The sequence below is a fragment of the Notolabrus celidotus genome, chromosome 12 (genome assembly GCF_009762535.1).
Source record: "Notolabrus celidotus isolate fNotCel1 chromosome 12, fNotCel1.pri, whole genome shotgun sequence".
Lineage (NCBI taxonomy): Eukaryota > Metazoa > Chordata > Actinopteri > Labriformes > Labridae > Notolabrus > Notolabrus celidotus.
This window is the reverse complement of record NC_048283.1, coordinates 35,616,694-35,760,872: the sequence shown is the minus strand read 5'-3', so window position 1 is coordinate 35,760,872 and position 144,179 is coordinate 35,616,694. Positions and strand designations below refer to the sequence as shown.

The following is a 144,179-nucleotide window of genomic DNA, read 5'->3' as shown; positions in this document are numbered from 1 at the left end:
AACATCATGATAGATTTTTCTCTGCAGGCATCATTTAATGCACAATTAATGTTGTTTTAAGAAGAAATAATACCATTTTGCTGTGACGCTATTCTCTTATATTCTTTGTATGTTTAATATGTAGGTAGCATGATCAACAGTCTTTTTATCTTTGCAAATTAGGAGGTCCAGTCCTTTTTCACTTATAAATGTTGTCACCTGTGTTGTCCATTACTATTACCCTACTGTGTTAAATACTTGATTTTGATTGGTCAAAACTACACAATAACTGTAATTAATTCTAATCAGAAAAAGTGAGGAACAACCTGATCACACACGTTATATTATATCAATGCACTGAAAGGAGTTCCTGCAGGAGTTACCTCTGCCCGTTGACACTGTGGCAAATACGTTAGTTTCTGTCTCAGGCTGGTCTTAAAATCTGGGAAATAATGACAGTTAGTAGGCACAGAAATGAGAGCAGCTTGAAGAGCTACTGGACCCCAACCGTCTCTGAGAGAAAAGTGGAGCAGCATCCTGTCCTGCAATTCAGTTCACAGCAGCAGAGCTGGTGAGAGCATCTCTAAAATGCAAATTGGTTGTGATAATAGCAACAGTGTTCAAATGTATGACCTTTCCATCATTTATGTTTGAAGAAGTCCTGTTCACCTTGTCTAACGTTTCCTTCAATGGAAATGTTCAGATTAATGTAAATTATAACAAATAAGCAGGCAAATATTTTAACATGACCCTAAATGGAAATGTTCAGTTGATAACCACATGGAGGCTGATAAGAACACAGTGTCATGGAAGCTTTACCGACTGCAGTTGCGACAAAGGACAATGAAGTAGCTGGTCTGTAGCCAAGCTCAGATCCATGTTGCTGCCAGCACGCAGTCTCGGCCTGTAGAGCCACAGATCACCTTGTTAGTCTCGATTTCAGATTCGGACCCAAACTTGGAAGTTCCATCTGTGTGATTCACTCCAAGGCCGACTGAAGGATCAGGTTACCCCTTCAGCTCCCTGAAGAGTGTGTGTGTGTGTGTGTGTGTGTGTGTGTGTGTGTGTGTGTGTGTGTGTGTGTACAAGTGTGTATTTAGTGCTTGTTCATGCTTTAAAACACTCCGTTTGTGTGCACAAGGCTTATCTAATGTTGATGTGCTGGTGTGCCGGTATATGTCTGCGTGCGTGTGTGTGCTGAATGAGGGCCAGGTACGGGTAGAGGAGAAGGATTGATGGTCCAGGAGGGACTCGGTAGCTGGAACAGAGAGCAGCAGACAGAAAGACGGACGGATGGAGGGAAACAGGGGAATAAATCAGAGAAAAAGAGAAGAAGAAGAGAAGGAGAGCAGACAGGAGAGGAAAGGAGAGATAAAAAGGAAAAGGGATCCTAGAAAAAAAATGGTCCAGACAAACAAACTGCAAATTCTTCAGAAATGATGTGATGCATGATTTCAATAATAGCCCAGTAGGTTGCAATATGTGCCGTCATTCAGACATGCCAGGAGACCATAGGAAATATCATATAATACTAATGTATCTGACCACAACCATGCTTGACTCTGTGCAGACACAGACACACAGACACAGACACACACAGACACACACACACACACACCTCATATCCATCTCTCCGTTTTCCTTTCGATCGCTCTTTACTTCTCTTTTCCTCTTTTACCACATCCCTTACTTTCTCTCCTCTTTCCTCTCTGCTGGTAACCCTTTCTGCACACTGACACATACACGCGCACGCACACACACACACACACACACACACAAACTCCTGACCACATCCCCTCCTCTCTCCTCTCCTCCCAACCTCAGCTCGTGTGGTAATGAGTGTGTGATGGAGCCTCGTGGCGAGCAGACTGGCAGAGGTATTTTTAGCACTTCTGGTGGTTTCCATCACTAAATATGCTCCAACTTCATATTTCAGACTTGAAACCAACCTCAAAGGGAGAAATGGATAGTTTGTTGCAGTTAGTTTAAGCTATTAGACATCACTGTGAAATGTAGCGGGGAGATTTTTGGATCGACTGTGAGGAAGGTAATAGGTGATAACTGAAAAACCAACAGTTTGGTCTTGGGTTAACAAAAATGTTTGAAAGGAATACAGAGACAGATCCTCACTTGGTGACAAAGTCAAAATTACATTACCCCGGTGCTACAGTTACAAACCAAGAGGGAAAATAATGAGTGGAAACAATCATCACATTCAATCAGTCAAAGCAAAGAATTTTCCCTAATGTGGCAACCGTTTTTATTTCAAACAGATGCAACTTCTGCATCAAGAAGGCTAGAGACGCTCAGGAACTTGAGCTGGTTTTAAATCAATCACATTTTTCCTTCACTTTGCCGTTCAGGTGTTATGTTGCATCTGGTTGTATGCCATTGGCAAGACACAACTGCAGCAATTCAAGAACTTCACCTGTCCATACATGCTGCCACAAATGACACTAAGTAGAACGTTATTTACTTATTCACTTACACTAGGAGGGCCAGATCTAACAGATATCTTAGATCATTTGTACCCTCAGCTTTTGGGTTTTTAAACAAACTGCAGGGCGTTGCCATTTCAAGAGGATTGTGGTACCTTTGGTCTCATATGCAGGGTTAGGGTTAGGGTTACATTTGTGTGTATATGATGTGTGTGGGACTATTGTTGCAAACCAAATTGCCCCTTGGGAAAAATAAAGATTTTTCATTCCAATCCAATTTACTTAAACGGTGGCAATCAATTACCACAATTTGAAATAATCATGAGACCTGACAACAACTAATTAAAACAACATACCAAGGATCACCTTGGTATTGGGTGGACCCAGCCATTTTGCTCTGTTTGCAGCTGATTGGAAAAATTTAAGATTTTAGCAGTTGGACGTAGCCACTGTGGCATTATACATAGCTTTAGTAATTACTTTTTGAAGCCCCTTGTTGGTCAATTTGGCTGCTGCCATGTTGGTTTCTGTGGAGGCAGAAGTGACCATATATGGATGTCAGGGTGGTGCAAGAGAGCAACCAGAAGTTGGTAAAAGCCATATACTATCAAAGCCAAACAGTGAATGCCCCCAGCTGATTCATTGACAGGCTTACAATCCAGTTAATCATTGTGTTTCCCACTGAATGAAAACTAGCTTTGGTGGAGGATGACCACTGTTGTTTGTTAATTACAGCTTAAAGCTAATAACCCAAAATATGAATCAGAGAATTCCACTCCGAAAAGCTGCAGCCCAGAGTTCTTGATGGTCTGTTAGTGCCATAAACCACACAGCGGGCAACACTCACTCACTAGGATAACAGACGGCAAGCAGCTACTACCTGTCATTTAAAGTTATGCACAACTTCGAGACTCAATATTAAACTTGTGACTTATATAAGGAAAACCATCCACCTCAGTTGCGATGAATACACAAGCGAGACCCGAGACTGATTTTTGTAAACATTTCAATTCTGCTGTTAAGTTGACTCACTTTTGGAGCCAGCCCCAAGTGGACACATAAAGAACTGCAGTTGTTAGCATCTCTGTTTTGCTCAGTTTCTCAGTGGTGGAGGTCGACTCATGTAGCACCTTGACAGACCAGGGGTCTCATTTATAAAAGAGTGCGTAGAATTCCTACTAAAAGAGCACGTACTCCGTAAAAAAAAATGGAAATGACCTGCGCCCAAAATAATTCTGATTTATAAAACCGTTTGCATGCAAACTTTACGAAATGTTCCGTTTATTACTCACAAACCACCTTGAGATATGCGCACATAGTTCAGCCTCATTTTCCACCGTTTTCACGCCCACATTTACAGTCAATGCAAAGCACTTAATGAATGAACATGCAGACAAATGAGCCGGAAGATCAAAGGTTCTCACAATGAATCACGGCAACAACAGAGAGGAAGACGGTGGAATTAAAGTTTCTGACACACAAACCGTGGTCCTCATGAATGAAGTGGAGGTCAGAGAGCACTTACTGTTTGTTCCTTCCAGCAGGAGGGACACAATAAAATAAAAATAAAATAAAAATATGTAGTGACTCCACGTCGCTGCAGCATTCATGTATCTGTCAGCAGTGCCAGAGCATCCATCATTCATCATTATGCACGGTCTCACTGCAGTGTTTCATGTTTACAGGACACACACTTTTATTTCACATTACAGAGAGCTCACGTCCGTCAGAGATCTCCTCTCTCTGATATTATCTGACAGAAGTTTGATCCCTGGATATAAGTTTTAATGTGTTGGTTTCATCACGGGCAGCTTGGCCTGCGCTTTGCACTGATTATGAGGTTATGTAAGCTAATAACTGTGAGAACCGGGCATGGCTTTACTCCACACTGTTCTCATTAACACAGTAAACACATGCAGGTGAGGAAGATGTGATGAGTGTGTGAGGCAGCCGGGGCCATGTCTCTGCACTCCGTGTGCGTCGTACAGCAGTCTTTATTCAAAGTATAACTACACTTAGTGACTCTGCACAGCATTAGAATCATTGAAAACATGACGTCACTTTGCTCCGTGGCTCTTTTTTACGTCTTCTGATGTTATTTTGGATTTACCTCCAGACAAACACGTTTGGATACGGTCCGTGTGTTTCCTCTACACTTTGGAGAAATGTGACCGTGAGACAAAGCTGATGAAATATTTGATGAACTTAAGACACGCTTTTATCTTTTAATGACAGCTTATTGGAAACGGCTCACCACAGACAGACATAATAATAGAATATGCAGATTTTAGTAATGATGGTGACGCTGGTCTGTTAACATATTATTCAATGAAATGAAATGTATAAAAGGCATTCAAATATAATCTGACTTCAGTTCTCCCTTTCACCAACTGCGTCGCCAATTCCCCATGCCCCTAAAATGTAGGTACACATGGGTCAGAGTTTGCTTACCGGTAGTCACATTTTACCATCAAGTTTGTTTTTATAAATCACAAACTTGGCGTGAAAACTGGCATGCGCCAGTTTAAGGCCTGTTTTGTGCGTAAGCAATGTTTACAAATGAGACCCCAGATCATCTTCCATCTTCTTCTTGAAACGTTTACATCACTCCCTTACTGGGGTGTTGGTGGTGAAGAGAGGAGGCAACAACAAAAGACACAGATGGAGGACAAATAATAAAGAAAATGCCACAATGCGAACATCCTCAGTTGCTTTTCCATTGTTTCATATATTTAATTAAGTAAGAGGTTTAAAAGTTAGAGCTAGTTTAAGGACAAGTCTTCATAACATGTGATATTAGGGTATTGTGTTGCGTGTGGTCGTATTCCACAGGACACTCGAGCCGTGATGAAATGTGCTCTGAGACCAAAAATACTGACCTCAGTAAGAAGCTCAGCAAATATGAGAGGTTTCCCTGAAATGATGTCTGACCTCACTGCTTAGTTTAGGCTCACATGTGCCTTTTGTGTTGCAGGAAAGCTGCTGCCTCAGCCTCATTTCATGCTGATAAAAAAACTGGTCATTCATGGCTCACTATGTTTCCATAACGACCAGTCAGCTGCAGCTGCCACTAAGCTGTATATTTAACTCTCAAACACGTTACAGAAACTCCCCTCGCACAGCCAATTTGTTCCCACAACAAACTTTCCTTCACTACTTTTTCCATCTCCAGCTTGTTGTGTCTCAAACTGAAACCTTGGTGATTTGTTCTACTAATGGCTGTTATTCATGTTTTCTTCTTCACTTTAACAACAAAAACAAACTCATTTATGTAATAAAAAATGCCAATACTAACTGGTCATGACCCTGGTGCTCTACCCATTAACATTTTTTCTGGGCCAATCATAGAAGAATTAGTGATGGGAATTCTGGCTCTTTTTAGAGAGACGGTTCTTTTGGCTCGGCTCATTACAAAGAGCCGGCTCTTTCGGCTCCTGAGTGGCCCCTTAGATTTTTTCTTGTTAAAATGAATGCATTACTTAAAGTAATGTAAAATTGTATGTAAAATTAGTTACCGACGTAAAAAACATACATTATATAACATCTTTATTATTTATAAGGCTTATTTATATACTCAACATGTAGGAGAATGCTACAAACATTAAATTATAAAGTACAAAAACAGGACTCATCACAATCAGACCAAAAGGTCCAATCTCTGATTGTATGTATATCATTTATAAACTTTTAAACACCTTCATTAACAGCAGGTTCCCTTCACTGTCTTTATTCTTCACTTATTGCACTGATGGATAAACAGTTCTAGTGTCCATGACCTGGATGACTGAGAACCTTCACAGACACTTCTATGTGCCTTTGCCGGTATTTTGTGGACCCTGATTGATGACACTTTCACCTTGCACAGTCAACACTCTGCCTTTGAACTGTCTCTGCCGGTTAAATGTGTCTAAAGTTACTGCGTTTCCTGCAGTCACTCGTTTTCTCACCTTTCTAGTGCGTTCTCCGTCTGCCGCGCATGTTCTCCCTCTCATCTCCCTCCTGTTGGTGTGCTCACTGTGCTGTGTGTATCTGTAACCTCTCCCCTCCCCGTTCTGCTGAATGTAGACACGTGATTGATCAAGACGCCACCACGTGTTCTTTTTTATTATTGACCATAAGTTCTCGGTCGGGTTGAGATTGGGTGAGCAGGCAGGACAGTTCATGAGAACATCCTCTTTAAAGCCCTGAGTTGCCGTCCTGTCCTGGGAATAACGTGAGGCATGTGACGGTGCATTGTCATGCATGAACACAAGCGTCTTCTTCATTTTAGCTGATTGACTTTTCCTCAATGGAAGGAAACTTTTACACTATCCTGAACCCAGAAAGGACCAACAGGTTCATCTTTAACAATGACAGCCCAGGACATAACACCAGCACCGCCTTGTAGATGTCGTAGTCGAGTTGGAGCAGCATGGCCTCTTGAAATCCAACCAGATGCCCCCCATCTGGTCCTTTAAGGGTTGCCCGGCACTCATCAGTGAATATAACTTTGAGAAGTCTGCCTTCATGTATTGTTGAGCCCATTCCAGTCGTTTTCCATGTTGTACTTTCTTCAGTGGAGGTCTTTTCTTTGCCTTTTGGACTTTTGCCACTCGTCTTACTGTCCTACATGGAGTAGACCTGGGTACATCATTGAGCCCCACAGCTTTACAAACAGCCAAGGGTCTTTGATCAACCTCTGGTTTTATTCTTGACAGTTCTCACTTTGATAATGTTGGACAGGCTTCTCCTCCTCTGGGTTTTCTCCCATCCTGACTTATCTTTTTAACGTTTGGGGGTCACGCTGCTCTATCATTGGTAGATTCCCTCTTACTCAGACTCTTGACAATTTGACTCATTTCCTCTTTAGTCAGGTCACTTTTCTTGCCCATGGTTAAAGTTGAATAGGACTTGCATAATAATGTGGCACACCTATATACATGTGGTCTGTGATAAAGAAAATTAGAAAGCTTTTTAGATTCAAGCAAAAAGGGTTGTGTTAAAGCACAAGGCCTTAAATACATCAGACTAAAACACTACTTCTTTCTGAATAGCAGTTTTTCTTGCCACACAAGTTTTTAGTTTATGTTATGTTTGCAAGAAGAAAAAAGAAATCCGTATACAACCTGCATGGGTATAGAGTTAATGATTTCTTATCTATACACAATCAGTAGTTACACAAAAAGCTGGGTGCATTGACTTCCTGGAGTTTTAACACCACAATGAGTCTCATGGAAGTGCAGGAAATGTGGAAGCACTGTTTTCCTCTGGTATCAACATGTTATCTTCCCTAAACTTTCTGTTGACACTGCAAAAATCTCAAATCTTGTGGTGTGTATTTTTCTCATTTCTAGAAATAATATCACATAACACTTAAAATAAGCCACATTGACCTGACGAGTCACCATACAAATATTATTTAGATACTAACAGCCAGAAACAAGGGCTTAATTGATTGTAATAAGTAAAAATGTCTTTCAATGCAGCAAGCAAAATTTCCTTGACAAGTTTCTTGAAATAACTATTACATCTTGTCAATGTGGCTCATATTAAGCCACACTGATGCCAGACCTTGTGCTCTTATGAGTTGATTTATCTCTAACTTCTTCCCTTCTTGTCTTCCCACAGTGTTCTTGTTTTGCACGTCTCCTGGTAGCACACGTAAATAAACGTCAACTTATAAGACCTTCACCAAAGTCTCATAAGTCTGCATCTCGCTCCATAATAAACTCTCTGGCTTTCCTTTTTTTGCAGGGATGAATGTTTTGAAATGATCCTCAAAAGTCAAATGATCTACGTTTTACTTCCTGTGAGACACAAAAGTTAAGAAAAGGAAATTGTAAAAAGCCAAGAATCTACTGCACTCCCTTCTGTTGTAGTTAGAGATTGTCTAAGGTTGGATTAAAAGTAGATTTATCCAGAAAAATCTATTTAAGTCAACCATTATGTTTGCCATGGAAGAGAAGTGGAACATTTTGTTACCTACAGCATCTTATTTATGACTATCAAAATATTATTTTCTTTGTCTAGCAAAAGGAAAGAGTATTCTGAGCTGACTGATGGCTCACAGCAGAGCAGAGAACTTATTCTGTCATTTATTTAAAAGCTTCCACATTTCTACAGCATGCTCCATCTCCTCCATCTTTATTTCTGTTGGCAGGATCATATTCTTCTTCCTGAACATCTTTTCTCTCTCACAGGGACGCTCATTATCCTCAAAGGAGACGGCTGGTTTATTGTCCATACAAAGACAAGCGGCAGAAGCACATAACATACCATAAATCCCATCACTCCATGTCTGACAGATTGTGTTTGTTCTTTTGTCCACTGGGGTGGATCCACTTAACATCCAGTCAATACAACGAGTTAACAGAAGGTATCATGTTCTTGTACTAACACCATCAATATCAGAAAGAAATTACACCAACTTAAACAATGACAAGGCCAAAATTTGAATAAAAAGGACCTTTGATCATGACATGAACTTAAAAGACATCTCCGGATGTTGTTATTATCTTTTCTGTTTCATTTTCTGTTCCTCTTGTGGAAATCTGACATTCATTGTCTGTGTGATTCTGGCCTTGTTTTCTGTCCATGTGGCCTCCCTTCCTTCACTCCTCTGTGGTGTTATTTGAGTCTGACCAGGGCTCCGTAGTTTTTCAAAGTCAGTAGGTCTACTGGGAAATAGAGTTCTGAAAGCTCTAATCCATTCCATCGAGACCCCAGCTTCCTTTTCTGTGCCTGTGTGTCTAAGTGTCCTGGCTGCATGTTGATGTTTCATGGCCTTGTATGATAAAAATTCATAAAGCCTTGTAAAATAAATTAAATGAGATGTCAAGTAAATGCACACAGATTGCTGCTAGTTTCTGACCAAACTCATTCATCGTGTCTGAGGTTGATGTTGATTCAAGAGCAGCGTTATTGAAACAGAACAAGACAACTCTTTGAGCAATTATTCTCAAAGCCTCTTTAGATTTGGCTTGAATTTGTAAAAAAAAAAAAGTATGCATCTACTCAAATATGAAAAAGAAAAAAAAACACTTTCATAACAATTGGCCAATTTTCTTTTCAAAAAGCAGCTCATTTTGCTGTTCAGATATATTCTTAATGTGACAATTTAGGACAGAGCAGGGACTCGGTGCAGAGAAAAGCCCAGGACACAAAAGGCTGTTCAGAAGACAGTTTTATTTACTTCACAGTCCAGAGGTCATAAACAGCAAGTCAGTCAGCATAGGTAAACAAATCCAACAAGGGCAAATCCAAAAAGTCCCAATCCAAAGATCCAAACAAAGGTCAGAAAACAGACAGGCAACCCCAAGGGAACCAAGGCTTGGGCACATGACTAAAGCCTGATTTATACTTCTGTGTTGAATATACGGCTTAGCCTACGCCAGAGATCCCCTACGCAGAGGCCTACGCATGTAGCTGACGTGCACCTCCTCCAAAGTGTAACTACGCGTAGAATCGACGCGGACCGCAAGCCCTGTGATTGGTCCGCTCAGCGACATCGTATTTCCCGCATTTACAGCACTTCCGGGATCCCGGACATCAGCCGTGTATTTCATGTCCTCCTCTCTATTCTTCATGTAATCATGTCTGTATGATAAACTGCAACATGTATCAGCTGTAGATTAACAGAACACGCTCTGAATCTCTGTGGAAAAGTGAGCAGAGATCGTAGCGGGCCCGGAAGCAGGCGACCGGCTATGACAGAGACCGCACTGCCCTCAAGCATCTTGAGGGTTGCTGAGCATCACAGACACATCGACGCACAAGTATGTGGTGCTCATGTCCACGTCAGCCCCTGCTGCATAGGGGCGATGCAGAAGTATAAATCAGCCACAAAAAAAACGTTCTACTTATGCTTCTATTAGTTCTATTAGAACTATGTTCAATTACCTTTTTTAACACGTTTTCACACTGGGTTTTAAGGGGTCTGGTTTAACCTGATATTTATTATGTAATAAATATCCAACTAATCATAAATGAAACACTGAGTCACATGCACACATGTTCAGCAAAATTAATCTGCTCCTGCTCAGACCGTCTCCTGACCTCTCAGCCAGCTTCCCCTCAGTGTTGTCTTAGCTGTTAGCTTGTTTGCTAATCACGTACTGCCTGTAATCTGTCTGTATATCTGGCTCTCTGCTCTTCCCCAGGACTTGTTCACTAAATTTCCTCAGGACCAGTCCGCTAACTTTCCCCAGGACCGGTTCAGTAACTTTCCCTCAGGACTGGTTCACTAACTTTCCCCAGGACCAGTCTGCTAACTTTCCTCAGTAACAGTTCACTTACTTTACCACGGACCAGTTCACTAACTTTCCCCAGGACCATTCCACTAACCTTCCCCAGGATCGGTTGACTAACTTTCCCCAGGACCGGTTGACTAACTTTCCTCAGGACCGGTTCACTAACTTTCCCCAGGACCAGTCTGCTAACTTTCCTCAGTAACAGTTCACTTACTTTACCACGGACCAGTTCACTAACTTTCCCCAGGACCATTCCACTAACCTTCCCCAGGATCGGTTGACTAACTTTCCCTCAGGACCGGTTGACTAACTTTCCTCAGGACCGGTTCACTAACTTTCCCCAGGACCGGTTCACTAACTTTCCTCAGGACCGGCTCAGTAACTTCCCTCAGGACTGGTTCACTAACTTTCCCCAGGACCGGTTCACTTACTTTTCCGAGGACTGGTTCACTAACTTTCCCCAGGACTGGTTCACTCACTTTCCTCAGGACTGGTTCACTAACTTTCCCCAGGACCGGTTGACTAACTTTCCTCAGGACCGGTTCACTAACTTTCCCCAGGACTGGTTCACTAACTTTCCCCAATACTGGTTCACTAACTTTCCTCAGGACCGGTTCACTGACTTTCCTCAGGACCGGTTCACTAACTTTCGCCAGGACCGGTTCAGTAACTTTCCTCAGGACCGGTTCACTAACTGTCCCCAGGACCGGTTCACTTACTTTTCCGAGGACCGGTTTACTAACTTTCCTCAGGACTGGTTCACTAACTTTCCCCAGGACCGGTTCACTAACTTTCCTCAGGACCGGTTCACTAACTGTCCCCAAGACCGGTTCACTTACTTTTCCGAGGACCGGTTCACTAACTTTCCCCAGGATCGGTTCAGTAACTTTCCTCAGGACTGGTTCACTAACTTTCCCCAATACCGGTTCACTAACTTTCCTCAGGACCGGTTCACTAACTTTCCCCAGGACTGGTTCACTAACTTTCCTCAGGATCGGTTCACTAACTTTCCTCAGGACTGGTTCACTAACTTTCCCCAATACCGGTTCACTAACTTTCCTCAGGACCGGTTCACTAACTTTCCCCAGGACTGGTTCACTAACTTTCCTCAGGACCGGTTCACTAACTGCCCCCAGGACCGGTTCACTTACTTTTCCGAGGACCGGTTCACTAACTTTCCTCAGGACTGGTTCACTAACTTTCCCCAGGACCGGTTCACTAACTTTCCTCAGGACCGGTTCACTACCTGTCCCCAGGACCGGTTCACTTACTTTTCCGAGGACCGGTTCACTAACTTTCCTCACGACCGGTTCACTAACTTTCCCCAATACCGGTTCACTAACTTCGCTCAGGACCGGTTCACTAACTTTCGCCAGGACCGGTTCACTAACTGTCCCCAAGACCGGTTCACTTACTTTTCCGAGGACCGGTTCACTAACTTTCCCCAGGATCGGTTCAGTAACTTTCCTCAGGACTGGTTCACTAACTTTCCCCAATACCGGTTCACTAACTTTCCTCAGGACCGGTTCACTAACTTTCCCCAGGACTGGTTCACTAACTTTCCTCAGGATCGGTTCACTAACTTTCCCCAATACCGGTTCACTAACTTTCCTCAGGACCGGTTCACTAACTTTCCCCAGGACTGGTTCACTAACTTTCCTCAGGACTGGTTCACTAACTTTCCCCAATACCGGTTCACTAACTTTCCTCAGGACCGGTTCACTAACTTTCCCCAGGACTGGTTCACTAACTTTCCTCAGGACTGGTTCACTAACTTTCCCCAATACCGGTTCACTAACTTTCCTCAGGACCGGTTCACTAACTTTCCCCAGGACTGGTTCACTAACTTTCCTCAGGACCGGTTCACTAACTGCCCCCAGGACTGGTTCACTTACTTTTCCGAGGACCGGTTCACTAACTTTCCTCAGGACTGGTTCACTAACTTTCCCCAGGACCGGTTCACTAACTTTCCTCAGGACCGGTTCACTACCTGTCCCCAGGACCGGTTCACTTACTTTTCCGAGGACCGGTTCACTAACTTTCCTCACGACCGGTTCACTAACTTTCCCCAATACCGGTTCACTAACTTCGCTCAGGACCGGTTCACTAACTTTCGCCAGGACCGGTTCACTAACTGTCCCCAGGACCGGTTCACTAACTTTCCCCAAACAGCTCAGAGTTTAGACAAACAGCTCCGTCTGACACCCGGAGCCGAACTCCTCTGTGTGCACATAATACACTTCAGCCTCCTCTGCTCCGGGCGTCCCATGGTCCTAATGCCTGGGGAGTACGGAGTGATAAAACTAATAAATGATAGAAGTCCTGATTCTGAAGTATTTTGTGACCCAGCAGATGGGTTGTGACCAGATTCTGGAGTTTTGATGTATTTAGATTCAGAGTCAGACGGCTCAAACATGCAGGCTGTGAACTCTCTCTTGACCTGTCAATCAAAGAGTTAGGCCACGCTCACACAGTCCTATGAAATGCTCAGACCTGTAAAATAAGCTGTTTTTCAACAGAGTTTTTTCAGAGTTGTGGATGTTTATGGTGGACACAGGTCCTAAAGGTGTGTCAACTCCAAAGAATAATGAGGACAGAAATGTCAACATGACTAATCTAGCAGAGGCCCCATATTAATGTATACTTTGCAACCGTCTTGCTCAACCTCTTAGGAATTTTTATTTTAATATGGACACACTTAGCTCTACTAATAACAGCAACATGTCGTGGTTTAGAAACATCTACAGTCCTGATTCACAGTTCCATCACCTATGTCACACACCGGACAATACCAAAACTTTAAGATGATAAACAGTCACACAGCAGCAGAATCATTATTATCAACCTTTTGGGGTTTTCCTTTCTGTTTTCAGCTGTTGTGTCTCCTCTTTAGAGAAGCCAGGTGCGCTCTGACCCCCGCCCTGACCACAAACCCTACACTGACTCCCCGGGTAAACTGCTCGCAGAAGTGGCTACAAATCTTTGGCACACGTATTCCACAGGGCGTATCCTGCTCTCCCAGCTTTCTGCTGCTAGTATGTTATAGCTTCTTACTTGAAAACAGTTTTGTCATCTACTCTGTCCTGCCAAAGTAAGAGCAGCTTACTGTAGAGAAGATTACTAATCAATTAATGTGTATGTCTGTCTGCCTTTGAACTCATCACAAGAACGCTTGCATTTTGAATCTTCTCTGCTTTGGTCTACTGAAGCATGATTCTGTGTGTGATCTGACATATCAGAGTACAATGTATTGTACTGTGTGCACTGTCTTTGTATTAGCTTTTTTAGTATTTTTCAGACACCTGCTCTTACTGCTGATGAGAGAGGATGTAACATTTACATAAACCTTGGTAAAGGAGTCTTTTAGTCTTGTGCCAGAATCATCATTATTTCTCTGGAAAAAAAGAACTAAATGGAAGTTGCTTTAAGGAAATAATATAAACATGAAAAGATAGGAGCTTCCACATCCAGTTGGTAGTTTGGGCAGCTGCAACTCAACTGTAGCTGATTATTTTTTTATTTCTATGATTTTCTGATCATTTGCTGATGTAGTGTTGTGACTGGACAGCCTTTAAAGCCATATCTTTCAGCCCCACAAATTTTATTGCAAGTCATCCACTCTGAAATCAGAAATCCGAGATACCCGACCAACCAGGGCCTTTCCTACCTGTTGGCATGAGATCGAGACCAAACTAATCACTTCAGTTATTTTCCATAGCAAATTTATCTTACACACAAGCACAGAAGAATCTGGACTGGCAGAAAACAAAAACATAGAAGCCAGGTCTACACTGAAACAAAGAAATATAACCCCTCCACAGGGCCATTCTTTCAAGTCCCAAAGCTCTGAACTGACAACAGCAATGAGGGAAAAAAAAAATATTTTTTCCGAAAGCGGCCTCAAGTCCGTCCCGTAAAATTGACCAATGCAGCAGAGTGAGGCAGACTCAAACTCTCAGAATATGTAGACAGTCCTGTATGTTAACTTTCCAACCACACGCCTGTGACTGATGCCCCTTTTTCCATCCGAGCTACTGCCAGTTGACAGTTAGGCTCATATTGTAAAAACTGTTAGGACAAGTGATGCCCACAGTTGAACAGTTCTTTATTTTTTAACAATGGCAGATATTGGTTTTCCACCCAGGCCACCAGCTTTGTGCTCAAATGAACTCTGGGAGGAAAATAGACACAGGCCTCATGCTTTAAGCTGAGAAACATGCTATACATTCTCAGAAAATTCCATTAGCAACTTGTCTTGTGTGATTGCCACCTTTACACCAAGGGCTCGTAAAAAGAGGTCATGAAAATAGGAGATTCTTGTTGTCATGCTTAAAATAAATGGTATAAGATATTTTCCATCATAGCTTGGCTACCTTTTTCATACCAGACTGTACAGTTAAGAAGAAAAGTGATATTACAGGGAATGTTCTGTCCAAGACATAACTGACGTGATATTATTATGTGACAACACTTATTTGTGAGACTTCACTCATGTTACTTTGTCTTTTTGTTTCACACAAGAGACAAACTTCTAGCACAAGCACCCAGACCTTTATGTGTTGGACCAATCCTTTACTCCAGAGGCAAACACAAACTCTGACTGACTTCACCCCATCCAAATGCAACTGGTTGATGTCTTTCTTACACAGTGGCCACAAGTCTAATTTCCACTATATGCAGTCACCTGATTAACACCTGCCCAAGGACTGATGATGTGGAAAGGAGGTGACTGGGGGAGAAGAGTGATGCAGCAATTAGACAGAAACGAGAACTTTAAGCAGCAAAGAGAAATGAGGTTTTAAAATATGACAGCAGCAGGATCATTGGTTGATAGGGGCTTTGGGGAAATCTGGTTGGTTTGGTAAGACTCACTAAATCCACTTAAAATTGGCAAGTGGCATAACTGAATCTGATATCTTATCCCACACTGCAAAAAGTGAAATCTAAGTAAGATTGAATTAATCAGGTAAGGGTGGAATGTGCTTATTTTTTGCCTGATAAGATGGTTTTTCTCACTAAGCAGTTTTTATGTTCGAGTGTTTCACTTGTTTTGAGTGTTTTGGTCCAAAATGATCTCAGTAAGATATTACAGCTTGTCACTGAGATTTTATGACCTACTATATTGAGTAATACATGCTTGAAACTATATCAACTGTTCCAAAGCTGTTTCATCAACACTCACAAGTATAAAACTGCTTTTTCAAAGTAATCATTTCTTATTCCAGGCATGAGATAAGAAATGATTATGTCAGCACAATTGTATCAGCCGAATGTAATCCACTGTTTTATTTTCAATGAAACAATAGAAAATATGTACTACTATATATTAGTACAGTTGGCACTGTACTGTAAACTGACACTTAATATTTTAACATTTAACATTTCAAACCATTTCAAACAGAAATAATTACATTCAGATAAGTTCTTCCAAATTACAAGGCAGAAAATGATCCAACATAATGAGAAATATATTCTTAACTTTTGTCTTTTCATCAAGAAAAGTCAATTCGTTTTTAATAAAACTTTGCTGGTTTCAAGAAATGTAATGCCTAGTGCAAGTCATTATGTCAAGATAATGGCACTAGCATTTACTTGATTTAAGAATGCTTTTCAATATATTGAGAAAAGAAGCCTCATATTGTTGTATTTCTATCAAGATGAATGCACTTGTTATTAGTGAAAATACACTCATTTTAAGGTATTCCTGGGTTCATTGAAGCTAGATATTTTTACTTGTTTTGGAAAGTCTTGACAAGCCAAATTTTCTTGTTCTGTTGGCAGATAATTTTGCTTAGTTTAAGTAATATACCCCCCAACTTTCTTTGATATTCTGTGCTGTATTTCATAAGAACTATCATTACCACTAAAAGCTAACTATAAGCAAACTTTACTGAGCAGCTAACATCTGAGTGAGGAGTTCAGTTACTGTTCCTTGGTGCTGTTACAATGAACCTTAAATTGCTTTGACATTGATGATTTTGTCTTGTCCCCTTCCTTATTGGGTCCAGACCAGAACCAGTCAGAGGAAATATACTTTACAAATCTATGCAGCTTGGGTTGCATTTGCAGCCAGCGCTGACAGTGGTGAGGAGCTGGATTCATACGGAACATATTGTTGTTGTTATGAGCGGTGGAGGCAAGCCAGCTGCCTACAGAGCAAGAAATGTACGGGATCATATGGTGAAAAACCGCAGCACTGCTACTCTCAACAGCCAAAAACCTTGTGTGTGTCTCTTTCTTTTAGACAGTACACACAAGACAAATCCCGAACATAAACAAATGAAGGAACACAAGGACATCCAGCAGGCACACACACAGTTAAATAACACACTCGCTCACATACACGCACAATTAATGCTGATATAAATCATCTGTTCAATTTTTTGTTGGAGCATGAATCAGTTTTTTCCGAAATTCCACAAACTGATCTGCAGTAATTTATGGTGTGTTTTCCACCGAGGGGAGTGATACCGGGTTCTGGGCTGTAAACGTTGCTCTGCCATGTTTATTTTCTTTTCATTTTGTTCTGCCTCTACTAACACTTCACCTCTGTGATTTAAGGAGGCTGAGAGTGCCTTTGGAACACAACCAGCTGGCAGCGTTTGTGTGTGTGTGTGTGTGTGTGTGTACTTGTGTGTGTCTGAAAGTGCATGTCTTCAAGATTATGAGGTTCTGAATCCTCTTTTTGTCCTACACTTTATGCTGCATTTGGTTTGTGAAAAGGTGGCATAAAACTGTTTCACCTGTTGTTCACTGTGCACCTGTCATCCCTGATACATCATGAAGCTTTGTTTTGTGTTTTGAGTACACTAACACAACATATTCTTCAGCTCTTGAAGGACCCCTGTGTCAGAAGTGGGTGTATCTGTTGGCAGCTGTAGAATCAATAGGTACCCTTTTATAGTTTATTTATTTCATGAAAAAGTTGTGTTCTAGTGCGTCATATGTAAAACCGTAACTATTTATCTCACAATAAACTGTATGAAGTTATTCTTCTTATTTTAGCTTTAAAGTGGGTGAATTAAATTGTGCAGGAATTATAAAGCCATTCCCTGCCTTTACAGTCCGATCAATAGCTCTGTATAAAATGTTTGACTCTGTCTGTAAAAAGTTCTCCAATACTGCTCACAAACATAAACGAGAAGCGTACCTCAATAGAGCGACATCCTCTGTAAAATAAAGCTCTCCTATTTTCATGACCTCTTTTTACAAGCCCTTTGTTCTTTTTCAATCATTCAATTTGCAGGATCAGAGCTACTTCATTTTCTAGAAATGACCCTCAGTTCATGTCTGAAAACAGCTATAGAGGGGAAATGGTGTTTATGTTGGGGACTATTTTCAATGGTGGATTAATACACATTTTGTGCTCAAATTATTCCATAAACAGGACTGTGTTTGTAAGATTCAGGGGTAAAAATCAGGGCACACTGTGTCTACAAATCCAGCATTTGTTGTCCAGGTTTCTTACTGGTTGTGTTTTTCATGCAACCTGTTGAAATAACAAATATATAGAAGATTTACAGACTTTTCCCTTGTTGTAAACAGACAAAGTAGAATTATGCAGATAACATATGATTTAGGTTTATATTCTGAGGAAAGATTTAAGAAGTAAATGTCTACTGACAGACATAGAGTCCACTCGAGGCCCAAACTTATCATCTGAAGGGCTTTGGTTCTGTTCAGCAGGTAAAACAAAGAACTCATTAATCTCACACACACTGTACGCTGCCACCTGCCACTCAGCCACTCAGTAATTGTCGCTCATCAGTCAGCCAGTCAATCCTTCATTCTGTCAGCCGTGTTAGCCAGCCTGTCAGCACCCAACTAGCCCATCAGCTAGTCAGCAAACCAAACAACCGAGAGAGAGTAAAAATGAAAAACAGTCACATCAGACTCCATCGTGCTGGTTAAGACGAGTTTTCCTTTAGGAAATCTGATTAAGCAGGAAAAGAAAGCAAGAGAAAGAGAAAGCTGTAGGAACCATGTCTGGAGCAGAAATGCACGCAAATGTGTGTGTGTGTGTGGGTGTGTGTGTGTGTGTGTGTGTGTGTGTGTGTGTGTGTGTGTGTGTGTGCAGGCAAGATCCCAGAGTTATTTTCTGTAATACCCCCAGTTTCATTTCAGGTTTGGTTTGGGTCCAGGTGGTTGGCTTTAATGTAGTCCAGATGGGCGACGCAGAGCAGAGAGTGGCCAAATTTTTCCAGAGTTTTCAGTCGAACCGGGGCTTTGCTAATAAAAGCAGAGGAGATTTTCACAGTTCCGCAGACAAAACCTTGCGTACTAATTCTCGAGGGAGAACGGAGAGCGAGCGAGACCGCAATGTTATACTTTGTTTTTATTAAAGCGGGTGATTGACAGCTCGTAGGGAATTTTCCAGCATTAAAGCCGGGGTCTTATTGGAGAGGACAGAGCAGAGAGCGCAGGGACCTGGCAAAGCAAAGCAACACTCTGGCAAGCTGCTACTGGCTGAAGGCTTCTTATTCTTTCTTTTTTTACCATCCACCAATTTCTCTTTGGTTCACCTACAGCTGAGCAGATCTCTGCAGTCTGTACCTGCTCCTGCTCCTCTCTCTTCTCATACGGTTTTCCTGTTTTTGTGGCCTCCTGTTTTCAGCTTTCTCTTCTGTTTGATTTTGTGTTTTGTGCCTCATAAATATATCCAGGCCGCTTTGAGGCTTCACTTTGGGGAGGGCGGTTCATCACTGGATGTGTACACGCCTGCTTAGAGGCCAATAAAACCTGACTCTCCTCCTGATTCACTGAGTGTGTAAAAGGATGAAACACTTGCAGCACTCACAGCCCCTGTGTGAGCCCATGCCTTCATATGCGAAGCCCAGCTCAGGGTGTGACCCTCTATCTTAATATCCATCTATCACCAGCCCAGATCAAGTAGAACAGTCTGCATTTGGTCACCAAGTGTTTCTCATATAGAACAAGTTAATGCAGGAAAGAGGAAGAGCTCGACATCGGCTGCAGACACCAGATATTCTGTTTTCTTTTGGTTGCTAATATTTCATATCTCTCCTCTGATTGTCAGCTGGCAGTCACTGAGCTGACTTGGTTATAGTCTGGCTCTGTTTCCATCCCTTACCGCACTGAGCTGTTGTGTCGAATGTAAATCTCTTTTGCACTTCATAATATTCCAATATACACTAAATATTCATTCATTTTTCTGTTAAAAGCTTTGGTGCTTTATTTGCAGTAGCGTAGTTTGATAAGTGTGTGGAAAATTGTGTTTTTCCAGCTAATTATACTTTCTCCAACCACACCATCACTCTGCTGGACCTGTTCAAAGACTGGCTCAGCTCTGGCTAGAAGATCTGGTGCCCTTTAATTTCTGAACACGAGACCCTCGTCCAGATTGCACATGTGAAACCATGACAACGTCACAGCAGCCATGTGTCAAAATCAACACCCTGAAAAATTACCGTTTATATCATTAATCACTGGCCCTTAATGTGACTCCAGTTTATTTTTCTTCCTTTCTTGTTTCTTCAGAGTTTTCCCTCCAGTTTGGTTACATTACCTCTGTCACCTTTCTCTGACTTTCACTTTGGCTGCGTCTGTTAATACAACACTGTGCATGAAAAAGTAAAGAAAGCAAATACAAGAATACAAAAAAGTATACATACATTACATCCACGCTTGATTAAGAGGGTGACCTCAGCCTTCAACAACCAGCTCATTCTTCACCTGCCACGCTTACTGCCACTGTCACTGAGATCATCAATACAGCATTCAGCACCATCGACAGCCTACAGCTGAGCGTCTCAGTGAGGCTGAACTGAAGGCTGTGATGCTTTGAGCTCAGTTACAGTGTAAACACAATAACATGCTCCTAAGGACAAGGGAAGGCAAGATATTGGATATTGGGTATTGTATCTGCGCTTTTGTATATACTTTGTTATTATTTAGTTTTATTTTATTTTATTTGATCTTTATTTTATTTTATTCATATTTATATGTTATTTTATTCCTTCTTCTATTAATATTTTCATTTCTTACTGTTTGTCTCTGTCTTTGAGCTCTGTAATGACCAAATTTCCCTCCCCAGGATAAAAAAAGTATTTCTGATTCTGATTCTGATTTGCATAGCTGTATTTATAGCTGTATTTGTACAGCACATTTCATATACTGAGCATTTCAAAGTGCTTTACAGAGCACAAATAAAAGTAAAATAATACAATTTTGAAAAGACGCTGATACTAGAAATGCTGTAAATGCAGGAAATTAAGATTATTGCAGAAGACCAATCACAGGGCATGTGTAGTTTTGAGGAGGTGCATGTGCATAGCGTCTGCGTAGGTACAGTGCTATGAGTTATGTCGTGTGCTCCACTTTAGACCGGACATGGAAGTATAATCCAGGCTGTAGAATTCCTGGTAGGTTCAAAAAGGCTTGGGGTAAAATCAAGATGTGGGATAACAGAGCATGGCTGCCCACTTAAAGCATTTCTTACAGTGCATCCAATCCAATTGTGTTGTAATTCCTGAACACTGAAGGTTTAAGCGTCCAATCTGCATGTGTTTATTAACTTCTAAAACATAATTGATTTCTTCTTATTATCTCCTTCCCTAATTTGAACCTCAGTATTTCAGGCTTAGAGATACTGTAACAAGCATTTTCCTGATTTCTGTTTCATATTTTATGATGTTCTGAATAAAGATTTAAAGATTAATAAATAATAGAGCTGCTAAATAAAAGAGTTTGAAGGACAGGAAACCAGCTGTCCCTTGAGCCTTTGTTGATTTGGTTTCTTGGTCATTTGGTCTTTGCTCATCAGTTTATTTTTCCAGACAGACATTAATACAGAGTCTAGACGGTCTCTGTGAGCTCCCAGTGAGGATTCTGCTTTAAACAAGGGGGAAAACCAGAGGAATAACAATAGAGGAGCCCAACAGGGAAACAATCATTGGCTCTAGAGACAGAACAGCAGCTTTGGTTATCTGGCCTGATCCCCCAAGCCTCAAAGTTTGGTGGATGAAATGAGGTCTGGCAAGCAGCGCTAAGCAGAAACAACTGGCTTTTTAAATTCAGGATGTTTTCAGGAGTCCAAACATTGTGCAAGACAACAGACTTGCTGGAAAGACATGCCGATGCAGACCCACGCAGTCACTTACAATTATTGAGGCTTTCATGGTGGTATCCTCATGCAAAGGAAATGTCTTTTTAACAACCAATTAAAGGTGAGCCAGGCTGCAAGCTTACAACAGGAATGTTTACACAGAGGAGAGAGAAAGGGGGAGAGAGATTCATCATGGGGGAGAGAGGGGAGAGATAGAAGGGAAGAGAAGGTAGAAAGAAAGCTGAAGCGCCAAAGAGGGAGAGTCAAGGATTTGGCACTTTCACAGGTGTGCACAACAGGGGGTTCGAAGAGGAAGCAGTTTGTGCACGTCTCTGAGTGTGTATGTGAGTGTGTACGAGTGTGTGGAGCTGCCAAACTGGCCACCTGTCTTTCCCTCGTTGTAGTTTTAGTGTTTCCTTTCATCCGGCCCTCAGCAGCACAGCTCCCACTTGGAGCAGTTAGCCTCCTGCCGTGTGTGACTGCGTGTGTGTGTGTGTGCATGTGGGTGTGTGTGTGTGTGTGCGTGTCTTTATGTAGCCCATGCCCCTGTTGGGTTAGAAAGACTAATGTTCCTAAAGGTGCATTTCGCTCTTTCCTCCACGTTTTTATATCTTTGTTCTCGATGTTTTATTGAGACAGTTGGAGCTGAGGCAGGAAGTTGGCCAACAGGCCGACGGAGCGGGAGAGGACACCAGAGGAAACTTCTGCTCCAAAGTCAACAGGAGGTCATGCTTCAGGAAAAACTGCTACCTATCCATCTTTAATTAATAGACCTTATTCAGCTGGGTACCATCTGAGCGCAAAAACATGGATGAGTTGGAAAAACAACAGGAAGTGCTCCTGTCTCCTCCACTGACTCTCTCGTTTTGACCGTTGAAAAATGTATAAATGTTTTGTTCATGCCTCGGAGAGTTGAAGAGGAACTCTTGACACGTGTAAAAATAACAAACATAACAGAACCTATTTGTAAAAGCTGTTGTTACAAGTTTGATTTGAGAATAACAAGCTCCACAGTCAGTTTCCTCCTAAAAAAAACCTGAGTTAATATTGGACGAAAGGGCTCAACAAAATCATCAGAGCCTAATGTGAGGTACAAACTTTCATACAACCACAGGTCGCCTGACGAAGTTCTGATGAATAATTTCATCTTGTCAATAGCAGGTGGGTTTTTGTGTTACATGAAAGATGTTACATTGAGGAATGATCAATGAACCATCATCTGACCCTGCAACAAGGCACTGCTGGTGGGCAGCTGGTTAAAAGAGCATTATGTATGAACGAAAGCCACAAATGACTTTGGTTTACTCAGAGGTTCAGGGAGATTCAACCCTCAGTTGAATACTTGTATTTAAAACTAAAGTATTTTAATATACAGCTTTGATGACAAGAACACTGTACAATAAAGCTTCAATTTTTCCTGAAGTGAAACATTTTTTAAAGTGGGGTTTTATGAGATACTTGTCAATATTAAGTGTTTTACCAACAGTGGATCATGGCCAGCTCTGCCCCTTTGTTGAGAAACTGGCCAGAGAACCAACATGGGAGGCTATCAACCGCTGCAGACGCTAATTTCAAGAAACTCGAACCTAAATACTGTTAAAGATATCAATGCTGTACACACACGCACCTACACGTACAGTACAGCAGATAAGATTGGAAGCATTGTTTCATTAGTTCAATTAAAGTCTGGAAGCCACCGTAACAGAGTAACAATGTCTATCAAGAAACCGATGAACAGGCGATACTCTGAGGATGTAATGGACCCAGAAATCTGAGGAACCCTTTTTGAAGCAATGTCATTCCCGTATTGAAACAGAAAGACTGAATGTATTAGAAGCCTTTCTTTCCACATTTTTGACCTCTATCCATACAGGTGAATACTTTGTTCATTTGAAGCACCTTGGGCAGTTAATGAGATACTTTTTTGAATCACTTTGTTGATTTTTCCTTAAATTGATGCTTTAAGTCCCATTCAAGGCCCTATTTTACTCACAGATATTGTCCAGGCAGGAATTGTGTGGACGCTTAGACTATGGAGAGACAGGTGGTGCAGAAGTGGGCAACTGAGAACATGATCTGCTGCTCTTGACAACTTTGCAAGGGAAAAATCTAACGACCAATCTCAATGTTATTATCTCAATGAGGCATATCTTACAAGATTGACTTGTGCATTAAGAAAACCAATTGACCATATAATTATTGTTAATGTTAAGCTCACAAGCACGCATGAAGACTCACTGTGATGTGTTTTATTTTCTTACACAGGTAATTACAATAGATCACGAGAATTGTTTTCCATCAAGGTTTAACTTCCTCATCCAGTTTTCAACTTGACTGCAAATATGTTTCATTTATCAAATATCATCCTCAGGCTCCACCCTGCAGCCCCTCTGGCTCTGGTACCACCTGTACATGCCAGGACAAATGCTGCTTTTTATTACTCTAGCTATCAGCATTCACAAGCCAGATTTCCACGGGGGCATCGTCGTCAGAGACCATTTTATTGATAATAAGAGCCAGTCCATCGTCCAACCTCCGGTTCACCTTGGTCCAAAACCGCCCACTTAAGTACACCGCAGCAGTCTGCCCTCTCAGCTGATCTGTTTTCATCAATGTGAAACACAGAGATCATTAGAAATATAAGCTATATCACAGATCCTCCTGCTAAGCACGACGTGTGTGTGTGTGTGTGCGTGCGTGTGTGTGCGTGTCTGTGTGTCTTTTTGTGTGTGAGTGTGTGTGTGTGTGTGTGTGTGCGTGCGTGCACGTGTATGTGAGTGTGACAGCACATGCAAGCAGATGTCCATCTATTTGTGCATGTGTATATGCATTGTGCTTAAGTTCATTGGCATATGAGTGTGTGAATGGTCATCTGTGTGTGTGTGTGTGTGTGTGTGTGTGTGTGTGTGTGTGTGTGTGTGTGTGTGTGTGTGTGTGTTAAGTTGTGCATGTGTAGGCGTTGGGGGAACCTGATCTGGTCTGTGTGGGAGGAACCGGTTCCTTTTTCCGCGCTTTCTGCTGCACAGACAGACGTTCTGCTAGAGAGATCAGACTCTCAGACTAACTGGACCAGAAGTCATTAGGACACACTAGACACACGCAGAGATTTTTTTAAGTTCTATTGCTTCTTTTAAAAAATCTCTAAGTAAGGTAATCTTCTGTCTCATCGGCTCATAATAGTACTAAGATCTTTTTAAACAAGACACCCAGCGCTTTTTAAATCTTTGTTTCAGGAACCAGCGAGCTGCAGGGACCACTTACCCTCAAGCTGTGTCCTGAGATTCAGTCTTTTGTTTCCCGGTGTTATGTTTTGGAAGGAAAAATTTGCTCTGGCACTTGAGTTTAAAGGGCATTTCAGGCAGACTATGCCAGAACATTTTGTCTTTGGTATAAGTGATTCTGCAGGGAGGATTTTGCAGAAGTCTTTTGTCATTATTTAACTGTAGTTCCTGCTTTTTTCTAGACTTCATAAAGCTCACTATCATCTGTTAAACTTTATATTCCTTCCTTTAAACCCAAATTTAAATCTACACCTTTTCCCTCTTCATCAGCTTTGTGAGTTATTTCATGAAAGTAAACATGACATCAGTCTGAGTAATGTCCAATCTAAGATCAACTGCAAGTGTTCAGTACTGTTTATAGTTCCTGTGAGTTTGTGAAATTACGCACACAATAAATCTGCTTTGTTTTAAGCGCGGCTTCAACTAGAAGCTGTGTTTTGGCAGTGCGATCAAGTGACGTTTGAATTTTTGTTGGTTGTTTTTCTTCACTGGGCACTTGTCACGTTGAAGGAAAAAAAGGCTCCGTAATTGGCACCTCGGTGGCAGAAACAGCTTGTTAGCATTGTTAAAAAATAATTTGGAAACACTGAAGTGGAGCTGCACAGGGGTAAGCCTTCTATAAAAGAACGGCTCATTTACATTAAGTTTAATGGTGGAAAATGGCAAAAGAATTGTGGTGTAAGGAGGTTAAATGCTGAACCAGGACAACAGGCTGAATATAGACTGAATTAAAAGATGCTTTTTCCCTAGGGACATTTTTACACTCAGCAAGTGTTTGTGTCTTATTTGTAGTAGAAAATAACTCATAAAACCTAACACTATAATCCTCATTCACACAAACGTCTTATTTCAAGATATTAAAAGCAAAAAGACATGAATTGCTTGATAGGGGTGAACTAATCTGCCTGCAGGCTAAGAAAATGTTTCAGATGTTGATGAAAATCCTAGAGACCCCACATGTGATGATGAATAATGACAGACAGCAGTTTTTTTTAATGTGTGGACAGCAATGGTACGGTCAATACAGCGCACTGAACACTGACAGATCCCATTCACCAACAGCCAGAGTCCACAGTCTCAAAACTGGAAATATCACACAATCTGTCCCAGTCAAACTTGACATTAGAGTAAACAAACATGGCGGACATCAGGATGCAGGATCAGCTTCTCCACCTTGTCAGTTTGATTGTTGGTCCTCCATTTCTGATGCTAATCTAACTTACAGGTTTTCTCAGTCACTTTGGTACATGTCTCAGATCAGAATTGAAATTCTCAAAACTACTTGTTCAATCTTCACATCATTGCGTCACTTGTGCACATCAAAAAAGTAGTTTTTCATTTCTTTGAACAAGTTGCAAATGCTTTGGAACGTCAGGAGGTGTAGGAAGACTGCACTGCACTGTAATTCCTACAGCACTGCATGTACAGTTTCCCCCTATGTTCACATTTCTACTTTTGTTTTTTGTTTTTTCTTTGTGCTATGCAGTGCTGTCTTTTTCTTTCTGTATTGCAATGACATGGTCTGTCAACAAATTCAAGTACAAACAGTAAAAGCGTAAATGTGAATCTTGACCAGTCTCTTGCAATCAATCTCCCACATACACTAAGGTGTAACTTACAATTTACAATAACTGTCATCAAAACTTAAGCCATAGTTTACATCAGTACATCCCTCCAGAGTGCGCTGTTATATTGACAACATGACTCAGCAGTTTGACTGTCTTATCCGTACACAATGACACAAGGACTTGTCACTCTGATGGCACTGACATGTTCATTGACACAGATACTTACTTATGAGAGATGAACTCAGGATTTTGAGCAAGATACTGGCTTTTGCAGGTAATCCATGGTGTTTTGCTATTTGTACCAATTGTTTTGAGAAATGCACTTACTGTTTTGCAAATGTCTAGGATGATTCGAGAAATGTACCAAAGCGACTGAGAAAAACTGTAATACTTTTACATTTACTGTTGTCACAATGACTGCATTTGTTGTGCTTTCTTCTTCAGTCAGCTTGCTTCCCAGTTGGCTATCGTTTTTTACCACATGACAATCCACAGATCACATGCTCTGCTGTCCTCAGGGTCCCAGACAGAGGATATCTGACAATAAATACTGAACTACTGAACTAAATAGTTAGGATTTCAAATCAGGACGTCCGCGGTTTGAATGTAAAGTGTCTCCTTACATACCTTTCATCTATATCTTTTTTAGGACCATCAAAAAATCTGGACTTTGCTGACTTTTGTCAGAGGTGGGGAAACAGGCCCAAAATCAGCCCCATTATCTTGTAGAGTAAAACCTGCTTCAGTCAAACAGTTCAACACTTTCAGGTAACCGTATCTCTTTTTTCCATGAAGTTAAATTTATACGTTTCTGCAGGACCTGTAATTTAGCTTTCTCTATAAATAAATGACTAATGGTAATATCACAGCTTGTGGTTTGGGGGAGTTGTCTGACAGACAGAGAGAAAAAAGAAGCCAGCTTTTATGAAATTGTGATACTTTTTAAATTAAGAAAGTACAGAAAAATCCACATTTCCAGCACTCTGATTTTTTTCCGTAAAGGCCGTGGACGGAGTGAGAGAAAAACTGAGACGATGAAAAGTGAGACAGAGGGTGGAAATATAGGAAAATGTAATGAGAAAAAAGAGAGAGCTGAGAAAAAGATAGATAGATAGATAGATAGATAGATAGATAGATAGATAGATAGATAGATAGATAGATAGATAGATAGATAGATAGATAGATAGATAGATAGATAGATAGATAGATAGAAAGAAAGAAAAAGTAAATGGTGCGTAGCTTAACACGCTGGAAAGCCATCACCATCCAGACTCGGTCCAGTGGCACTCCGGGGAAAAGAGAGGAAGAGTAGAGGAGGAGAAGAGCATGTGGAAAGGTAAAGAAGAGGACAGCGAGGGGACACAGGCAGATTTCCAAGCAGCAGTACCTGCAGATTCAATTCTGCTCAGGGTTTTTTTTTTCCTTTCTCCTCTGCTCCTTAAACCCCTTTCCTCTGCCTCATCTTCAAACCCTGTCTGCCTGTCAGCTCGGATCTCAGCGGTCATGAAGAGAAGGAAGAGTTTGTGAGAGAGAAGAGACATAGGGAGGGACAGTCAAGAGTCAAAATAGGAACTGAGCTGATGTGGGCAACAGGTGTATTCACTGTGGAACTATTACTGATATCAGCTACTGCTGCATGTCCGTGGTAAACTACTTAAAACTCCCAGAAACATCCCTCTTTTACCTCAACAAACAAACAGAATTATTTAAACAAAAATATTATTAAAAAAATACACAAAAGGAATATATTCCCAGATATACAAAACATTTATTGGTCATCTTGACTTATTTTCCAGCATGATGACATTTTCAGGGAGTGATTATTAGAAAAAAACAATACCACAGAAGTTCCAGCATGAGTTTTTTTTTTGGACGCCTTAAATTGTGTCAGCATTTCTCATCTTAAAACCTTCCATTATTGCTGGTTAAATTACATTGTTTCATTATATAATGTTATATCACATAAATATACATTAATATTTCAGTTTACACATCAATAACACACAGGTTGTCATGAATACAAATACGTCTTTCATAGGTTCTGTGGGTTTCTTCGATCATGTGCCATAAGTTCCTCAGACTCCGAGCAGAGTCACTTTGAGCGATACAGTAAAAAGTCTCTTGTAAGTGTATTTGCAGTCTTTCATTGTCCTTCAAACGTACGCTTCAGTTTCAGAAATGTTTCAAGCATATTTGAAAACGCCCTAAATTGTAAAAGAGTCCTGCAAAGTGATATAAAAAGATAAGAAAGGCTTGTAAGCTTCCATGAAAAGGTATCGGAGTGCGTAAGCAGTCCTTCAGTCTCAAGAGGTTCACCAGTCTGATGAGTCTTCAAGTGTCAGAAGTTGTAAAATCACTTAAAGTGAAGTGTGGTTTGTATCCATGTTGTTAACTCCTGATGGCCGTCTTCCTCTCTCGGTCTTTGTTCTGCAAGAGAGAAAACATCTTACATCATTGAGGATTCAGCACTTAAAAGAACAATACAGCTCAGAGACAACAACGAGGGGCTCACACTCTGTTTTGTTTGATAAAAATGAGTGAGGCTGGAGGTGCTTTTTCTTTCCTTTGTGCAGATCCTGGAGAGCTGTTTTTCCCTGTCTCTGGCCCTTACGCTGAGCTAACTAACACATATCTGGCTTCATCATTAAGACATGATAACAGTGCCAGTTCTTCAAAGTTCCTCAGAGATTCAAATATGTATTGGGTCGTAGATAAGATCAGTTCAGTTTGGTTAGTTATAAAGCTCCTGTGAGAATTTATAACTAAGAAGTGAATTCAAACTGATACTAATGTTTTTATGAGTTACAGAAACAAACAAGACCATCAGCAACAAGATTGGTAATGTGTTTATTATTATTTGTAATGCCTGAATCCACTAAAAGAGGGTAGGCGTCGAACCAGAAGACTGACACAAAAAGAGTCTTCTTTTAGTTCCACAGCACACATTCACAGTGAGGAAGTTTTTAGACTGTTAAGACAAAATGATGATATTTTTGGTAGAAAACACTACTATGTTTGTCAAGGACATTAGCAAAGAGATAAGAGGTATCACTTTGTCCACAGGGGGCACCAAAATTGACACAAACCAAAAGTTCATCATCACAGCTTTAAGTTTTTTACCATTTTTCATCCTGGCTCTGCAGTTTCAGAAACGTCGTCATTCTTTAAACTCACACAAAAACTCACCACAGTAGCATGCATTTTGTGCATTAATTACAGCATTGGTAGCTAATTGCATAGAGTGACATCATTAGCTAATGTGTGACAGCCTTGCATGGTGAAATACTTCTCATTTATTCGCGGTATCAGGACACAGAGAATTTGATTTGCTGGCGGGTGGGGAGTCTTTCTCTATCTGGCCAGGAAAATAACATCACATTTTCCCTCCTCACTTAACCTCTGCTCCACTCACGTCCACTACTCTGTTTCCAAGCCACAGTCAAGAGATTTTTATCAGAAACACCACTGAGTGATTTGCAACACTAGCCGTCCTCATATTTCTTATTATTAGTCATGGTTTATGTCTGATAAACTCTAAGGCTGCATATGAGTGTGGGCTGTAATGACCTTAACTGTGGTTGAGTTAAATGGAAAGAAAAACGTGCTCTCTGTTTTCATCCCCAAGTGAAAACTGAAAATTGAATTTAGAAGTAAAAGGTGCTGGGTGAACGTCTCTCACAAGTGATCAGCTTCTGTGCTCCGCAGTCATCTGCTGACTTTCTTCCCCCTCTCATATCGTCTTGACTCACCCTCACAGCCCCCCTCTTGCTTTCCTCTCATCAACCTAACACCTGTTCCACATTTCCTCCCAGACGGAGCAAGAGGTGTAGGTGTTTGGAAAAATCCATTTGACTGACATCAACAAAGGTGGGTAGGTGTTTGGAAGCATATCAGGCAGTAATGAGAGGATGAGATCATACCATTTGGACAGTAGTCATTCCTCCCACTGATTAAAGTTTGTGAGAGACACATAAACAATCAGTTTCAATACTTCCACCAGCTGGACGGAAAGCAGAGCTTCAGTATTATTTTGTTGTTATTTAGAGCTGAACCATTCTTATGTTGGCCACATGTGCACCATCACTTTGTGTTTTGTAATTTCTTGTTCTGTTATTATTTTGTGTGGTTTCTTTGTATGCAGACAATGTAATTCTGTCTTAAGAAGTGCTTGAGACGGATAAAACAGCAGCATACACAAAACTCATCTGATTACAAAACCTGTGGTAGTGATGATATCTCAGGTCAGCAAGCGGTAAAGGACTTCCAGCCAGAACGTTATTATCAATCTGTTGACATTGTTTATAGTCCGACAAGCGACTTAAAAGGCATGAATGGAGTTGGTTCTGGGACACAAGTCTAAGAGCATACCGTTAGTTGCAGTTGTAAACAAATACTCATTTGCTGCACTCACATTTATTTTCTTTCACTGATGTGTCTGATACACTACTGTTTACACAGATTTCTCTCTGGCATTTTCACGTCGGTCTAGTGACAAATATGAGGAGGATTAAAGTTCTGTTCAGGCATTTTGGTAAACCAACTAGGTGGCTGCTGTTCATGAGCAATATTTAGAAGTCTGGGCAGTTGTTCACTTTACTGCATGTACAAATGGGAAATGTTGGCTACTAGAGCAAGTCATGCCATCCATCCATCCATCCATTTTCTTCCACTTATCCGGGGTCGGGTCGCGGGGGTAGCAGTCCAAGCAAATTGACCCAGACATCCCTCTCCCTGGCGACACTTTCCAGCTCCTCCTGGGGAATCCCGAGGCGTTCCCAGACCAGGCCGGAGATATAATCCCTCCACCGCGTTCTGGGTCTACCCCGGGGCCTTCTCCCAGTTGGACGTGCCCGGAACACCTCTAAAGGGAGGCGTCCGGGAGGCATCCTTATCAGATGCCCGAACCACCTCAGCTGACTCCTTTCGACGCGGAGGAGCAGCGGCTCTACTCCGAGCTCCCTCCGGATGTCCGAGCTCCTGACTCTATCTCTAAGGCCGAGCCCAGACACCCTTCGCAGGAAACTCATTTCAGCCGCTTGTATCCGCGATCTTATCCTTTCATGACCCACAGCTCATGACCATAGGTGAGGGTTGGAACGTAGACCGACTGGTAAATCGAAAGCTTTACCCTCCGGCTCAGCTCCCTCTTCACCACAATGGTCCGATACAACGTCCGCATCACTGCCGACGCCGCACCAATCCGCCTGTGAATCTCACGCTCCATTTTACCCCCACTCGCGAACAAGACCCCGAGATACTTAAACTCCCCCACTTGGAGCAAAGTCTCACTCCCCACCGAGAGAGAGCAATCCACCGTTTTCCGGCAGAGAACCATGGCCTCAGACTTGGAGGTGCTAACTCTCATCCCGGCCGCTTCGCACTCAGCTGCAAACCGCCCCAATGCCCGCTGGAGGTCCCCGCTCGAGGAAGCCAACAGAACTCTCCAGGAGTTTGGTTCCAGAACCAGAGCAGCGCGTGGAGGTAAGCCCAACTATATCTAGCTGGTATCGCTCCACCTCCCGCACTAACTCAGGCTCCTTCCCCACCAGCGAGGTAACGTTCCACGTCCCAACAGCCAGTCTATGCCACCGGGGATCAGCACGCCCAGGCCTCCTACCCGGACCGCCACCCGGTCTCCTACGCACCCAACCCCCATGCCTACCCCTGCGAGTGGTGGGCCCACAGGGTGGCGGCTCCATGTTATTTTTTCGGGCTGAGCCCTACCGGGCTTCATGGGCGAGAGCCCGGCCACCAGACGCTCGCCATCCAGCTCCCCCCCCCCCGGTCTGGCTCCAGGGGGGTGCCCCAGTATCCCTCTTCTGGGCGAGGTAGCTCTCATCCCAAATTGCCGTTTCATGAAGGTTTTTTGAATCGCTCTTAGTCTGGCCCCTCCCCCGGGACCAATTTGCCTTGGGAGACCCTACCAGGGGCGGATGCCCCCAACAACACAGCTCCCGGGTTCACCGGGACACACAAACCCCACACCGGGACACACAAACCCCTCCACCACGTTAAGGTGGCGATTCTGGGCAAGTCATGCCAAACATCTTTATATTATGAGAAACTAGAAAGCAAATGAATTCATTTTATGAAGGATCAGCCTTTCGGACGACTGTAACACAACAACTTTTTGCCTCTGCTGTAGATATTGTAGAAAGGTATTTTGGTCTGCACCTTTGAAAACGACACTGAGATATGCAAGGATAACCGCCAGTTTATATAGGATGTGCCGTGTTGCTCTGTCTGACGGCTTGCGCCCTGCTACACAGGATGTGTGTTTGAAGCATTGCGCAGCTCAGAGCAGCCGGGATCAGCTGGGTCCAGCATAGAGAGAACCACATACAAACAACGGCACGCTTCGGAGATGGAGCTGAGACGCGCCGTGGCACGTCCATGTGTGAACATGAGCATTGCACGTGAGCAACGGTACATTTTAGTTTTACATTTTTGATATAAAGAGACGTTTTGGTCATTGTAGGAATACAGAGGTCTTGTATGTGTTCTTGAGATACGCCTTTATGAATTGTAAGAAAAACAACAAACCTTCATGATGATACATCACTTAACAAAAGTCATTGCCTGAACCTGACCACACACACAAGACCCAGGATGAAAACCTCTCCATAGTCTAAGCTCTCAACGTTGGCATCCATCCCACCACTATCTTCAAATTACAGCGTGAGTAAAACTGTCATTATTCCCACTCTTGAGGAGGCACTGTTAGGGATACAAAACCACCAGCGCTTACTCTACCTTTGTTTTGAACATCAAAGTATTAATATTTAAAAACATAGGAGATAAATACTAACCCTTTTAAATCCTACAGTCATAGGAGGAAAAGGGAGTCACATAAAGAGGTTGTGTGTGGCAGCCAAATGGTTTTGGAGCATCTTAAATGTATTTATTTTTTTAAATGTGCCACCTGACACACATACCTCTTCATTTGGCTTGACCTGTACCGCTGTTATTTTCTTTCTGCCAACACAAACTGTAAAACCAACAGCTGGATGCAACAAGAGCAGTCGTGCTCTCTGATGTTTGTTGGAAGGCAACATGGAAAATTGAAGGTATTTATGAATGAGAATAAAATACAAGAAGTGAGTCGGATAAAAGTGGGCTCATAATAAAAATCACACTGTAAAGCTGTGCATGACAATGGACTATTAACTAAATGAGATGAAATTACTCTGAGAGCAGAGTGAGCGCTGAGCTGCAGTTTGGGAAGCACAGCTGTAGCTGGATCAGTCAAAACAGGCGGACGGGGCTTTAAGGCCGGCCTGGTAGTCAAAACAATGTCCTCAAGACTAATCGGGCATGCTCGGATGACTTCTCTTCTCTCACTCACTTTCTTTCTTCAAAACACCCACACACACACACTCACACCATGACACACACAAGCTCAAACATACCACTGAGCTCCCAGGGGGGTGATTTGTCTGACACTAATCTGATTACCTGATGATGTTTACTTTAGATACGATATGAGTATATTACCACGTTGGACAAAATATTGTTCTTTCATTAAAGTTTAACATAAATGTAAATATTATAAACTTGTTTTTCTGAAGTTCAGCTCTGCTCCTTACCTATAAAAGATGATTTTCCATGCACTCTCCCTCTCCCTTTTCCTGTGTTAAGCCATCCTGTCAAATATAAACATCTAATTTAGTTCTTGGCTGCATGCAGAGAGGAACAACCAGTTGGAAAAAATAATTCCACTTGGTTTCTGGCCCTGACAATCGTATAGGAAGATTGGTATTCAACCGTGAAATGAAAACTGGTAATACCCCTTTAGTTGATCAAGTGAAAATATATGAACATGTCGGCTCTCTGGCTCTCTTGTGTATCATAGAGGCTGAAATTACTCTCATAAATGATCATCGGTCAGAAGATTATAGACGTACATTAAAAAGAGTGATAAATAACACATCAGACTTGTCAATGAAGCTAACGAACAAACCAAAGAAGCCGCAGTCTTCGTTTATATGGCTTGGATTCATCGCACGTGAACTTCATGTTCACTGTGGTTTGTTAATATGCATCCTGATGGCTTCTGAAAAACATGATTTATCTTGGGTTGAGTAATCAGATCTAATTCACACCAGCCGCCCACACATGCATTTAATTGCTCCCACATTTTAATAATCATCCATAATGACTCCAAGACAAGCCTGACTACATTTACACCAGTCTCAGATGACTTCATTCTGCTGCTTTAAGTACCAAACAGCACTTTATCATCAGGACTTAGATGTGCACCCTGCGACAGCCAATATGTCATTAGCTTCAGTGGATATTTACTAAAGAAATGGCACGATTTAAACAGCCAATTTCTGCTTTTCTCTGTGTTTGAGATTTCTCTAAGGTTTGTTCCTCGCCCAGCTCAGCTTTCTGTGTTTTTGTTTGAATTTGCTCTGCGAGCAGCCCTCTCCCTGCAGACCAAATGACAACAGAATGATAGTTTTGCTAATAGATTTTGTTAGTTATCTGACCCGACTTCTTCTGTTGGTGTTAAATTAGAGTTTAACTGCTTCCATCTGTGCTGAAAATATACACACAGGTCCATGCATAAAGCCTCACGTCATACACAGAGCCAGAGTCACACACACTCACAGCCAGAGCGTGTGTAAGAATACATTTGAAAATCTCCTGTTGTATATGCGCTCTCTTTGAAGCACCTCATTAGCATAGATCGAACAAGAAGCAAATAGGCGCAGCTTTTACTGATGAGACACAAAACATTAACTTCAGTCAGCACCACGCTGCATAATCAGCAAATGAGAGTTATTTAGTTTTCATCTCTGACCTTAAAACGTCAACTCCATGCACACAAGTGACGTCAGGCTTTTCCACTGAATACAGACTAATAACCAAATGTCTGTAAAAAACGCAGCTTCTAGTTTGCTCCTGCACATGTCCTGTCCGTGATTTGAGCTCTCTTCACATTTCATCTCTTTAAAGACGCAAAGTGAAGCTTCAGCCCAGTCTAAAAACCAACTGTCCAAACCGGAGGATAAATAGCTTAGTTGATTATCCCGCTGAGTTGTTGGATATTTCTGTGCCTCTCTTTTGCTCCTTCTCCATCTCTGTTTCCACAACTTCCTGCACACCATTACTTCAGAAAGTGTTGAAAGCTCCGTCATGATCTGGGGCTCTTTAAGTGAGTAATCATATATGAGGTTTTTTTTTAGGGTGTCTAGAAAGACGCAATGAAGTGCTGTCTGGCTGAGAAAAAAAAATGTCAGAGGTGGAGTGAAATGGTTTTGATAAAAGTCTCTCTGAGTGTGGTGCACTGTATTTCTGTGAGTGTGTGCCTGCATGTGTGTGTGTGTGAATGTGTCATACATTTGTGAGCAGCGAGCGGTTTCCAGCCTTCTTTAACATCACCATCAAAGCCCGTCGTCAATGTGTTTCTAATAGCAGCAGCCGAATTAAACACTGGCTGAACAGGCCTCAGCAGAGGATAAATCATTTACAGAACAATTAGCTCATTTGTTGCTCCACTCTGCACCACCAATGACTTCCAGACACAGAGAACTCCGCCAGTGTGTGTGCATAAGCCTGTGAGTGTGTACTCACATCCATTCCCAAAGTAACAAACACACATACACATAGATCAAATAACCTCAGCGTTTCTTTGTCAAACTCACATAAACACACTCTTATACTCTTGCAAATGAACAAACAAAACACAATCTTAAGTACAGATAAATCTGTGTAGTGTTAGTGCCACTGTCTTTCTTATTCGCCCTGCTTTCCAGCCGCACACAAAAATCATCTCGTGTAAAAGTTTTACTGCAGCCTGAGATGTAAATTAAAGCTCTTTGTGATATTAGCAGCTGTCATCACATCTCGTTTTAATTTATTGAAATTCCAGATAAATAACATTCCTCAAGCTCTAATTAACTCAGGGTTGTGCCTTGAAATGCTTGTAAACTTGACTAAATATAACCATCACAAAGGAACAACAGTCTTTTTACAGCTACCACACAATAAGTATCATTTGAGTCATATTTTTCAGGATTTTTATTTAGTTTCCAAACATAACTACGCCTTTTAATTTGTAAAATTAGCTTCTTTAAATTTACTCGATTGGAAAATCTTGGACTTGTCATGTCCAGCTTGAAGGGGAAACTTCTAGTTGATTGCTGTTATTGGCCGATTGATCGACGTCTCTGTTTGCGTTTGTCATTTAATCAAATTGACCCTCTTGATGTGCTTGGCCAAAAGAAATAAGATAGAGTCGCAGAGGAAGCCATAAAAATGTTTGAAGCTCTTTTGACGATGGACATGTTGTTTTGTACGAGAGATGTGCTGAACATACATTTCCGTGATATAAAAGAGATTCTTACGAGCTGTCCTGACCGTCAGAACAAATAAATGCTATTTAAAGCGTTGTGAATGCTCAGCCTGTAAGACACATTAGGGAATTTATGACAATTTTTCAAAGAGTAACACAGGAGATAACACCTCAATGATTAAAACATCCAAGTTTCCTACAGGTTCATTTAGGCACCTGACAGTTGCACCGATCAGCAGAAGCAGCGAGGCCTGCACAGGATATCTGCATCAATCAACCTGACAGCACAGGGAATTCAGCCGGCCTCTGCTCACCTCAATCCTCCATCCTCAGTCCTGTACATCTCATTCACTGATGGATCCATCAGGAGTGTCTCCTTTATTTTTCCTGCTGGTATCAAAAACGCAGGTTGCACTCCAACTCATCCCGCCAGACTGCTGCTGCTCCACCCCATAAATGCTTTTTGAAAATTTGTCAGTACAAATGTGGGAGGAATGGCTTGGTTTTAGATCAAACGATACTGAGTAGAAATGTCCTACTGTGTGTGGATGTAGAGCCAAAACTAAAGAGGATAACAGAGTATCTAATAGCGGTGTAGAATAATAAAGTTGCAGCATGATCTCCTCGAACCTGAGCAACACAACTCTTCAAATGACAACACCAGACAAGAAAACAACTTCTTGTGCTTCAGGCTCACACTGAGGAGATTTTCAGGTTGGAAACATTCAAAAGACATATAAAGGTATACATCAACAAACTTTATGATTTGTGAGCACAAAGTCCCACATCATGAAATCCCATCAGTGTTCTGGTGAATATGTAATTCCCTCTCTCAGTGCAGTAGTCATTACTAACACACTGTTTGTTTTGAAACAGTTATACTGTATGGACACATAATAAGAGGAAATGAGCGTATACTTTTCTCACTTTCGCCCTCTCCAGCTCTGGAAATAAGCATAATTGTAGCGGTGGCTCTAAGCAGAGCTGACAGCTGTGATGAACCTCAATGAGCATAAAAACATACAAAGAGAGCACAAAGTCTCGTTTTACCTCCACAATCGTTTCCTCTCTGTAATCACAGCTCTGACTCTGCCCTTTAGCCCACTTAAACCCTCTGAACGGCCACTTTTCCAGGGAAAGCCAAATCATCTCAGATGCTGCCAATCAACGGTTAACCATTCATATGCCAGGTGAGCCTGAGATCACTTGATATTCCACATTTCTGGAATTCAAAGAAATCTTATAACCTGTGTGATTCGGTCCTTTCTGTTTCCTTCCAACTACTTTGAAAAATAAATCAGTCCTCAAACTCTCGCACTGGGGAAAATGTTCTTACATTTTGGTTAATATTGGCACTGTGGTTGATTCTGACTCAAACCAATGCACACCAAACTGCTCCCCAAAATATTATGGAGAACAAAGTGTGCCACTGAAAGTAGTCACAATTAATACACTCTTTACACCTGTTGGCCCAAATCTTTCGAAAAAAAATTATGTGGTAGGAGAGTTTACTGAGCATTAAGATGCTCTTGTGTTTCAGACACATCAGCCAGGTAAGCCATCAAACAGACAAGTAGGTGCTCTCTGTATTGTTCACATTACATTTAAATAACTTAATCATTGAGGTAATCAAAGGTTCTTTGGTAAAATGCAAATGTTTTTGTTAATCATTTATCATTTATCAGTTTATTTGACAGAGACAAACAAAAAACACAAGTTTAACCGATGCAGTGTATATAAGACTTCAAGCTGTGGTTAATTTGCACTCCTAGTCCCTGGTTAGGCTTTTAGGAAATGAGGCACATGATACAACACTGTGAAATAGATATCAAAACTAAAAGTTTGTCTTTCATCAATAATATATGAGTGAATGAAGAGAGATTTTGAATTATAATGTACGACTGTAACAGCAGCTGAGAAGGAAGGGATATTTCATGTGTTACAGATTCCTAAATTAAAAAAGGATCTCATTCAGAAGAACTGTTTGTTTCTTTTACGTTAAAAACTAAAAAGTTTTAAATCTTCTCTTAGGTCATCTTCTTCCTCTGTATTTATGCTAAGTGTAGACTAAGGGGATTCAATAACAGTGTAGTAAAAATATAATGTCTGTCAGATGGTTCTCCTGGTGTGTTACATGAAAACAGTGAAGGTATTTTCTCCATTCAGCTTACACAACAGTGAATAGTGCTCTCTGTTATTGGGCTAACGGGAAACAGCATCAGGTGACTTAAGTCGAGTTAAGCGTCCACATGTGAAGTTTTTGACATGAGAAAGTTTCAAAATTGTTTTCTACCCAGCATGCATTTACAGGTCAGTCGTGTGTCTGCAGCAGAGAGCTGACAGCAGCAGATAATATTACACAGCTCCTACTGACAGCTCTGACCTCCACCCGGCTGATCGATACACAGGGAGAGGAGGGAGGGGAAACAAGAGGGGGAAACAGAATAAGGAGTGTGTGAGGGTGAATAAGGAGGAGAAGTTAAGTGGAGAAGTGAGGAGACAGAGAAGGGAAAGAGGAGAGAGGAGACATTTCCAAGCTGAGGGTGTCTGGGTTCCAGACACTGTGGACGTCTAGGTTTTCACTCACAAAGGTTCAGAGGGGAGGCAGGAGAGAGGGTGGAGGAACTCACACTGCTGAGACTCAGGTTATCCCCCCAGCTAGAGGGTCTCTGGGTTTAGACACTGAGGAAGGTATTAGCTTTCACACACTGCTGGGGTAACGGGGGAGTCTGCCAGATGTCAGCTCCTTACCCATAAATCCTGCTAAATGGGCAGCGGCTGGGTTGAAGGGGGAAAGTTGAGAGGACGTCACCTCTCTATCATCATCTGAGCGGGCTGCTGGTGTTTGTCGAAGTGAACTAGAGGCTTATAAATTTGATGTCAGTCAGCTGATAGGAATCATTCACTCTCTGCTATTTCTCATCAGACTGATGACTTTCTCATGTGGAGAGTGTTTCTGATTATGTAGATTTCCTGTGTGGAATCAATCAAACCTGAGCTGAACTTCACTCTGGATGAAGCTCTCTTTTACTGCATCTCTCTTTGGGCGAAATCACTGTGGTGCAGAAGTGGAGGAGTACGGGAAAAAAGACTACCATTGCCAAAAAAGTCTGGACTCCAAAATTAATTTACTGATATGTCTGATATGTTCTGCATTGGCCATTCAACTTGTACTTGAGTTGTTAAGTTGTGAGCTTGTAAGTACAAAAAATACCTTGAAAGTGCTTGGATGAATAACCCAGACCTTCATATTTTCAGTATTTATTTTTTATGCTGTAAAGTTGGTATTATTCTCTCCTCCTGAATCCTTAACTCAGTCTAAAGTATGACTTGAACTATATAAATATATATACATAATATAAATGAGGACTCTTTCTCACTGGTGCTGTAACTCTTTTGTCTGGATCTACACTGGCAACATTGTCATTTAAATAACTATATGAAGTTTTCAAAGAGTCTGTATCATAGCCAGCTTTAAACTCCTCATGGTGTGTTCATGGTACAAAAAGTCAACTTTGTTATCCTGTGACATTTATTTTCAGTGGAACAAACTTAGTCACTGATGTTTGTCTTCAGCAGTCATGATTAAAACCATCTCAAATTCAGACTGACGTCAATACATTCTTAAAATTATACACATGGTTTTGGAAACACTTCATGGTCGCCTTGTCATAAATCTAACTCGCTGTGTAAATACCCTTGTAAACTTTGGATTCATATTTTTAAAAGAAAGAAAAAACAGAACACCACAGTTGGTTTTCACCCTGCTTGCCGGTGTAATGGTAAAAAATGTCTGCATGCTGTTTGATTCTCCTCTCTGATCTGCCTTCTCTCAGTTACACAAAAACAATCTTCTCTACTCGCCAAAGTGTTCAGAGGGTTTCAGAAAGTGCAGCCAACTTTCAAGCCACCTGCTCAAGTTAAATGAACCCCCAACAGAACAATAACACAGAGTCCTTCACCCCCAGAAGAGGACTTTAAAGAGGTTTTGCTTTTAATGTCCCTCAGGGCCAATCAGGTTTATAGGCACAGTCACTGATCTCAGGTCAGCTTTAAACACCACATTGACCTCAAAGCACGGCGCACTTTCCCAAAAGAGGTTTGACTCCACAGAATGAACCACTTTTTCATTGGCGTAAACCACTTTTTTCTATTTTAATCTGGATACCGTGCTCATTTCAGATGTTTACACTGTTTTTAAACTTGAGAAGGTTATACAAAGAAACCCAAAATGTAATAGATCTTTTACCTGAGACATTTAAAATATCTATTAAGGAGAATCTACACCATACCACATTTATCTTATATTTGTATTGTCTGTTTGTCTGTTTGTTTGTTTGTCTGTTCGTTTGTTTGTTTGTTGATTTATTATTTGTGTGCTCTGCTCACCATTTTCCTCTGGTTGCTGAGGCAGAAAGTACAGATGTGTTTCGGCTGAGCTGATTGGTCGGATCCTCGGCTGGGGGAGGAGTTAACGTGAAAGAAAGGTGGTGAGGGAGCATGGCACGGCTGTCCATCATGCACTTCGCCCAGGAGCAGGACGTTCCCCAGGTGGCTGATGTAGCTGCTCGCCAAACGCAGCGTCTCAATCTTTGACAGTTTCCTGTTCGCCAAATCAGAAGAGAGAGAGATGGTAAAACACCATATCAACACTTTAATAGAGTGCAATCATTAAAAAAAAGGTGGTAAATTGCATTTCCTTAAGGAATATTGAAATAGCGTGCAACATGTACAGAACTTAAAGACTGCAACAAGAACTCTGAAACATCTGTTTTAAGTTGATTTGCCTCAATTTCAACTACAGGCCTTGACCAAAAAAACAGACAGGATCAGGGCATACTTATTCTGGTCTCAAGATTAAAAAACAGTTGTAATGTTTTCAGGACTTTTTTTTAATCAGACAACTCTTGTATCTCCGTACCTGTCTGCAGGCTCGGTGGGAATTAGCGTCCTCAGAGCTGTAAACGCTGTGTTAACAGAATTGGTTCGATCCCTCTCCCGAGCGTTGGCTGCAGTCCTCTGGCGACCCTCACCTAAGGGAGGAGACCCCTGGGGGACCAGCCTATTCACCATGGCTGCCATATCAACCGCTCCTACTGCTCCTATTCCTGCACACAGCTTCCTCTTCCTGCTCATCTTGATGTGAAAGGCAGATGGCGATGAGGAGGACAGGCGGTAGTTGGAGGAGTTGTTGGAACGCTCCTCGGAGCCTGAACCCTCGCTGCCGTTATCTTCATCATCTTCAGAGAGGAGGGCGATGTCGCCATACAAGAAGCGGCCTGCAGGAGGCGCTGTGCGCAGCATTGCAAATGTCATCGTCGCCAAGAAAGATGCTATTACAGCAACTGGTCTCTTCTCAAAAAAACTTAAGTTGAGTGCCTGCAACTTTGTTATCAGATCTCGTTTTTCTTTTGGTGCTGCTAAGCTATCGTAACGGTTCTTAAATTATTACTTATAGCTGTTCAATATTTGATCAAGCCAAGTGAGTCAGCCCTTAAGACGCAGAATCAGTATAACTGATCAGAAAGTTGATCCTTAGGCAGCGGTCTTGAGTGACCAGTCTTAAAAGCTGCTGTCTCTCTGGTGTTTGCAGGTTTTGGTCAGTCTTAGTTCTTTCTCTCCTGGCTGGTACAAAAACACTTCACATCCCAGAGGCCAGATCTTCTCTCAGATAATCCTTTGGTCAAAGAAAGTCAAACTAAAGTGGCATGTTGCTCTTTATTTGTCCTTTTTCTCTTCTCAAACTTCTGACTTGTTCCTTTGATTCTAAATTGGTCTGCTTAAATCCCAAACTGCTCCCAGAACTTTGACTCTCCTTCTCTCCTTTGGTCTGTCTCAGCTTCTCTTTACGTCCTTCTCTCTCTCTCTTTCTCTCTCTCTCTCTCTCTCCCTTTCTGCCTCTTTGCTCCACGTGTGCCTGCTGTCTGAGTGTTTCCGTCTGCCTTGGGTCTTATAGCTGGTGGGAGGGCCGGAGGACTTGTCCGCTCCTCCCTCTGGGCGCTGAGGGTCCCTCGGCTGCTGTCGAGAAGCAGGCCAGAGAGACCGGAGGCAAGAGGCGAACCATCAGCAGCCGTTTGTTTTGGCTGTTCGCTGATGTGTTTAAAGGGAAATACACCCTTAAACAGAGCTTGTCATCCTCGTGTGTTGGGTGGGTTTTCGAGGTCTTTGGAGGCTCGGACACACTTTAATAATATCTGAACATTGTAAACATATTCAGTTTATCAGATTGTGACTCCAGCTGGAAATGCAACAGATTAGATTCATCAACAAATATCAAACATCTGAGACTGGGAATGAGACTTCTTGACATGCTTGAATTTGAATATTATCCTCTTTCTCACAGGCCAGGTCCTGACAAAACCAGGAAATTGCTCTAAGCTTCAGATACAATGTCCCCTTGTTTTGTCATGGATCAATCCTACAAATATAAGAGCAAACAGTTTCAATGTTCCTGTGTTCTTCTTTTACAGTGGATAGCAAAAGTCTTAACCCCCCTGTTAAAATGCAGGTTTTCTGATGTAAAAAAATTAGACCATGATAAATCATGTCAGAACTTTTTCCACCTTTAATGTGACCTATAACATGAACAATTGCATTGATTTAAAAAAAAAAAAAAAAAAAAAAAAAAAAACTCTTTTAGGGGAAAGAATAAAACAAAAAAAATAAGATAATGTGGTTGCATAAGTGTACACACCCTCTTATAACTGGGGATGTGGCTGTGTTCAGAATAGACCAATCACACTCAAACTCATGACAAATAGTAGTCAGTATACACCTGTGTTCTAGGAGGATTTTCATGACATGTCCTCAGTTCATCTTACAGCAAAAGCCATGGTCCACAGAGAGCTTCCAAAGCAGCAGAGGGATCTCACTGTTGAAAGGTATCAGTCAGGAGAAGGGTACAAACATGTTCCAAGGCATTAGATATACCATGGACCACAGTGAAGACCGTCATCATCAAGTGGAGAAAATGTGGAACAACAGTGACATTACCAAGAACTGCACATCCCTCCAAAACTGATGAAAAGACCAGAAGAAAACTGTTCAGGGAGGCTTCCAAGAGGTCCACAGCAACATTAAAGGAGCTGCAGAGATTTCTGACCAGTACTGGCTACATGTGATAACATCTCTCCTATTCTTCATATGTTTCAGCTATGGGTAGGGTGGCAAGACGGAAGCCTTTTCTTATGAAGAAAAACATCCAAGCCCGGCAACATGTTTCAAAAACATACATGAAGTCTCCCAAAAGCATCAAATGTTTAATGGTCTGATGAAACCAAGGTTGAACTCTTTGGCCATAATTCCAAAAGGTATGTTTGTCATAAAAACAACACTGCACATCACATAAAGAACACCAGACCCACAGAGAAGCATGGTGGGGGCAGCATCATGCTTTGGGCCTGTTTTTCTTCAGCTGGAACCAGGGCCTTAGTCAAGGTGGAGGGAAGTATGAACAGTTACAAACACCAGTCAGTTTAACACAAAACCTCCAGACCTCCGTTAGAAAGATGAAGATGAAGAGGAATTTCACCTTTCAACACGACAACAAACCAAAGCATACTTCCAAATCAACAACAGCATGGCTTCACCAGAAGAAGATTAAAGTTTTGGAATGGCCCAGCCAGAGTCCAGACCTGAATCCAGTTGAATATCTGTGGGGTGGTCTGAAGAGGGCTGTGCACAGGAGATGCCCTCACTATCTGATGGATTTGGAGCTTTTTTGTAAAGAAGAATGGGAAAATATCACCACGTCAAGATGTGCCATGCTAACAGACTCCTACATACAAATGGGGTGCTGTAATAAAAACAAAAGGTGCTTCAAACAATTATTAGTTAAAGGGTGTGTACACTTATGCAACCACATTACTTTATGTGTTTTGTTCATGTTATAGGTCACATTAAAGGTGGAAAAAGTTCTGACATGATTTATCTTGGTCTCAATTTTTTACATCACAAAACCTGGCATTTTAACAGGGGGTGTAGAATTTTGCTATCCACTGTACATCTGAGAGTCAGGAAATATATCAAAGCATTTTTATGGCAGAAGACAGAGGACAGACTTTTATGAAGTATCGGCCTCAATTTCTTTAAAACTCTGGAAACTTAGTTTTTTTTTCTAGTCATTGCATTTTGATATACAGATTATTTTTAAATACACCAACACATTATTTCTTCTCATCGGGGCTTAAAGCTCCTCGATTTGGTGCCCCTCTGGACAAAGGGATCTCTCTGATCTCTTTGCTGATCTCGTCGTGGTCATGTTTCAGCAGTGTTTTCAGACAAACATCCTGCTGTCAATAAAAGCCAAACGTATGACTCACTGTGAATCTTTGCTCTAGAAAATGTAAACAAAGGCTGAAAATTTAAATTATTTTGTAGAAATAATTAATCTTGTCGTTGACAATCTTGTTTGCTTTTGTAGGCATCAGTATTCTTTTTATTCTGCTTCAAAACCAGCTAAAACGTCCTCCCAGGAGCTTTAAAGTAACTGTTTAATCCCAGCTTTAATTTTATTAATTTACAAAGGGTGTAACAGGATGAAAACATCTGGTTTAGATTGCTCTTAGTTTATCTTGTGTTTGGATCAGACTGTAAAAGTGAGCAGAGAAGCTTTGATTATACAACCTTGTGTGTCACTCAGCAGCTCAAAATGTACACAATCATTAGATTATTTAAGACTGTAATCAGATGTGCAGAGATTGAGTTCTTCTGTTTTATTCTGTGCATGTGTCCTCTCTTTTATTTTTTGTGTCCATTCTATACTTTTACCATCATCAATATACTTTCACAGTAAAGCAGGCTATCAGCAGGAGGTAAGACCAAGACTTTGCTTCTCTGGGACAGATGTTTTTTTCCACATTGTTGACAGCAAGAAGCTGAGAAGCTTGAGTGCTGTAGGAGGACTTCCCCTTTTTCCCTGTGTCTTCGATCCTTCCCTCTGCCTCCCTGCTCTGGGCCGTGTTTGTCCCTGGACAGCAGGCCGAGAGGCATGCAGCCACAGAGCTGGACAGTTCAGGCTCCTGGTCGAAGCCAGAAAGTCGGCTCATTCAGCCACAGCTGAAGCCTTTTCTCTACACAAGCTGTGACGCTGCAGGAGCTGCAGGAGCTGCAGGCAGTTTGTCCTCAAAGGATTCAGATTTTAGGGTGGAGTGTCTTTGGGGATGAAGGGGAGGATCGGGTGTGTAGAAAGGGAGCTGCTTCTTTACTCACTTAAACTCCTTTAAATAATCTGTCTTCTTCTGAAAGAGAAGACAAATGAGAGGAGACAGCAATGGGAGAAAGCACAGAGTGGGGATAAAGACGAGAGTGGGAGAGAGTTAATGAAAGACAGAACACAATAAAACTGATCGAGTATTTATCGAGCAGCTATCTGGACAAATCGCAAAAGATGCATATTAACAGTCTGTCTCAAAGTGCAGAGCTTTTACAGCAGTTTGGAAAATGAACTTCAGATTTTACTCAAACTTCTGCACAAACTCTGATCTGCTTTTGTTACTTAAAGTTTTTTGGATTTTATGAGCTTTGATCGAGCAACTTAACTCATTTCCAAGGAACTGACTGACCCTTAAATTTTATTTCCTGCTTCAACTGTGCAGGGTTTAAAGGTTGACAGCCTATGTAAAACTCAACTATGAAGTCTGTAATCCTCTGTGGTGCATTATTGAAAACTCTAGACCCGGCTGCCATTGCTGGTATGCTTCTTTTGTGTAGATTGGCAACCGAGAGCTGCTGCTGAAACTAATAGCACAATGAATAATCTGTCAGTTACACAATGTTACAGTCGGTATTCATCACTGTTTTCCTCTGCTGTCCATATTTCTTTCTCCTTCCCTCCTCCCTGTGTGCATCTCTAGCCTTCAGTCACAGTCGTGGTGTTTATTCTGTAGTATTGACTGTATGAACTGAGGCCAGAGCTGGCTGCATTATGGGCTGCAGTACACAATAAGTGCTCAAGGCAGTGTGGATGGAGGAAGCAGACCAATGGTGCAGCTGCAGGTTGGAGATCAAACCACTGTCTATCCAGTGTAATGAAAAAAAAACAGCCTTTCCTCATAATTTACAAGCGTCAGATTCAGAGAAAAATGAGAAAAGCATCAGTTGTTGGCACCAAGTGATCTGGCCTGAAGGCAACATCAGACCAGGCAACACTTGTCTGTTCCTGCACGGACAGCCAAGTCTGTGTGGGCTAACGTTTTGTGGTTGGTGTATGATTTTTGCACTGCCATACATGCAAATGCAAAATACATCTCCTTCAATTCCTGGCAGAAAACAACAACTGCAGAAACAATAAACTGAACCAAGAAAGTCATGGAAGCAAGCAGAATGGTTTTTACTATGATCATTTTTCCACTCTCCTCAAGATCTCATGTGACACATCCGGTCACTGGATATCAAATGTGTTTGAAAACAGGCTCTTGGCTGTCAGGTATGAGCCTCTGAGGCTCACTCTTGATCTACATTATATTGCGTCAGTTGTAAGAGCTAATTTATCTCATCAATTTAGTGCTCCAGGTCCTCTGAAGTGACCTGTATTGTAGATTCCATTCAATCACCAAATCTCTCACCCTACCTGTGATCCTGGTTCAAAGGCAGATTTGAGTGCTGCCCCAGTTGTTTCTGTTTTGGAAATATCAAAAGCTGGACTGAACTGGACTGAAAAGAAAAGAGCCGCCCAACAAAAGCAAACTTTGTCTTGGGAGAGCCAACATTGCAAAGCAATCAAACAGCTCATTGCTCTTCAGGGGAAAAAAGCATGACAACATGAGGTAAACAATGGGCCTTGGGTTTGATTTCCTTCTGGATCAATTGCTTTCTATAGTCAGAATACTCGAGTTGAAAGTATGCCTTTTAATCTTTATTTCATTTTTTTAACTGGCAAATCATAGCAGCCCTTAAAATCATCAAAGATGAACAAAACAACATCTGAGAATCTGATAATGATGCTCAGCCTTGGAGGAAGTTAAAGGATTGAATCAACAGATTTGATTGAGGCCACTTTTGTTGAAATTGTGAAATCTTGAGGACATTTTCAAAGTATGATACATATTCAAGCCTGTCTTCAATTTTAACTAATAAAAACAGCAAGTAGATCTAAACCCAAATACCTTGATTAATGACTGCTTTTGAACAGACTCTGCATGTATTTGTGACTCCCCTCCACTCCACTATATTTCCACACCAGCCTCACTCTCTGTGGTCCGTCATTACATGCATTACCATGATCTCCCTCTGATTTGCATCTCCCAGGAGTGTGTGGCCGATCTCACACCGTATCCATTTCTCTCTGAATTGTTGCCCGCAGGCCAGAAAACATTGAAGTGGGTATAATGCAGACTTTAAGGCTTTTCATAATCACACATGGCTGCACTTGCCAGAGGAATGTTATATAAAGGAAATAGCTACATTACAGCACAGTTATGGTGACATTTACATAAAACTACATCAAGTGTTGACCCAAGTCTAAATGCAGACTCTGAATTTTTACATAATCATCACCGCTGGTTGTCAGTTACAGGGTATCTGAGAAATGATGGTAAAACTTTTTTACCTTACATCCCATTAAATAAAGATTTATGACATCAAATGCAGACAGAGCATATCAAGAAGCAACACAGACTCCGGCTATACTGATTCATGCAGTGGGTAATAATAATTCTGGTGTTGATAATGACAACAATGTAAGCTTGTTTATTCATATGTGTTGAGCTAAATGTCTGCTGTCACTGTTTTCCTTGGACTTTACTAAACTAAAAAAATGAAGTTGTGAAGCTCGAGCAGGGATAGCAGGAAGTCTCTGTTGGGGGGAAAGTTCAAAGACAAGTCCACTGTTTCCTCTCTGCTCACCACGAGGATTAGGTTAGCTGCTAGCTAGCTTTACTGGTCAAGATTTTAGCATGTGTGTTTATTTCCTTCATAAAAACAAAAATGAAAAAGTAAGTGCATATAGAGATACATGTCTATGTTTATGCATGTCTTCATTAACAGTTTATACAACTTCAAGTGACTCCAGAATTGTTTATCACACCCTGTTTTTTAGCCGTCTTATGCTCGCCACTGACAAGCTAGCATGGCTGGTCAGAGGTGGTCAGTTTAGAAGTGATGATGTAGCTGAACTTTAGTGCAGTCAAATGAGCTGAAGTTTAGTTAGCAGTGAATGCCAAAGGTTACAAATGGTGGCCTAGCATTCTGCTTCCACCTCTCTGTGTAACACAGAAGACGAGACACACTTTGAATAAGATACAGAGCCTATACTTTTAACACATTCTTAAGTTTTCATCAGTCAAATGTAATGGACGCTACCAAGGAAATGTCTTGAGTTTAATTCTTCTTAAGTAATCTAGATCACATGTTTATGTGAACAGGTAATATGCAATACATAACTTCTTTCCATCAAAACAGCATTTTCATGGAGCTCTGGTTGTGCTTAGCAGTTAAATTGTCATCACTCATGCTAGAATTTAAATGATAACACGCTGATTGTCTTTCAACCGTGAGTTTTATTCCTTTTCAAACTGATAGTTGCGCAGTTATAGAGATAAATAATCACATATGTGTATTAATAAATCGAGTGGTGTTCTCCTTTAAGGACAGCAGCAGCAGCAGCAGCACAGTAGTAGAAGACCATCTGATAGTCATTACCCTCCCCTCTCCTCCCCCCTGCTGTCTCCTCCTCCTCTTCTCTCGCTTGATACTCTTCTCTCAGCTCAGACGTATTATTCATTAGTCTGATGAAAAACACCCACAAACCTAGGCTCGCTCAAACACACATTAACACAAACACACAGTACACACACTAAGTCCCAACCCAGCTGAACCGCCCTGGCGTGGGTCAGGGACCTGTCAAAACTCGGAAGCAGGTCTGGACCCGATATGGTACCACAGGACGGGGAGGAGGGGGGGCTCTGAGGAACTGAGCTATTTATCCTAGTCCTTCGGCAGTCATTTCTTTTTTTCCTTTTCTGAAAGTGATAGAAGGAGAGGAAGAGACTTGTTATGGTGCCACTGAGCAGACGTCTGGAGAGGGTCATTACCAAACAAAACCGTCTGCTTCCAGCAAGCAGAGAAAGAAAGGCAGAGGAGGAAGAAGAGAGAGGAGAAGGTGAGAGGCTGGAAAGAAGCTGTGAAAGATAGCGGAGGAAAAGTAGAATGGAAAGAAAGGACGGGGGGAAGAAAGGAAAGAATACAGAAGGGGAGAGAGCCAGAGGCAGCCTGCCAGCGCTCCAGACTGCGTGGTGTATCACAGGGGGAAAAATGGTCGGAAGTGCTCGCCCCCCCAACTTGCACCCCCACCACCAAAAGCCCCAGTTTCAGCCTCATTCAGCCCCAGCTCCAGCCACACTCTGCCGTGTTTCCCGAGAGAGCCCGACTCTACAGCTGGCCTTATTAAACCGAGAGAGAGGCCGAGAGACAGGGAAAAAAAAAGACGAGAGAAGGAAAGAGAGGTCACACAACTGGAAGACATCAGCTGAAACTGTACTGGCTCTCTTTTTTTCCGTTCATATCCCGTTTTATGATAGAGTTTCTCACAAACACTCTGGCGGAGCACTGGGTTCAAACACATAGTAAAAAGCTATTGTTTGATTCGACATCCCTCAGAACGCTGTAAAACAGTGAAACAAATGCCTGGAAATTAAAGTCTGTGTGACTTTTATCTCAATTGTCTGAGTGTGTCTGAAGTCTGTCGTCATGCATCTGAGCCGCGCTGCACGAGGACGTCTCCCCCAGTTTGTTTGAGTCCGGCTGTATTTGTTGACACACTGCGGCAATAAAAGAAAAGTTGAGGGATGAAGTCTGTTTCCAATCCATTATCTGGTGTTCACTTGTAATTTGTTTCTCTTCTTCTGCAGCTTGTCTGAGTTTTACTTGAACCTTGAGGCTTTCTCTCCAAGACGATGTCTGTTTTAGAATGACAGAATAACACACATTTATACCTACACACCAATACATTGCCAATGATCTGCTCTACTAGGGCAACTGATGGTAGAGCATATTGCTAAATTGCATCTTGTGCAATCTTGTGCGCATGCTCCAACCGTGCATGCAGCCTGTTAGAGTCGCTCCTCTTCGTTCATTCTTCTCTCTGATTTTTCTTCTTTCTTCATTGAACTTTGTTGGATTTTTCTCCGGCAGTTTGTTGAAGTTTTGACCTCTTTTGGCCTTCCATTGGTGAGAGTTGTGGACTGTTTTTCACGATGAAATCACCAACTTTAACTTTTAATCGCATTACTGTTGCCCAGTAACCCACTTTGTTTAGTTTTTACCCATGCTCAGCTGGTTGAGCTGAAGCCGGCCGGCTCGTCAGCTTGGGCCGCTGGATGTTCCTGCGGAGCTCTGGAGATTTGGGACACATGGAGACAGAAAAGGCATAGAGCTACGAGGAGGAGAGCTGGTATAAGAAGACGGTGATTAATGGAGGAGATAGAAACCGTGTCTCTCCTCTCTCATCATGGGCAACGTGAGATCTCTGGATAATAAGATGGACGAGCTAACAGGACTAGCCAGGACTCAGACGGAGTTTCAGGAATGTAGCATGGTGTGGGAAACGTGGCTATAGAATATTCCCGACCACAACGTCTCCACAGACGGCTTCCAGACTGTCCGGGAAGACCGGGATAGCAGCGAGAGCGCTGTGGGCCTCTGACCATATTATCTACACAGGGAGATCTCACATGTCATACTGGTAGCTGTTTACATCCCCCCTCTGCCAACCCGACTACAGCGTTCAACATTCTCAACGCTGCCATAGCCAGACTCCAGACAGACCACCAGAGTGCCCTCTTCCTGATCTCCAGACAGACCACCAGAGTTCCCTCTTCCTGATCTCCGGGGACTTCAACTATGTCTTTATTTTATACAAAGCTTATTTTGTCTTCTGTACATACTGGTAATATCATTATTTTCATTGTATTTGTATTTTTATCTTATTAATTACTTCTTCTATTAATATTATTTGATATTCTTAATTATTGTGTATAGGAGCAACTTTAATGACTGAATTTCCCGCCGGGATAAATGAAGTATTTCTGATTCAGATCTCCGGTATCCAAAGCAGAAAAGAGTCACGATTTTTGGGGTCAGGAATCAAGTTGGCAACACTGTTTAGCTAAAACGAGCCTGGTATTGCTAGTCAACAGCGTGTTTTTCTGTCTTGTTTGGTTGCACTTTAACACCAATACTTCAAGCAATCTATCATTTTGACTTGTAATTTAAATTTAACTATACTCTGGGACAGTCTGGGTATAAAACTGAAATAGAATTGAGTTTGCATAATCATGACCACAGGCTTTAAGCAACATTTGGCAGGGATTATTTTTCCTGAAATTCAGCCCAAGTCAAGGACAAACTCTTCAATCACATGAAAAATATATGTGATTTCCAATTTGCTTGATACTGAAAAACTTGTTTTACAATCTTTGTACCAATGAAGGCATTTCATTTTTATTATAATGAGCCATGGAGGTTATTTTGATATTTGGACTTCATGTACCCTCAGTCAAAGAGCATCTCAGATTAAAACTTAGTGAGTCCAGGAAGCACTCCTCTCTTTCTATATTTTGCAGTTTTGCAGTTTTGCAAGAGTTGCAATTGTTCAGCTTTTTGCTCAATCACTCTCTCCTCCCTCTTCCCTGCCAGTGTCTATTCACTGCTGAGAATGTGGAGCTCAGTCTGGTAATGGTGGTTTGTATTTGGGTCATTCTGTTGGGAAACTTCTACCTACAGATCATACCCATTCAACCGAAGTTACAACTAGAGCAAGAAATGCTTTAATAGCCCCTGTGAGGAGTTTTTAACTGGTTATGAAACAGATAGAAATAAACTGTGCAGCCTCTGTGATCAGACCCGATGATATGCGTCATGCTACATGAAAAACCTTTTTTAATTTTTCGATTCAAGCATTCACAGTGAATGGTACTTACTGTTTAAAGAAAGCATGGCGCAGATTTTATAAAACAAAAAAAAATTACACACAACATGACAAAATAAGCAAAGCCCTGCATTGACCACAGGGGGTGCCAAACTTGAGACAAACAGAAAGCTCCTCACAGGAAATTTAAGGCAGGGGGTAAAAACATGAAAACTGTACCTTGTTCCTATTACAGCTCTGGTGTAACATCAACATTATTTAAAAGCTAGCGAAGTTATAGTAAAGTAATGACATTTAGCTGCTTTAAGTGTCATAAAAAACTGACCAATCAAAGCTCCTGCAGCCTCCATGTGCTGTCTCTGCAGCCGATGAGTGTATAAAATATCAGTCAGCTCTTGTATGAGATTTAATTAAGCCTTGTGTTGATGGGTCAAGCGATACTGTACTGGAGATATAGTTCACTGTTCTTTAAATGATTGTCTTTCATGGGACTGGGTTGATAGCCCAAAGAAACTGGCATATGTTATGGACAATGAACTCAGGTTGATGGTATTTTGAATGCACAGAGATAACGTGACGAGATCCTGAGGCACATTGTTGTGCCATTCATCATCGATCATCACCTCATGTTGCAGCATGAATAATGCACGGCCCCATGTTGAAGGATCTGTGCACAGGAAGCTGAAAACATCCCAGTTCTTGCATGGCCAGCATACTCAGCGGACGTGTCACCCACTGAGCATGTTTAGGATGCTCTGGATCGGCGTATATGGCAGCGTGTTCCAGTTTCTGCCAATATCCAGCAACTTGGCACATTGAAAAGAAGTGGACCAATCACAGGCCACAATCAACAACCTGATCAACTCTATGCACGGAGATGTGTTGCACTGTGTGAGGCAAATGGTGGTCACACCAGATACTGACTGGATTCTTATTTATTTATTATTATTTCTGTACTTCATTAATCCCCAGGGGGGAAATTCAATTTTTCCACTCTTGTTTTATTTTTTTGGTCATGCTACACGCACAGTGTATATATATACAATTTTATGCACAAACATGCAGTGGACATGCACTTAGGGAGAGATGTCAGAGTGAGGATGCTGCCATCAACCAGCGCACCCCAAGATAGAGGTTCGGTGCCTTGCTCAAGGGCACCTCAGCAGTGCCCAGGCAAGTGAACCAGCACCTCTCCAGCCACCAGTCCACTTGTTAGACTTCGTCAATGCTGAGACTCAAACTGATGACCCTCCAGATGCAAAGCCAAGCCCCTGTGGACTGAGCTACTGTTGCCCCAAATTTCTGACCCCCAGGACCCCCAATACAGTAAAACTCCACATTTTGGAGTGTCCTTTTATTGAGGCCAGCCTAAGGCGGTGAGCCTTAGGCGTGAGCGTGCAGAATTCATGCTGTCTAATCAGCATCTTGGAGGAGAAGGAGAAGTGCTCACTAACACATATTTAGACACATTAGTGAACAATATTTGAGAGAAATAGTCCTTTAGTGTACATAGAAAGAGTCTTAGATCTTTGAATTCAGCTCATGGAAAATGGGAGCAAAAACAAAAGTGTTGTGTTTATATTTTTGTTCAGTGTAGAACCAGTGTGTGTGCATCATGCGGCACAAACATAAGCCTTCTTTAGGCGTTAGATTTTACTTACATCTTAGCGTAACTTGATAATAACTCAGCTGACGGCTGTACTTCATTTTTATCCCACAATAAATTATGTTTAATTTAATTGCGTGCAAACTTCAATGACATGGCCAGACTGCTCTCCCATAATCTGATACGCTCAACGTTATATTCCAGCTTCAGTGAAAGGTCTGGTTAATGTCAGTGGACATATTAAAAATCATGACAACATTCATTTTTCTGTTGCCATTTAGATCCTTGAACAATGCAGTATTATTTCTCTGTTTCCTCTTGAATGGACGTTAGACACAGAAGGTGAACGGAGAAACACTCTACAAAGGTGAACTGAAGTTGACTGTGGGCCAGTTTGGAACAGGGGTGCAGCTCGCTCGGCTGCAGGTGAAGGTTCCACAAAAACTGCTCCCCCTAGTGGCTGGCTGCAGTATAGGTAAAAAACTCTGTCTCCCCCCCATTCATTTGAATGGGGCTGCAGTCAAATTTTAAAAAATGAATACACATCTGACGAATATTTCTCACATCTGTATGCTGTGGTGATATGTAGTTATTATTTGACTGTTTTGTGTTCAAGGCCTCTTTTTTCAGAAAAGTTACTTTAGTTATTAGAGGTTAAAAAACAGGGTTTAATATCTGGGTTTGCTTTGCGGAGCTTGTTATCGGGGCAACACAGAAATTACAGTGGCAACACAGAAATTACCGTGGCAACACAGAAATTCTCTACTGCACAGACTCTGGCTGCACAAGATGGCAGCGCTCTGGAACGGGATATTTTGGCTTCAAAACCGTTCAATGAGAAAAGGCGGAGCGACGCTGTTCATTTAATTTACACTCTACGGTTTGGAAGCACTGCTGCTCATCTGTAAGATATTTCCTTTGTTGCATATGAACACTTTGAAAGCTGTGGACATTAAGGTGAGCCTTGTTCTCATGGGAAACTGTTAAAGGCTTTGTTACAGCTAAATCAGTTCAATACAGACAGCTGCAGCCCACCTACAGTCCATTCACAATGTGGTGTAGTAACTGATATTAAAAACTCTGAGCTGCGATTACTCAACTCGAAAAAGGCCTCTCCAAAATCGAGTGGATCCAGCCTCCTTTTTACCCGCTCTGAGTTATAGGCGACATAAAAGCTGCTCCCCAGACTCTGCCGTTAAAGACTGTGGTCAGTAGCAGCTCCCTCCTAGCAGAGGAGCGCTGGAGCGTTTGAGCGTTATAGTAGCAGCCTAAAAGAGAAATCAGCTGTGATGTCATTGCCACTAATGAGGTGGCAGGAACGAGTGTGACCACCTGACTCACTCAGCAGATCACCTTTCCCTCTCTCACTCTGTATTTTTAACTTTCTCTTAAACTCACCCATTCACTCCCTCTCTCCCTCTTCCCTCCTCCCTCCATCGGCCACCATCCCTGCCTACCTCTCATGTTGTTTTCTGCTCCATGTGACTTCCCCAAATGGTTTCATGTGGTTACCCTGGCTGTCCTGCTCTGCTGAATAGCCTGAGTGTAATCATTTTTGAGCAACACTTAAATGCAGCAGTTTGACATTTTGAGTTTACTGAGACAAACACTTAACTTTAAATGTACTGTAAGTGTTGGAAACTTCCTGAACAGGGACTCCTTTATTGAGTATCAAAAGTGAAAGTGCTTTCTGTGCAAACAGCCCTTTGAGAGGGTTAACTTTCTGTCCCTCAAGAAGGTAGTAGTGTTGTGATTCTGGGATTTTATGTAAATTCAACTGATCCCCTCAACTTTCCTTTTTGTGGCTTTGAAACTTTGGCTGGTCTACACAACTTTTCAGCTAATATTACCAATTACTCTATGTCCCTTACAATTAGCCAGCTCATCACCAATTTCACTATGTAGATGTACCAAATATTGATCCCCCTCAAGTTAGCAATGTTGTACTTTACCATATGTCAGTGTCTATTGCACAGGGCCAGGAATTATGGTTCTGATGAAAATGTACTACCTGGCTCCACCACTTCTCTGCAGAAAATGTTCTTGTTTAGTTGAGCCCTTTTGTCATGGGCCCTTAATATCATTCTAATTTTTCTTCCTCATATGGAGCTCCTTCTATTAACTAATGATAATAATAAACAACAAATCATTATTATGCTTGCTTGGAATTAATACTTCATGGAAGTTTACTTATTTTCGTTCAATCTTCTGTAGTTTATTGGGTGTGCTTCCTCTGAAACTGAACTGAATTGATGTCAGGTCAGAGAAGGTAGTGATAGTGGGATGGGGGGTGGGTTGGCTGGTGGGGGAGTGTGGAAGTGCTGCTTGGTAGTATGCAAAGTGAGCGTGTAGAAATCGAAGTCCTGAAGACAACGAAAACACGAATCATGGTGGCAAGCAAGCAAATCATAAGATACGTACTTGAGGTATGCCAAAGGCTAAACTGAGCTGGACTTGGTGTAGGTGATTGCTTGATGGCAGGCAGGTGTGTTAATTACAGATCAAGAGCAGGTGAGCACACAGTGAAGCTGGAATAAAACACTCTGTGTTATCACCAGATCGTATTTCACTTAACTACAACAACAAACCGTCATGATGAGCGGAGCCAGGCCTGGAGTCAACAGGTCGGAGGTTTTCAGAGGACCAGAAAGACAACATGGATGAGGAGAGGAGGAGGAGAATCCTTGGGAGTGTCTGGAAGCTCTTAACCTCAGTCTCCTCTCTCCTCGCTCCTCCGCCGAACCGGAAGTAGATCCTGACTCGCCATTTTAACTTGCCTCCCAAAGCTCTTAATTCTGCTGGAGGAGAGAGGAGAGAGGACAGAGGAGACTGATTGGAGGAGGGATAATCGAGGAGACACGAGAGCAGGCTTCGCGGACGTCTTTCCGCTGACAGACACGCCCCCTCATCACGTGTCAGAGGCATGGTATGAAAAGGAAACCCACATCTGGGAATTTGAATAAGATGGAGGCAGAGAAAGTGTGAAAGTGTAAGTAGCTGAAATGTTTTGATTGTCTTTAAGCATGTCCACGTTTCATCTTCAAAACAATCCATATGTAATGCAGGAGGGTGAGGATATAAGAACAACAACAAAGTGAAGTGTTTGTAGTTACTTTATGAATAACCTCCTTTGTTGTTTCATTCATTTCACGATCAGCTCCATCCAAATATATCATTTCATTATCTTTTAAAAAAGTTCAATCTGACTCATTAATATAATAATAATAATAAACTTTATTTATATAGCACTTTTCTAAACAGAGTTACAAAGTGCTTCACAGAAAGTAAACAACAATAATAATAAATATAAACAAAAGATAATAATGAAATAGAAAAAAATATATATGTACATATACATACATACACATACAATGTATATATAAACATATATCTATCGCTCTATAATACAGCGGGCCTTGGCATGGTGGTGGTTGAAGCGGCTCTGCACCCTCCCCTGCAGTGGTTCCCTGTATGGGGGGATGATGGCCACAGGTCTTTAGATGTAGATGATAAATGTGGGAGTATTAGGACAGTATATTCGTCTTACCTGACAGGGGGGATACAGAGTGTATTTGTAGATCCTGCTGTTCTTCAAGACTCTGGTGTCATGGACGGAGCCAGGATACTTAACAAAGTTGTTGATGAAGAAGCCCTTCCCATCACATACAACCTGATGACCTCCTGGCAAAGGGCTGCTATGTTCTCCACTTCACTGTGCACCAGTCTGCACACTGTAGACCTGGGGACATGGAAAACCAGGACACCACGCTGTATGACAAGCCATGTGCCAGCCAGTATACAGTCATGAGAACATACACCTCATGTGACCAGCCTTGTGCTGTCTTTGATGGCAGGCATAGACTGCCTACTCAGCCTGACCATCAAAGAAGCCAGCAAGGACTGGCACATGGATGTTCATCTGACCGTATACTGGTTCTCTGTCCACCTACGAGACAAGGGAAGCTGGGTCACTTTCCACACTTGTCTGCACAACAACATCAACATTTGTATGAGGTACCTGGACAATCAAACAATCAGAATCAGAAGAACCAGAATCAGCTTTATTGGCCAGGTATGCTTGAACACACAAGGAATTTGACATGGTAAACTGTGCTCTCTTTGTACAAGGCATAAGAATAACATACAAATAAAAATAAATAAATAAATATAATAATAATTACATCAACTTTAAACACAGAAAGAACAACAAATAGGCATGACTAATATGTACAGGCTAAAAAAATAATGATAATAGTGCAGTGCAAATATGTGAATTCTGCTTGGAGAATTGTTACATTGTATATCCACATGTATATTTACAGAGAGTATTTATCTGACAGGTATGACACTGTTATGGTTTAGTGTTCATCAGAGTGACAGCCTGGGGGAAGAAACTGTTCTTATGGCGGGTTGTTTTGGCGCACAGTGATCTGTAGCGCCTGCCGGAGGGGAGGAGTTTGTAGAATTTGTGTCCAGGGTGTGAGGGGTCAGCAATGATGCTACCTGCCCATTTCCTGGCCCTGGACCGGTACAAGTCCTGGATAGGGGGCAGGTCGACACCGATGATTTTATCTGCAGTCCTTATAGTCCGTTGCAGTCTGTGTTTGTCTAGTTTGGTTGCAGATCCAAACCAGACAGTGATGGAGGTGCACAGAACAGACTGAACAATACACAATGAAACAACAAAATGTGTGTGTTGAGACCAATATGTATGCTTTGTTTCAAATACCTGTCTTAAATACTCTGTGCTTTGTATCCAGCCTGTGCATGCAACATTACAATGTTTGGCAAAACTGTCATGGTGTGTTATCCGAAAGGTTACACGTGACATTACAGTTGCAGGTATCATTTCATTTGTTGGATGCTTACCTCCTAAATACACAAAACCAAATGTATTAGGCACTGTCTTCTGCGCCTGCGGTGCTCGAGTTGGTCAGCTTGGTGACCTAGCAAAGACACGATGAGGAGTGCTGGCACAGCCAACTTAACCTTCTGTAATGTTGCATTACCCTACACTCATATAGGCCTGGTGGCTGACATGCTGCATCAGGTGAACCAGCAAACAGGACTCAGCTGGCATGATAACACACACTTGTTAAAGCAGGTGTGACAATCAATGACAATCAATGTGTGTTCCCTGTATTGAACAGAAACAAAATCAGTGCAGTGCGGGAGGAGGGTTTAACGACTAATAGCCAGGGGTGCAGCTCGCTTGGCTGGAAGTGAAGCTTCCACCAAAGCGTCTGCCCCCTGGTGGCTGGCTGCAGTATAGGTCAAAAACTCTGTCTCCCTCATTCATTCCCTTAAATCATCATGGGAGGCTGACTTACAGGAGCCCTTTACAGAGGCAGAATGGGGTCGAATTCTAAGGAACGGGAAAAAAATGTCAAGAGAATTGCGCACAAGATTGATCCAGTTCAAAATTCTAAATAGAGTTTACTGGACGCCATCCAGGCTGCATAGAGTGGGTCTGGTTGACACCCCAGTGTGCTGGAGATGTCTTGATAAAGATGGTACCCTGGTGCATATGCTCTGGAGCTGCTCCAGGATTCAGGAGTTTTGGTCAGGGATACACACCACAGTAGAAAAAATTACTGGCCAGGATATCCCCTTCACTCCCAGCTTGTTTATTTTGGGTGACCCCTCTGCTCTGGGTGGTTTGGCTCCACCACTTGCAGACTGGACCCAGACTGTCTTAATGTTAGGCAGAAAAACCCTAGTTAAAGAATGGAAGGCCTCCTCAGCACCAGTTTTATCTTCATGGTACACCTCTCTTGGTCAGCTTGCTGCCCTGGAAAGATTATCATACAGACTTCTAGATAGGGTGGAGGAGTACAACTTGAAGTGGGGGCATTATCACTCATTTTTATTGTCTGACTGAAGACGTTTCCAACTCAGAAGACAGGAGAATGATTTCCGTTAAACTACTTTAATGATGTAAGAAATTGTGGGTATACTGTGGTAGAACTCAATGAGAAGCGCTGTTATTTTTTCTGTGCATCCCCTTTTTTTTTTTTTTTTTTTTTTTTTTTTTTTTTTTGTGTGTGTATGTATTGGTTGTTGTTATGATTATTATTTGTATATGTGTGTATGTAATTTTATTGTTTTGTTTTTTTAGTTCTAGGTGGCCCTTGCCGTTCAGGGTGCCCCTGCTTGTTTGTGCTTGTTTACTGTGAAAATAACAATAAACTATGAATCATAAAAAAAAAAAAAGAAGAGGCCTAAAGTATTAGGAGAGGCCTAAAAGAAGACAAGGCCTGGCAAGAGACGCTGACCTAAAAGATACACGCAGTAGCGTCCGGAAAGAGAAGAGAAAGAAGTAAGAGAGTGAGTGAAGGAGAGCAGAAGACTTTTACAGGCCTTCACAGGGCGTTGCCTCCTCCTTGGATTTCAACTTTAACACAGCCTCTGAAAAAAAAGGATTTGTATTATAATTACCACGCTAACTTCTATCGAAATATTGCGTTAATATAAACATATCACTACGGCTATCACCAATGCATATTCTTCAATTAAAGCAAGTCATGGATTTAAAAGATAAGTGAAAGTAAGCACAATTCTTCATAATCAAACAATTCAAAGTAATCTCTGACACAGGGAAAATACATCGTACCTTAAACGTCAAAGATGAGTTCTCATTAATGATTATCATTATCATAGGATGCATATTTCATAACTTGTGAGAAGTTAAAATAATTTAACAGAACTTATAACACAGGGTTTACACAATACAACATCTACCACGTCTTCTCCTCTAGATGGCGGTGTTGACCACAAGGAAGAAAACACAATTAAAACATGTTTCATAACTTTGTCATTATACATCGTAGAACTCTGGGATTTCAATATTCTTATCAAAGTCTCAACATTAAAGTTTTTATCTTAGCTTCAGAATGATAAAATCATGAATTAATATACATTTTGGAAATGTCTAAAACGTATCCCTTACAGTGTGATCTGGAGAGAAAGGTATTTATGACTTGATTTGGCAGAGAGATAAGAAGGTCTTTGTGTGTGAGAGTCTCTGAGTATGCATCTATGCCTGGGTGCATCTTTCTGTTACAAACGGTTTAAGAACACATAACACAGCAAACCAACATTGTTAAATATTCATTGTATTACATTTTTATCGTCCTTTCTCCTGGCGATGTCTATAAGTCCTTTTCTGATGAAGAAAGCAATTAATTGCACACATCTGGAAAAAGTTTTTCCTGGTATTTTGAAAAACTCACAGGCGCTGTCCTCGCTACATTTGCACTATGTGACAGCATGAGTGACGTCCATTATGCAGCAGCGGTCAGTTCAATGGAAAGAGAACGCAGTAAAGGTACAGTTATCATGGAACATTTCAGTGAGTACATAATTTAAAATCCAGAGCAAATGCAGAAAGGAAAAAATCTGAGTCCTGAAAATACCAGCAGTTACAATTTATCACCACAGGGGCAGCTGAAGAGAACAAACTGAGAGCTGTAAGATTGCTTCTTTGAATAAAGTTCTTCAATAAATATACTTAGTTACATTTCACCACTGCTGATAGGTAACAATAAATAAATCAGTTCACACTGTGGCTTTCCAAACTCTTAAGGCTCCGTTTGGCCCTGTTACGTTCCATGGTGTAATGACTGGCTGCTTTAAATGCCAGGGAGCTCGCATCACTACAGAGAGGGAAAGAGAGAACGAGAGAAAAAATAAAAAATTGGGGCAGAGAGAGTGACAGAAAGAAGAGGTGAATGAGGTGGTGAAGAGCACCTTCTGGCAGAAACATATTGCAGGAAACAAGTGCATTCTCACCGCAAAAACAGAATCTCTTCCCAGTAGAAGACACAAATTCAGAAGCAACGCAAGATCAAAAACACATTTAAAAGTTTAATGCACTGACACACTCACAATGCAAATTCAAAAACGTATTGGTCAAATAAGTGTTGGTGGCAGAGAGGAAGTGACGTGTGTTGTTGTGCTAGTTGTTTCAGGACCTGAACAAAAGACTGATCTGTAGTTTGTTTTTTGTATAACACAGGAGTGTAAAGTTTGAGCTGTGTATTACTACAGTAAATCCTACAACTCCCCAAGACCTGTTTCCCCTGTCCTGCTCGCTGCTGCCTGCTGACATCACACTGTGTTGCCATTGGAGAAGAGCATCCTTTTGGAAGATCATTGGTTGTGTAAATTTTTTCGTCTTCAGCCAGAGAGATGATGAACTAAAGAAAGAGAAAAAGGTTGACATTTTGAGAAGCTGTCTTTTTTGTGCTATTTGTGCAGATCCTCTCATGACTAACAACTTCATATGATGTTCGCATTGGCATAGTTAGCTTAAAGCTAGGTTTGGTAGTCAGATTTAGATACACTTTCAATGCATAATGTGTTCTTCAAAAAGAGCTAAAAAAAAAAGCTGCTACCTACAGCCAGAGTAAACCTGGGAAAGCACCAATCAATCCCTGCCATCAAGAGCCAAATGATGAAACCTATCAAATCCCATCCTGCCGTTCTGCCCGCCTCCTGCAAAGTGTACATTTCCTGTTTGTGTTTTTAACTTTCACTATGAGAATGTTTTGGTGTTTTCTTACCGCTGACTGAGACATGAGTTGACGTAGTGCAAAACACAAACCATGTGCTGAGGACCGGTTTTGAATCAGTCACCATCATATGGTCGTGAGTCAGCGACGCTCGTGCATGTGAGCGGGGGCGTCGTTTTGGAGGAGCTCCGAGGGGAGGGGGGGAGTCCTGAGGAAATGCTACATTCAAATTCATGCTAGTTTTCCGTGACTACCAACCCTAGCTTTAACTGAGGGGAACAGTCTGACTCTGTTCAAAGCATCTTTTCAGAACCTCTAAAAATTAACTACTAAAGTGTTATAATCAGTAACAGTGACCTGATGTACATTAGGTCAGATGACTTGATTTGAAAGTTTAGATTTTTTTAACTAATTAGTAACTTTTAAATTCAAACACCACCACTCAGGATGAGGTTAATGTTACACAGCTTCATGTTGAACATGTTCTGTTGTATTTTATAATCCTCAGTACCACTTAGCTGTAAAAATTGTGCAAAGATGGAGATTTTGACGTATGCTTTGTTAATCCCCGAGTGTGAATTAGATTGTTGTACTCTGTTGTTGAAACATGTTGGCCTAAATACACACATGCACAAATAGGATCCATCAAGGGGATGTAGAGGATTTCATGTTTTGCACCGGAAGTGATCTGGCACCTCTCCAGCTACCAGCCCAGTTTTCAGACTTGGCCCTTAACAGGACCTGAAAGAGCGACCCTCTAGTTTCCAAGCCAAGTCTCTTCAGACGAAGATACTGCTGCAAAGTGAGGTGACACCTTCTAGGCTCCACAGTGTCAGGTATGGGTTAAATAGTTTTACTGTTTGTGCTTGATGGGCATTAGTGGCATTATTTAATGCCCAAATAATCACACTCAACTCAAAGTGCCAGGCTGTCTCTGAGTCATCACTGACAGATTTCCAACCCTCTGGTTTTCAGACAACTTTCAAATGCCCATTTTTTCCTCTGAAGTTTGACTTTGGAAAGCTGAAGTGGAGGTGTAATATAAATAAATATTAAAATGTAAAAGCACTTTTATAGTCAGGTCATAGCCAAACCTTTCATACTGTATTTTATGACTTTACTACTGTGGTGCAGCAGTGAGGCCACTTTCCCAGACCAGAGCTTGATGAGTGAAAAATAATCCTTCTTTAAAAGTATCACTCCAGTTATTTGGCAGCAGGGGTTGAAGAAACATTTTTTCTGCTTGTCCTGCTCCTGGAGGTCAAAGGTCAGGTTACACTTGTGGAGCTCAAAGATTTTCTGTGTTGATTTTCTTCCTGTTCAACATAAAAGAGTATACTAGTATGGGAAACAGACATTTAATCAACAGCTCTGGTGTTGTGGGTACATTTTATTGTATTTTAAAGAATGAAGAGTGAACACAGGGGTGAAAGGAAAGAGCAGGGTCGTGTGGAGAATGGAAGAAGTGAGCAGAAGAGTTCATTTGATGAACTTGTTAAGGGACGCTGAGGGTTGAAGTGAAAGATGTGTGAAGTCAAACCTTTGTGTTAAGTGTGTGCGTGTGTGTGTGTTTGATGTTACAGTCTTGTAAAGCAGCAGCTGGAGAGGGCTGTCCCCTGAGAACCACCACAGCCGGCTAGTAAACCACACACACACACACACACACACACACACACACACACACACACACACACACACACACGATCACATACAGATGCAGTCTTTAATAAAGCTATTGCCCGGGAAACAGACCAGACCGGGCTGATCTGAGACTCTTTTAAGGCGAGAATGACTCGGTCACGCTCTCATATGTATACACTCACATCCTTTCAGCCTGAAGAAATGACAGAAGAACCTCATTACTCTGACTTTAAATCCTACTAACCAGTAGAGTCGTACTCAGACAATGAAAGAAATGACAGATAAGAAGCTGGTGTATTAAAACAAAGGGCTTTTTTGGACTTCCTTTGACTGATGTTATCAATTATGAGTATAAGTATGTATTTATCTGCATATGGTTCCACTGTAAAACTGTAAACGTACTGTAAAACTGCGGAGTCCAGATGTGGAGTTAGTAATACAAGCCTCAGCAGGGGGGGACACCTAGTGAGTGCTATGAAGTCAGTAGCTCAGTGAAACTCATTAGAAAAGTGGAACACCTGGGAGAGTCTGAGAAGTCCCAGAAAGAGACCAATTTCTCATATGAAGTGTGTATTTTCAGCATTTTAAGGCACTGTCTATCGAGTACAGTTGATTAAACAGCAGGAGCAAGTTACAAAAAAAAAGATAATTTATGTGTCTTGCATATTAAAAATAGAGTTCTAGCTTCTTAAGCTGTTATACACTTGCAAAAATAAAAGACAACAGGTGCAAGAGCTCAGGCAACAAGATTCTGTGTTTATGGCGAGTCTCTGTGTAGACAAACATTAGCTGCAGACGGCCCCAAATTAGTCTGCACCACAAGAATCTCCATATTCAAGGAAACCGCTGTTCTTTGCACATTCACATGTCATCAAATATCTTTTTTTTTCCCTTGATTGTAGGAAATATATTGGATGACATCATGCTGCAGCTGACTGGGAGCAAACAGTCCTATTTTAGAGCGGTGGATCGTTTCCAGAGAGATGATATAACGCAGTCCAGATGAGCCTCTCCAAGGATTGTCTCATTATCACACACGCCGCAGCTGCACGACCACTGTGTACGAGTGACCGTGTTTATATGTGTGTGTGCATGCAGGCTGCGTATGTGTGTGTGTGTGAGTGTTTCTGTGACCATTTAAACTCTACTCACAGTCAATTACCAGAAAATGACTTGTGTGTGGACTATTCTCCCTCCGAAAAAACTAATGATAGGGTTGGGGTTAAGGTTAGGATTGGGGTTGGACTGCAGGAAAGTCCTGGACCGAGTGGGATCCATGTGGACGACGTTAAACCAGGGGCGTAGCCAGAGCACAACCAGGGTGGGACTGGACTCCATCCAAATCTGATTGCTCCCCCTGCGTACCACCCCAAAGCTTTTAGTTCTTCTGTAGACAATTTGGGGCTCCCAGTTCTGAGCCACTGGGGGGCCTCCCCAACAGTAGGAACTTATTTTTCCAACAAAGAGAGGCTGATATTTCAATAACTTTTAAGGTGTAAAAGGATAACACAGGGATCTGTCTACTCTTTGAAATAATCACAACCAACAGCACATTAAGCTTCATAAACATGTGGTTTCTTGACATTAAAATGCTCGTGTTACATATTCACCTTCCCAACATCTTCAAAAACACAGAGATGATCTATTAAGGGAAGCTAATTCACTATCGGTCAAGACAATTCCTCTGGTAATTGTGATTTTTTTTTTGTAGTCAATAATCTCCAGAAAAATAGAACTTTCCCCGATTAAAAGCCTGCAGAGTGTGACATGAAGTGGGTGTTTCTGCTCATTTAGGCTCCAAAGAGAAGTGTTCAAAGCTGGAAACTTTTTTATTATTGAACAAAAATGCAGTTTTAAACTACATTAGCTCTGACTTTTTTTCCCCAGCTACATTATTAAGGCCTCAGTCTGAGATCTACTGCACATTGTGGCACCAGTGGGCCACTGACTGAAGGCACACTGAGTTTACACACAGTCAATTTGCTTACCTGAGAAAGACGGAGGAGGGTCCAAACACTGCTCTTACGCAGTAAAAGATGGAACATACAACTTCTTTAGATTTGAAGTAATCTGTGGATCTTCATTGAGATAATGGCTGTTTTCGAAACCGCCTACTAAACTAGCAGTACGTACTGATTTGGACAAAATTCAGTATGTAGTATGTGAACAAGAGCAAAATCTGTAGTATGCCAAAACTCCCCGGATGTCTACTGATTCGGGAAAATTTCACAGTATACATTGGACCAGTCTCCCTTGCGTACTGTTTCCCACAATGCACAGCGCTTGTTCCACTTTTCCCTTTTTTTTTGACAGGGGGAGCTAAGTTTTTATGTGCTGTGAAAATTATACAATTCCATATAAACCACCTCCTATCTTTTTAAATCATAAGTGATGCTAAAGAAGCAGTTTATCTATCAGCTTGTCCGTTGTTTATTTCCACTCTCCGAAACTGGAAATTCAGTGACGTATGGCCCAGCGTACTGCAACACAGATCCAACAGAACAGTCAGACTACATACTAAATTCAAACGCAGTATGTAGTTGGCAGTACCTACTGCCTACTACATTAGTAGGTGGTATGTAGCAGGCCGTTTCGAAACAGCCTCAGTGTTTACATTGAATATTGTAGTGGACTTCCTTTCTAATGCAGCTGGAATGGGGCGGACTGTTGGTTATAACGTTACGGTCGATGTTAACTTTAATTAAGAGATTTACTTTTATCAAAGTTAACATCTGTGTTAATGGAAACATGGTTAACCGAATACATTTTTTCATCACCTGTGCCTACCTCTAGTAACTAATCAGAAGGACATAAATAATAAGATAAGGGCATGATGGGATGGGTTTCATCATTGAGTGTGTATCCATTTAATCAGAGCACAAGAACTTTGTGTTTATTTCAAATCTTCATCATAGAGCCTGAATCTACATTTCATCCATCCCTGCAGGTCATCTGGTTAGGAGTAATATGAACAGTTTTGTAGCAGGGATGGGTACAAATACTCCAGTACTCGGTTAATCGCCATTGACCCCCTCGGCTGTGGCTCAGTGGTGTAGAGATCCCAGCTTCAGCAGTTACATGCCGAAGTGTCCTTGAGCAAGACACTGAACCCCGAATTGCTCCCTCTGTTGTTCAGAGGTGTGTGAATGTGAATAAATGAGATCAGCTCACTACATAGCAGCCTCTACCATCAGTGAGTGAATGGGTGTGAATCGGTAAATGTGACAAGTAGTGTAAAAGCGCTTTGAGTGGTCAGAAAGACTAGAAAAGCGCTATATAAGTACAAGTCTGTTTACTATTTACCATTTACCATTCGAGTGGCATTTTGTTACTTGCGCACCCGGTAACATAACTTGAACTCATACAGCGTTACATGTGTAACCATTTGCTCTTTGTTTTCGCCTAACTGAATATACTTGTAAGGGCCATTTCAAGATGTTTGTGTGTGTGTAGGACATTACGTTGTCCACTAGGGGTCTCCCCTGTTCAGTGCACATGCATATTTAGGTAGGAACCTTTCACCAGGTATCAGGTGTTGCTAGACGGGAAGCACAAAAAGTTTTTGACCGCAACGTGCCGCAACGCCGGGACGCTGGCAAGGTGTAAATGTGAAATAATTACGTTTTATGGTTTTGATGGACACTGTATTGGATCTTGCATGTTGACACGGTTGGAGAAAGGACGGTGAACAATAAAACATTCGTAAATTGCAACCTGAAGACGTCAGGATCTTATTTCCACAAGACACACGGGCAAGAGCGCGTCAACTATGTTTAAGCCCGTCTAGGCAGCCCCTCAGTGGCTTTAAGTTTAGGCTTAGCCGCTACAATACTAGATAGGAAAATAATTAACAGGATATAACTGATGACTTCTCTGGCCACAGCTTCAGTTTTAGTACACACCAAGACAGATTTCAGCAAAAACAACTTTTTTACGGCAGCTATGGCAACTCTCTAGGAACATATTATTCCACCGAAAGCAAAAGCACAAGCTGGTTTGACAACCGCCAATAAACTCAGAAGAAGAAGAAAAGCACAACAAATACAGAATCGTCTGCGACACCTGCGGCATGTCAGTTAAACAAAGTGATGTCTGGAAGTACTTCTAAAAAAACAATGAAGTTAATGTGCAGTTCAAGATATGTGGCGTTAAACTTGCATACCATATAAATACTAGTTTTATGCTTAACCACATACGCTTAAAGCACAAGGAGGAAACAGCGGAGACAGATGACAGGCAGTCTCACATCACGTCTTTTGTTGGACCTGTTAGCACACAACGTTGTGACGAAACCAGAGCGGAGAAGATTAGCCTGATAATAACCAACATGGTAACTGGAGATATGCTCCCTTTAAGTTTTGTGGAAGGAGAAGGCTTCACAGAGCTGATTGCGTTTGTCGAGCCTGAGTACAAGCTACCATCGCGGAGTACAACAACTACTAGAGTGGAAAAGATGTACGAAGAAAAGTCAGAAGAACTTAGAGCTGATATGGAACATGTTGACAAAGTGGCTGTTACTACAGACTCGTGGACAGCTCTCACCACCAAGTCTTATATCACCATAACATGCCCTTTTTTTCAGAACTGGGAATTGAAGACCGCATCTTACAGACCTGCAGCACTGATGAACGGCACACCGCTGTAAACCTGGCAGACAACCTAAAAGCAGCTAACGAGGAGTGGGGCGTTTTGGGCAAAGTGTGTGCTTGTGTCCATGACAACACCAGTAATATGGTGATGGCAAACGAGCGCCTCCTGGAGTGGGGATCCGTGCCGTGCTTTGCATACACACTCCAGCTTGCCATAAACGATGGCTTCAAGGTAGTGAGTATGAACAGACTCGTTGACGCATGTATCAGGTTGGTAGCTCATTTCCACCACAGCACAGTGGCAACAGCAGCCCTGAAGAGAAAGCAAGCAGAGCAGAACCTGCCGAATCACAGACTGATCCAATACTGCTGCACTAGGTGGAACTCGTGTATGAAATGTTTGAGCGGCTTCTGGAACAAAGATGGGCTCTGTCGGAGACTCTTTCAGACAGACAGACAGACAACCAAGCTCGCCGATGCAAGAACTCTCGAATTGACTGACAATAACTGGCAAACACTTGAAGATATCTTGCCTGCACTTCACTCTTTGAAGTGTGCAACAACAGCCATGTGTATTGAATCCCATGTCTGCATCTCCTTGGTGCATCCAGTCACCACCAGCCTTCTCAGGCATCGAAAGCCAAACGATGGAGAGTCAGCCAAGGTGGCTGAATTCAAGACTACGTGGTCGAGTCCTTGCAAAAGCGAGTGTCCCCCAATAGCACAACTAACCCTGGTAGTTGTTTGATCCACTAAACAAACACAATAACAATTCATAATCTTATTTAAGTACATGGCATACTGCTGCCATCACCAGGCTCAAATGAATATGACTCCATGTAATCATTTAACTCGCCAATCATTTTCATACATTTATTGGCGATAAAAAGATGAAGATCATTTTATAGGCTATAGCTTTAATAGTAACAATTCATCTTTCACAGGCAAAGCAGCATTTATTGCTTCTGCCCTGGATCCCTGGCACAAGCACCTCCGTTTCCTGGAGCCAGCCATGCGTGTGAACGTCCGAGAGAGGCTCACTGAACTTTATGACAGCATCCCAGAACAGCCCGGAGGTGACAGTGTTCTGCCCCAGACAGACGGACATTGTCCAGCATCCTCCCAAATTACAAGTGTCGTAGCTCTTGACACTTTATTCTGGAATCATTACTGCACAGTCGGCACCGAGGCCCATGACGAGTTGGATCAGTACTTCAAGGAGCCGTGCATCCCACCCGACCAAACTCAACTCTCAACTCAACTCAACATTATTTATAAAGCACTTTAAAATGACCACAGCCGGAACAGAGTACTGTACATAAATAGACAAACAACGCAGGTATAAAAACAATTAAAAAACAGGATAATAAAACAATAAAAACAATAAAACAATAAATAAAAACAAACCATAAAACACTAAAACAGGAGCAGAGTCTAATGCAGGGTTGAAAGTCAAGGAATACAAATGGGTTTTAAGATGAGTTTTAAAAATGGACAGTGAGGAGGCTTGTCTAATGTGGAGGGGAAGCTCATTCCATAATTTAGGAGCAGCAACAGAAAAAGCTCTATCCCAGCTTCCGTTTTGCCCTCGGTACCTCCAGGAGCAGCAGACCAGGTGACCTGAGGCACCGAGCAGGAGCTTAGGGGTGAAGGAGCTCAGAGAGGTAAGGCAGGGCCAGACCATTTAAAGATTTAAAAACAAATAAAAGAATCTTAAAATGGACTCTAAAGTGCACAAGTAGCCAGTGGAGGGAGGCCAGGATCGGAGTAATGCGCTCTCTCTTACGAACTCCAGTTAAGACACGAGCAGCTGCATTTTGCACCAACTGGAGACATGTGAGGGAGGACTGACTGACTCCAATATAAAGGGCGTTACAGTTATCCAGCCGAGAAGTAATAAAGGCATGGATTACTGTCTCAAAGTGCTGCTGTGCAAGAAAAGGCTTCACCTTTGCCAGCTGCCTAAGCTGAAAAAAGCTGGACTTCACTACAGAGCTAATTTGACGATCCAATTTAAAATCACTGTCCATCTTTATACCCAAGTTTGAGACTGTTGGCCTCAAATAATCTGCCAAAGGGCCCAACTCAGCAGGAGGTTCACATGGGCCACTGGGACCAAACACCATCACTTCTGTTTTCTTTTCATTGAAATTTAAAAAGTTTAAAGCCATCCAGGCTTTGATGTCCTCAAGACATGCCAGAATGTATCTGACTGTTGTCAGCATAACAATGAAAGGAGATGCCATGCTTTCTCAGGATGGAGCCCAGGGGCAGTAAATAGAAAGAGAAAAGCAGGGGGCCTAAAATCGACCCCTGTGGAACCCCATACAGCAGGGGGGCAGAGCTGGACTCTGAATTTCCAAGGCTTACACTTATACTCCTGTCAGCCAGATATGATATGAACCACTCGAGTGCAATACCACAGATACCTACTAGGTGGCGTATCAATCAATCAATCAATCAATCTTTATTTGTATAGCGCCAAATCACAACAAACGTTATCTCAAGACGCTTTTACAAACATAGGAGGTCTAGACCACACTATGTCAAATTATGAACAGAGACCCAACACCAAGACAGGGTAAGACTCAGTCTGACCCCACCTTAATCCATCATGAGCATTGCACATCGCAGTATTTAGCTAGTTACAGTGGTGAGGAAAAACTTCCTTTTAACAGGCAGAAACCTCAGGCAGAACCAGACTCATGTTAGACAGCCATCATGCCTCGACTGAGTTGGGTCTGGAAAGACAGATAGAGGGGAGTAAGAGAGAGAGGTGATAGTGATGAGACGAGTCGTAGAAGCTGTTGCCGCTGGAGTCCAGCACGTCCGTATCAGCTGGAGTCCAGATCGTCCACAGCAGGAGGACGTCTACGGCAGCTCAGAGGAATCTACGAGACAATGGAGCTCAGGGACTCCAGAAAGGTCTATGGTTAGTAACTTTAATGGGACAGGCAGAGTTAAAGTAAGTGATGAAGGGGGTTGGGGGGAAGAAGGTGAGCTAGGATCCCAGTGTCAGTGTGCCAGTTCCCCCGGCAGTCTAGGCCTATAGCAGCATGACAAAAGCTGGTCCAAGCCTGATCCAGCTTAACTATAAGCTTTATCAAAAAGGAAAGTTTTAAGTCTACTCTTAAAAGTGGAGAGGGTGTCTGCCTCCCGGACCCTGACTGGTAGATGATTCCAAAGGAGAGGGGCCTGATAACTGAAGGTTCTACCTCCCATACTACTTTTAGAGATTTTAGGTACAACTAGCAAGCCTGCATGTTGGGAGCGTAGAGTTCTAGAGGGGTAATAGGGCACTATGAGCTCTTTAAGATACGAGGGTGCCTGATTTTTAAGGGCTTTGTAGGTTAAAAGAAGGATTTTAAATTCTATTCTACATTTTATTGGGAGCCAGTGTAGGAGGCGTAGCAGGGCCACAAGGGTATTGTGGTCCACCATATCAAAGGCTGCTGTTAGGTCCAACAGAACAAGAATTATATAGTCACAAGAGTCATTTGCAAGGAGGATATCATTAAAAACTCTTAATAAAGCTGACTCAGTGCTATTGAGAGTTTTAAAGCTGATTGAAAGACCTCCAGGACCAAAATCCGCTGCAGTGGAAAAAATGAGACCAGGTACCGCAAACTCAGTGTGCTGGTGAAACAATACCTTATTATACCTGCTACCTCCGTACCAGCCAAAAGAGTATTCTCAACAGTGGGCCTCATTTTGAATAGCCTCTGCACTCGGCTGTCGCATGAACACGTTGATATGCTTCTCTTTTTAAACAAGAATAAGTTAAGTCACTTCATGTCTGGCTAGTGCCTACCATAAAACTTAAAATATGGACGGTTAATTTATGTTGTTGCCAGTAGCCTACTTGTTTGCTATTACGCTGTACCCGGTTTATATTAATGTAGGCTATACGAATGATTGAGTTGAGCAGCAGTGATTTAGTTGATTAGCCTACAATTTATTTATTTTAACGATGACTGTATGATTTAGGCTGTTATTTGAGAGTGTCCATATACGCTGCTGCAGTGACATGACAGCGGAATGTTAAACAAAACATAAGAGGCTGTCACGTTGTTCGGTTTCTAAATAAATGCATTTGAAATTGAAATCTCTTTCTGTTGTTTGTTATTTATATTAATGTTTAAATATCGGATGTATATGTCATTTTAAAGGCATAAAGTTACAATTCTGGTCCGGGAGGTTCATGTCCGACGGACTTGTTTAGTTATTTTTGTTTCCGGTTAAAAAGTAATAATAATTGCGGGTACTCGAGTAATCATTCATTAGTTAATTCGAGTAATCGAGATCTGGAATTACTGTAAATTTCCATCCCTATTTTGTAGTATTAGTGCAATAAAAACACTGGATTCAACACTTGTTTTAAACATTTTCCCAGAAATACACTGTGCCTTTAAAATAATACATTCTGGACAATCTTCAGGACAAAAGAGGAGGAGCAGGAGGAGGAGGAGGTGGTGGTGATAGAAGCAGGGTTTCCGACAGTAGCCTACACCTGACAGGTTCTCTCATATCCGACTCCATTCAGTCCCAAACAGGGACTGTGCACATGGTAAACTCATCACAGACACCTAAACACACACTCCCACACACTGCCACTGTTTTTCGTTTACATACTGAAGACACACGTTTGCTCTCAGTCTCAACCAGGAAATGATTTTAACTCAAAATCTAGACAGTAGAAGTAAACAAGGTCTGTGAACATGACCCTGAGGTAATGACTCTGAACAGCTTTGAGGAACTTGAAGCAAAATCATAACAGTCACTTTGAGTGGTCCAACACCCTCAGTGAACATGCTGCCGTCACTTGATGATGCACCCAGCCAGGAAACAGCATTATATGACTGAATGAAGCGGAAACCTCTGGTGTTAAAAAATGAAGCCAGTGCAGAAGAGTAAAAACATGCAGTTCTCCAGTGTCCACTTGAGGCTGACTCCAAAAGCCAAGGAGACCCCATTAGGCCCCATGTTAAAATGCCCAGCTTTACAGCAGAAATAAATATGTTTAGAGTCTGGTTCAAAGAGAACCAGAGATGGAGCTCATCTCTTTATTTGTACTCATAATGGAATGATTTTCAGAACAAATCTGTTAAGATGATATAAAGGCGAGGAGTTATACATTTGCATAATTAGAGGCACGGCTGAGTTCAGGCTGCGGCATAGGTTTTTGACCGGAGTTTAAAAGTCCGCCTCAACTCCACCTACTAAAAGTTAGGTTAAGTCAGCGTTCCCAATATGGTGTCTGCCTTTGTTGGGCTTCAAAAGGTCTCTTCAGAAATCGAAAGGTGAGGAAGCATGACAGAGCTTCGGCCCAGGTTTTATGCAGTCTATGACCTTGTTGGTGATGTTTGAGCTCATGACTCTAAGATTTAAAAAAAAAAAAAAAAAAAAAAGGGAAAATGTTATCCTGATCAGAAAAGGAATAGTTCTGCAATTCAAGAGAGAAAGTTGCACTTTAGTCAAGAGTTCAAACTGTCAGGATGCAGGGGATTGGGACACAATTGCAGACTCGGAGGAGGGGGTTCTGAAAGTTATCCCAAAGGAATAACAGCTAGTATAGCAAGCAATGAAATGGGAAAAGGGAAAAGACAATAATGATGAGCAAGAAATAAACAAAACTAGGGCAGAGAAAACTCTCAGGGAGACCCTAAAGACAGTTTATACAGACACTTTGATTGTTCATACACACAGAGGGAACCTCTCACTATCTCTGAAGGTGAGACAATGAGTCAGAACAGAGCACTGACACTCACTGGTAATCTTTAGCTTTGAAATGAAGGGCTTCAAGCAAGAAAAGATTTGAGGCCTGAAAAGTTTCATTACAGTTATTAAGATGCATTTCTCCTCTTCGCTGCAATGGCAGGGCTCCCCCTCGCTCCTCTCTCACACGTGCACTCACACCGGTACAGACACACCCACCTACACTCAGAGAGCGGGGGAGAGAGCGTGTTGCCAACATTACGATACAACAACAACAAACAAACATCGGATGACCCGAGGTTCCCTAAATGCCCCCCCAGAGTGAGTGTTGAATCCAGAGTGAGTTAACAACACCAATTCAACTATTTGGTGTTCAACGTTGTTTTGACGTTGAATTCAAGTTTTTTCATAAACTGACATCATTTCAACAACATTTAAACGTCTAATGTCAGTTGAATGCCAGCTGGGGTTCCTTTATTTACACAGTACTGAGCAGTACGCTGATGCCACCATGTCATGTATGGTTGAATTAGGATGAGTTTTGCCAGACTGTGGTTAATAGTATGTCATCTTTTAAATTGAATGCATCTTTTCTTAAAGTCATTAGGGTTTGACAAAAACCTCAATCATTATTGCTTTAAGGTTTTAACTTTTAAAAAGAAGATCCGACATCTCTTCATTTTCAGGTTTAAAGAAACACTTCCTCCTTTGATTTTGACCTCGATAGAAATAGGACATAAAGTAAACTTAGCTGAAGTCTTACACCACAAACCAAAAATGTTTCCTTAACTCATCCAGCCTGGTTAACTGAGAACCTGATCCTGTAGTCAGCTCGGCTGGAAGAGGCTCAAAAAAGATGTAATTTTGTCAGCTGCCACTAGACGGGGTGAGAGCTGGGGGGAGCCAAACCCCTGCCCATAATAACCACCAGACATGACTCATTCAGCGTGGAATACCACAGCAGCCACAGACAGGTCTCTGGCAGACGAGGAGCAGAAACCCGAGCCTGCAGCCCAGTTTGTGAATGGAACTGAAATGAGCAAAAGCAGAGAAAATTTAATAGAGCTCCTATAGGACTTAGAGATTTAAGAGTTTTAAAAATTCATAAGTGTTTGGTTTGGCTTATTTATGAAAGTGAAGTGTCTGGGAGGCTAAATATGGTGGTTTTTATTGATAAGAACAGCTTAACAGAGAAAAAAGTCTCTATTTTTGTCCTGCAGTTTCAATTCCCCATTGCTTCATTGACTCTCTTGGCTAACTTTCCCCTCATCAAGTCATCCTGCAGAGCTCCTAAAAGACAGCACAGGAACAACACATCACCTTGTCAGATATGATTGTAGCTCTGATCATCGTCAGTCTTTGCCCAGACTTCCCCCCGCAGAGAGCACCACTCAATCTGAAGACTAACACATGTTGGACAGTCAAATCGTTATTTGCTTACGTGGAGTCTGTCCAAGGCTGGAGGGCCTGCAGAGCCAGGAGTCTAATCTGTGGGCATGAGGAGGAACATAGAAATAACATATTGTACAACTTAAAGTATGGCAGGGGAGCAAACTGTGAGCGCTCACGTTACATGAAAACAGCAGGCAGGAAGTGTTTTGCAACAGCGGAAAATCTTCAGGTCCAGTCCGACCACCAGACGGTCACACTTCATCGGGCCTGGAGGCTGCGGTCAGCGGACGGATACCTTCCCTACTGTAAGGGTCGGATACGCTGTCATGCATGTGTCTGTTGCTCCCTCTCACACTGTTTTTTTCCATTCCTCTTCCTCTTTCTCTCTCCTCAGACAAACCTAACACTTACTTGTTTCAAAATGTCCCCACTTCTCTCCTTTTCCTCTCTGCTTCTCCTTCTCTTCTTACCCCCCTCCTCGGCAGCCTTACCTCATTGTGTTTTTTGCCTCTTTTCTCTCCTCCCACCTTCCCCCTCAAACTTTCTCATTCCTCCATCTCTCACCCTCTTTCTCTCTCTGTTTGTGGTCAGTCACACTTAATCTACCACCATCCATCTGTTTCTCTTCATTCGTTTAGTCTGGTCTGTTTCCCATTAAGATTACATCAGGCTTTGACCTATTAGTGCGCCGTGATCCTTTTGAAGTCATTCCGTGGTTACAGGTTAAGCTCAAAGCCCACCACTCTTCTTACTCTACATAATACAGACTGTACTCAGAGGGGGAAGGTTTTTAGAACTTCTCAGCCCACGACCAAAATGGCTTTTTTTTTTTTCTCTGGGATCCGGGATCATTAAATCATATGAGCGTGCTTGTCATGTGGAGACCGGCTAGAGGAGGGTCTGCGACCCATTTTGAGTCCCGGCTCATAATCCAACGTAGCAATCTGTGAACTGGAATATATTGTTCATTTAACCTCATATCCTGAGGATTTTGATTATTTTTTCAAGGTAACTTTCCCAACCAGAGTTTCTGTTCCTTATTAGGGTTGCTGTTTAAAGTCGAGTTTAAATTCCCAACTTAACATAGAGCAGACCTCTTGAATAAAAGAGTGTTTTTTTAAAGGGTTTCCTGATAGCCTAAGGGTTGTGGAAAGCAAGGTCCACAGTTGTATGTCATATTTGTCTTTATATATTTGATTCCTCTTCTCTGTCCTATAGACTATTTCCCCCAAATAATAAAACATTCTTCTTTTTAGGAAGAACTTTTTTTGTCTTTTATCCGTACTCCTGTTAGAATGAAAAACAGTCCAACCCAAGAAAAGAGGCAAACCGATCTTAAAAAGTAGCACAATATAGGTCCAATATACATCCTCTATTCCATCTGATCCTTTATATTGCCCTCCTCCATCATCTTTGATCATTTGACTGATAATTAAACCATCAGTGTTCACTTTCAGACGTAGACCACGATATCATCTCCGAACCCCAAAAGTTCAACCCCTCACCCCTTCCCTGACTTGGATGCCTGTGAATAGAGACTGACTGAAACGTTAAACTGTACATCATCATTACTCCTGGGTCAGAGCGCGGGTAAGTAGCCAATTGGCCGAGTCATGACGTTAAACTGACATCTATTGGCCGATCTGAGGCAGGGTGGGATGTTAAAGTCATTTAGACTCATCAGGCTAAGTGGACACAGTTGACTGAGAGGTCTCGAACCTCCCCACGTCTGCTTGTGGCTAGTTTTTCTGCGCCAACAATCCTCAATTAGAGCGGTGGATGAGAGGACATCTGGGCTGCTGAGTGTGTGTCTGTTTGACTAATGTGTATTAATGTACGCCAGCAGGCCTGAATTCATTTTACAAATGAACCGTACATGACTGTCTTTTCAACAACCAGTCAATTATAATGTCAAAGTCACTGACATGTTTTGACAATGGCAGTGGAGTGAAGGCTGACTGTCTTCAGCAGCAAATGTGAGCTCTGTATGCACAAGACAAAGCTGCAATCATCAATTGATTATGGACAATGGGCAAAATGACAACAGTATAATGCTAAGGTGCTGCTCACTGAGATAATCCCACAGTGGATTATCACCAGTATCACAGATCTCCGCAGCTCTGTGAGCATTTTAGCATCTTTCAGCGCTTTGTTTTGGTTTAAGGGCCCACAGCCTGCATGAAGTGATCCTCCATCACACCTACAGTACATATTAAGTCGTGTTTTATTTTTGTTTTCATTCAATTTCTCGACAGTAGAACTTTCTTAACTAGCTTTCTGCTTTTTTGTTCTACTGTTGTGTACATTGTTTTTGCACCAACACACTGAGACATATTCTTTGTATGTGTAAATAATAAATCAGATTCTTATTCTGATGCGATCTTTGGAAGTTACTGTTTATGTGCTGTATACCCTTTTCCCATCAAAGGTCCATTAATGCTTCTTCACACATATATTCACATTGACTTCATTATTTTATTTATTAGTTTGGTAACACTTTATATTAACTACACACTTTTAAGCATTAATTAAGCATTAATTAATACTTAACTCATCATCTGTAAAGCATTGTTCATACATTAATACTCATTTATATATCATGTACAAGCATAGTTATAAATGTTTTATTATTCATGAATATGTTCATACTTTATAAATGATGGATTCACCAAATACAAATGAGCTATTATGGTCATTATAAACCAGTTATAAACATATTTACAGGTTATGATTTCAACATTTAGTAAGGGGTAAGTGAACACCTTATTACATAGCAAATTATGATTAATTAAGGTAGTTGCAAATGACTTATAAGCTGCTTGTTCATGGTTTTGTGAGCTGATCTAAAGTGAGGACTTTTTATGCTTTACAAAGCATTCATTAATGAGATTTAAGACCAGCAGCACCATAAAACACAGAATCCAAGTTATTGTTCAGTTTTGCATCTGCATTTTAACTTGTGTTTACAAATGTTTTTATACGGCCAGCGTTTAAATGTTACTGTGCCTTTTTGTATATATATGTCATATTTTATTTGAGTTTTTCCACTGTGAGCACTTTAAGTTTGAGAGATTTTCTTTTTCAGTTGCAGAGTATTTTAAGTTCATATGAAGAGTTGTTTTGATAAATGCGGTTTTATACAGAGGTTGTTTCCTTTTAATGAAAACAAGTTTAAGTCCATGTGTTGTGTCCGTTTCCTTATTCTGTTGAATCAATATCTGTGACTTCTGTGTTTTAAGGTGCTGCTGGTCTTAAATCTCATTAATGAATAGTTTGTAAAGCATGAAAAGTCCTCACTTTAGATCAGCTCACAAAACCATGAACAAGCAGCTTATAAGTCCTTTGTTACTACCTTAATTAATCATAATTTGCTATGTAATAAGGTGTTCACTAACCCTTTCTAAATGTTAGAATCATAACCTGTAAATGTGTTTATAACTGGTTTATAATGACCATAATAGCTCATTTGTAATTGGTGAATAAAGAGTTAGTTAACACATTATAGAGAGTCATATTCATGAATAATGAAACATTTATAACTGTGTTTGTTCATGATATATAAATGAGTATTAACGTATGAACAATGCTTTACAGATGATGAGTTAAGTATTAATTAATGCTTAACTAATGCTTAAAAGTGTGTAGTTAATATAAAGTGTTACCATTAGTTTATTTGAGAGGGGCCATGCAAAACAAAAACTGTCAAGCCAGAGTTAGCTATAAGCTAATTTTCATCTTTGGTCCCTGGGCAGGAAGATGTAGAAGAATGTACAATACAAATGATAAAAACATACTAGCATTTAAAACAATACATAGGCTACTCAACACAGTCCATCACTAATAACACATTTAAAATGACATTTAACTGTCTCTAGTTTGATGCATTTAGAGGATTAACTCAGCGATCACATGATTGTTTTCCCTTGAGCCATAATTTCAGTGTACTTTCACTGAGTTTTCACTGATTGTTTGTAGAGGGTGTGTAATGGATTTAGAGTGGTTGCTCCAGCCTGAGACCAGCTCGTGACACAATAAGATAGATGTGAAAAAATCATTGAGTGCAAGTAAAGTTTAGCAGCAGCCAAAGGTAATTGATGCCTAACATATCTGAAGTTCATAAGGCTGGCTCTTACATTTCTGCAGACATTTTTTACATGTTTCTTAAAATTTAGATTGGAGTCAATTGTTATACCCAGAAACTTGGGCTCACAGTCACCGTCACAGGTCAATGACATTAAATTAGAAGGGACAGATGTGAAAGTGACATGATCACAAGGTTATCACTTGTTCACCCAAAGTCAAAAATAGTTTCATAGAGAGAAGTGGAAAAAGTGATAATAGACATGGTTAAAAGGTTAAAGATTGGACTACTGGAGGGTAAAAGCACTACTTCCTCTTCCTCCTCCTTCTGTCCCTAGCTGTCACTCCTCCCCCCTCCTCCTACCACCTGATTCTGATCACCGTGCAGCTGTTATCACTATAAAATATCACCTCCATCTCTGCATCCCTGAACCCTGCCCTGTCTGACTGACAGTGAATGAAGACACCTCAAGAGGTAAGTGCTTCCATTTGATCAGCTGGTTATTTAAGTCATTAAAATGTGTTGTTCACCTCTATGCCTCCTGCGCTTTACTCCTTCTCCCATGTCATTTCAGAGCTCGTGTCAGCGGAGATGTTGGCAGGTGCGTTGGTTCTGGGCACCATCCTCACAACTTTACCAGGTAGGAGGGAAAAACATACAGGATTTTAAACTTTTAGAAATCTTAGCGTGAAAGCTGGGCAGAAAAGGTTGAAACAAGTATGTTTTTTATCATTTGAAGGGATACAAGATGACGTGGTACACTTCTTAATAGTCAGATATTTGATATGTATTCAGATGTATCACAAAAGTATCAACATACTAGAAAAACAAGTCAAATCTGATCAAAAGATATTGATAGACTTTTTGATCCATCCTGCACATAAGGTCTTGCAGCCAGGTGCCCTTGCCTTTACGCTCAGGTTATTTATAAGTATTGATTGCCTTTTGTGCAAGGTAGTCAGCCAGGCAGGCAGTTAGCAGCGCAGGACGACACCACGGCTGCACTTCCAGGCTCATTGTCACTGCTTCAGTTTTATGTGTCCTTCTGTGAGCTGCTAAGAGCTGTGGTTTGACAAGTTTTACTCCAAAGATCAACACTTAAAGAAATCTCAATTAACGTTTTCTTTTTCTTCTAGTGAGAAACCCTTCAGCCTTTGCTTTGACTGTTTTAATATTTGAATTGATATAAATTCTCATTTGACAGCTGAAAATGGCTGGACAAGCTAAAGTAGAGCAGCTCTTTTTCTTTTAGGCTTATGTTCTGATCATAAATGTGTCGATGTAGAGGGGCATTTGATTACTTTTGTTAGTTTCACTGTGTGTGCAATTTTGCTTATTTTGAAGTTGCACTGTTGTAGAATTATTTCTTACTGTGTATTAATAAATATGGTATCAGATCAGATTTCATCATTTAGATTATACCATGTTGTACAACAGCATTGTTCTGTATTGTATTTAATCAAATCGTAATGTAGCATATCATATGATATCTTTTCATATTGCATTTTCTTTCGTATAGTTTTGTATGGTATGGATAGAATCATAAAGAATAAAATTGTATTGTATTGTATCGTGTTGAATCACATCATAATATACCTTTATATTGTTGTATTGTACCATACCACATAGTATCTTGTCTTATTGTATTGTATCATACCTTACCATAACTTACCTTACTGCACTGTAACATACCGTATTGGTATGGTGTTGTATCGTATCACAACGTACTGAATTCATACTGTGCTGTACGTTACACTGTTCTGTGTTGTTATATTCATGTTGATGTCTCTTTCATTGTCCTGCAGGTATACAGAGCAGGTGGTCAGTTTCATTTTCGCGGAGGGAGATCTGTGTGTGGGCAGGAACGACTGTCACTCTGCCCTGTCGCTATGACTACCCATCAGGTATCAAATTAATTCTAAACCCTCTCCAGAATCTGTTTTTTTTTTATGTTTTCATGCAGCACAAGGCAATGAAGGCACTAGATGCAACTGTGCCCAATATGCAAAGAGACCCAGCTGGTTTAAAGCCTCATTTTGTTTCATTTATCTTCTCAGTCAATTGTGCTTCTTATGTGTGGTTGTTAGGCAACAGTTACCCTCGTTTTGAAGATTTATTTCTGGTGTTTTCCTTCACAGGTCACACTGTGAAGCGAGTCATGTGGTTTCGGGTCTCTTCAGATGGTCGCAGGGAGTTCACTCACCACACAGACCCAAACCAGATCAGCCTGTCATACCGAGGACGTACACGGTAAGAGAAACATGCAGTGATGTGAAAGCTAACATTCAGATAATGTGAAATAATGTAAGAATGAATGTCAAATTAACCTCTGATTCCAGCTACATTGGAGGCAGCTACTCCAGCTGTTCAGTCCAGATTCGTGTTGTGAGGCTCAGTGATGCTGGTCAGTACCACTTCAGGTTTGAGACAGACCAACCGATGGGGAGATGGACCTCCCCTAACACCATCACTCTGGATGTAACAGGTTGGACTCAAACTATCACAACAGCTCTGCACTGGACGAAACACTCAGTGTTATTGTGTTAACATCAGTTTCTTTCAGACCTCCAGGTTCAGGTTCATCCAGCGAGGCCTGCTAACATGTTCGGTTTTGGTGAGACTGTGTTTGTCGGCTGCCAGGCTTCAGGTTGTGCTGCTCCAGGAAGGAGCCTTGCTCTGTACAGGTGTGTTGTTATACATGTGAGTGTATAAGTCACCCAGGAAGTTATTTTGGGAATATATAATCATTAATTTATTTATTCAAATATCTACTGTCTGTGACAATGTAGCTGATTTAATCCTCTACACCCAGGAATGGACTGAACCTCGGCTCTTATGAGAAATGGATGATTATAAACCGCTTTGACCTGCAGCATGCAGGAGCATACAGCTGTCGACCAATTCCACCACAGAACGTCCAATCACCATCTCTCAGCCTCGCCTTGGGACGTGAGTAACAACAATCAAACAATCCAACTGGCAAAAAATACACCAGCTCACCCCTAAAAAAAATAACTTGTAAAGGCTGCGTACCTCAGATGTTTTTCTATTTCATTAGAAATACTTTATTTCGGCCCGAGCTAGAACGATTATAGAAACAACTGCCACTAACCCTGGTTTATGTTGAATCATTATGACTTCAGTTACATGTACATGCAGAGTTTTAACTTTTGTGTTATTACATCTTGGTTCCCTTTCTCGTCATTTTTTCTTTTTCTATTTCTTCCATTTTTCATCTCTTCCCTCACAGACGCTCCACGCTCCACCTCCATATCCGTCTTCCCAGTGGGGGAGTTGATGGAGGGAGGCTCTGCCACTCTGACCTGCAGCAGTGATGCAGCTCCACCTGTAGAGAGCTTTGCGTGGTTCAAAGGTACAGAACAGCATGCTGTTGTTGTTGTTGGTGCCTCTCTCCCCTCCCTCCATGACTTTTTCTCTTCCTGCCTCACCCGTAAAGCCCTGCACATATCAGGCGACCCCTCCCACCCGTCTCACAGCCTCTTCAGCCTGTTGCCATCAGGAAGGAGATTACACAGTCTCCGGGCCAGAACCAGCAGACTGAGGGACAGTTTTATCCACCAGGCAGTCAGGATGCTGAACTCTCTCCCTGTTTTGCCCCCTCTTCCCATAGTGCCCCCCCCCCCCCCAATCAACGCTGAGGTCTGTCATCCTCAGGACTGAAATGCACACAATCACTTTGATTTTAAATTGCACTACAGCAAAGTTTTTGCACTGTATTTTATTATTATTTTTAGCTTACTTCTTATCTTTTTCTAGATATTTCCTATGTTTATCTTTTGTTGTCGTTGCTTGGGTCTGAGAGAGAAACGTAATATCAAATCCTCTGTATGTCTGGTGCATACTGCGGTTTATTTGACAATAAAGAAGACTTTGAACTTTTTGAACTTTGATTTTGTTTTGACATATAAACTGTGTAATGACATGTGTGTGCACAGTTCAATAACACCTTATTTTCAATCTTCCTTTGCTCCTCAGACATGGAGAGCGGCAGCATCCCAGACAGTTTCAGTCCTCAGCTCCACTTGTCCCATATCAAATACACAGACAGAGGAGAGTACTTCTGTGTGGCACGAAACTCCCTGGGAACTGACCGCTCTAAGCCGCTTCAACTCAATGTAACCTGTAAGTTTTATTTGATAGTTTTATTATAAAACTGCATGATTTAGACACTTACAAAGTTCAGAATCAAAACTCATGCATGTTTCTTCATTATGTCCTATTGTGAAATCTGTCTGGGGTCAGTCTGGGTCAAACTGATGAGGCAATAGTTCTATTGTAAGCCATGATCATAGCAGCTTTCTTCTATCATGTGCATTTACTAGGAAGTGATGCAAAGTGAAACTGCTGACATCTCTTACAACAGCTTTACTTAATTCTTCCCTCCATACCTAAACTATAAGGGATGAAAACTTCATTTAAACTTTATCCCGTATCTTTGTTTGTGATTTGATGACCTTATTAGCCATAAATGCATCAGTGCTGCCACCATTTGTCTCTCTGTCTGTCTGATTAGACTCTCCAAAGAACACACGTGTGCTGCAGAGTCTTCGGGGTGACATCAGAGAGGGTTTGTACGTAAACCTGAGCTGTGTAAGCAACGCAAACCCTCCTGCCAGCAGGTATCATCGATGAGTGTCCTTTCTACCAAACATTAAATCATGTTGATGTTTAACACATTTATAAAACAATAGTTTCATGAAATAAGATCACAGGAAAATTACAACAAATGTTTACCTTATTGGGATTTGCACAATCCTGGACTTATTTTTTATCATCATCATCATCATCCTCTTCCTCCTACTCCTTTAAATCATCATCAAACTATCAAAACCACCATCATCATCATCATCATCATCATCATCATCATCATCATCATCCTCCTCCTCTTCTAAATCATCATCAAAACTATCAAAACTATCACCATCTCCTTTATCATCATCATTCCTCCTTCTCTTCCTCCTACTCCTTTAAATCATCATCAAACTATCAAAACCACCATCATCATCATCATCATCATCATCATCATCATCATCATCATCAACATCAACATCATCATCATCATCATCCTCCTCTTCTAAATCATCATCAAAACTATCAAAACCATCATCATCATCATCTTCATCCTCTTCCTCATACTCCTTTAAATCATTATTAAAACTATCAAAACCATCGCCATCTTCTTTATCATCATCATCTTCTTTATAACTATCAAAACCATCACCATCTTCTTTATCATCATCATTCCTCCTTCTCTTCCTCCTAATGCTTTTCATCATCATCAAAACTATCAAAACCATTATTTTCTTCTTTATCATCATCATCATCATCATTAAAACTATCAAAACCATCATCATCATCTTCCTCCTGCTGCTTTTCATCATCATCTTTAAAACTATCAAAACCATCATCATCTTCTTTATCATCATCATCATCTTTAAAACTATCAAAACCAACATCATCTTTCTTCTTCTTCTTCTTTTTCTTCTTCTTCTTCTTCTTCTTCTTCTTCTTCTTCTTCTTCTTCTTCTTCTTCTTCTTCTCTTCTTCTTCTTCTTCTTCTTCTTCTTCTTCTTCTTCTTCTTCACTATGTTCCTCTTTGCAGGTACGCTTGGTATCATATCATTGGGGACCAGGTGTTGAATAAAGGAAACTTCCAGAACCTGACATTCCCCTCTGTGCGAGCTCGCCATGCTGGTCAGTACTACTGCTCGGTGTGGAACCGGTTAGGATACCAAAGCTCTCCTGTGGCTTCACTGGCTGTGCTGTGTAAGTAGAGGGTGTGCTGGTAATCTTTAAAGGATTTGTTGAAGTTTCCGTGTAGGTTGTTGGAACTGAACTGTACCTGAACCTTTATTATTCTCATCTCTGTACAGACCCTCCTAAAAACACCTCTGTTCTGGCTCGACCCTCCACTGTGGTGGACGCTGGCCGACCTTTGACCCTGACCTGCAGCAGCCAGGCCAACCCAGCAGTGGACAACTTCACATGGCACCGCCTTGCTCTGGGCGGGGGCTCTGTACAATGTTAGCATCGTAATGTGGTTAATGTTTGCAGTCAGCGAGGTGTCATGCTCTCTCTGTGTTTCTGGACTGTCTGTTGGTTTGGATCTTCAATCACTGTCAGAGTAGATTTTCTCTCTTTCTGTGGCCCCTGCAGCGTGGGGCACAAAGTCCGGCCCTGTCTTCACCTTCACAGAGGTCGGCCCTGGAGAGAGCGGTCAGTACTACTGCGAGGCAAGGAACCGAATTGGAGCCCACAGCTCTCCTGTCCTCACCGTACGAGTCAGAGGTAAAGATGATTTATACTTGGAAACCCTGGAACAGATACCAGTGTTGGCATTTCCTACAAATGCAAGTTATATTAAAATTTCAACATTTTCATTCTCCTGAGGAACACACAGACTTTGATAGCTCTGCCATAAGGTTTAGATTTTCAGTTTCAACAGAAATGTGTCTTAGTGATGGAAATTACAATCCTCTCAAGAGAGCCAGCTTGATGGCTCCATTCCACACCTTTATTTCATGTTTTTGGCTTTCAAGTTTAATATATTTTTATATATTTTATATTTTATACTCTTGGGTTTATTGAGATTTGCTAAAACAGCAAAGGGTGCATAACTTCTACTAACTTGACTGGACAAAAATAAAAGAATCGGATCGAGGGCAAACTTTTCCTTAAAATCATAAAGACAATATTTTGAATACTATAGTACTTTGTTTAATGACCAATTGTTTTCTTAAACCAGAGTCAAGCAGTAATTAGCAAATATTAGCATCTAAGACATAAAAACAGAGCACATTGACTCTCTGTAAAGATGGACAATGCGCCTCCTTTGTTACGTTGGGGGAAAGAGTTAAGGAGGACACAAGTGCAGATTTTAAAATAAAAGGGTTTTACACAGGTGAGACTAATGAGAGGAATCAAAAAAGAGGGAAACACACAAGGGCAGAAAGTAACCTGGAAACACAGGGATCAGAACCACAAAACAGAGAACACAAGACTAGACTAAGAAACACCAGAAAATACAAAAAGAGACATGGATCACTAAACACACAAGGGACACAAAGGATAACTAATACAGAATAAACACAGGAGAAACCAAGGCATGAAACACATGGAAAAACTGAACTCATCACATCCTTCTCCCATTGTACAACAATGAAGCCAAAATATCCCCAGGGCCACTGACAACTTTTGAAGTCTGAGTCAGCGCAGTCAGGATCAGCTCTTAGGGCGCACTAGATGTCCTTTCTCTACCAACCAAATAACAGGTTTGACCTCAGAGTAAAACAGCAGAAATCTCTCAGTTACGGCCTTAAGCATCTTCAGTGGTTAACTCTGCTGACTCTCTGCTTTTGGTTTCACTGTCCCCCTTGTGCACGTGATCGTCATCTTCAGAAGTGTCATGGATGGGATGATGTGTTGCTGATAAGCCCAGTGAAACACTCCTGCCTCCTGTGTACGTCTATGTTTCTTATTTTCTCAGATGATGGGCTGGAGATAGAGTATGTCTTAGATTACGGCACGCAAGATGTTGAGATGGGTTTTCTGTTTGTTGGAAGTGATGAGAGATGAGACCTCCCCTCTCTCTATCACAGCATGAACCTTACTCCTCGCTGTGTATGGTGTCATGGTTCCTGGCTGTTTTTTCTATGAGTCATCGTGAGTCATGTAAATCCATCTCACTATGAGGAGGAGAGAGGAAGGAGGTGATGAGGTGTTGTGGAAAACTACTATTTGAGTCTAGACAGCTGAACTTGTGGAGTTTTTTGGAAATCAGAAGTGGAAACACAAGTCCTGAGTCTAGACTCTTGAAAGATGATGCACAGCTCTTCCCTCTTTCCTCACTTTCTCTCTTTCTATTTTTATGTCTTCTTTTTATAGCTTACTGCACTTCTATTTTTGTGCATCACATTTATTTCTTTTATTACTTTTTCCCTGATGTCAGGGGTAAAATAATTGTCTTTTAACCTGCAGGTCGTCTCAAGGTGATCGCCCTGGCGTCAGCTGTAGGCGTGTCTGCTGGACTCATCACTCTCACTGTGGCCATCATGATCAGGTGACAGGAAGTACACTGCTCTTTACTTCATTGTAGATTAGCATGACTGAACTTACTATAGAAGATAAACCATTTATGTCTCGTCTCCTTTTTAGATGACTATATGATAATTTAGTTTCTATTTACCGAACAATGGCCATAACACAAAGTTGAAAGCTACGCCCTGTGCATCATGAAGACTTAAACCCTCCTTGTGTTACACCTGGGTGAGACTTTTATACCTAAAGGCTGATTTATATCTTTGCGTCGAATCGACAGTGTAACCTACTGCGGAGATCTGTGTAGCTCCCGTACCTATGCAGAGGTCTACGCACGTGGCTGACGTGCACCTCCTCCAAAATGTAACTACACGTAGAATTGACACAGACCGCAAGCCCTGTGATTGGTCCGCTCGGTGGCAGTGTATTTCGTCTCCTCCTCTCTATTCTTCATGTAATCATGTCTGTATGATAAACAGCAACATGTATCAGCTGTAGATTAACAGAACACGCTCTGAATCTCTGTGGAAAAGTAAACAGAGATCGTAGAGGGGCACGAAGCAGGCGACCGGACTATCAGAGAGACCACACTGCCCTCAAGCGGGCAATTGCTGTGCGACACGGACACATCTACGCGCAAGTATGTGGTGCTAATGTCTGCGATAGCCCCTGCTGCGTTAGCCCCTGCTGCGTTAGCCCCTGCTGCGTTAGCCCCTGCTGCGTTAGCCCCTGCTGCGTTAGCCCCTGCTGCATTAGCCCCTGCTGCATTAGCCCCTGCTGCGTAGGGGCAACGCAGAAGTATAAATCAGCCTTAAAAGGAACCCTGTCTGTGGGGACTAATAGGCATAAATCTGCTCTAATGTTTGTCTCATATTAGAATGCTTTGTTAAATAGACATGAAGAATTGTTATTTCTTTAAAGAGCAAAATTTATAACACATATTCTAACCTACGAGCGCAGCCATTGTTTAACTAGCGCAATGCATGCTGGGTTGATGACGTGTAATGGTTGCGTCTTGCCGAGCCTCTGGTTTTCGCCGCGTTTACTCGCTGGCTTTCAGGAATGTGAAAACCATAATAATGCCACACTGTGCTGCGTTTGGGTGTCATTTCCAGTCGAAGGGAAACAAGGGGACTGGTGTAAGTCTACACAGTTTTCCAAGAGACAAAAAGAGAAAAAAGGAGTGGGAAATTGCTTGTGGACGTACACAACTTCCGAAGGACCCGCGGCTATGTTCTCGCCACTTCACCCCAGATGCATTTGATGCATTTAGCCGACCCACGCTGGTGAAAGAGCTCACAGGTGCTGCTAGTTACTAACGGAGACTGAAGCCAAATGATGTGCCGTCAGTTTTCGTTCATAAACAGACAAAACGCCCACGGGAAAAGAGTGAAGTCCGCTCAAGGAAACGCCACTGGATGTGCTCCTGCGGTGATGTCAACATCCCGCACCTGCAGATGTAGCCTCTAATAATAATAATACATTTTATTTAGAAGCGCCTTTCAAAGCACTCAAGGTCACTTTACAGACAGATTAAAACACAACAAATAAAAACAACGTGATGAAATAAATAAAAACAAGCAGAGTTACACCAAGTTAACATGAGGCAGTGCAATTAGACAGGGAATGCAATTTGAAACAGAGGAGTTTTAAGTTTGGATTTAAACCGGGGTAGTGAGTCAGAGTTACGGATGTCAGGTGGGAGTGAGTTCCAGAGTTGGGGAGCAGAGCGACTGAAAGCTCTGCTCCCCATGGTGCTGAGACGGGCAGGGGGCACAGAAAGGTGGAGGGAGGAGGAAGACCTGAGGGAGCGAGAGGGGGTGACAATGTGGAGGAGATCAAACACATACAGGGGCGCGAGGTTATGGATGGCCTTGAATGTATACAGGAGGATTTTGAAATTAATTCTGAGTTTGACCGGGAGCCAGTGGAGCTGCTGGAGGACGGGGGTGATGTGGTGTAAGGAGGGGGTTCTGGTAATGAAGCGGGCTGCAGAGTTTTGGACCAGTTGAAGTTTATGGAGGGATTTGTGAGGGACACCAAAGAGGAGTGAATTACAATAATCAATACGGGAGGTGATGAGACTATGGACCAGGATAGCAGTGGTGTGAGGGGTCAGAGAGGGGCGGAGACGTTTGATGTTGCCGAGATGGAAGTATGCAGACCGGGTTATGGTATTGATGTGAGAGTTGAAAGAAAGTGAGCTGTCGAGGATGACACCCAGACTCTTTACCTGAGGGGAGGGGGACACTGTTGAACTGTCGGGGGAAACTGTCGGCTTTGGATAGGGTGGACTTAGTACCTATAAGGAGGAGTTCTGTTTTATTGCTGTGTGTCATCCGTGAAGCAGTGAAAGTGAATGCCAAATTTGTGGAAGATATTGCCGAGTGGGAGAAGGTAGATGATGAAGAGGAAGGGCCCCAGGACAGAGCCCTGGGGCACACCTGAAGTGTTGGGGCAGGGTGTGAAGTGAAGGATTTGAGTTGGATGAACTGAGTGCGGCCTGTGAGGTAGGAGTGAAACCAGTGCAGGGGGGTGTTAGTGATGCCTATGGAGGAGAGTCTATTGAGGAGGATGGGGTGAGAAATGGTGTCGAAGGCCCCACTCAGATCGAGGAGGATGAGGATGGGGCAGAGGTTATTGAAGTCGTTGGGGTCTGAACCAGGTTTCTTCAGGGTGGGACTGACAGCTGCAGATTTGAAGGGGGTGGGAACAATTCCTCTGATGGTGAACCATCGTGCATGATCACGACCACGATCACGGAGGAAGCTGACGACGAGTCCCCCGATCAGTCAACACAGCAGTCCGTAAGTGTACAGTGTTCTCCAAATAAGAGTGATGTTGATCAGGCGGAAAAACACACATCTGATGCAGCGGTACAGTGGCCAGCTGATGCGCACCAACTTATTACTCAAGACCACGTTTCTGCTGCTAATTGTGAAGTCTCTGGATCTTTTCCTCTCAGATGATGACTTTTTCAGCGAGGGCAGTCAGCCACTGTACAGACAGCCTGATCCGAAATATAACAGAAGTTCATCAGAGCCTTCACAGAGCACCCAGGAATCACATGCTTCAGCTGACACGCATGAAGAAAACAGTCTGTTGCAACCAAATGACGTCACTACCCAAACATCATTGCAAGGCAAAGAACAATGGCGGCCTACGAGTGAAAATATTTTTTCCAGTTTTATACAAACTAAGATTTTTTGAGAGATTTTATTATAATTTTTATATAGCTGATACAAACATTTATCATATAGGAAAATACGTTTTGGTAGCCGGGGTTCCTTTTAAGACGAGGCAGGCATAAGTTTAGAAAGTCAGAGCAGCATCCCAATCAACACAAACAGAAAAAGTATATGGTCAGTAAACTTAAAAGAAAACATGATCTTTAGAGGAAGATTAATGAAGCGTCATTGAGATGAGAGATCAGATATTCTACATAAGAGAGGCTAAGAATTTACTCCTTTCCTATAATGTCTCATAAGTTACAAAACTGTAATTTCAACTTATTGCTACTGCTTTGCAGACAGTATGTTGGCTTAAAAACTACATGAGTATTTGAAATTTCCCACCATGTCAAAGGTAAATGGCCTTAGAGTGGATATGATCAGTATCATCATTATTTTGTTTAGTAATTTCATAAATTGTCACAAAGTTTGATCTTCAAATGACACATTTCATCCTGTACTTGCACCACTTTTGTGTCAGGAGTCACCATTGGTTATAGTTTAATAATGTTGTCTCCATGTCTTCATAGTAAGAACATGCACAGAGTAGACATGGAGTCAGGAGAAATACCAAACAAGGTAAAATACACATCAACTCATTACATTTGATTTCCCTTAACACCTTCTGTCTGTGTCTAACATGTCACTGTTGAAAAACATGCTGTTAATACAACTAAGACTGAGCACTGCTCCACATCCCTGCTAAACAACCTTTATCCTGCGATTACTCTCTGTGTGTGTGTGTGTGTGTGTGTGTGTGTGTGTGTGTGTGTGTGTGTGTGTGTGTGTGTGTGTGTGTGTGTGTGTGTGTGTGTGTGTGTGTGTGTGTTTGTGTTTGTGTTTATGTGTGTGACCCCAGCGTCCGTCACTGATAGCTGACACCGTGTTCTATGAGTCAGCCCAGCAGGCCTTTCCAGTGAGGAAGGGCAAGATGTCTGATATACCGGTACACAATAAGTCCACAGTCTTAGAGACTCTCTGAAGAAAGAATGACAACATGTGCCCCACATCCCCGCTAAACAACCTTTATCCTGGGATTACTGTGTGTGTGTGTGTGTGTGTGTGTGTGTGTGTGTGTGTGTGTGTGTGTGTGTGTGTGTGTGTGTGTGTGTAGGAGGAGCCAGAAGACTTGAGTGACAGCTGCCATCCCTCTATTGTTCCTCTGAAAGATGCTCCACCAATCACAGAAGTTGAAAGTCAAAGCCCCGCCCCAAATTACATCATGGTTCACTACTCCAAGTTATCCAGGTAAACAGATCCTCCTCTGGCTCACCCCTCTCTCTGTCTGTTTCCTCCTTCTAATGCTTCCTCTAGTTTTTTCTCTCTCTAAGATTCTGGCATTTTCTATCTTACCATCTGTCTCCCCGCAGACTGTCGACCGCAGCAGTAATCTACAGTTTCATGTCTTGTATGTCACAGATTTTATTTTACAGCTACACTGGCCCTCTTCCTTTCTTCTTTATCTTCCTGTCATCACTTCCACCATGCTTTCCACCCCTTGTCTTTCCCTCTGTCTTTCCTCTCTGTCTTCTGTGATATCCAACACCTTCTTCAGTTTATGAGAGGACAATAAATTTCTCATCCCAGTTTTAGATATTTAAAACCATTTAATGGTTCTGGAGCAAAATGAAGACTTTATTTTTTTGTTTTTATGGCGTGATTTGAGTCAGATGTGGAAATGAGCTCATGCTGTTTGTTGTTGTGGGTTTCAGTACAGAGCAGGTGCAGGTCCACAATCTGCCACAAGGAGGAGATAAAAAGCTGAAGGATTCCTCCAAAGTTGTTTACACTTTGCTGCAGCAGCCACACCATTAACCCGGAGAAATACAGTTAATCAGGTATGATTTTTCATGATTCTCAGTTCTTCTGTTGACAGACCTGAGAGTGATTATAATGCCCTTTTTTCTTTGATTATTTGTAACTTATTTCGTTTTTTGTCAACTTTCTTTCTTACCTATTGTTTTACAAACCCAATTCCAAAAAGATTGGGACTGTATAAAATAACCAACCAGGTAGTCTCTCTCGCTCATATAGAGCGGAGGATGCCGTATCTATGATTACAAAACATGTTGAATTTTGATTTGTCAAACAGCAGGACAGCTTTCCATTTCACCTCTGTCCAACTTAAAGCTGGGGTCAGATTTAGATCCACTCTTTATTCTACTGGTTAAAATGATCTTTCTGTCCCGATGGTAATCAATACATAATGTGTTCTTAAAAAAGAGGTAAAAAAAGCTGCTATCTACAGCCGGAGTAAACCTGGGAAAACACCAACCAATCCCTGCCATCAGGAGCCAAATGATGAAACCAATCAAATCCCATCCTGCCGTTCTGCCCGCCTCCTGCAGAGCGTATATTTCATGTTTGTTTGTGTTTTTAACTTTCACTATGAGAATGTTTTGGTGTTTTCTTACCGCTGAGTGAGACATGAGTTGACGTAATGCAAAACACAAACCATGTGCTGAGGACCGGTTTAGAATCAGTCACCATCATATGGTCGTGAATCCGCGGCGCTCGTGCATGTGACGGGGCGTCATTTTGAGGAGCTCGAGGGGAGGGGGGGAGCAGTTAGACGGAGTCCTGAGGAAATTCTTTTTTTTTTTTTTTTTTTTATAAAAAGTTTATAGTTATATTTTTGGCCTTTTTGCCTTTATTTTATAGGACAGGTGGAGAGAGACAGGAAATGTGGGGAGTAGAGAGTGGGGGAAGACATGCAGGAAATGGTCGACCGGCCGGGAATCGAACCGGCGATCCCTGCGACGAGGACTGTAGCCTCTATATGTGGGGCGCTTAGACCGCTAGGCCACCAGCGCCCCGTCCTGAGGAAATTCTACATTCAAATTCATGCTAGTTTTCCCGTGGCTACCAACCCCAGCTTTAATGGGCTCAGTCCCAGAGAAGTCGCCTGTATTTCTGGATCTTGCTTGTATATGGTTTCTTCTTTGCATGGTGCTGTTTAAATCTGCATTTGTAGGTGTAGTGACAAACTGTGTTCACAGACAGGGGTTTTTACAAGTGTTTTTTAGCCAATGCAGTGATTTCCACTACAGAGCCTTGTCCATCTTCAATGCCGCCTGAGGGCCTGAAGTTCACTGCCATCCAGTATTAGTTGTTGGCGTTGTCCCTTTTGTACAGAGATGTCTCCAGAGTCTCTGAATCTTTTAATATTATGTACTATAGACGATGAAATCCCAAAATTATTTTCAATTTTATGCCGTGGAACATTATTCTGGAATTGCTGAACAATTTAATTTTTTAGCATTATACAACTTTGTCAGTGTTTTGTTGTCCCTGTCGCAACTGAATTATCCAAATCTGTGTTTATTAACATTTTACACAGAGTCCCGACTTTTTTTAAATTGGGGATGTACTAACTTGTAAATCTACCTGTTACAGTTTCAGTTACCTCCTTACTTTGAAATTCCTTCCAACCTACCTACTTACATCTTAACTACTTACCAACTTATTGACCATCCATACTGCACTGACCTTCTCTATTTTCTTCTGCATCTGAACAACATTGCACACGTTCCTGACACACACCAATCCTCTCATTTCTACTCACCTAGAGAAGATTGATGGACATGAAGTCATTCCTTGTGGATGCTGACTGTACTTCAAACAACTGGTCTGGGCCAGAAGTGCTATGGATGCTCCACAGTTAACCCGACCACGAGGGCCCTTGCATTGAACTGTGCTGCACGTCTATCCTGTTGTTTTTTAAGCATCTTACACATGCTGCCCTGTGAAAAACAAATGCTTCAAAATATTTGACTCATATCCACAATACATGCTTTATACATGCACTGCTGCTGCATGATGATACATTTACGCTGAATTTCCTAACAAGTATATGCTGATGAGACAAAGTGACTGTGTGGCTGCTCGCCTCCTGACCACTGAAAAGTGCTGATTATTTGGATTAAAACATAAATCATCTGAGCACATAGATTATTAGAAAAAAACGGAATATTATTAGAAAAACATTAAATATATCTAACATACAGTATGACCTATTTAAATGCCCACAGTTAAGTCAACAATCTTTGGCTTTATTTTGATTGTTGTTACATGCAACGTTTATCTGATTAATATAGCTTCCATCAATTAATCATTTGAAGCAAATTCATTTATGATGCACATTACATGTTAGAGTTAAAAGTAAAGTAGCACTGAGAAATACTGTACCATGTGGGAATGTATGTTGCAGCTTTCAGTTCACTAACATTTCACAGCACGGATAAATTACTAAAGGGCTAAAAGTGCAGATTAAAAAGATATGTGTGTGAGTTTGTATGTGTACAGATTAGAAATAAAAACCCTAGTTAAAATTTTCACTCATGGTTAAAGAAATGTGCTTAATATTTATGCTAAACATTGTAAACCCAGGGGACAGATTTAACCAAACTAGTGTCCTATTGGCTGAAGAGCTTCTCTCGTGTCAGTAAATGAGACTGTAAATGATTACTGTTTCAATTTGCTGGATGGTTATTGCAACATAAACAGTGACAGTCAGCCATGTGTGAAGGTTTTGCAAATAACAAACAAATTATGTGTTGGCAATAAAGACTTCTTATCAAAAACATGCAATATCTTGTATTTTTGATTTATTTGGTTTTGTTTTGTTGTTAAATTAAAAGCAAACTAATGGTTGTATACATATATATAAAAAATAATATATTTAATCTATGTATTTCTCATTTTATTAAATGACTATTGGTTATGGTTATGAATGTGTTGCATCAGACATTACACATTTCAGATTTTCACAAATTCACTCTTCATTTCACACTCTGTCAGAGTAAGGACATGTTTCTACATTTATGTTGTGTCTCAACTCCAGCATCTCATTCCACAGGCAGGATCTCACCACATGAGGGAACCTTTGTCTTGCATTACAAATCCCACAAAAAAACACATTCAGTTACTAAATGTGACCTTTTTCCCTTGAATTCTTGCCCTCTGATTTGTGCGGTGCAGAGGAACGGTTTAGTGTTTGGTGTTCGGCTGAAGTTCATATATTTAGTGGTTTAATTTGCTTTAATTTGTGTGAACACAACAACAAAAAAACAACTTTATCCTAATGTTGATGCTAGAAAAACTCATTTGAATCTCCTTAATGAGATTCAAATGCCTGGTCAGATTTGAACCGTGCTGTTCTCTTGTGTAACATTCAGCATAGATACACACAGAACTACTCCTCTGTGGGAAAGAACTATAACTGCAGACGTTGTACTTGATCGTGAACTAATTTGCAAGATGCAAAATAAAACAGAGAAAGACATGACAACAAAAACAAAAAGCCTGAGCAAACATTCACATCTGTTTCAAAGTGTTGTTTTTGTAAATGAGGCCCTGCTGTGCTTACCTTTCTCTTATTTTAACCCCTCATTGATTTACCCTCCTGGTTGCATGGTGCAGTAACACCACCCTGTGGACAAGAATGGATGCTGATGGTACTAAAAATAGTGAGGTTAGCTTTTCCTGAAGTGACGGCCCCCTACTTGGTACACTCCACTGTTGCTCACTTTCTTCTTCCAGGGCAGTAGCCTGAGCGTGTGGTCAGACTAAAGCAGGATGAAACACAACCAGACCCGCTGTACCTCATATATAAAGCCAGAGCAGGAGCAAGCAAGCAGAGATGTTGATGCATGTTACTCTGGAGGTAACTTAGTTAAGCTGGTGCAGCCCTTCCCTGCACTCTGCAGGTCTGTTACTAAAGTCACTGTAAAGAAAACCAAAGCTGACAATCCTCACATTTTCACATTGCTTTTTGGAAATCAGACATTCTCAGTTTATGTTTACCTGCTGAACAAGCTTCTGGTGGGTTGAACTCCTTTTTCTGAGAAGACTGAGTTAATCACACAAGATTTCTCCTTTAGGTAGCTCTGCTGTTCTGGTGTGAAGAAACTGGTGGCATCACAATCAACCAGTCACATTCAGAAACACACAGTGGGAGACTTGTCAGTGAAATCTGCAGTGTAGCTCCTCCCACAGTGTTTGCAAATGTGTGTAGATTTGATGGCAGGATACAGAGCAGGAATAACACCCTCCAACTTCTGCTTTTCAACTCACAAAATCATCTCAAGAAGAAGAAAGCAAGCGTCTTCTTGGTTAAGCAGGTGAGTACTTGAATCAATGGTTTCCTTGATGTGACCTGAATAATGTGCTTATTTGGTTGAATACTTTACAGACAGTAGAGTAACCTCTCTCCTGTGTCATGATGTTTCAGGCTGACTTTAATAGTGGAGAGTATGATTCTGATCATTCTGGTAGCTTTGCCAGGTAAGGAAACACTTTGTATTTATTATTTGTAGTGACTGTAATCAAGTTGATATTCAACATTTGTTTAGAACATCATAATTAATTTACAATTTGTATCAAGATTCAAAATTGATTCATATTTGATTTTTTGATTTAGATTTTGCGAGTGAAAATAAAACAAGTACACAACTCATTTTGTTTCAGTATCTAGAATTATACAGGCAGATAAGTTTCTGTGTTCTGCAGTAAATAGATGGGTAAACTACTCAACTAAATTAATGAAATCTGAAAACTATTTCATTAAACTATCATGACCGATGGACAAGTGTATCCTATTTTCTACTGGAATAACTGATTTTCACTCAGCAAGAAAATAAAGTAGCTAAGTGAAAGACAGAAGTTATAAAGTAAAGTGAAATATAATAAGGAACCAAAAGGCAAAATAAACTTTCACTGGAGAGGACAGATTTCACTTCCGACATTTGAGATGTCAAATTAAATACTCTGTCAAACTTTATTCTATTTAATTTAGCTTTTTGTTTTCTTTTAAGAATAAAACAACTTACTATTACCCGGTTATGCCCGAGGAACTCCATGAGTCTACTTGTTCTTGCACCATTTTGATTATCAGGCCTTATTTCTCATAACAACAAGAGGAAACAGAAAGAAACACGTTTGTTTGTTTGTTTGTTTGTTTGTTTGTTTGTTTGTTTGTTTGTTTGTTTGTTTGTTTGTTTGTTTGTTTGTTTGTTTGTTTGTTTGTTTGTTTGTTTGTTTGTTTGTTTGTTTGTTTTTGTGGGCACATGGCACCAAAACTAAAAAGAACCCTCTGAATGTGTGTTCACTGTACTGGTCACCATGCATGGGATGGTTAAATACATCTGAGTCTAATTTAAGTATTCTGTAGATGTTATTTACCCAATTCACCATCATAAAAAAAGAAACAACTAATGCTGAAATGAATGTTCCTTTTTTTATTTTTGCCCAAAGGTGTGTGGAGTGGAAGCTGGAGTGTGGTCTCCAAAGATCAGTGTGCTTTGAAAGGAACATCAGTGTTGATACAGTGCGAGTATGACTATCCTTTTGCTCATATTGTCACTAAAGTGGAGTGGAATAAAAGACTGCAAGTATCTGGACAGACCAGGCTGGTTCCCCTTTACCAGATCCATTCAGCCCCAGGTCACTTCAGATATGTGGGCGACAAGTGGTCAGACTGCAGTCTGAGGATCGACAATGTTCAATACTCTGATGAAGGATTGTACTTTTTTCATTTTAAGACAACGCTCAATGTATGGAGGAGTAAAAATCCAGCTAGTTTAACTGTCACAGGTAAAAGAAGCATAAACATGCACATTTCTCCTGATTTCTCTGGTTTGTTTTGGTTTGATTAAAAGGTCTCTGCTTCTGTTTCTGAACCAGAACTGACTGCTGTTGTTCACCCGAGCACTGTGACAGAGGGAGACAAAGTCACGCTGACTTATGTGTCAGACTGTCTTACTCCTGTAGACGTGGTCTGGTTCAGAGACGGACAACGTGTTTCAGAACAAGTTTTCCAGGCCAGAAGAGAGGATGCTGGGAGGTATCACTGTACCTTCCTGGGACAAGATACGGCCAGATCTACATCTGTGACTCTCAATGTTTGGTGTAAGCACGCTTTCACACCGCTTTTTAAAGATAACCTACATCTGGTGTCTTTTGTTTCAGTTATTTGTAAGCCCAAAGTGAATCTTTGATTTCCTCCCTCAGATTCTCCCAGGAAAGTCATGCTGTCAGTGAGGTCCTCGTCAGAAGTCGTTGTTAAAGGTAGCTCAGTGACTTTCAGCTGCAGCAGTGAAGCAAACCCACCTGTGACCCAAAGTGGATACAGCCTGTACAAAGATGGACATTATATTGGTACTGGAGACACTTACACCATCGCTGACGTCCAGCCGAGCCACAGTGGACTGTACCACTGTCAGGCCTGGAATAACATCAGCAGGACAGGAGTCAACTTTTTGAAGTCTACTGAGGTTCACCTTGATGTTCAGTGTAAGTGTGCAGACAGATACACTGAAGGGTCTGCTTTCAGCTCTCTGGATTTATTCGTCAAGGAAACTGAACCGCTGCTGTTACAAACAAACTGTTTGGATAGCAAGCTGTCGTGCTGCACTCAGGGGGGGTCAGAAAGTCACCTAACAGAACGAGAAATACATAAATTAATATATCAATCATTAACTTACAACTCAGAAGAGGGAACTCATAACTAACATGAGTTCAGACATGAGTTTCATAGAATTGCTTCAAATGCATCAGCAAATATTTTCCAGTCTAATTTGGGCTCTCAACTACAGCTGGCTTCCAAATACAATAGTAATGTTTGCTCACAGGTTCTAGCCATGGTTAGTTTTAAGCAATCGATCCAAAAAGGGAATATTTTCCAGCTTCAGTTGTTTTCTTTGCAGAATTTTTGGAGTACTTTGGAGATTGATATAAAATGTACCAATAGCTCTACTCAGAGGAGAAATATGAGAAAGTAGGCTGAGGCAATTTATCTCAAAATATACAAGATTGTTCTGTCAGAGCCACGCTTAATGTGTGCATTGTGTGATTTACTTTCTTTAGACCCTCCAGTGAACATTATCGTGTCAATGAACCCTCCTCATGTTATGGAGGGCAGCAGCGTGAATCTGACCTGCAGCAGCTCTGCTAACCCTGCAGTAGAAAACTACACCTGGTTCAGGAGGATAACTAACTCCTGCTCCAGCTCCAGCTCTCTGCTCCAGGTGGGCTCAGGACAGGTGCTGTCTCTGCTTTCTGTGGAGGAGTCCCACACTGGACTCTACCTCTGCCAGGCCAGGAACACACTGGGGGGAAACAACTCAACTGAGGTGCTGCTAACTATAAGGGGAGAACTACATGGTTAGTGTCATTTCATGGTCACTCATTCTAAGGATTTTATGATGATTCTAGAAACGTTCATGTTTCATCTTCATTTTTTGAAAAAGGCTTCAGTTTTTAGTATGCAGTCTAACCACACAATGTTTCCTCTCAGGCGATCAGTCCATTCTCGTCTTAGCTGGAGTCGGAGTCTTTCTCTTAGTGACGCTGTTGTTTGCTGCTATGTTGTTCTGGTAAGTCAGTGTGTGCCCCGATGACTCATGTCATTTTCTCTGTAAGATGCTGACTGGTAAGTGCGTATTTTATTTTTATTTTTTGGCATCTCTTTTTTTACATGTTAGGCAACTTCTTTGGAAGGTGTTTTACCCAATAATGGTGCGTCTGCATGTGTAAAAGCATGTGCTCTGTGTGTCATCCTAATCTCAACTCTGTTTTAGCCTCTCACATAGATTTCATACCAACCATTGCGTCAGATATATATACTAACTCAATGAATGTACAGGATTTTGTGTTTTAAACATTCTGATTTAATGATTCCAGTATAAAAAATCCCGAAGTCCTATTTATTTCAGTCCTTTTGACAGAAGAAATACATTTTGAGCAGTCATCTATAAAGAAACACACTTCTTGTTTCTGCAGCTCTGTAGCTCAGTATATAACTGTGTCTTCTTTCTAGCAGTTTATGGAAATGTGAATGTTCTGTTTCCCGATATTACAGAACAACTTCCTGCAAAAAGTGGAATCAAAAATTATGCAACATTTTTTTTTTCTTCTTTTGTAAGTTATTGATTTATTTGTGTTTTCTTGTCTTGCTAGGACGAAAAATATGACTTATGCAAAGAAAAAGATGAGTCCATCTGATGTAAGTTGTGATTAATTTGATTTAATTTTAATTAATAACATGAAAGAGTCAGCACAGATACCTTTTTTTTCTGGTTTATAAATTCCAAACTTCTCATTAGTGCATTATAACTATATGGTTATTATCAACATGTAAACTCAGGTTGACCCAAATCACATGCTAAGATCACCCAGAAGAAAACAGAACAAGAGGGAGAAACTGAATGTGACATTTTGTGACACCTCCAGCAGGCCGGGTTTGACCTCAATGTCAGTGGGAGGAGTTTGAGCTTGTCAGTGGCGGAAGATCCAAACAACAGTGTTTACGTCAACATCAGTGCGTTACCATCCGCTCGTCCACCTGTGACTGATCAGGACATCTCTCCTCATTCAAAGACTGAGTCATGCAGCAAACATCATGTAAACATGAACTCTCAATACAACATCTCCACTCATAGCAATTCAATGTATAAATCCTGGTGTTGAATAAATTGACTCGTTATCTTCTCTTTAGGCCCAAACTTCTCAGGCGGATGACATCACATACTCAACAGTGAACATCAAATCCAGAAACCCTGATCCTGCACAGTTCAAGAATGCCAACAGAGCCGCAAAGGACTCCAGGTGGGTTCAAACATGAAGGTGATCATAGGAGGATAGTGGCACTGACAAGATATAAGTCTTACCTTTGTCACTGTTATTATTCAGACCCACATAACCAAGTCACTGAACCTTTGACCCACATTGACAAACATGACACATTTCCAAACTGTTTACTGAAAAGGAATATTACAAAAACTGAGGTAATGAGTGTAAATTCCCTCCAACCAGAAAATACCTCATGAAAGACCTCCTGTGTTTGAACTATCCTCTACACTTTCTCTCCATGCCTTCTTTTAGGATTAGAACAATTTATTTCCTTTGGCACATCTATTAAAGATGTCCAAAAACGGTCCAATTCACACTGTATTTATAATTTGGCATCACATAACTTGACTCTGTAAGCATCAGGAAGGTTATAGGAATAACATCTCATGGGGGAAACACAGGGGTTGCTAAGAATGAACAGGGATCATCATTTTCTTCTCAGGTCCAGAACAGGAGAGAATGAGAACTCAGTGATCTACTCTACATTGTCTAAATCCAGCTGACGGTGACTGTCACTCCTTTGACTTTGGTTGGATCATCAGGAGAACAGTGGTGCATGCCATGAGGTGTCCCTCATGAAATGTCAGGGCTTTTTTTTTTTTTTAAAGTGGGATCAAGAGCATGTGCAATATTTGTATAAATACCATGCTTCACTAATGCTTCATGTATTTTATAAAACTTTGTATTTATTGTGTAAAGTTAGGTACTTGCATCTGTCTGAGGGATTGTTTTGTTTAGTTTGACATAGGTATTTTTGATGAGGGAAAATGAGTGGGAAAAAATATATTTTATATTCTAGGATGCTGTGTAGGGGGATGCGGTATAATTATTCTTCACATAAGTTTTTTAATATGAAAGATTTATACCAAGAGATTTATACTGTCAGCATTAATGTGGTACGAAATCAATGTGTTATTTTCTTTTTAATCTTGTGCCATTTTGTCCTTTCCTGCACACTGTAGCTAAGCTGTCGCAGCATCTTCCTGGAAAGTAGCAACTCATGGCACATTTCACTTAAAAACAAATCTCCGTTGTCAAATCAATAGTAAATTAGCACAAACGGAGATCAAATACCACCAAAGTACCTCGAGTTGGAGATAAGCACACAGGTGCAGCTAATCACATTGATGTCAGCAGAGCATTGGCACTATATCTGTCCAATGATGTTACAGTTATCAAATCACGGGAGATTTTAAGTTGCCAGACAATGCCACTCTGGTAGTTTCACCCAGAGATTTATTTCCTTTGCCAACACTTAAGACACCCAGGTTCGTTATACTCACAGGCCAGAGAAGTGGTTCCAATTATAACAATATACATTTTATTTTCAAATGAGTTTTTAAAAGTTATTTTAAAACTCCATTAAAACACCAAGTAACCAACTCCCAGGGGAGCACAGCACACAGAAAGGGGGGATACCGCCACCCGGATCACCACCACCACCGCTGATTGCTAAAAACGTGGCAACTAACTACAGACTGGTCAACATTGAGGAAAACAGATCTAAAGGATGTTATCAGGTTGGTATGTTATGACAAGTTTTGTACTTACTGTTTCTGGGAAACAGTAGTTTCATACCTGTATGAAACAGAGAAAGCAAACAAACTGGAAGTCCTTTGAAGAGCAAATACTGTTGCATTAACTGAGGATCACTGCACATCTGTAAGGACAATGATCTCAGAATAATTGCGCAACATATTGACGTTTGATTGGACAGTGCACTCCTTTACTTTAAAAATAACAAATGAACACTGCTTCAGAGAATAAGCACTTTGAAGTGTAGCAATGCAGCATTTATTTCAATAATAAATCCAAAAGTCTAGATTTGAAAGAACACGTCATTGCATTCATCTGATTCCCAAACCAAGACAGTTTGACAGCTCTAATTTAAGTATTCATATATTATTCAGAGTGATTCTCAATTAAGTCTTTATTTCAGTACACTCAATGCAACATTTCACATTATACAATATATCTTTTCCTTGTTCACATTATTTTTAATATAAATGTACAAACAGTGGTTTCATTTCAAAGGGGGAACTGGCGGTGAATGTTAATGGACTTTATGAAGGCACTTCTCATGACATCATCCTTTGCTTTAGCCCGGTGCAGCTACAGATTCAGTGTCATACTCAACTTTTTCTTTTTGGTAATGTATCTGGGTTGTGTTATTATAACTGATTAATGATTTGTGTTTGCTTGTGAAATGTTTAGCTGTGGTGAGATCAGATTTTGTTCAGGCGACACTGTGAAAGCAGCTAAAAAATAAAAAAAAAATAGGCTTGTTTGCAGAGTTTGCTTTTCTGTTGTGTTTTAAATGACAGTTCAGAATTTTTCGACAGTATTGAGTTTACACACTCATGACAGTAAAGGATATGAAACATTGTCAGCACTTGACATTTCGTAATCAATACATATTTAGATATATTTGAGGAAATCCTGATTGCTATCAAACCTCTGACTCAAGAATCTTTGGATCATGAAGAAACATGAAACATGTCTCAATAAAAATCTACACATTGACAAATATTTACAAGACAACAAAAAGCTGATTTCAATATTATTGAAATCAAGTATCATCCTCTCGTGTTGAGACAGAACATGTTTGGATGATGAGACGCTTTCAAATACAATAGTAATGTTTGCTCAAAACACTTGTGTTGATATGTTTGATGGGTGTGGTAATTTTACAAAATAATGCTTATCAAGATATGTTTCAGTGGCTGTATGTGTGTGTCTGTTATGTGTAAGTGTTGCACACTGTTAGAGTAAAGGGCACTAGAACATCCTGTGTTGCAAGAAGCACTGTGATTACTATATAAATCTCACTAATGACATTTCCTATGCCAAAGGAACCAACGTTTACAATATTTAATGACTCACAATTTCAAATGCTTATTTTTAACTTGATTTCTGGTAACTTGGAAGCAGCGGAGATGAGTAATGCCATCTTAATTCAGTAAATTAACGGAAACATTACAACATTTTTCCCATTCATAAAAAGTTTGACTTTTTAATAACAAAGTCAGTCACCTTAATAACTCATATTTAGAGAGCTATCGTCTCTGTAAAGATACAGAGTATCTCATTAGCAGCTATGGTTTTGGTCGACATTTCACAATGTGAGATTCAGAAAGTGATAAAGACCTCACTGGAAAAGGCTAAAGGTAAGATAATCCATGATATTAGGGGAACATCACAGTGTTTCAATCCTCTGTCAAGCAGTCCTTGATGACGTCGACTCAGTCTTCCAATGTAGACATCCAAGAGTAAAAAGTAAGAAGCTGAGAGCAGGAATCTCATGTTCGGGCCATTTTGTGAAGTCCTGGTGAGTTGTTATAGTTCTGGAGAAGAGAGACGAAAGCAGAGTGGTTTAACACAAAAGTTTAATCAAAGCAACAAATATCATCATTTGTCCTCCAGTCTCAACACTCTGTAAAAGTGTAAATGGAAAACAATCACTTTGTTCTAGGGAATCTTTGGCGATGACACAACTAATATATGTATTGTATGCTTAAACATGTTATTTCATTGATTTGTACTTCTTGGCGAAACACATGTCCTCAATGTATCATTCAATTTAAACTCATGCTTTATAAAACACTATGCAAAGTCAACAGCTTTAAAATGACATCTGAAGGATGAGATCTGTATAAATCTTATTGACATTGGCAAAAATTATGAGGCCACAAAAAGGTGCAGACACTGGCTGAACTTGCATGAATTCTCTGGATTGTAACATTGTAGCTTCTTGGAGAGACTAGAAAAGCCATTGACGTTGGAGTAACAGAATTGCAACAACACATTAGGTTAAGAAAATTACAGTTATTCAATTAAAAACACAGTGACAAAAGAAGTGTCTGCTCTCTCACCCTCATTGCCGTGGATATCCAGGGCAGAAATCGGGAAACCCTGGTGTAGACTCCAGGTTTCTTAGCCATGGCACAGCCGGTTCCCCAGCTCACCACCCCGAGCAGACGATACCGACTCGTCTTCGACAGACAGTCGTCTGCTACAAACGGACCACCACTGTCTCCCTGCCACAGACACAAGTTATAACTACCTATTTTGATCCATAATACACAGAACTTATGTTAATATTATTACATATCAGTGCCTGTGCAATATGTCAATGAGTTGCAGTAAGAAAACTCAAAAGTGAAACACCAATATGACACATCAGCGAAACATTTCCCCTATTAGAAACCCAAACAAACAGTGACATTGTTACCTGACAGGAGTCGATGCCTCCTTTCTCATAACCCGCACAGAACATGCTGGTGGTGATCTGGTTGTCGTAATAATCAGGACCGTTACAGACGTTGTCACTGATGATGGGGATGTGTGCTTCCTGAAGAACGTGAGCTTGTTGACCTGCCAGAGAGACATTTAAAAAACAGCTTCAAACAAAAGATTGCCCTTGAAGTATCTTTCATCAAATGTTGTAATACTCAAAAGAGAGCTGTGCAAAATGTCAACAAGTTCAATCAAAAATTAAAAAATACATATAATGTCACGCTACACCAAATCTTCAGATCACAGCTGAGTTGAAAAGTAGACTCACCGTAGTATCCTACATTCCCCCAGCCTGTAACTGTTCCCATCTGTCCGTCCACCAGTCTTTGACCGTACGCTGGCAGGCAAACAGGCTGGATGTATTCTACACACAAACAAAGGTATAAGAAAAAAGCATATAAACATAACAATACTTTACAATACCCACAAACAGACAGTCATCAGATGTTGGACATTATAATCACTTAACAAAACAATGAACTGTGTGAAGACAGAATCAGGAGAAGTAAATAAACATGGTGTCAAATCTTTTAAAATATATCAATAAATGAGCTTTTGACTATACCCTTATATTCAGTCTGTTCAGTCAATCCATTACTGCAGGTAAAGAGCTTTTAGAGAGCACCAGGACACTCTGGGAGCACCATTATTTTCAGAGTACAGAAGGGATGAACTGAGGTTTAACTTTAGGTTTTCCCTCTTCTCACTCGAGGGTTTATCTGTACTGGTGTATCTTTAATCTTTGCAATTTTCACTCACTGCTGTCTAAATCCAATCAGTGACTGAAAGATTAAAGCTATAGACACAATTGATTGCATTACTCATTACATTTTTTTCACCCCAAAGAAAAATGCATCGTAAAAATAGATACTCAAAATTATTATTACCACAAATTCTGAATCATATCACAAACCTAACATCTTTCAAATTCATTGCAATTTATTTTTCTAAATGTATACCTACAGTGCTGAAACAATGCTTGAACAGGAACTCATCAACTTTGGATTGTCTTTCATACGCTTTATTTGTACTGAGGTGGACTTGTGCTGTTGTTGTACTTATGAAGAACAAACACTAGAGGTCAGTCTTGATCTGCTAAACAGTTTCTAAAAGTCCTTTGCGTCATGATTGTACATTCTTTCCCAACTTTGATGACTCAGTGTTATAAAACCTTTAAGATCTGCTTTTTGTGAATACAGCATCAGCACATGTGGCTGTGACTGTAAATCCAGTCCCATTAACATCATCATAAATACACTGTCTTTGTCCTCCATGACTGTTCACTACGAATGGTCTGTAACATTTAGTTTTTCATCTTGTTTAGTAAAGTTAATACATCATATTTTTCATTTCAAACAACCCATTAAGCATGCGCTTTCAGATTATTTTTAGTTCTTGAGGAGTCAAATTTGTCTGAAGAGACGTGTCATAGACTAAACACAAAGTAAACCTCTGTCTCTCTTAAATCAATGATGCCGTTGTTAATTCCTCCTTAGCCTTTTTGTATACTTTCATGGATTACAGTAACATTACAAAAGGAGACAAAAGAACTGCTGTCATTTTTCATGTGTAAAAGCGGATATTTTTACCACAGCCCGAGGTTTGAGGACAGGAATGTTCTGGGTTAATATCATTATATTGAATAGAGGAACTTTTGTCCTGCCGACTTCAAACCTAGGAAACATGAAACCTCCAGCAGGTGAATTACCAACTGGTTGACTGTCTTTCACTCTCTTCCTTTGCCTCCCTTTCTTATCTCTAATCATTTCAGCAGTGCAATCAAATCATCAGGTGTGTGTAGCTCAGTGTGTTTATTGATGAATAATTATGCGTGAATGTGTTTGTGCAACCTACCGTTGAAAATGAGGGGCTGTGCGAGGGCCAGAACAGCGATGTCCCTGCTGTTGTCATCGATGTTCGGATCCACGAAGGGCAGGTAGCTGCTGTGGTAAACAATGGTCTTCACTTCCGCTAAGTTACCATTGCCTGGGTTATTATAGATGGAGCCCAGCAGCACACGCCACCGGTTCACAAAGCGGTTGCGCCTGGCAGAAAGAAAGACAGAGAAAGGATGTCTAAAAGAGTTTGACCTTTTCTAATCGCTGCCTGGTATTGGTGAACTGTACAGTCAGAAATGTTCTGCTTTCTATCTTAGAAGTAATCCAATACACGCAGTGATGTGATTTCAGGCTTGAGTACTTACTCTGGGAAGCAGTGAGCTGCAGAGACAATCCAGCGGTCTGAGATGATCGATCCTCCGCACTGATGAACTCCATCATACTGCAAGCTCACCTGCCATGGCCAGCTGCCCTGCCTGGCATCCACACCATTAACTATACGATCTGCTGCAAAACTCCGTCTGCCGCAGTCTGCAGAGGAGAGAGAGGGGAGAAGGAAACCTTCTGGGTTAAGTGTAAGAGAAAGAAACAGAGCCAAGACAAAGTTTGCAAGAATGAGGCAAGGCAAGGCAAGGCAACTTTATTTGTATAGGGCACTTAATACACAAGGGCAACTCAATGTGCTTTACATTAAAACATTAAAAACATTGGAAACATTCAGACAGGCATAAAAGAACATACTTAAAATGACAAATATAATAAAACAGAAAAGAAAAGGAATTAGAAATATATTAAAAGTAAATTTAAAATTTGCATTTAAAGTGAGTTAAAATGAGCTAAGATAGGAAGGCAGTGTGAAATAAAAAGGTCTTAGTCTTTGATTTAAAAGAGGTGAGAGTTGGAGCAGACCTGCAGCTTTCAGGGAGTGTGTTCCAGATATGTGGTGCATAATGACTAAACGCTGCTTCACCATGTTTCCTTCTGACTCTCGGGACTGAAAGCAGACCAGTACCTGATGACCTCCGAGGTCCAGATGGTTCATAAAGTAGCAGCAGATCAGCAATGTATTTTGAGCCTAAACCATTCAGTGCTTTATAAAACATCAGCAGGATTTTAAAGTCTATTCTCTGACAGACAGGAAGCCAGTGTAGAGATCTAAGAACTGGAGTGATGTGGTCTACTTTTCTGGTCCTTGTTAGGACTCGAGCAGCAGCATTCTGTATGAGCTGCAGCCGTCTGATGGACTTTTTATGGAGTCCTGTAAAGACCCCGTTACAGTAGTCTAGTTTGCTAAAGATAAATGCATGGACCAGTTTTTCTGCATCCTGCTGAGACATGAGTCCTTTAATCCTTGATATATTCTTAAGGTGATAGTAGGCGGACTTTGTAATTGTCTTAATGTGGCTGCTGAAATTAAGGTCTGAGTCTAAGACTACACCGAGGTTTCTGGCTTGGATTGAACATTTCATCATTGCAGATTGGAGCTGAGCAGTAACCTTTAACCTTTCTTCCTTGGCTCCAAAATGAGAACAGATTAGTAAAAGAAAACAAAACAAAACAGACAAGAAAAAAGAAGAAGGTATTTGAGAGGATGACAAGCCAAGCCTGTAGACAAAGCCCAGGGAATAAAGTGAGTCAGTGTGTCAGACAGAGTGATCGCAATCTGAGCTCATATCTTACCTTGGCACAGCAGTGTGAGGACCTCTCTGCTCTCACAGTCACTGAAACAAAGACACAGAGTTATAAACAAAAACATCCAAGCTCTTCAGCTTTTTCTTTCTTAAGCAATGAGAAGAGTAAAAGAAAAGGTGGAGAGAGCAACAGAGAGGACAGGGACACTGCTGTGAGACAGGTGAAGGAACACAGATAGGTGATTGTTACCATGGGAACAATGAGTCCTTGATTCTCTTGCCGTAGCTGAGCTCTTTCTCTTTGACGCAGAAGAACTCGCCACCATCTCCACTAGCCTCTGGCACCAATGTAGCGGAGTAATTCACCACACTGAAACACACACACACACACACACACACAAATGTTAGTGCTGTATCAAACTGTGCTACGTGATAACACTGACACATAAAGGTGCAGGTATCTTACCTGACAAAGCCCACTTCTTCACAGCTGATGCTAGCGAGCAGCTCATTGGCTGAGGAGGAACACACTTGACGCCACCTCCTCTGAGCAGAATCAAACACTCGGAGATGTTGGTCTGCAGAATTAACCTGGACTGCAGGGGAGGATAACACTGTCATTGAGGGGGTAAAAAACATGTCACTAAAGTTCAGGTAGTTCAAACATCTTCACACTGAGCCATCCCAGACTTTTGAGATGGATACTAATTTAGAAGAGTGAAACATTTAAATGATGACCCACAAATCAGCAAATTAAACACAGAGTGGGTCCTTTTTAAACAAGTAACTTTAATTAGGATGATTTCACATCATACATCATCTTCATTTTTTTACTTGGTCTACCCATAGACTGTATATAAAATGGACGTCATCTCGCTCGGCTCGAAGTGAGGCTGCCACAAAAACTGCTCCCCCTGGTGGCTGGCTGCAGTATAGGTCAAAAACTCAGTCTCCCTCATTCATCTGAATGGGGCTGCAGTCAAACTTTAAAAAATAAATACACGTGGTACGAATGTTTCTCACATCTGTATGCTGTGGTGATATGTAGTTATTATTTGATTGTGTTGTGTTCAAGGCCTCTTTTTTCTGAAAAGTTTCTTTTTAGTTAGTTATTAGAGTTTAAAAAACGGGGTTTTACTTCCAGGTTTACTTTGATTGACAGCTGCTGTAGAGAGAAACTACGTAGGACCCCGGGACAGTTCGCTGTAGGGCAGTGCTTGTTACCGTGGAAACACAAATTCCCTACTGCGCAGACTCTGGCTGCAGAAAATTTACAAGATGTCAGCGTTCTGGAACTGGATATTTTGGCTTCAAAACCGTACAATGGGTAAAGGTGGAGCGACGCTGTCCGTTATATATACAGTCTATGGGTCTACCTGCTGAGCTTTGATGCTCAGCCACAAATAGACAGCAGACTGAACAAAGGGAGTGATCATACCATTTACTAACTACACTAAGCATTATCATTTCATTTTAGGTTTTGTGAACAAGTTTGTATTAACTCTACATGCCAGAGAAAACTCATATGATGGGCCCATATCAGCAAATGAGCCCTGCATATTCATCTTACTCTTCAGCTCTTCTGTAGACAATAGGGCCACAGTAAGTCTCAGTAGTATCTGATATTTACTGTACTGGTCTGTCTTACAATCCATACATTTTAAACTAACACTGTGTCTTTACTCACCATCATACAGTCCTGTGTCTTCCTCCATTGTGCAATATGAAACTAAAGAAGGACAAAAGAAACATTTTAAAGTGATGAAATGATTTTGAGAAGTTCCTGACTTAAGAACTTGATATCAAAGACACAGATTAAGTTCATCACATGTTTGGGCGAAGATGTGTCTTTGTAATAAAAAGAAGGATTTTTTTAGGACTTTGATTTTGAGCCATGAGTTTGCCATTTTTTGCCCTCACCATGTTGATTTTTGTTGGAGTTGTGAGTGGCCATATTTGGATTTAAGGCAGAAGCTAGAAAGGAGTGATGGGTTAGCAAAGACCAAGTGATTGGCCAATGCTAGCTAGGTGACATGAAGGATCCATAGTACATGGTAGCAGGGCAAAAATGTTGATGCGAATTCGAGCTAGCGACAAAATGTACTTACTATAATTCTGACCAGCTGATCCCTTAGGGTGTCTTTACATTTTGAAAAGACGTTTTACGGGTCACTGTGGTAGCAAGTTGTGCACGAGTACAGTGATTAAACATCATGCTTTATTAAACATAACTTACAACTAATGATCGAGACCATAACTCGTAGGAAAATATTTACTGAGGTTCTTAATGAACTGACAGCTCCGCACAGACTTCATGTGGCTCCATGGTTCATATCTGTAGGCTACATCCATATCATATTTTAAAGGTCTCATGTTTGTGTTTTTGTTAAAGCATGTGGTCTGACCTACGGCCCAGACGGCTGCTCCAATGGCTCCCAGGGTCATCAGCACCACACACACCCCAATGACACGACAAGGGGTTAACACACAGGTCAGAGAGATTCCCCTGCTCCCTGAAAACACACACACACATATATACATGAGCGTGCATACATGTGACAGCACACTATCCTTTAAAATTACATAACATACCATCCAACAGAAGGCTGAAGAGAAGGCCAAACATTACATTCTAAATTAAATTACACACGTCTTTGTATATTATGAGTTTTAAATAAGTTACACAGCGCAAATTACCAAACTACAAGTATTCTTTAGGCTCTTTCTCTGGGATCTTTCGACAATCTACAACAAACATCAACAAAAAGTCCACTTTGAGCTCTCTGTCCTGATGTGAAGGGGCATTCAGAGCTTTGCTGGCACAAACTGATAAGTACAAATGACACTGATCAGATCAATAGTCTAAAGTCTAGCATTTCTCCACCAAGCAAGAACAAACTTTTAAACTAAGATATGGCATCGTGTCTGTGCAGCGTGCATGCATAGTATGAGTGTGTGCAGCTGCATCAGTGTGCTCCTCTCTGCTCTGCTCTGATCAGTTTGTCAGCTTGACCCACAGCTTGGAGCTTATACAAATGTTTTATTTCATTTCAGAAATTGAAAGTATGAAAGCGTGTAATCATTAACATTTAAACTCTATCAAAGTGTACCAGATTCCGGGTCCTGCTGCTGTGCATGCAGACTGTAATGAGGACGCTTGTGCTGTTTCTTTTTCCCCTTTTTTTCTTCCTGTCTTTTTTTGGTTATTCTTTTAAACCCTTTGGAAAAATTGTTACAGAGAGAAGTAGAGATAGACAGATGTAGATTTCAAATAACACAAACAATAAAAATCACAAAATTCAGGTTATTACGGTGGCCCTGAAGTGCAAATCACAACGGTAAATCAACAATACAACACGATACATTACGATACAATAGGATACAATGTGATACAACACGATACAATAGGATACAATACAATACAATACAATAGGATACGATACTATAGTATACAATACAATGGGATACAATACAATACAATACAACAGGATACGATACAATACAATACAACAGGATACGATACAATACAACAGGATACCGTACGATACTGTGCAAAACAAAATAATACGATATGGTACGACACGAAATGATACGACACAATACAATACAATACAATAGGATATGATATAATACGACACAATACAATACAATACAATACAATACAATAGGATATGATATGATACGACACAATACAATACAATACAATAGGATATGATATAATACAACACAATACAATACAATAGGATATGATATAATACGACACAATACAATACAATACAATACAATACAATAGGATATGATATGATACGACACAATACAATACAATACAATAGGATATGATATAATACAACACAATACAATACAATAGGATATGATATAATACGAAACGATATGATACGACACAATACAATACAATAGGATATGATACAATATGATACAATAGAATACAATAGGACACAATATATGATACAATGCGACACAACACGATAATACTATACTATACAATACAATACGAGGCAAAACCTAACAGTACAATACAATACGACACAATGCAATACAAAACGACACAATACAATACAATACCATACCCTACAATATAATGCAATACGATACAATACGATATGATATGACACAATACCAGACGACACAACACAATGTCGATGATACCTTATACTCACAGTAACATTAATGTCATTGTAGAGCTTTTCTTTGATAATAGATACATTTCATGACAATAAGAAATTTGTTAAAAAATATATCTTTCTATTACGGCTTGTCTATACTGACAAATCCAGGTACCTGGTTAACTGTAAAATACAAAATTCCCCTAAAAGGTCAATTGAAGGATTATTGCTGTTTTAATATTTCTAACTCTAAAAACAACCTAATGTAATTGCCAACAACATTGATACCCATACAAAAAATCCCCACTCCAGCTCTGCTCAATGGTCATATGTTCAGGTCCTGAACAGGCACTCTGGTATTGATCGGTTATAACTTGTAGACGTGTCTCAGGTTGAGCTAGATTTGATTTATGTGTACGTGATGTCAAAGTCAAAACACTCTTGAGAAAGATACAAGTGTACGTTTTTTTCCAAATAAACTGGTGCAACAAAACTAACAGGGGATGGTTTGATTTTTCACTACAGGGTTGTTGACTTGTTTCAACATGAAAAACACCAATTCAGCTAGCTCCATTAACCCGGCTGAAGTATCTCAGAAATCCATGCCTGAGTGACACTGAGACAGCATGCACAGAACTGAAGCAGCAACCTCAGGGGATAAAAACATGAAAAATACAGTTCCTAAGTGTCCACTTGAGGCTCTAGGCTTTAGCTGGAAGTTAGTATATTATCAGACTAATATATTAATACAGACACAACTCAGTTATGAGCACATTTGAATGATCCTAGTAAGACAGGCAGGTATTACTAAAATCAATAACAGTGACTGCAAATTTAAGCCACGTCAATAACTGGCATGACAGGCATCCATCGTTCTGTCATTGATTACACCTGTGTTTCCAACTATGACATACAACATGTTGAAATGAAGGTTAGAAGGTTTTCTGGAATGATAACTTAACCTAGATAGGAATGCCTTTTACGGTAGACTCTTATATCTATCAATATCAAAATAAAGTGTTTTAATCTGTCCATGATAATATTGTTTAAGAACTGAAAAAGAACGTTTTCTGAAAACACAGTAATATGAGGAAAGTACATCAAGATTAGCTGCTCAGAGAATGTTATTGTAACTGTATAATGCTACTATATTAGAGCAAGGAGCATTATGAAGAGGATTTTCTGTCGTGAGGCCTTCCATCAATATGTCAGGAAATAACTGTACTTGCTGCCAGTGTATGAGTTTCCTATCGAATCAGAGAAAACATTCAACTGTCCTCGTTTCCTTCCTGCTACTGTCTCTATCTCACACGTTCCCTGCTCTCTCACAATCTCTGTCTGTCTCATTTTCTGTGAAAACATTAGAGGAAGAACAATGTTTTTATAAATTGTGACACCAGATCTACATAATGTAATGGTCCATATACTGGGGAGGCATTTCCTTTTCTTCTGTGGACATAAAAGAGCCCATCTGCTCCCACCCGGCTCAATATTTTGATCCATGTTTCCTCTCCCCCATTTTTTTTCACACCTCTCATCCTCCCTTTGTGCTTCATGTCTGCTTCTCCTTTCCCGTCACATTTATCTCTCTCGACCCTCTCTAAATCTCATGCTCCTCCTCCAGCCATCCTGACTGCATGATAACTGTGAAATAATATTGTTGGGTTTTTTTGTTGTTAAGTTTTAGAACCAAGAGATCAGAGAAACATTTCAAAAGTGAAAAGGAAAAATGAAGTATCTTACAAATGTCAGAATATCCAGTGGGGATATATTCTGAAAGGGACACTCAAGCTTACTCTTTCAGATTGTGTTTTCAAGGAAATATCCAAGTGTTTCATCTACACATGCAACTTCAGCACAAACACCAAATACACTAATGCCGAGCACCTCGTCATTCCCAAAACTTCTTCTTCCGTCTTTCCGGCTCACTTCCCCTAACACACCGCCCTATCCCAATCACAGATCAAAACAGAACAAGCACTCTATTGTATCCACCTTTACCTGAGACCACCTGCCACTGTGTGTGTCTGCGTGTGTGTGTGTGTGTGTGTGTGTGTGTGTGTGTGTGTGTGTGTGTGTGTGTGTGTGTGTGTGTGTGTGTGTGTGTGTGTGTGTGTGTGTGTTATGAGTAAGGTTCCTCTGAAACCACAGTGGTACTACACTCTCATTGTGGAGATTTTGTTTATGACTGGAATGATTCAAATGCGGGGAAAACACATAAAGCTCATACAAAACAAAAGGTTCAACAGGTTGTTGTTAAAATATCTGCAATCAGTAAGATTTAAACATCTGCTATGTAAAACCCTTTGTGGTTGTTTATTGTTTTACAATGTTGATGGATGATAAATTACTACAATTAAAATTCTTGCCATGTGTCTCTTTTGTTTAGATTTGATTGCCTTTGTGTTGTTTGATTTCCTGTTTTATAGATGTAGAACTACCTTCTTCAATTCTGTATTAGTTATTAGTTCCTTATGTCCTCCTTGTGTTTTTACCTATTCATGTCTTATGTTGTATTCCTTGTGTGTGTATTTTCTCGTGTTTTAGTCTAGTCTATTGTGTTTCCTGTTTTATTTTGTAGTTCTTGATCCCTGTGTGTCCAGTTTAGTTTTACATCCTGCCCTTGTGTCTCCCTCCTTCTTGATTAACCTTGTTAGTTTCACCTGTGTCCACACCTGTTGCTCGTTACCCTGTGTGTATTTAGTTTCTCTGTTTCCCCTCTCCTGTGTTGGATCTAGGGGTGAGCCCGACTAAGGATTTGCTTAGTGGAATCTGATTCATCAGATTTTGCCCATAGTCGACGAATAGTGGAATGTTTGTTGTTTTTCCTTATTGACCCAAAGTCTGCATGATGGTGACCGCATGACAATATTACACATAACCATTTACAATTAAGAGACTCATAGCTTAAAGTAAAAGGGACAACAGAATATTATAAGTATAAAACTTAGATTTTTTAAATCTATATTTCAAAAACAACGAGGTGATGAAGGAGAGAAAACTCAAATAAGACCACCATCAGTTAAACATGGAACAACGCTCCACTATAGAGTAAGGAACCAGGAGATATTTAAACAGTGTTCACACAGCAGAGAGCAGCACTGTGGAGGGTAGTTTGTCCAACTTAAGACTGAACATGTTTATAATGTTCAAAATCAAACCTGAACCAGCTAAAGGGTTTTTAAGTCTCTTAACAGAACCTTTTAAAACAGTCTTTCATCTCGTCTTTGTCCGCTTGAGTCTTTTCAAATTGAACGTGAGGAAAACCATCATGTGTACGGGCAGAAGTGCGCTCCTTGCTTTGTTAAACTGTAAATCCTGTCTTTGAGAATATCCTGTCTGATGGTGTGGAGGTGGATGGGATGCTGTGGATTATTTTTGAGGCTTCAGACAGCTTTGGGTATTCCTCCTCGTTCTTTTGGCCCCGTACAGTTTTTGTGTGGTCCGGTAATCCTTGATCTCACAGCCCTCTTCATGAAGCTGCTCCTCATCTTCATCACTAGTTTTTAGAATCATCTGAAGTTTTATTTCTGACATTTTGAGCTGCTATGAACGTAGAAAGATTTAAAGACCAGCTGAGGTACGTCTGCTCCACAGGTCCCGCTAAATGGGAGAGTCCACCTTTAATTACCAGGGGAGATTTAATTACCACTTTAAGGAGATTTAACACTTCAAGAGCTGTTCTCAGAATTACATTAAATAAGTCTATATTTATATAAAAACAGGATATATGAGACACTATTTTTAAGGGAAACAGGAAAATAATGTAAAATTAGACATTGAGCACCCCCATGGTTTGAATGGAATGATCCACGTTTCATATGCAAATATTCAACTATGAGATTGGCAGTCGACTAAGGCTCGTTAGAACGAATCGTCGAATATTCGACTATTTGGGGTCACCCCGAGTTGGATCATTACCAAGCGGCAAAGAAGACAATCTTTACAGCAGAAATAAACATGTTTACAACCAGGTCTGGGCGATATGGAAAATTATGTTATCACGATAAAATATTTCATATCAGTTGATATCGATAATTATCACGATAAATAGCAAATCATGATTTCATTTAAATGCAGATTTTTGCTCCTGAGTGAAATTTGAAGACAGTTTGTTAGTTTGAATCTGGATTTATTTTTCAGATAAACTTCTTAAATCCATCATTTCTGACGCTGCTAACAGGAAGCAGGTCTTTAGTGTAAAATGAGATTTAAGTGAAGTTTTAGTTTGTAGATTCTTATTTTTCTCAGGTTGAGCTTATTTCCATAGTTTGATTTACATTTACAACAAATATATATCAAACTGTATTCCATGTTTCAGTTTATAGAATATTGTTTTGAGTTGTGCTCTCCCCTTTAACATTATTAAGGGTTACGGGCAGAGTAATATTGTTTCCCACAGTACAGTGAATGCATCACGCTCATTCGGTGTTCAGTTGTCCTACGGTCGTGGTAAACGGGTTTGAAATGCACTGCAGAAGTTGTTTCTGTGCTCTTCCTTTACCCACATTCAGTAAGTATATTTAATGAAGTGTATTTAGTTAATAGTTAAAGCAGAGTCAGCACAGTGTCAGACTAACCACTCGCTGTCCTTCGTCTCAGCTGTGTTTACATTCGGCTCAGAACCATAGACTGCATAAAATATGGACGTAGTATCCGTGACGTCACCCATCTGTTCCTGAGAGCTGTTTTGAAGCAAATCGACGGCAGCAGCCATATTGGAAATGCGGAACTCAACCAGGCAGAGTGTGACGTAGTGTGAGCCTCTTAGCCAATAGCTATGTGTTTCCGACCGGGAGTCACGTCAGTCATGTCCTTATTTGGGCAAAACTCTTAATCTTAATATCTTCTGAACCGTCACGTTAGAAAATAATTCACCCCCCGTACAGTGTGTGCCGATAGAGAGATTAGCTTTGTAGGGCCAAGCCCTTTTTTGAACCAGGCTGTAAACATGTTTATTAATGCTGCAAAGATCGTCTTTTTCCCATTCATGTCTATGTGGTTTCCGGTGTTTCTACAGCCAGCCTCATGCGGATTCTCGATGTAATGCAGTTTATATATGGGGTGGCTGTGGCTCAGTGGGTAGAGTCAGTCTTCTATTAATCACAAGGTTGGCGGTTCGATCCCAGCTCTGGCAGTCCCATCACTAAACCCCAAATTGCTCCCTCTGTTGTTCAGAGGTGTGTGAATGTGAATGAATGAGATTAGCTAACACTGATGGTCACTACATAGCAGCCTCTACCATCAGTGAGTGAATGGGTATGAATGGGTAAACGTGACAAGTAGTATGTAAAAGCGCTTTGAGTGGTCAGAAAGACTAGAAAAGCGCTACATGAGTACAAGTCCATTTACCAAGTCCATAACACTTCCGCATGGGCTTCATCGTTTGAGACTGGAGGTTGCCGCTTGCTCCGAACGTCTTTAAGCCCCCCACCCCTCTCACCCTGCGACATGATGGGCTGTTCAACGCCTCCTTTTCTGTCAAATGTTGGGCGGCAACTAGCATTTAAGGCTCATTAGCACCCCCTCAATTTTACATGGCCGGGGGGTGTAATTACATGTTTATTTATATCAAATTTTTATCAAAAATGTTTTATATTTCTATCGAGAAAAATTATATCGCGATAATTATCGTTATCGATTTATCGCCCCGCCCTATTTACAACCTGGTTCAAAAAACGGCTTGGCTCTTGGTAGCCCATTTCTCTCTCAGCACACACTGTACAGGGTGAATTATTTTCTAACGCGGCGGTTCAGAAGATATTATGAATACGAGCTTTTACCCAAATAAGGACATGAGTGACTTGACTCCCGGACAGGAACACATAGCTGTTGGCTAGGAGGCTCAAACCCCGCCTCTTTACCTCACACTAAGTTTGATTGAGTTCCGCATTTCCAATATGGCTGCTGCCACCGACTGGCTTCAAAACAGAGCTCAGGAACAAATGGGTGACGTAACGGATACTACGTCCATTATTTATACAGTCTATGATAATTACGTGCTCCCTGTTTTCTGTTAGATATTTTGGAGTTTGATTATGGACATTTGTTTTGTAAGTTTTTGTTTGTGTTCTGCCTTTTGTTTTTTTATTAATTACATTTCTCACTATCCTGCACATGGGCCCTCCTCCATTTTTACCCACTAGGACAATTCTAATAAATAGAGGTGATGTAACCCTGTGCTCACAATCTTGGAAAATATATCAGAGACATTCTTCAAGCAAATTACCAACAAACTAACACAAGCTTGATATGGGCTTAATGAAAACACATCATTTCAACAAATCACAGCGGTGAGAAGTATTGTCGTTGTAGATCAGCATAGAGTTTACCCACAGTGTGAATGCATTTTTATTTGCCTTGTTTTATACTGCCTCAAACAAGGCAGGCACGAGAGGTAAGACTGAATCATCGCGTTAGTGTTTATCCAGTTGACTCAGACATATCATACGCACATGTGTTTTATTTTGGCTTATGTCTACCCTCATCCATGAGTCACATGACCAGACCAGCAGCAGCACAATGGAAAAAGTTTACTTCTTCATGACTCGTCCTCTGGGGTACCCTTTACGTAGCACACATTAAGCGGATCTATTTGACCACCTGACTGTTGGGTGAAAAAAGCAGCCCAGGATCAGCAGAGTTGTGAGGCTGTCCACGCCCACTCCCAAGTCAACACCGAGAGAAAACCAGGATGATAAAACAACTCAGTCTGTGGTGGGAAAATGTTCATCTTTCCCAACCCCGGCTAGTAACACATTTCACTGAGTTCGAAAATTTCATCTACCCAATGAAGTTTCTCAAAGTGTGAAACTTTTTGTCTCTGAATAAAAGAAAGACTTAAACAGAAACAGATTTCTTCCCTCTAGAAGTTATGTGGAAGGAGCCAGAAGCAGAGGTCTGTTCTTCTGTGGTGAACCCTCTGGATCTGCTCTTAAGTGTTATTGTGTGTTCCCCGTACTTATTCTCATCCAAAAAATTCCGATGTCTAAGAAAGTTTACAAGTTTTCCAGGACTTTTAACTCCATTCTTCGTCAGCACATGGGTTGACATGCAAGCTCAGTTGTTTTTTGTTTGAATTACTTTATTCATAGTTTGATAAAGGTTACACATGGAGTTTCATTTATTTCCTTGAAATAAGCATGTAATATAAATAATCCTGACTATTTTCTTTAACATGGTTTTTGTTTAAAGTGTAAGTGTTCATTTATAAATTGACTGCATGGCCAGAATCTACTGTTAAATGATATGTTCCTTTAAGAGCCAACGTAACTTTTCATTTTCACTGGCCCAGATGCCAGAAAACAAAATAAATCTACATTATTTACCATACATTTTCCCTTAGTTACATTAAATACATTTAATATATGCCAAGAGATCTGTTTTGAGGGCTGAGAGATCTATCTTTATGGGAACATTTCTCCAAAACAGTTCACTTGAGAAGCACAATATGGCATTGGAAAACGAATCCCCTTGACCATCCCACAAAGGGAAACGTTGGCAAACTGTACAAAACATACCACTGTTTCTCTACCCGTGAGAATTTAGCACACACTAACACTAGGTTCAGCTGTTTGGTACGTTGCTGAAGCATGATTGTCCCCCCTACCCAGACCATGGCAGTAAGGCCATAAACTTTTACCGGCCCCAGCCAATCAGGCCATATTTATGACGGACCTTGAGAGGCACTAGCGGCCAAATTCCACCAGATCTGCTGCAAAGATCGTCTTCTTTGAATGGGTGTGTATGTGGTTTCTAGTTTTTCTGCAGCCACTTCTCGATGATTTGCAGTTTATAACACTTCGGTATGGGCTTCATATTTTGAGACCAGGGGTTGCCGCTTGGTCGGAACACAACGGATCAGATACGCAAGACTTCTATTTTTGTTTTTTTTAAGAAAAACTGAAGTATGACCTGAGTAGAGTAGTAAGAGTAGGTGGGGTTACAGTAGAATGAGGCAAGATAACAGTGTAGTGACAAGAGGCGACCTAACACACACGTAGACGCAGTATGACTCATATTGGTTGTGGTTGTCATGGCGAAAAAGCAAAAATAAACACGTTCACAGTTAGCAGTAAATACAAGCCTTATGAGCAAATACTCTGCTCCACTGGGTGATATTGTGGCTACCTGTATATTGTTTCTCTCCTTGTTCCCCCGTGCACGTACAAGCATGTCAGGATTAGGGTAACCACAGTTTGTTTCTTGAAATAGATTACGTCCCACCTCATCTACGCACACCCTAGGTCAGACCATGTGTGCCACTCCTTGGGGAGTCTGAGCTTCTCCTGTAATTACACACACCAAACACACAGTCTGATTCACTGCATATGGGAGGACTCCCTCCAGTCTAGCTGAAGAATCAGTGAAGCTAAACATCTGGCTCTGTTCAGACACACAAAGTAAGAGACTACACAACAAGGGGGAAAGGACAGAGAAGACGTGATGATGAGAGCAGAAGATTTGGAGATTTGATGCAGAATTTCCCTGATTTGAAGACGAGTGGCTTCATTGTGCTGACACAGAGTTGATCCATCCAGTATAAGGTAGGTGTTTAGGTGCTTAACTTGTTGTCTCCACAGACTATTAGGACTTGAGTTTCCACAAAAAGTTGTACAGAAGGTAAGCATGGGCTTTCAGTACATACACAACACACAGTCGCATATTGACCACAGTGCTTTCTAGCATCAGCAAACACAGTTATCTTATCTCTTCTTCTATGAAACAGCATCATATAGTTCGCAGTAAACTCATTAGGAGCCATAAAGCTGGATGATATTTGGCCAACACTTCAACAACACCAAACAACATTAAACCACGTGCAGAGTGGCAAGCAGGCGTGGATTTTCAGGTTTGTCTTGAAACGATACGAGTGCTTTCTTGTAGAAGTTGAGAGAGCTTGATAAGAACAATAAGTGTATACAGTGTATGGTAGTTTGTTTATGACTGTAAGCAGAGCTTGCTGGTGCTGCAAATATACCATTAAATGATGGAGTTACAGTTTATTCTGTGAAAAGTGGTTGTTTGGTGGTTGTTTCTGGACCCAGTCAACATAGAAGCTGTCACATCTCTAGTCAGAATTACAACTAATCTGAATGTTTGTTTCAAGCTGCAAAATAAATCCAGAACGAGAGAGCCAGCATTAAACAAACCAGTTAATGTTTAACTTGCCAAGCGGACTGATGTCTGGTCCCAACTACAGAAAAACAGGCCACATGAGCTGCAGCATGACCAGCACAGCATTTAATCTCTTCATGTGTGTGTGTGTGTGTGTGTGTCTGTGTGTGTGTGTGTGTGTGTGTGTGTGTGTGTGTGTGTGTGTGTGTGTGTGTGTGTGTGATATGTGAACTCACCCATCTTCCCCTCTGTCACAACTTTCTCTGCGTACATTTGCATTCAGTAGGAGGCCGAGGGCTAACAAGACGAGCTCCTTTCTTCCTATCTTCCTTCCTTACTCCTTCTCTCCTTGACTCCTCAGGGCAGATGGTCAAGACCCTTGGCGCCTGGAAAAAATAATATTGAGGGTCCTCAGTGACAAACAAACTCCTTGTTAGAGAAAAAAAATTTTTTTAATTCTGAAACAAATTACCAGAAGTAGCCAGACACACAGATAGGTGGGGACAAATGATCACTATAGCAATATATCATCATCCTGATGAGGCAGTTATCGTATCACTGGAGCCAAAAAATGATATTTAAATTTTTTAAAAATACAGCTCTTTATCCTGCACTTGACCTTAAAGGGGCCTTTTGTATTTTTCAGTTAATCAGATGCGATGATCCTATCATTAAATGACTGACTCACAGTTCATTAATTATCACAGAATTGATGTATTATGATGGTATTGTTATTGTGGGTCAAGTATTAATTACTAGCATTAGATCTAATGGTTCATTATCCAGCGAGTCACACCCCTATAATGATAGGCTACATCAGTTTGAGAACAGCTGCACACACAGTGTTAAAGATGTAGCACAGCATCTTGTTTGGAAAAGTGAACCCAACAAAGGACTGCCTTGAACCTGCAGTGGTTGCCAAAAGGAGTTTAAATAAAGAATAACGTGCTCTGAGCTTTTCAGCGTATCAATTTTTGTTAAGACTTTTTTTTCTAAATGAAAATAACAAACCGTCCCATTTAGAATAAGTCAAAAATGAAACAGGGTAAACTTTGGGACAAGGCTAACTGTTATCGACAATATCTAACCAGAATAAAAACATATAATGTCTCCATCCTCTGGTTCAAATACCTATCCCTCTGACCTGCTAAAAATATAATCACAAAGACAAAGCTGTATTCAAACTTCTTACTTTTTTCATAATTCAATATATTACATGTAATTATGATTGATAACTTTGAAAGTACATGATTAAGTTACATCAGGTTTTTCACAGGAGTATGCAAAACATAACAAGTCAAAGGCCTTCAACATAGCATGATTTATAAAACTACTATGAAGCTCACATTGTGTAACTTTTTGTTTCTTATATTGAAAGCAAGCAAAAGAAGAAAAACAAAAATACATTGTATTCTGAAATACTTTTTCAAATAGTTGTGTTTCAAATCAAAGGGAACAAGCTCCTTAGTTACAGTAAATACAACAAATGTAGGCCTATGTGTATTAACTGTTGCCAAAGGTTAAACCAGATACAGCATTCACTGTCCTGCTAATGTCAGAAGTCATATAACAGCACAGGGAGCACACAGGCAGTCTTTCCCTTCGTGCGTCTTATGAGTCATTTTAGAAAGTTTATCTTATATGATATCACTTTAAAACAATATTTGGCAAAAAAAAAAAGAAGAAGAAGAAGCCAGAATATTTTATAAAGACTTATTGCTTCCATGTACCACTTTTAAATAGTGAGGCTTCAGTCTTTCGACCGACATGGTAAAGCAGGTCAACAGACCAAAGTGCATCACAAAGCTTTGGAAACATAAATTGTAATTTAGAAATCAGAGAAAAACGCTTCAGCTAGAACAACTACGTCAATGGTCTTTCTATCCTAACCAAAGTAAACATGCACGTTTTACTAAGGTAATAATTATGCTTCTAACCTGTAGTTTTCAGTGTCAGCAGAGGATAGCTTCAATAATCTTCAAGTCGCCTTCCAGGAAAGTGACTCACCTGGACTTTCCTTGCAGCAGGTGGATCCTGGCCTTCTCCTTTCGTTACAGAAAGAAACTTACTTTTGAAGCCCTTGTTTGAAAATAAGAAGAAGCAAAATCCTTGAAGCCTCTACTGGCGACAATGCTGTTATAACGCCAGCACAGATAAATCCCAGTTTGCGGTAAATCCTTTTTGTGCTGTGTTCACAGGTTACTGACCCCACAGAAAGAAGAGATCAAAAACCTTCCAAAAGTGTTCAGCGACCGTCACAATCAACCGAAGCCCCCAGCGCCAGCTCTTAATGAAACGGGGAGAAACATCTGGAGGTTAGGGTTCGATCAGATGAAGTTAGTGAAAGTTTCCCCGGTGTTGGGGTCGGTATGTGTGCTCGTCCTGTGAGCGCTCAGGGAAGCAGACGAGAGGGGCACGAGTGACGTCATCTTACGTCCCTAAACGAACAAACGGTGCACGAGAGCCCTCACAGAGCCTGCACACCTGCTGCAGATGAACACACTGTTCCACAAGTGCTAATACTTATACAAGTACCCAGGCTTGTGATGAATTAAGAGAAACTGATGTTAGGACATTCATTTTGTAATGTTTTAAAGGACCAAGTAACTTTGATGCTTAATGTTGTCAAAACTGACCCTGCAGAAACACCCAAACTCAGGCACCATCAGCCACACCTTTGTTTGTTAGCCAAAGTCAAAGTCATCATCACTCTAGTTCCTTGTGTCTGAGGCATTAAAAGGGAAGTTGGACAGACTGACCTATGAGACTGCTCCTTAAGAGGAAAAGGTTGCACATGACTGATACAGCCGAGAAGTAGAATAGTAGACAGGGATCACTGCGTCGCAGAGAGGACCTTAAAGGAGAAGACAGGTGGACAAAGGAGGAAAGGAAGGTCGGGGATCACAACATATCAAGCTACAGCCACAGCAGGAGGAGAAGATGGGAGAAGCTGCACAGTGCTGCTGGCTGCTGCTCACACTCTGTCTGAAAGGTATCAGCAGCACTCATGATATATTCAACCTTCAGCCAAGTGATGATCAGCTGATCTTAAATCTGTCTGTTTGTAAATTCAGAAGCTGAGATAAACTGTCCATTCTTTGACCAACTTCATTTTATAGTTTATAAAGTGTATGTGTGGTAACAACTGTTTGGGGCTTTATTTGGATTCATAGAAACAGATGCATACCTAAGTATATGACAGCTGCCTTAAAATATTGTCAAATTTTAGGGCAACAACTGGACTACATCCGGAGCTATTGTGCAAAAAGTATATATTGTCTTGTAAGAAGAAAACTCTTTTGATATTTTTACTTGCGGCTGTCCTTCTAAAACCCCTTTTTTTGTGTTTCCTTTATATATATATATCTATATCTATATATAGATATAGATATATATATATACTTTAATAGAAAATACAAAACAGACACTGCTGCAAGTCTTAACTATATCTGAGAGAAGTGTCAGTTTTACTGTGATCTTGTTTTCTGCCTCTGCAAAAGGCTTTTTTTGAATCTGAAATTTGATTTTAAACCAGATAAAAAGTAACTTGATGAAATATATTAATTCTCATTACTTTCCACAAATGTATAATTAACATTTTTTTCATTGACTTTACAACATTTTGGATTATTTTACAAAACGATGCACAATTTGAATCTATTTTAGAACTAAATACACTGCATCTTTGACAATGCCCTCATGCCTCCAGGTGGTCTTGCTGGTGATTGGTCAGTTCATCTCCCCTCCGGTCCTATCTGCACTGTAATTGGTTCCACAGTGGTTCTCCCTTGTTCCTATGACTACCCCCAAAGTTCCAATGAAACCAAGCTCTCTGCTCAGGTAATTCAACAAAGGAGGCTTTGTCTGTGTTAGCAGGAAATCCTGTGTTGTGTCTTTCCAACCAGAAGTAAGAACATAGTCAGAATGAATAAAAGTGTAAAGCTAAAGCTGCTTGATTAAAATGAACAATTTGAGCTGTTTTAAGCTTGCAATTTAATTTTAGGAGTGGACTGAACTTTTAGAGTCAGGTGAAGAAAAACAAAGCATCTGCTATTATGCTTTCTTTTTTCTGCTGTCAAAAGTGATTTCTGGTTAAAGTGATTTTATCTTCCTGTGACAGGGTGGAGAAGTTCTGTCTGAGATGTGGTGTCGTGAGGACAGCCGTTGCATCACACCAAGGTTTTGCTAGAGACACACACAGAGCTCACAGCACAGGATTTAGACAAACTTGTTATCTAAGCCTGCCTCTCTGTCTCTCTCAGATATGTCTTCCACAGCGATGGCATCTTCCTAGATCCGTCCTACCAGAACAGGGTGGAGTACCTGGGACGGCTGGGAACAAAGAACTGTTCTCTAAGGATTTCTGATCTGAGGCTGTCAGACAGTGGGGCGCACGTGTTTTACGTCATCACAAGTCACCCGACGCAGAAGATGCCGGAGCAGAGAGGTGTGCAGCTGCTTGTTGCAGGTAAGAATAAAGCATATATAACTAAACATCTTTATCAGCCTCATCATGAACATGTTCCGCTTTAACAAAGTGTTATTACTGCAGACTTTGTAGAGTTGTTCAAATGACATATGAAGGTTTTGATGGAGTGTACATTTTATTTTGGTCCAACATGTACATGGATGACCAATGAAATCTGTTAGACTGTGTATATTTTAAGAAAGGGTCATGGTCCAGCAAATCAAATGCTTAAATATGAAGTAGGCAGACCATAACCTGATTTGAAAACATGATTCACAATGATCACAAACAAATCTGGCAATCTATTTGTGCTTTGATGAATCACGACAGCTTTTTACATGTCAGTTCTTCTGTGTTGTCACTGATTCTGTCTTTCTCTGTGTCCAAGTCAGCAGCCCCGCCATGTCTTTGTGATGCTTCCAACCTATCTACAGTTACTATATAACTGATTAGTATCAGAAACAATCAGATAACTTACAATATTTGTACTGACGTAACTTTCATTAGCTTTGGATAGTAAGTGTCTGAGTTGAGCTGAGCTGATGTCTCAGCCACTTCCTCTGTTTCACACTTTGCACTGTTTAGAAAAGTAGAAGTGAAAATGACCACTGACTGCCTTTACATACTGTATAAAATAAGCAAGACTTAATCCAGATCTCTCAAAGTAAGTCCTACATTAACCTTTGTAGAAAAATGACTCAGTCAAACATGTAGAGACATACAGCATCGTGTCTGTGTTGAACTTGAAGACATGAGGATGTAGAGCACTTTAAGGTTTCACAACCATCAAAAAAACGGTCTCATTTTGTGGGTGTTGCTGTTGTAGGGAAAAGGTGTTGTATCATTTTACCACAAAGATGTCTTAAGTAGGTGTTGGGAAACATCAGTGTGAAGTCAAACTGGTGTCATATTTTTGCTGTGTCATCCTGATGGGCTTTAGTGGGATCCACGTCAAGTATGAGTTACCATACTTAACTTAACACCTTAAATCCTATACAGAAATGACATGTCAACTGCACAGGTAAAGCATAAAACAGATTAGTTAAACAGTATTCAATGCTCTCTAAAACAGCACCTTCTAATTTGAGTTCAATTTGAGTTCCATGAAAAGACGCTTCTGAAACTACATTCTCAGAATGTGAGACTCTAAAGAGCAACTTCCCTTTTCCAAGTTTAGGCATTACACAAAAATGTGATTTGAAGACACTTTTTAAAAATTTGTCATTAATTTGAGTGTTTTTAATCCAAAATCCAAGACAAGAATGATGCAGATATAAGTAAGTACAGCAGTTTGATGAGTTTCTACAAGGATTGGGTAGGTTATGTTCGGCATGAGAAGAGATGCTCTTAAACCAGCATTCATGGTGAAGAAAATCTGCATTTATGTTTAAGAATATATAATGATGGGGTGGCCTGGCGGTCTAAGCGCTCCACGTACAGAGGCTACAGTCCTCGTCACAGGGGTCGCCGGTTCGATTCCCGGCAGGTCGACCATTTCCTGCATGTTCTCCCCCAAATCTCTACCTCACATTTCCTGTCTCTCTTCAGCTGTCTTAAGTCCAAAAATAGAATAATAGAAAATAGAAAAAAAAAAAGAATATACAATGATATGAGAGAATGGATTGAATAAGAAATTGTTTCAAAACTCTCAGATTAATCTTCATATGTATCAGTCTATTCTTTGGCAGAAAACTGAAACCCATTCAGTTGTTGGTTTAAGCTAACAAAATACTGAAAACTAGGGACATTACAAGGAAGTACTGATTGTCAATGCATTAATTCACATAGGTTTGCCTCAGCTGTCACTTTACCTCTTTCCTAATGCTTATTTTCTGCAGACTCTTACGGCGCAGTCTCAGTGTCAGCAAGTCCACCCAGTGACATCAAAGTGGGCGGAGCCTTACGTTTGACCTGCTGCAGCCCTGCAGCCACACCACAGACCAGTTTCACATGGTACAAGAGTCCGAGCAGCAGCCCGACACACAGCGGACAGGTGTGGAACATCAGTGACATCACTTTGGATCATTCAGGGAGCTACTACTGTCAGATACAGACCAGAGAGAAAGTGAAGAACTCAACTACGCTGCATATCGATGTCCAGTGTGAGTGGGAAAGAATTAATATCATGTTGTCATGTCTTATGAAACAATCTACTGCCTACAAATCCACAGCCATCACATACAGTGGAACATTGTTATTTATGTACATGTTACCTTGTTATTCAAGAAGTGGGATAAATTAAAGAAGCACAAAAGAAAGACGAAAGAAAGAAAGAAAGAAAGAAAGAAAGAAAGAAAGAAAGAAAGAAAGAAAGAAAGAAAGAAAGAAAGAAAGAAAGAAAGAAAGAAAGAAAGAAGGAACTTCCTCATACAGTTTGTCACTATGTTCAGATTTGGTATGACATGTTAAGCAATGTTTTCACAGAATCTAATAAAACATGAATGTAGATGTGACTGACCTTTGACCTCTGTCCTGTTTAGACCCTCCCCGAGACATGGTTGTCTTAGTCTCTCCCGCTGGACATCTACAGGATGGGTTTTCCATGACTCTGTCCTGCAGCAGTGATGCTAACCCAGCTGTCCGCACATTCAGCTGGTACACAGGAGCAGCATGTCTCCCTACTGCAGACAAAAGTTTTCACCAATCAAGACAAACCCTGGCCGCACCCACCGGCAGAGGCCTGACACGCAGAAGCTCCAACATCACCTCCGGGGAACCTGGGCTTCACTGCTGTGTGGCACAAAACAGACACGGATCACAGACTTACAGTGTGACACTTAAAAGCTCCAGAGGTGAGTGAAGCCTAACAGCCAAGACAAAAGGGTTAGGGTTGGATTTTTCAGTGGCGACCATGTTTGCTACACATTTCTGAGTTTTGGCAAAAAATTGTCAAATAAAAAAGTTTAATACATTTTTGACCACTACAGATCTCACCCAATCAGAGTCTCCAGGAGGCAGATGGATACTTATCGGAGTGACCATAGGTGTTCTGCTTGCTATTATAGCCTTAGTTGCCTTTCTAAAATCCAGGTGAGTTCCTTGCTTCTCTAACAGCCAATCAACAGGATTCAATAGTTTCATCATATCAGAAATCTATTTCATTTATGTCCTTATGGGGGGAAGAGATGCACTCAGCCGTGTCTGTCATAGCCAAAGATGTGCACTAACTTTCTGAGTGCAGGTTACATGCGTGATATACTTGTAGAGTATTTTTGAAAGGTTATCTCTCTGTCCTTCCAGGAGAAGAAAAACATCTAGAAACCAGTCGTATGCCCTCACAGCCACAACTGAAGTACCATCTTAAGGACACAGGAGGACCGAGGAGTGTTCGGTGCAAAGTACAAACAGATGACAAACACACACACAATACAAGAGACTTTCTTTAAATTTTCACTCAAGTTTGTAAAGATATTTATCATTGTACCCTTAGAAAGTGTTGTGCGTTCACACTCAGACCTTGTCTCAAACCTTATGCATGAATGGAAAGATGATAAACTGGGCCCACTGGCTGCTTGATTTTAGAGCTGATGGATGTGAGGAACTGTTTAAATGTCTTGATCTGTCTGTTTTGAAGAAGATCGGTTGGATATATTCAAGCATAAATGTGCCGCGTGAAAGCGTACAGCTGCATCCAAACAACCTTAAGGTCAAAATCAAAAATGTTATTTATGAATTGAATCTTGCCTTTGTTTGCTCTTTTCAACACCGTACTCCTTCAGCTGAGTACATTAGTGGTTTGAACTGATGCAGTTTCCGATGTTACATCACACACAAGCTCCCTTCACAGTTTCTCACACATTGAGTCCGAGTTGTTACAGAGTTAACCACGCAACACAGTTCACCAAGTACTGCATGATCAATGTTCATAAATGTGACTAAAAGCCTGTGTGATGATGATCATCATTAAAATGATGACGGAAAATATGGTTATAAGGATCCAATTAGAGGCTGAGCAGTGGAGACTGTGTGGTTTTGGGGTAAACTGTTCTCGTGATAAGGCTCACACAGATACAGACCAGAGCCTGAGGAGACCAGGAGGAGGGTGAAAAACCAGCAGGACAGTGACTCAGGCACCCGGACGTCCATGTACGAAATGAACTCAAACATCATCTCTTTAACTCATCGGTCTATTTTTGGACTTTTTCTTGCATTTTATCGTACTTTTGGCTTAATGAGTTCAGTAGTTTAGTGGTACCGACATTTTTTATTTTTACATTTAAATTAAGGAACAGAGAAGCAAGGCGCTTTCTTTGTTCCTTAATTTAAATGTAAAAATAAAAAATGTGGGTACCACTTAACTACTGAACTCAACACAAAGAAAGCGCCTTGCTTCTCTGTTCAAATAGTATTCTATCAATCAGAGTTCCTTTGTTGATTAACATTTGCTGCATGTTTTTCAAAGTTGCATAATTTTTTTTTATAATACTGATAAATCAAAAATCCGATCTACAAAGTGCTTCTCAAGGGCAGCAAAATAAATCAGCAGGTCATAAAATCACTAGCATAACAAAGATTGAGAAATGACAAATATATGACATAAAATTTATTTTTAAAATAAACCTTTTTTTCGAAAGAATTCATTCAATCAAATTTTATAAAGTAGAATAAAGAAGAAGAATCAGGAAAAGTCTTTCCCATAAAATAACAATTTTCATAAAATAAAGAGATTAGGGATTTGTTTTTCTGAAGGGATTTATTCAGCACATTCAAGAGTGATACAAAAATAAAAAAAATGTGCAGCAGCTTAGTTTTAAATAAAAAAGATGTTTCTACTTTTCATTTTTCAATGTTTAGAATCAGCCTCAGACACAGTATGATTTAATGCACAGTGAGTTAATAACACATTTGTCATAATCATCCCCAAACAGATAGTTATCCTTTTTTTTTTGACAAAAGGTCCAAAAAAGAAGATGAATCATACCGCTTCAGGCAGGCTCCAGAAGTACCAGAGACCAAATACACACTCAACCCCAAAACAGGATCTTTACAACAGAAATAAACATGTTTACAGCCTGGTACAAAAAACAGGTTTTGGTCTGATTAGCTCATTTCTCTATCAGCACTCACTGTACCAGTAGTTTAGGAGATATTAAGACAACAAGTTTTGCATAATTAACTGCACAGCTGACTGTCTGGTGGGAACACTGAAGCTGTTTCCACCTCAACACCACATCTTTACGTCATACAGATCAACCAAAGTTAGGTTGAGTGAGTATCACCGCAGATGATAGGCTTCAAAACTCAGCTTCACAAACAAATGGATCACAGAGACTACGTCCATGTATTATAAAGTCTATGGTATAAACTCAATAAACTCCACACTGCTGCTGTTCTGTGTTTTCTCTGTTGCACTCAAAGACAGTGAATATGTGCTTCAATTAAAACCTAACCCACGCCCTGAGGTGAAAATGATTCTGATGAGTTGGTTCACTGTTTGTTGTACACATCATGACTTTCATGACTAGGCCTATTTTTACCTGAAGAGGGCAGCACATCCTAGTTTAACAACAACTGTCTGTTGTACTTGAACCAGTCCAGCAATGAATAAAACTTATCAGACAAGCACAATATAAGAATGACATTTTCTCAGGCTTCTCCTGTTTCTTTAAACGTACATGTCCTGACGTCTAACCCTGCTTTTGCGATCCATTACGGCAGTAGTTACATTTTCATAATCATGGTCATCCTCCTGAAACATATAAAGACAACATTAGACATTTAGTGGAAAAAAAACGGCCAATAATGTGTTTTTAATCACAGGGTTGTTCTTACCTCTTTGTTTGTAGCAGAAGTATTTCCCTGCTTCCTTTAACAATGAAACACCAACAGTTTACATTGAATTTTTCACCAATTTATGAAAGGCACAATAACAAACAAAACTGTAGAGTACAAATTAAGATTGTTATGCATGTGAGTGAACATACCAGGCCAAGATGATAAACCAGGAAAGAACCAATAAAATACAAGCTTTGGCTCCAATTCCAATCAAAAGGAGAACACTGATAACTAAAGCAGAGGTGAAAAGAAAAATGAATTATAGAATAATTTCCAAGATTCTTTCTCGAATGACATGCACGGAAAATCAAGTAAAAATGCCTGTTTAATTATTCAGTTGTTTTTGTATTACTTAGAAATAAACTTTTCACAAACCACGCTTCGCCTCCGCTTCTCTCGTGGCTTGTGTCATGGCTAGCGGCGCCTCAGAAGAGCTGTCCTCCCCAAATGGCTTACTAGCCTGATAAGAGTACAGCACAGCATTTGACCACACCTTCAAACACTGACATCAACCATCCAACAGAGGTGTGAAATAGCACCAAAAATAGTAAGCAGATGTAGAACTTAGTTAACCCTAAAGATCGTCCATCTTCTTTCTGGAGCAACATGAAATTCTAATGTTGTTCCATAAAAGGGGCCCCAGGAGGTCAAAGAACAATATGTTCATGTTGTTCTACTTTACATTTGAAACCAAACACCATGAGATAAAAGTTTCTTCACAGTGCACTGACGAAAATTAGCACTTCTTTGCTGTCCTTAACCAAAAAAAGGGACATTCAGTCAGCCTATGTATTGTTGGATTTCCCTCCTGTATTTACAGGGAAATGGTTTGGCCTTGCCCTGGAACCTGCATGAGCACTTTTGCCTGACAGTGAGAGGTGCAAGTGCACATTGAAGCCCCATGTAAAGATTCCAGAAAAGGAAACAAAGACAGGAAAAGGCAAAGAAAATGTCCATGTATGTCTATAACCTCATATACAGCATTAGCTATTAGTATGAGGCTGATCAGTAAACCAGGAAACACTCAACACTATCTCTTAGGCCAGGGCTATTCAATTAAATATTTGTTGGGGACAGGTTTTCAGACCAAGGACATGAGCTGGGCCAGACATTTTTAGCAGACAGGGAGTAAAGTTAACCATTTAAAAGAAAAACAAATAGAAAAACAAATAGATAAGATAACAAACACACTGGATGCAGAGTAAACACATTGGTTTGTCGTTGGGACTTTGTGGTAAAATAAATAAATAAATATTTGTCAGCACTCGCAGGATTAAATCGTCGATTTTCTTCGCCGAGTTTTTGTTTTAGGTCGATAAAGAAATGTTATTTTCACCTGTACAGAACTGCTAATGTTAACTTTTCAAATGTGCCTCCTCAACAACACAATGCATTATGGGTTAGTTGCTAGGTTACGCTAAGTGTTGCATTTAATTTTTGTAATAATGTTGGAATTTTTTGTAAGAACTTGTCAGTGTTAGTAAAAGATGTTTTTCTTGCCGAACCCAAGTCACAATCACTCGACAGTTGCTTTGGGGCCACTCAAGGGTTGCTTTCGGGGCCGCATGTGGCCCGCAGGCCGCTAATTGAATAAGGCTGTCTTAGGCGTTTTGCGACCAGAGGGACTTTACCCCTGAACTACATGCGTTTCGACCGGTGGACCCGGGGTCTAAATTTAGTTCAGGGGTAATTGACCCTGTAAGACCTTCAGCTGAACGTGTCAGTGTTTGTGGAGTTTACACAGCTGTTGAAACACAGAGGGAGTTTTAAGATTCAATATCCTCATCAGATATTTAATGATCGTCTAAAGACATTTATGAGGGATGCATCCGGCTGAAAGTCTCCAGTTAACAGGGTCGCTGTTTAAACCAAAACACCGGCCAATCTCTGCGATCACGGCTTTTTGAGTTCAAAAGGATTTTAAAGCCGTGTTGAAACGTCTTTGTTACTCGCGCTTATCTCCTCTCACGTGCTGATTCAGTGAATCCATCTGTGATGAAATATAGCACCATCTAAAACAGACCAGCTGAGTCTCTTCATGCTAACAGGCCAACTGTTGTGTTGCTCATAATGATACCTGCCTGTCCGTCTGCTTCTATGGTGTCATCTATGATGAATGGCATTCGTCTTTGTTTTACTGCCCTCTACTGGTCTGGCGGTGTAGTGCATTTACTTGTTTTTTCTCCATACGTCACTGGCCTGATTAACACAATCTACCCGGGACTTCAGGCCGCGGTCGAAGCGCAGACAACAATGGGGGCACAGGAACCTTTTAGTTCAGGGTAAAGTAGTTCTTGGGGCTAAAGGACCCTGGAACTCTTGGTCCAAATGCGCCTGCTCCCCCTCAGGGCGATTCCTGTTTGAGTCCTGCAGGGACCGATAACTCCAGAGACCGACACCAAGCTCTCCATTATGTACACCACCTCTGATGCACACTCCCTCTATCGTAGATGCAGAAGCAGGCTAACATGCATATTAGTGAGCATAAGATCCTGTCAGATACTGGTATGTGTGAAGATTCTTATAACTGATTAAGTTACATGTTTTACCTGCATCATAAGACAAAGCGTCTATCTTCAATCCCATTAACCCTTTATTCTGGGGCTTGTGTGTTCTTCTCCTCCACTCCATGTTTGAGTTGAAGTAGAGGAGTCACATGAGCCAGCACCAGCTCAGTCATTTAAGAATAAAAGCTCAAATATGCGCTAAGGAAACCTATGTGTGATCAACAGACTCAATCTGATTCCTTTGGCCCCTGCCTCTCACTTAGTACCACTTTGTACGTTAAAGTCTTATTTCAAAATATCGTAAATACTCAGTCTGAAGTGCAGCTTTCAAGATGATTCCAACATTATCACTTTTTTTCTCTTATCTGACTTGTTCTTCATTAAAGACCTCATCATCTATCGTCACAAAGTCAGTTAAGCCTCCGGTGCATGTTGGCCTCATCCAGGGTTGTACCTTATCACTGATTCTGTCTATGATCTTCATAAACCTCAAATTTCACCTCTGCTCTTTGCAGATGATGTGGTTCTGTTGTTTTTTTAATTAAAAACTATAAAGTAGTATATGCATTTGCCCTTGTGTCATGGTATAATGAGGAAGAGCTTCAAGGTTTCCTTCTAAACATGCAATCAAACCTTATAGTACTGAGGCAATGTAGACAAACCAGTAGCCCACTGTCTGCGCAATACATACAAACCTCAAATGCTATGCGTGAGTACGTCAGCGTTTCCCAAAACTTTTGTTTTTGCTGTCCAAGCGAAAACAGCAAAACTCAGTTTTCCAAAACCTCCAGTTTGGAAGGCGTTTTTTGAAAACTTCAGTTTTCAGTGATCTAGAACTCCATTCATGTGATGGCGTAAGGCCAAGGGGAGGGGAAGAACTACATTTAAAACAATATCCTCATACGTGTGGACGGGGTCTCAGATGGGCGAAAGTTGGAATCTTTTGAGCAGAGCTCTTCCAGTAGTTTGTGAAATTCTGGGTGGTGGTGGAGGTGCTGAGGATAGTGTGGAAGGCACTGTGGACACAAGGACAACAGGATGAGCAAAAACTCATGAGACTTTTAAAACTTGATATGAAATCATGAGCATGAGAGAGCCTTGATACCACTGAGAAGCCAGCACGATCTGGCAGCTTGCTGGAGACTGAGCAGGATTTTAAGAGCAGCTGCTCACATCCACATACCAAGCCTCCACCAGCCATTGCAGCACAAGAACAAAACACACATCTTCCCCACAGGAAACCTCAAAACCCTGCACAACATACTGGCCTAGAAAAACACTACAATGATTGGAATTAATTGAAAATACACATATAAAAGAAAGCAAACAATAGAGTCCAAACTATGACACAAGAGGGTTTATTGCGATTAAACCGCATAATAGATACAGCCATATCAGCAGACAGCATCATCTATGAATATCTGTGTTTTATGCCACCAATAAGCAAGAAATGTGTTCCCAGGTTTATGTTCCATTGAGGGTCTGTGGTAAAATCATTAAACCATTAAACATCAACTTCTACTTTGTCGATCAAGGTTTCCATATTTCTATCATCTTGAAGAACATGATGCTGAGTCTATAGCTGAATTCTTTTTTTAATGGATCTAATAAAGGCCATGTTATTTCTGCTAAGTTTGAGTCTTATGATGCACGTATTTCTAATCAGTTTGTATTCAGAAGGTTACATATTTCTGTAACATGCATTTTGAACTGTGGAGGCAGCATATCCCACTCTGCCCACACTGGTTGTGAACATTAGCAAGTAAACTATTCTGTTGGGTAACCACATTTCCAGACATAAAGCTTTGTTCAAAATGAGTAAAACACACAAACATGGGTAAAGATTGACAGATATGTACTTCCCCTCCTCTTTCATTATAAATGTAACTGTATTTACATAAAACAGACATAGTCATATTCCCCAACCAATCTTTTAGTTTTTTTTTGTTTCTTTTCTTCCATTGAGCTCCATACGTGATCCAATCCACAGACAGTCTGTGCCATGTAGATATTCAGTCGTCAAATTTACCCGTTTTAAACTTAAAATCTAAAGAAAGTGTTTTAAAGTGTTTTTGGAATGAAACTTTTTCTATCTGGGCTTCACTTCATAAAAAAAACAAAAAATATAAATATAAATAAAATAAACAAAAATCTCTGTCATGTAAAACTATTGTATTTATATGTAGGTCATTTCATTGTACATTAAAAAAGATTTAAGATGAATTATTATGAATGAGTTGTCCTCATTGAACCATGATCTGTGAGAGGTAAAGAACACCATTGCACTAAAATTGTTAGTAACAGAGTTAATAATGAAATATAAACAATGTTTTGGTGGATTTTTTTGTTTCTGACATTTTTGGATGATTAAACATGCCCGGGACAAATTGACCCAGGACCATTATTGCTGTTCCCGAGAAAAGAGCATTATGGGAGGGTTAATGTCATCATGCCCTTTTAGTTTCTTCAACAAACATTTCCCGCTGTGTCACCCTGTCTTCATGGTCCTATACATCTGTGCTGAAGTCACAGTTGTTCTCCTGAAACATAACAAGGCAACATTAGACATTTTGTCTAGATATAACTTTAAATAATGAATTCATTTAAACAGAGTTGTGTTGTTTTTACCTCTTTTTCCACATCAGAGCTACTCCCCCTCCTCCTTAACAATGAAATGAGAAGGAACAATCAATTCTTCAAAATTCATGAAAAGCATAATGATATCAGCAATATGTAAGAGATACACATTCAGAGAGTTGTGTTTTAAGTTGAACTCACCAAGCCCAGACAATAACCAGGGGGAGAACTAGCAAAATAACTGCTTTGACTCCAATTCCAACAAGGATGAGGATGTAGTTTAAAGAGGTGAGGGTCGAATCATCTGTATGAAAAATTCATATTAGAAATTAGATTCACCACTGACTCAAAAATAAAAACCCTCGTGATCATCCTTTGGGGTTTTTATCAGTCTTTCTTTCTGTATCATTATTTAAGACTACAAAGTGACACACCGTCTTCCCTTAGCAGCACCTCAGTGGAGTTGTTTTCCCCCACTGTGTTCCTGGCCTGGCAGTTGTAGGGTCCACCATGGGACAACTCCACAATTGGCACTGACAGCACCTGTCCTGACCCCACCTGAAGCAGGGAGCTGGAGCTGGATTTAGTTTTCCTCCTGAACCAGGTGTAGTTTACTGCTGCAGGGTTAGCAGAGCTGCTGCAGGTCAGATTTACGATGCTGGGAAAATCTGTTTGGTTGACAATATATCTCACTTCCACTGACACATCCATAGGAGGATCTGTATTAAAACACAACCACAGATTCTCTTATGGACTGTTTAATCTTTGACCTTTTGTAGCCTAGACAGAAAACGTCAACACATATGTGATTTGAATATTTAAAGACAGTTTATCCTAGGCAGATCTGCTTTCTTGCTTACAGTGATGTGGTAAGAATCATCTCACACATGAGTCTGTATGGTGAATACACTGCTACAACCAGCGGTCAGTTAGTTTATCATAGCATAGCATAGCATAGCATAGCATAGCATAGCACTTAACCTAAATAATTACCCTTTCTGTCCACTGATCATATCTTGTCTAACTACTAAAATCTTCCAGATGTTTTATGCCTGTTTATAATTGTTCAACTTTAAAAGTAATAATATGATTGCTACATGTAAATCCTCTAAGCTTACTTTTGAAGGAGTCAAGATAAGTCCCGCCTCTTACAAGGCAAAGAGCCAGTCACAGTCATGATATATAAATATTTAGAGGGCTAAAGTCATCCCAAGCCTTCCATCTGAGCACACCCCTGCTTTGCTTTAACCCTATTTGCAGTTTTTGTGCTAGACTAAGCTGACTGGCTGCTGGCCGTAGCTTCCTACTTAATAAACAACAATGAGATTGATCTCTTTTCTCATGCTCTTGTTTAACACAATTTGAAATACATTTATTTGGCTCCAAAATATGGACCATATCCTCAAAACATATGCATTAAACTACAAAATACCAGCTTTTAACAGAGAACTTAAATAATGAATTTACTTACAATGCACATCCAGAGCTACAGGATCTGAACGCACTGACTCCTGCCCTTCAACGACACATAAATATTTCCCAGCATCCTCTGCCTGAGCCTGGAACTTTGGTTTAGTTACTGGACGTCCATCTTTGTACCAGAGGGCACTGTGAAGTTTGCAGGATGTGTTACATTCAAGAGTGACATCGTCCCCGGCTCTCACAGTGTCAGGGTGAACTCTGGCTCTCAGCTCTTGATATCAGGTAAAGACAAACAAAAACAACATGTTGTGACAAGATGTAAACTTTACATGTAATATATGACATGTGATATAGAATAAACTTACCTGTGACAGAGAGATACACTGACTTTCTACTGCGCCTGCCGTACTTGTCTGTGTCAAACCGGAAGTAGTAGTACCCAGTGTCATTGAGCTGCAGGTCATGAAGAGCCAGGCTACAGTCATGCTGTTTATCGCCAACATATTCAGAGCGATTCTTAATCAGAGGGAGGTCCGAGAGCTTCACACGTACCCATGTGCCATCTTTTAATTCCCCTTTATACCATGTAGTCTCTATGACAGTTTGTCCGTCATCATAGCTGTATGAGCACCTAAACTCCACTGACGATCCTTTGAAAGCACAGGGATTTGGGTTTTCAAAAGTCACAGACAAACCAGCTCTCAGGGCTCCTGCAGAGAGATCATGATGTCAGAGTTAGGTTGAGAAACAGGGGCAAACTGCTCAACAAGACTCTGATGAGTGTGTTTAAAGGAATCAAAGTTAGTGAATTTCAAAGAAAAGTAAAGGTTTAGAATTGTTTTTAGATGAGGGAATCAAAAGTAACCTTCATTTTCTAGCCCCTTGACCGGTTTGAGAATAGTTGCTTGTGAAGTCGTTTCAGAGCACAAAGAGTCAGCTTTAGGTTTTAGTGGTGTTTCCGGTCACATCGTGAGGTATGTAGTATAAACCTTTGATCTTCTGTAAGATTCTCTGTGACTTCCTGCTAGCTTTCTCAGTGAGATCAGAGAACACTCATTTCAATACCAGGCACAGTTCAAAAGGTGGCTTTTCACATCCTCTAATATAAAACACTAATGCAAGGCAACGTAGTGTTCTGTACACATTAATGAAAATGTGGAGAGATCCTTAAACTATAACAAGTTCAACCAGTATCACCTTTTTAAAGAGTTTAAATGAATATCTAATGACACAGTCTCTCACAATACAATGTATTGTTTGTTGCATAATACTAATATGTGACCATAAATGAAGAACTACCAGATAATGTATTAAGTTCTATTTCATTTATTCACAGTATGCACTTTTTATGTAGAAAGTTATTTTGGCTTTTGCCACAAGTTGTATTTTTTCTCATTTGATTCTTTCTTCTTGATTTTGGATTCTGCCTGTTGAGTGTTATTATCATCATTGTTTTTCAAACTTTGCCTTGGATTATATATACAGTGGATATCAAAAGTCTACACACCCCTATTAAAATGCCAGGTTTTGTGATGTAAAAAATTAGACCAAGATAAATCATGTCAGAACCTTTTGCACAATGCAATTAAAAAGATAATTAAAATATTTTAGGGGGAAGAATACAATAATAATAATAATAATAATAATAATAATAATAATAATAATAATAATAATAATAATAATAATAATAATAGTAATAATAATAATAATGATAATAATAATAATAATAATAGTAATAATAATAATAATAATAATAAAAATAGTAATAATAATGATAATGATAATAATAATAATAATAATAATAATAGTAATAATAATAATAATAATAATAATAATAATAATAATAATAATAGTAATAATGATAATAATAATAATAATAATAATAATAATAATAATAATAACAATAATAATAATAATAATGTGGTTGCATAAGGGTACACGCCCTCTTATAACTGGGGATGTGGCTGTGTTCATAATAAACCAATCACATTAAAACTCATGACAAATAGTAGTCAGTATACACCTGTCATAATTTAAAGTGACTTTGATTAATCCCAATAAAGATCAGCTGTTCTAGGAGGATTTTCATGACATGTCCTCAGTTCATCTTACAGCAAAAGCCATGGTCCACAGAGAGCTTCCAAATCAGCAGAGGGATCTCATTGTTGAAAGGTATCAGTCAGGAGAAGGGTACAAACATGTTCCAAGGCATTAGATATACCATGAACCACAGTGAAGACCGTCATCATCAAGTGGAGAAAATATGGAACAACAGTGACATTACCAAGAACTGGACATCCCTCCAACACTGATGAAAAGACCAGAAGAAAACTGGTCAGGCTTCCAAGAGGCCTACAGCAACATTAAAGGAGCTGTAGGGATTTCTGACCAGTACTGGCTGTGTACTACATGTGACAACATCTCTCCTATTCTTCATATGTTTACTACATGTGACAACATCTTTCCTATTCTTCATATGTGTACTACATGTGACAACATCTCTCCTATTCTTCATATGTTTATTACATGTGACAACATCTCTCCTATTCTTCATATGTTTACTACATGTGACAACATCTCTCCTATTCTTCATATGTTTATTACATGTGACAACATCTGTCCTATTCTTCATATGTTTACTACATGTGACAACATCTTTCCTATTCTTCATATGTGTACTACATGTGACAACATATGTCCTATTCTTCATATGTTTATTACATGTGACAACATCTCTCCTATTCTTCATATGTTTACTACATGTGACAACATCTCTCCTATTCTTCATATGTTTATTACATGTGACAACATCTTTCCTATTCTTCATATGTTTATTACATGTGACAACATCTTTCCTATTCTTCATATGTGTACTACATGTGACAACATATGTCCTATTCTTCTGTTTCTGCTATGGGTAGGGTGCCAAGACGGAAGCCTTGTCTTATGAAGAAAAACATCCAAGCCCGGCAAAATGTTTCTTTCCTGGTAATATGCAGCCTCAACAATCTTGTGTTCTACTGAACAAAGTGTACAGATCTGCATGCAGCCTGAAAGCCACACACAGGGCAGAGCAGCCCTTTACTGTTGCAGTCAGACACTATTGGGCTTGTTGAGTACCCAGCCACAGTGAGCATGTCAAAACTTTTTTTCTCCTACAGGCTACTTTCTGAAAGGAAACAAGCTGTCATATTCAAGCTTAAACAAATGCACTAGCTAGGAAATAAGTGAGACTGAATTTTCTAAAGCTGCTAAGTGAAGGGATGATTTAATGTGTACAATACAATTTACCGTCACAATCCCTACCTAATAAGTTATCTGGAAAAATATATAAATAATTTCACAATAGTAGAAGCATTTTAGAATCATTTCTTTTTAAAATCTTTCAAATCCAGCAATTTGCATCAAAAAAGTGGATTGTCAAGTTAATTTGCTTACCTGCTTTCAAGATGACAAGCAGCAGTATTGTGATCATCATCTTCAAATGAAGGAAACAGAATATCTGGAGGGATTCGATGTTTGGATTTGTCAGACTGGGTCTGAAAGTAAATAACGTGGATCAGGAAAATAATGAAGTACAGCCGTGTACTTCTTGAAATGTTTCTTTACAGGTTTGGAGCTAATCCAAACAAGGTTCTGATTCAGCAGCCTAATGCTCTGTAACCTACAGCACGTTACGTATTAGGATGAAAGGAGCATATTTATGTTTCGCCAGACCGTTTCACAAGTCAAATATACCCTTCCAAGGTATTTACTGAGATCTAAATGAGGAACTTAAACAGAAGATTCAGTTCCTTCTTGTGTCAGTTCATTAACTACATTTGCTGTTGCCTCATGATGAGCTTGCACCCAAATGAGCCCCAGTATCATCTCTTAGCTGTTTCAGATATCAGTTTCTATATTTTGACATATCTGAAAGTCAGTTTTAGATCCAGACAGTCATGCCCCCCAAAACAATAAACCACTGACTTTTCTTTGGTGTATATCTTCCGTCTCCTGCATGGACCAACAGGAAACTTCATTATGTGGACTCATTATCTAAGGAGCTTAATGATGTCCATGAAGGATCTCATTAAAGCATCTTATAACTTTTTGTAAACTGCTTCATGAATAAAGCTTTACATCTTCACGCTTACTTGCTTTAGCTGCAGCTGTGGTCGCAGAAGAGTCAGGCTGTCTCCTCCAGACAGAAATGACTCATTTGAAAGTCAAATTTAGTGTCACAAGTAGTTGAAGCTCATTCTGT

At 40.7% G+C, this 144,179-nt stretch overlaps 6 protein-coding genes across 11 annotated transcripts; 3 read left to right on the top strand and 3 right to left on the bottom strand.

Moving 5' to 3' along the window:
• Positions 1–28,315: 28,315 nt before the first annotated feature.
• On the bottom strand, positions 28,316–42,764 carry scxa (scleraxis bHLH transcription factor a). The gene is made up of 3 exons (XM_034698279.1): positions 41,781–42,764; positions 41,249–41,462; positions 28,316–28,986 (listed from the first exon to the last, which is right to left on the bottom strand). The coding sequence occupies exons 1-3, from the start codon at positions 42,173–42,175 to the stop codon at positions 28,948–28,950; spliced, it is 648 nt and encodes a 215-aa protein (XP_034554170.1). The 5' UTR covers positions 42,176–42,764; the 3' UTR covers positions 28,316–28,947.
• A 37,852-nt stretch (positions 42,765–80,616) lies between these two features.
• On the top strand, positions 80,617–96,136 carry si:dkey-33i11.1 (sialoadhesin). Of its 3 annotated transcripts, none has more exons than XM_034698545.1 (19): positions 80,617–80,735; positions 80,836–80,901; positions 82,067–82,165; positions 82,400–82,511; positions 82,601–82,746; positions 82,825–82,945; positions 83,074–83,210; positions 83,512–83,634; positions 84,258–84,404; positions 84,796–84,901; positions 85,885–86,048; positions 86,156–86,305; positions 86,439–86,570; positions 88,260–88,341; positions 92,080–92,128; positions 92,409–92,495; positions 92,664–92,797; positions 93,262–93,387; positions 95,124–96,136. In XM_034698545.1, exons 2-18 carry the CDS (start codon positions 80,853–80,855, stop codon positions 93,362–93,364), a joined length of 1,941 nt encoding a protein of 646 aa, XP_034554436.1. In that variant the 5' UTR covers positions 80,617–80,735; positions 80,836–80,852; the 3' UTR covers positions 93,365–93,387; positions 95,124–96,136. The 3 variants fall into 3 exon arrangements, with proteins under 3 accessions (XP_034554436.1, XP_034554435.1, XP_034554437.1); XM_034698544.1 differs by having other exon boundaries at positions 95,119–96,136; XM_034698546.1 differs by lacking the exon at positions 92,409–92,495 and having other exon boundaries at positions 95,119–96,136.
• Positions 96,137–97,642: 1,506 nt separating this feature from the next.
• Positions 97,643–100,927, top strand: LOC117822788 (B-cell receptor CD22-like). Its single transcript, XM_034697696.1, has 7 exons — positions 97,643–97,671; positions 97,782–97,834; positions 98,804–99,142; positions 99,233–99,457; positions 99,560–99,841; positions 100,415–100,711; positions 100,845–100,927. The coding sequence occupies exons 2-7, from the start codon at positions 97,804–97,806 to the stop codon at positions 100,925–100,927; spliced, it is 1,257 nt and encodes a 418-aa protein (XP_034553587.1). The 5' UTR covers positions 97,643–97,671; positions 97,782–97,803.
• A 3,024-nt stretch (positions 100,928–103,951) lies between these two features.
• hpn (hepsin) lies at positions 103,952–125,632 on the bottom strand. Its single transcript, XM_034696941.1, has 13 exons — positions 125,192–125,632; positions 123,421–123,570; positions 112,349–112,456; positions 111,631–111,672; positions 110,410–110,539; positions 110,194–110,313; positions 109,993–110,033; positions 108,678–108,843; positions 108,329–108,519; positions 106,743–106,838; positions 106,410–106,552; positions 106,051–106,215; positions 103,952–105,522 (listed from the first exon to the last, which is right to left on the bottom strand). The coding sequence occupies exons 2-13, from the start codon at positions 123,461–123,463 to the stop codon at positions 105,478–105,480; spliced, it is 1,290 nt and encodes a 429-aa protein (XP_034552832.1). The 5' UTR covers positions 123,464–123,570; positions 125,192–125,632; the 3' UTR covers positions 103,952–105,477.
• LOC117822290 (B-cell receptor CD22-like) lies at positions 122,599–131,523 on the top strand. Of its 3 annotated transcripts, XM_034696942.1 has the most exons (9): positions 122,599–122,613; positions 125,383–126,176; positions 126,894–127,024; positions 127,305–127,363; positions 127,447–127,652; positions 129,491–129,754; positions 130,133–130,444; positions 130,580–130,682; positions 130,893–131,523. In XM_034696942.1, exons 2-9 carry the CDS (start codon positions 126,125–126,127, stop codon positions 130,954–130,956), a joined length of 1,191 nt encoding a protein of 396 aa, XP_034552833.1. In that variant the 5' UTR covers positions 122,599–122,613; positions 125,383–126,124; the 3' UTR covers positions 130,957–131,523. The 3 variants fall into 3 exon arrangements, with proteins under 3 accessions (XP_034552833.1, XP_034552834.1, XP_034552835.1); XM_034696943.1 differs by lacking the exons at positions 122,599–122,613; positions 125,383–126,176 and having other exon boundaries at positions 127,006–127,091; XM_034696944.1 differs by lacking the exons at positions 122,599–122,613; positions 125,383–126,176; positions 126,894–127,024 and adding an exon at positions 127,103–127,212.
• Positions 131,524–137,275: 5,752 nt separating this feature from the next.
• LOC117822298 (B-cell receptor CD22-like) lies at positions 137,276–143,694 on the bottom strand. 2 transcript variants are annotated; one of them, XM_034696964.1, is made up of 7 exons: positions 143,372–143,694; positions 140,299–140,643; positions 139,983–140,204; positions 138,946–139,230; positions 138,713–138,815; positions 138,563–138,596; positions 137,276–138,474 (listed from the first exon to the last, which is right to left on the bottom strand). In XM_034696964.1, exons 1-7 carry the CDS (start codon positions 143,409–143,411, stop codon positions 138,442–138,444), a joined length of 1,062 nt encoding a protein of 353 aa, XP_034552855.1. In that variant the 5' UTR covers positions 143,412–143,694; the 3' UTR covers positions 137,276–138,441. The 2 variants fall into 2 exon arrangements, with proteins under 2 accessions (XP_034552855.1, XP_034552856.1); XM_034696965.1 differs by having other exon boundaries at positions 138,946–139,179; positions 143,372–143,633.
• Positions 143,695–144,179: the final 485 nt, after the last annotated feature.

Bases quoted from the DNA above. Each gene is read 5' to 3' on its own strand.
- scxa (XM_034698279.1), bottom strand. From the start codon at position 42,175: ATGACATTTGCAATGCTGCGCACAGCGCCTCCTGCAGGCCGCTTCTTG. The intron at 41,463-41,780 runs GTACGGAGATAC...TTTGGCGAACAG, and splicing joins CCCACCGAGCCTGCAGACAG to GAAACTGTCAAAGATTGAGA. The intron at 28,987-41,248 runs GTGAGCAGAGCA...TCTCTCTTGCAG, and splicing joins TCAGCAACCAGAGGAAAATG to AACAAAGACCGAGAGAGGAA.
- si:dkey-33i11.1 (XM_034698545.1), top strand. From the start codon at position 80,853: ATGTTGGCAGGTGCGTTGGTTCTGGGCACCATCCTCACAACTTTACCA. The intron at 84,405-84,795 runs GTAAGTTTTATT...CTGTCTGATTAG, and splicing joins GCTTCAACTCAATGTAACCT to ACTCTCCAAAGAACACACGT. The intron at 84,902-85,884 runs GTATCATCGATG...TCCTCTTTGCAG, and splicing joins GCAAACCCTCCTGCCAGCAG to GTACGCTTGGTATCATATCA.
- LOC117822788 (XM_034697696.1), top strand. From the start codon at position 97,804: ATGATTCTGATCATTCTGGTAGCTTTGCCAG. The intron at 99,458-99,559 runs GTAAGCACGCTT...TTCCTCCCTCAG, and splicing joins TGTGACTCTCAATGTTTGGT to ATTCTCCCAGGAAAGTCATG. The intron at 100,712-100,844 runs GTTAGTGTCATT...GTTTCCTCTCAG, and splicing joins TATAAGGGGAGAACTACATG to GCGATCAGTCCATTCTCGTC.
- hpn (XM_034696941.1), bottom strand. From the start codon at position 123,463: ATGCAAATGTACGCAGAGAAAGTTGTGACAGAGGGGAAGATGG. The intron at 110,540-111,630 runs GTGAGTAAAGAC...CCTCCCCTGCAG, and splicing joins AGACACAGGACTGTATGATG to TCCAGGTTAATTCTGCAGAC. The intron at 108,520-108,677 runs GTAAGTACTCAA...TCTTTCTGCCAG, and splicing joins GCAGCTCACTGCTTCCCAGA to GCGCAACCGCTTTGTGAACC.
- LOC117822290 (XM_034696942.1), top strand. From the start codon at position 126,125: ATGGGAGAAGCTGCACAGTGCTGCTGGCTGCTGCTCACACTCTGTCTG. The intron at 127,653-129,490 runs GTAAGAATAAAG...TATTTTCTGCAG, and splicing joins TGTGCAGCTGCTTGTTGCAG to ACTCTTACGGCGCAGTCTCA. The intron at 130,683-130,892 runs GTGAGTTCCTTG...CTGTCCTTCCAG, and splicing joins GTTGCCTTTCTAAAATCCAG to GAGAAGAAAAACATCTAGAA.
- LOC117822298 (XM_034696964.1), bottom strand. From the start codon at position 143,411: ATGATGATCACAATACTGCTGCTTGTCATCTTGAAAGCAG. The intron at 140,205-140,298 runs GTAAGTTTATTC...CCTGATATCAAG, and splicing joins AGTGTATCTCTCTGTCACAG to AGCTGAGAGCCAGAGTTCAC. The intron at 139,231-139,982 runs GTAAGTAAATTC...GTTTTAATACAG, and splicing joins TGTAGCTCTGGATGTGCATT to ATCCTCCTATGGATGTGTCA.